The sequence below is a fragment of the Sarcophilus harrisii genome, chromosome X (genome assembly GCF_902635505.1).
Source record: "Sarcophilus harrisii chromosome X, mSarHar1.11, whole genome shotgun sequence".
Taxonomy (NCBI): Eukaryota; Metazoa; Chordata; class Mammalia; order Dasyuromorphia; family Dasyuridae; genus Sarcophilus; species Sarcophilus harrisii.
The window spans coordinates 12,481,323-12,625,501 of NC_045432.1; the positions used below are offsets into that span (position 1 = coordinate 12,481,323).

At 40.2% G+C, this 144,179-nt stretch overlaps 2 protein-coding genes across 4 annotated transcripts; both read left to right on the forward strand.

Moving 5' to 3' along the window:
• Positions 1-15,363: 15,363 nt before the first annotated feature.
• Positions 15,364-94,641, forward strand: MECP2 (methyl-CpG binding protein 2). The gene is made up of 3 exons (XM_031944511.1): positions 15,364-15,572; positions 83,525-83,875; positions 93,379-94,641. Exons 1-3 carry the CDS (start codon positions 15,544-15,546, stop codon positions 94,478-94,480), a joined length of 1,482 nt encoding a protein of 493 aa, XP_031800371.1. The 5' UTR covers positions 15,364-15,543; the 3' UTR covers positions 94,481-94,641.
• Positions 94,642-110,977: 16,336 nt separating this feature from the next.
• On the forward strand, positions 110,978-129,779 carry IRAK1 (interleukin 1 receptor associated kinase 1). Of its 3 annotated transcripts, XM_031944513.1 has the most exons (15): positions 110,978-111,031; positions 111,398-111,665; positions 113,229-113,396; positions 113,909-114,073; positions 114,617-114,717; positions 115,979-116,167; positions 116,399-116,463; positions 116,984-117,098; positions 118,380-118,498; positions 121,143-121,350; positions 121,909-121,974; positions 123,843-124,070; positions 125,678-126,098; positions 128,011-128,139; positions 128,601-129,779. In XM_031944513.1, exons 2-15 carry the CDS (start codon positions 111,530-111,532, stop codon positions 128,660-128,662), a joined length of 2,172 nt encoding a protein of 723 aa, XP_031800373.1. In that variant the 5' UTR covers positions 110,978-111,031; positions 111,398-111,529; the 3' UTR covers positions 128,663-129,779. The 3 variants fall into 3 exon arrangements, with proteins under 3 accessions (XP_031800373.1, XP_031800374.1, XP_031800372.1); XM_031944512.1 differs by lacking the exon at positions 110,978-111,031 and having other exon boundaries at positions 111,209-111,665; XM_031944514.1 differs by lacking the exons at positions 110,978-111,031; positions 115,979-116,167 and having other exon boundaries at positions 111,208-111,665.
• Positions 129,780-144,179: the final 14,400 nt, after the last annotated feature.

The window sequence follows — 144,179 nt, forward strand, 5'->3', positions numbered from 1 at the left end:
ATGAGGAGCTTCTTAAATTTTTTCCACTAACACCTCTTTTTTGCTCAAGAAAATTTTACATGACCCTGGATATATAAGTACATAAAATAGTTATACAAATCAAACATTTACTGATAATAAATAATAAAGAGATTTATTTTTAAAAATTCTTTGGTATACATACAATTTTTTACCATTGGTTAAAGATGAAAGCAAATTTGCATACTAATGAGATGGATTACTTGGTTTTTTTTAACATAAAGAATTGTTTGGATGAAATATTTGATATCTTTTACCATTGCCAAATTTTTCATGACCCCCATATTCATGACCCTGCAACCCACCATTTAAGAAGTGTTGATCTAAAGGAAGGTTTTCTGGTGGGAGTGGTGTAAGTACTGGAAACTGGTGTAAAAAATCTTTAATAAAACATTTTTAAAGAACTGAAAAAAAAATATTGAATCTTCTCTTATGTTCCCCTATGTGCATAGCAATTTTCTCCTTTACTCATTTTGTACTTAAGTATAAAATTAATTTTTTAAAAAAACTGAAAAGTTTAAGTTTTCTTTCAAAACAAAATTAAAAACACATAATTGAGCAAATGGTAAAAGAGGCACAAAAATCCACTGAAGAGAAGAACTCCTTAAAAAGAAGAATTGGCTAAATAAAAAAAGAGGTATGAAAATTCCTAGAACAAAAGAATTCCTTAAAAAGTAGAACTGGACAAATGAAAAAGGTGCAAATGTTCAGTGAAGAAAATAATTCCTTAAAAATTAGAATAGGACAAACAGAAGCTAATGACTCTATGAAATAACAAGAAACAATCAAAAAATAAAAAGAGTGAAAAAATAAAAGAAAATATGAAATATTAAACTAGAAACACAGCTGGCATAGAAAGTAGAGTGAGGAGAGATAATTTAAGAATTATTAAGTTACCTGAAAGCTATAATTTAAAAAAGACCCTGAACATCATCTTTCAAGAAATTATCAAGGAAAATTGCCCTGATACCCTCAAACCTCAGGGTAAAATAGAAATTAAAAGAATCCACAGATCACTTTCTGAAAAAGATCTCAAAATAAAAACACCCAGGAATATTGTAGCCAAATTCTAGAGCAGGGGTCCTCAAACTATGGCCCGCGGGCCAGATGCGGCAACCGAGGACGATTATCCCCCTCACCCAGGGCTATGAAGTTTCTTTATTTAAAGGTCCACAAAACAAAGTTTTTGTTTTTACTATAGTCCGGCCCTCCAATAGTCTGTGGGACAGTGAACTGGCCCCCTATTTTAAAAGTTTGAGGACCCCTGTTCTAGAGCTTTCAGGTTAAGGAGAAAATATTGCAAGCAGCCAAAAAGAAACAATTCAAATATCATGGAGACACAGTAAGATCACACAAGATTTAGTAACTGCTACATAAAAGAGGCAGAAGGCTTAGAATATGATATTCCAGAGGGCAAAGGAGCTAGGATTACAATTAAGTATAACTTATCTAGCAAAAGTAAATATAATCCTTCAAAGGGAAATAGAGACTTAATGAAATACAGTACTTCCAGGTATTCCTAATGAAAAGAGCAGAGATGAAGAGAAAACATGCCATTCAAACAAAAAGGAATCAGAAAGGATTCAAGAAGGCTAAATTGTTTACATTCCCATATGGGAAGATGATTATTATCATTCTTAAGACCTTTCTCATTATTAGGACAATTAGAATCTACATAAACAATGTATAGGTGTTGAGTTGATTGTGATGAGATGATTTGTAAAAAATAAAATAAAATTAAGGAGTGAGAAAGAGGGATGTCCTGGGAGAAGGGGAAGAGAGATGAAGAGTGGGGGAAATTATCACACTTAAAAGAGCATGCAAAGAAAAGATTTTTACAATGGAGGAAAAGATTGGGGAAGAGGGGGTTTACAACACTTGAATCTTATTCTTATTGGAACTGGATCAAAGAGGGAATAACATACACACTCATTTAGGTATAGAAATCTATCTTATCCTATAGGGAAGTAAGAAGAGAAGGAAGATGAAATGAGGGAGAATAAATTAAGGGAAACAATAATGAGAAACAAAACAGATTTTTGAGGAGAGACAGGGTAAAAAGAGAGAAAGAAGGAAAAACAGAAGAAAAATAGGATGGAGGGAAATACACAGTAAACATGACTGTGAATATGACTGAGATGAACTTACCTATAAAATAGACGTGAATAGCTGTAGAGGGTCACAGTCAGTGGGGAAACTCTGGATAAGGTATATGACCCTTCAGCCCAGAGGGAACCTGTTAACAATGTCAGGTGTGGCTCCCCATCTCCCCTAAGGGCTCTTGGCCTTCCTGAGAAGTCAGGGGGTGGTGACAACCTGTGTTGTGATTGAAGCAGAGGGATATCAGGTGGAAGGGTGATACCAGGTGGCAAACTATGTATAATAGTAAGTTGTTTATGTGGTCTCACGTGCACAGTATTGTTTTTGTTACATTATAAAAAGGGGAAAGTCCTTGAAATAAATGGACTCCATTTTCCCACCATCCTCAAGAATCCCACCTCATCACTTCTCCATTAAGACAGTATATTTTAAGCCCCCCCGGCATGGGGGCTCTAGAAAGCAATGGTACGTTTTGTCACCCCAACTTGGGGGCTCTAGAAAGCAGGACACAACAAATAGCAGAATGAATTAAAAAACCAGAAACCAACAATATATTGTTTACAAGAAACACACTTGAAACAGACACAGAATAAAAACAAAGGGCTAGAGCAGAACCTAATATACTTCAATTGAAGTATGTGTGTGTGTGTGTGTGTGTGTGTGTGTGTGTGTATGTGTGTGTATTGCTGAGGCAACTGGGGTTAAGTAACTTGCCCAGGGTCATATAGCTAAGAAGTATTAAGTGTCTGAGGTCAGATTTGAACTCAGGTCCTCCTGACTTCAAGGCTGGTACTCTATCCACTGTGCCACCTAGTTGCCTCCCCCCCTTTTTTTTTTGCTGAGGCAATTGGGGTTAAGTGACTTGCCTAGGGTCACACAGATAGGAAGTGTTAAGTATCTGAGGCCAGATTTGAACTCAAGTCCTTCTGAGTTCCGTATAGGAAAAATAGATTTAAATAAAAGGAATAATAAGCAGGGAAGCTACACTTTGCCAAATGAAGCAATATAAATTATAATGAAGTAGTATCAATATTAAATATATATATATATATATATATATATCAAATGACCTAGAATCCAAATTCTTTTTTTTTAATTTTATTTAATAGACTTTTATTTACAGGATATATGCATGGGTAACTTTACAGCATTGACAATTGCCAAACCTCTTGTTCCAATTTTTCCCCTCCTTCCCCCCACCCCCTCCCCCAGATGGCAGGATGACCAGTAGATGTTAAATATATTAAAATATAAATTAGATACACAATAAGTATACATGACCAAACCGTTATTTTGCTGTAAAATAGAATCAGACTCTGAAATATTGTACAATTAGCTTGTGAAGGAAATCAAAAATGCAGGTGGACAAAAATATAGGGATTGGGAATTCAATGTAATGGTTTTTAGTCATCTCCCAGAGTTCTTTCGCTGGGCGTAGCTGGTTCAGTTCATTACTGCTCCATTGGAAATGATAGAATCCAAATTCTTAAAGAAAAAGTCAAATAAGTTATAGGAGAAAATAGATAGTAAAACTATACTAGTAAGGGACCTTAACTTCTCCCTCTCAGAACTAGATAAATCTCACTATAAAATAAAAAAGAAGTTTAGGAGATGAATAGACTTTTTTTTTTAATAGCCTTTTATTCACAGGATATAGGCATGGGTAACTTTACAGCATTAACAATTGCCAAACCTCTTGTTCCAATTTTTCACCTCTTACCCCCCCCCCCCCCCCCCCCTAAATGGCAGGATGACCAGTAGATGTTAAATATATTAAAATATAAATTAGATACACAATAAGTATACATGACCAAAACGTTATTTTGCTGTACAAAAAGAATCAGACTCTGAAATATTGTACAATTAGCTTGTGAAGGAAATCAAAAATGCAGGTGTGCATAAATATAAGGATTGGGAATTCAATGTAATGGTTTTTAGTCATCTCCCAGAGTTCTTTTTCTGGGCTTAGCTGGTTCAGTTCATTACTGCTCCATTAGAAATTATTTGGTTGATCTCGTTGCTGAGGATGGCCCGGTCCATCAGAACTGGTCATCATATAGTATTGTTGTTGAAGTATATAATGATCTCCTGGTCCTGCTCATTTCACTCAGCATCAGTTCGTGTAAGTCTCTCCAGGCCTTTCTGAAATCATCCTGTTGGTCATTTCTTACAGAACAGTAATATTCCATAATATTCACATACCACAATTGATTCAGCCATTCTCCAACTGATGGACATCCATTCAGTTTCCAGTTTTTAGCCACTACAAAAAGGGCTGCCACAAACATTCATGCACATACAGGTCCCTTTCCCTTCTTTATAATCTCTTTGGGATATAATCCCAGTAGTAACACTGCTGGATCAAAGGGTATGCACAGTTTGATAACTTTTTGGGCATAATTCCAAACTACTCTCCAAAATGGTTGGATTCGTTCACAACTCCACCAACAATGCAGATGAATAGACTTTTTAAAAAGTTAGATATGGTAGACATCTGAAGAAAATTTAATGGAAACAGAAAGGAGTATGCCTTTTTTACCCACTGTATTAGGTACCTTCACAAAAACTAACCATGTATTAGGGCAGAAAAATTTCATATACAAATGCAAAAAAGCAGAAATATCAAATATATCCTTTTCAGACCATAACGCAATAACACTGTATTCAATAAAGAGCCATGGAAACATATTAAAAATTATTTGGAAACTAATAATCTAATCCTAAACATTGAGTGGGGCAAAGAACAAATTATGAGGAAAAATCTATAATTTCATGAAAGAGAATGACAATAATGAGACAAATAGCAAAATGTATGGGATTCTGCCAAAGCAGAACTCAGTATAAATTTATCTCTCTAAATGCTTACATAAATAAAATAGAGAAAGAGCAGATCAACTAATTAAGCATGCGACTAAAAAACCCAACAAATTAAAAATCCCCAATTAAATACCAAATTGTAAATAAAAAGGGAGATTAATAAAAATGAAAGTAAGAAAATCAGCTAATAAGTAAAAGGAGTAAAAGGAGAAGTTGGTTTTATGGAGAAAAACACTAAAATAGATATTACCTTGGTTATTTTGATTTTTTTTAAAAAGAAAGAAGAAAACTAAATTACCAGTATCAAAAATGAAAAATATGAAGACCATCAATGAAGATGAAATTAAAGCAATTTTAGGAGCTATGTTGCCAATTATGTGCCAATAAAACAAACCATTTAAGTAAACTTAAGGAATATATACAAAATCTAAATTGCCCAGATTAACAAAAGAGGGTTTAGAATATTTTTAAAAACTCTGTCTTTGAAAAGGAAAATGAACAAGCCATAAATGAGCTGCTTTTAAAAAAAAGTCCCCAGAACTAGATGAATTCCCAAGTGAATTCTACCAAATATTTCAAAAACAATTAATTCCAATACCATATAAATTATTTAGAAAAAAATGGCAAAGAATAATTTCTGCCAAATTCTTTTTATGAAACAAATATAGTACTGACGCCTAAACCAGGGAAAACAAAAACAGAGAAAGAAAACTACAGACCAATTTCCCTAAGGAATAGCAATGCAAAAATTTTAAACAAAATTCTAGCAAGAAATTTACAAAAATTTTATCACAAAGATTGTACCCTATGATAGGTGGGATTTATACCAGGAATGCAAGGCTGGTTCAATATTAGGAAAATTAATCAGCATGATTGAATCAATATCAATAGCAAAAAAACAACAAAAATCATATGATTATCTCAATAGATGCAGAAAAGGTTTTTGGTCAAATGCAACATTCATTCTTATTTTAAAATCTAGATGATATACTTCAAAAATCCTAGATTGAACAAAAAGCTAGTTTCAAGAATTAACAATTTTTGCAAAGTAAGAGGATATAATATAAACCCACATAAATCACTAAATTTCATATATCACCAACAAAACCCTGCAAGAAGAAATATTAAGGAAAACCCCAAGAACTACCTGAACATAATTATAAAACATTTTCATTACAAATGAAGTCAGATTCAAATAATTGGAGAAATACTTATTGTTCATGGGTGGGCAAATAAAATTCATTGGTCTAGAAAAAATAATAAAATCCATTTGGAAGAACAAAAGGTCAAGAATATCAAAAGATATAATGAAAAATGTAAAGGAAAGCGGTTTAGCAGTCCTAGATCTTAAACTATATTATAAGGCAATAAGGCTGGTCCTAGCTACAAAATAAAATGATGGAGTGGTGGAACAAAGTGGAAACATAATAGTAAATGATTTTAGTAACATCATATTTGACAATTGTAAAAATTTAAGTTTTGGGGATAAGAATTCACTATTTGATAAAAAAAAATTGTTGGGAAAACTGAAAAACAGTCTGGCAGAAATTGGGTACAGAATACTATCTTATACCATTTATTAAGTTAAGGTCAAAATAGAGAGATCATAAATAAAATTAGAAAAACATGAAACATATTCCCTATCAGACTTTTGTACTAGTGAAGAATTTACAAATATAAACAAGAGATAGAGAGCATTAATTATGAGATGTAAGATGGATAATTTTTATTACATTAAATTTAAAGGCTTTTATAGAAATAAAATTAATATAGCCAAGATTAGAAAGAAAGCAGAAAATTTGTAGGGAAATTTTTACAGTTTCTCAGATAAAGGTCTCAGACCCCAAATATATAGAGAATCTTGTCAAAAATTATAAGAATATGTCATTCTCCAATTGACAAATGATCAAAGTATATGAACATGTAGTTTTGGGGTAAAGAAATCAAAGCCATGTGTAGTCATATAAAAATGCTCTAAATTATTATTGATTACAAAAATGCAAATCAACATAACTCTGAGATATCATCTCCACCTATCAGATTGACTAACAAGATAGAAGGAGGAAATGACAAATATTGAAGAGGTTGTGGAAAAATTGAGACACTAATACACTATTAGTGAAAAACTATCGGTAAAACATTCTAGAGAACAATCTGGAATTATCCCCAAAGAATTCTAAAACGATGTATACCCTTTGAACCAGCAATACCACTATTAGGTCTATTTTCCAAGGAGATCCTTGGAAAAAAAAGGAAAAGAACCTATGTGTTCTAAAATATTTGTAGCAGCTCTCTCTATATGACAAAGAACTGGAAATTGAGGAGAGGTCCATCAACTGGATAATAGCTAAACAAGTTGTGGTATATGATTGTGAAAGAATACTACTATGCGATAAGAAATGATGATGGGAGGATGGCTTCAGGAAAACATAGAAGACTTGCATGTAATAATTAAGAATGAAGTGAGGAGAACCAAGAGAACATTTTATACAGTAACAGAAATATTATTCAAAGAATAACCAAGTTAATCTGAGTATTATAAATCTCAAATCAACTATAAAGGACCTATGAAGGAAGATGCTTTTCACCTTCAGAGAAATAACTGATAAATAGAATCATGCACAGGATGGTTTTACATATACACACATATATACATATAAATGTGTATATATGTGTATGTTAAATAGTGCTTTTTTCCAGGATGAGGTGGGAAAGGAGGGAAACAGTTCAGAACTTAAAATGTGACAGAAAAAAATTAAAAATAAATATATAAAATAAAATAAAAACTGTATAAAGCATAGGAATAAAGGGAGCTTTCCTTAAAATCTTAAGTAGCATCTATCCAAAACCATCAGTAAGCATTATGTATAATGGGGATAAGAAAGAAGACCTCACAATAAGATCAGAGGTGAAGCAACTCACCTAAATCATCAGCATTTCTGTGTATCACCAACAACATCCAGCAGAAAGAGACAGAAAGAGAAATTCCACTTAAAATCGCTGCAGATAAAATAAAATACTTAAAAGTCTACCTGCCAAAATTCACCCAGAAGCTATATGAACACAATTACAAAACATTTTTCATACAAATAGTCACATCTAAAAAACTGGAGAAATATTAATTGGTTGTGGGTAGGCCACACCAATATAATAAAAATGACAATTCTAGCTAAAATAATCTACTTATTCAGTGCAATCAAATCACCAAAACTGCCAAATTACCAAAAATTATTTTAGACAGCTAGAAAAAAAGGATTACAAAATACATCTGGAAGAAAAAAGTGTAAGAATATCGAGGGAATCATTATTTTTTAAATGTGAAGTTACTCAGCAGTATCAGATCTCAAATTGTAATCAAAGTGATAATCATAAAAACAATAGATTAGTAGATCAGTGAAATAGATTAGCTACAGAATACACAGTAATAATTACAATAATAATCTGGTGTTTGACAAACCCAAAGATCCAAACTTTTGAGACAAGAATTCATTATCTTATAAAAATCACTGGGAAAATGGGAAAGTAATTTTGCAGTTTGACAGAAGCCTAGGTATACAACAATATCTCACACAATATAGCAAGATAAGGTCAAAATGGGTTCATGAAGTATGATATCATAAGTAAACTAAGGGAACATGAAAGATTTTAGCCATTAGATTTATGGATAAAGGAAGAATTTCTGACCAAACAAAAGACAGGATGTAAAACTGATAATTTTTATTATATTAAATTTAAAAGGTTTAGCACAAACAAAACCAGTGTAGTCAAGATTAGAAAGAAAATAGAAAACTGAAGAGTAGGAGTGGGACTTGACATCACATTTCTCTGATAAAAGCCTCATTTTTCAAATATATAGAAAACTGAGTCAAATTTATAAGAATACAAGTCATTCTCAAATTGATAAATGATCAAAGGATATGAATAGGCAGTTTTCAGAGAAGAAATCAAAGCTATCTATAACCATATGAAAAAGTGTTCTAAAGCACTATTGATTAGGGAAATGCAAATTAAAACAACTCTAGGTACCACCTCACACCCATCAGTTTGAATAATATGACAGAAAAGAAAAATGACAATGGAGAGGATGTAGAAAAATGAGACACTAATGCACTGTTGGAGTTGTGACTAAACCAACTATTCTGATAATCCACATGTAACTATGCCCAAAAAGCTATAAACATATGCAGAATCTTAGACCCAGCAATACCACTACTAGGTCTGTATCCCAAAGAGATCAAAGGAAAAGGAAAAGGATTCCTATGTTCAAAAATATTTATAACAGATCTTTTTGTAGTTGCAAAGAATTGGATTTTGAGGGGATGCCCATCAATTGGGGAATGGCTAAACAAGTGGTGGCATATCAAAGTAATGAAATATTATTGTGCTATTAGAAATGAGCAGGCAAATTTCAGAAACACCTGGAAGAAGTTATATGAACTCAGGCTGAGTGAAGTGAGCAGAATCACAAGAACATTGTACATAGTAACGACAAGATCGTGCTATGATCAACTTTGAAAGACTTAGCTCTTTTCAGCAATATAATGATCTAAGATAATCCCAAAAGTCTCATGATAGATAATGCCATCCATGACCAGAGAAAGAACTATGGAGTCTGAATGTATGTCAAAGTTTACTATTTTTCATTGTTTTTGGTTGTTTTTTGTGACTTTTCCCTTTTGTTCTGTTTCTTGTTTCACAACATGACTAATGTGGAAATGTACTTAACATGTTCAGACATATTATCAGATCAAACCTATATCAGACTGCTTGCCATTTTGAGGAGGGGGATGACATGGAGGGAGGAAAATAGAACTTAAAATCTTATAAAAATGAATGTTAAAAACTATCTTTATGTGTAATTGAAAAAAAATAAATTTGTTTACTAATTTTTTTAAATGAGCCAGATGATTTTAGAAAAACATGGAAAGAACTGAATGAAATAATGAAGAGTGAATGAAATAATAATGAAATGAGCAGAACCAAGAGGACGTTGTATACATTAATAGCAAAGTTGCTCAAAGAATAACTGTGAATGACTAAGTTATTCTAGTATTATAAATCTTCAAATCAACTACAAAAGACCTATGAAGGAAGATGCTTTCCGCCTCAAGAACAGGAACTGATAAATAGAAGTATACATAGTATGGTTTTACCTATGGATCTGTGTTAAATAGTGTCCTTCTCTATTGCAGGATAGGGAGGGAGGGAGACAGTTTGAAACTTAAAATGTAACAAAAAAATAAGTTAAATTTAAAATAAGGTGATGTGAAAAAAAAGAAACAAGTGCAAAGATTTTATGAGTCCAATGACATTTACTTCCACAGGTATGACCCTAGATCTGTCTGTCTCTGTTTCTCTTTCTCTCTTCCTCTTCTGTCTCCAAAGCCCCATCCAATCTGTTACCAAAGCCTGTTGATTTTACCTTCCTAATATCTCCCCTTTTCTTCTCTGTTGCTCCAACCACCCTGGTGGAGATTTTCATCACCTCATACCTGGACTACAACAATAGTCAGTGAATGAATTTGCCTACTTCAAGTGATTTATCTCTGGAAACTGGGTGGATGCTTACCAATTGGAGAATGGTTGAATAAGTTATAGTATATGAAGAAAATGGAATATTATTCTTCTATAAGAAATGAAGAGTAGACTGATTTCAGAAAAGCCTGGGAAGATTTACACAAACTGACGCTAAGTGAAGCCGAACTGAGAGAGAGAATATTGCACACAGTAACAAGATTATGTGAAGATAAATTGTGATGGACTTGGCTCTTCTCAACAATGCAATGACTCAAAGCAATTCCAATAGACTTGGAATGGAAAATGTCATCTGCATCCAGAGAGAGAACAATGGATACTGAATATGGATCAGAGCATAGTATTTTCACTTTTTGTTTGTTTTTTTCTCATAGTTTTGGGTTTTTTTCCCCTTTTGGTCTGATTTTTCTTGTACAACAGGATAAATATGGAAATATGTTTAAAAGGATTGCACATATTTAACCTATATCAAATTGCTTGCTGTCTTGGGGAGGAAGGAAGTGAGGGAAGGAGAGAGAAATATTTGGAACACAAAGTCTTACAAAAATGAATGTTGAAAACTATCTTCACATGTATTTGGAAAATGAAATATTATTGAAAATTTGCAATCATCTTACACCTTTCTCACCCTCCCCCCTGAACTTTTAGATCCAGTGATATTAGGAAACCTTTTTCGTTTCTCTTTAATTCTAGTACCTTCTCTTTTGATTATTTCTTATTTATCCTAGATATAACTTATTAGAACATGTTTGCTTACTTGCCTCCCCCATTAAAATGTGAGCTCCTCGAGGGTAGGGCATCTTTATTTTATTTTTTTGAATTAAATAACATTTTATTTTTCCAATTACATGTAAAGATAGTTTTCAACATTCATTTTTTATTAAAGCTTTTTATTTTCAAAACATATACATGGATAATTTTTTTAAAACATCGACTCTTGCAAAACTTTGTTCAAAATTCATTTTTGTAAGATTTTGAGTTACAGACTTTTTTCTTCCTCCCTCCCTGACCTGCCTCCTCCCCAAGATAGCAAGCAATGTGATAAGGATTATGCATGTATAATCATTTTAAATATAATTCCATATTAGCTGTTTTTTGAAAGAAAAATCATAACAAAAGGGAAAACCATCAGAAAGAAAAAGCAAACAAACAAACAAAAAACGGTGAAAATAGTATGCTTTGATCTATATTCAGTCTCCATAGTTCTCTCTCTGGATGCAGATGGCACTTTCCATCTCAAAGTCTATGGAACTGTTTTGAATCAATGTATTGCTGAGAAGAGCCAAATACACCATAGTTAATCATCACATAATCTGGGCAAGCATCTTTTTTCCTCAGTTATCCAGTCAAGAAACATTTATTACCTGCCCACTATGGGCCAGTAGCAGTGATAAACGATGAGCTACAAAGAGAGGCAAAAACATCCCCTGCCCTTGAGGAGCTTACAGCCTAGTGAGGGGAGCTCATACATAAGTATATTCAAAGAAATAAGGGACTTGGTATGTGGCAGTTGTTCTTAAAGTGTTATCAAGGGGTCTTCAAGGTCAAAACTATTTTCATAACACTACTAAGGTGTTTACTTTCTATCCCGATAAATAACAATGGATTATAACTCACATAAACAGTGTCGTCTTCAATAATTTTTAAGAATGTAAAATTGACCTGAATCTAAAATGTTTGAGAACCACTCTTACAGGCAACTCCAGGGAAAGGAAAATCTTTCTATCAATTCTGGTTGGAACTTTCTTTGCAAATAAATTACAGAAAGATTACTAGAACACTAAGAGGTCAGGTGATTTTCCTTGGGGTCACACATCCATTATGTGTCAGAAGTGGGGCTTAAAGTTGGGTGTCTACAGCTCGGAGATCCACTCTCTTTGTACCATGTTGCCTCTTGTATATTCAAAAAAAAAAAAAATACGACATGCTTTTTAAAAACTACCAAATACTTATTTTGTCTCCTATCCCACCTCACTCCACATCAAAAAAGAACAAACAAATAAAACAAAAAGAACTAAACTCTTGGAACAAATACAGGGTATCCTCAAAGACTTAGTCTTATTAAATACCTTAAAATTTTACTAACACTTTGGGGAATACCATGTATGTACAGACAAGCCAAAATAATTCTTACCCTGGTCAGATGCACAAATGTCTCTCTCATTCTGTTTTTAATATAAGATGCATTTGGAACTGGAGGGATCAGTAGTGACCTCCCTACTCAGTCTGTGGTCAGTTCAGCTGGTCCTGGGGTAAGAGGCTTACAGACCATAGCTGGGTCCATACTTAAAGATTTTCTGCCCTGGAAGGAAGAATCTGGGCTTTGCTGGGCATGACAATGGTGTGGACCATCTGAAAGTGGTACTGTTAATATTTCCAGTTTGATCATTGTTGTGTCCAACTCTTCGTGACTCCGATACTGTAGTGGTTTTGCCATTTCCTTCTCCAACTCATTTTAAAGTTGAGGAAACGGAGGCAAACAGGGTGAAGTGACTCGCCCAGAATCACACAGCTAGGAAGTGTCTGAGGCTGGATTTGAACTGAGGTCTTCCTGACTCCAGACTATCCACTGTACCATTTAGTTCCTCTGTAATATTCCCGATGGCATCATTATTTAACTTGTGGGGGGAAGCCCAGGGCTGGCTCATTTGCTAAGGATATTCTCGAAGGTAAATACAGTGTCATTTGGGAATTTTCAGGAAGACTTGCATTCAAATGCTGCCTGACTAACTGGAATCCTGGACACTCAGCTTGTTTCCTAGTTGAGAAACTATTAGTCCATAATTCCAAGTTTTGTGAGAATCAAAGGAGAAAAAAGTGGTGTTTTGTGGACCTTAAAGCCCTATAGCTATTGTCATTAGGAAATAGAACTTGAGCTGAACCTTGAAAGAGTCTGGGGTTCTAAGACGGGAAGATAAAGACAAAACATTCCTGTCGGGGAAACGGCAAGTCTACCAGTGTGGGAATGTCATTGGCAATCAAGTCTAGATTGCCTGTATCCAAGAGCAACGTGCTCTAAGATCCACAATGTGAGGCTGGCATGTCAGCTCACATTTATATAACGCTTACTCCGTATGTGCCAGGCACTGTGCTAGGGGCTTTACAACGACCTGCGGAGATCGGTGCTTTGTTATTATCCCAATTCTACAGATGATGAAAATAAATGACTTACCCAAGGTCATACAGTTAAGACGTATTTGACTCCAGATCCATTGCTTTACCCACCAGCTGCTCCGTTAACATTGAGGAGCCTTTGTGTATGCTACCCTGGTCCTGTGACTAAAGCCCATTTTCGGAATAAATGCAGCTGATGTGGCCTGATTCTTATGGCCATGTTTATTCGGCCCCGCAGTGGTGCGAAGCGGGGTGGGGGAGGGGACGGGGGAGGGTACCTTGAAGCCATAGCCTTGCTCTTGAGGTTCCCTTCTCTAAAGGTATGGGTGGACACAAATGAATGAGTGCAAAGTGCGTGTTGGATGGCTATTCGTGCACGTACGTGTGTATGTGACCGGTAGACATTAGCCGGTTTATAAGAGGGCCAAATGGATAATCCTTAGACGATTTAGCAGATAAAACATCAGACTGTTAAAAGCCTGAACATTCAAATCCCACCCACTAGACCACCCCAAATGTTTTGCCACGACCACTTTCCTGAACCGACAGCTAAGAACGCCCAATTGGCGCAGTCCCATTAAATTGCCATCATCCAATCAGTAGTTACGAAGGGAGTCCTCTCTCCTCCACCTGGTCAGTAATTGACAGAAACTTCAGCCAATTCATGGAGTTGCTACTAGTACTCCAGCCCCCTTAGCTGACTCCGTAGCCAGTCACCCACGAGTTTTTGGAATGACGTCTCCACTGCCCAATCAAAAACTATCCTGGGTAGAGCCGCCCAGACCGAGAGTTAAGGGCCCGGTAGTAATGGGTGAGGGAAGCTAGAGGGATAGGAGGGCGTGGCGTGGCTAAGACGTGGGGCGGCGCGCGCGCTCCCAGGTTGTCGGTGGCGCGCGCGCACCCTCCTCATCTAGAGTCCTGTGGTAAAAGCCGTTCGGAAAATGGCCGCCGCCGCCGCGCTGAGCGGAGGAGGAGGAGGCGAGGAGGACAGACTGTGAGTGGCGCCGCTGTGGCCGCGGGCGGGGGCCCCTCCGTGGAGAGGAGGCAGCGCGGGCGGGGGCCGCGGGGTCGGGGAGGCGAGCCGGGCCGGGCTGGTGGATGGCGTCCCTCCTTCCCTCCCCCCTCCCTCGCTCTTGCTCCCCCCCTCCTTGGAGCCCGGGGCCCTCCGTCGGTGCCACCCCGCCTCTCGCGGCGGCCGGCCTCCCGGCGCGCGTCCCAGCGCGCGCACGCTCTCCCACCCGCCTGCTTGGCCCCGGCTAGGCGCTCGTGCGCTCTGGCCCGCTGCTGGTGGGCCTGGAGCACCGCACCGCGCCGCGCAGTCCTCTGCTCTCGCGCCGTGGCCGCGCGCTCCTGCCTGGACTGTCTGCCCGCCCCCTCCCTGCCCTGCTCGGACTCGTGCGCGCGCGCGCGCTCCCCCATCCATCCTTCCCTTCTCCTCCTCCCCTGTTTTCTCTCCCCCCCATTCCCGTTGTCTCTTGTCCCCTCATTTCTTCCCATCCCCCATTTCTTCTCCCCCCCCTTCATTTCTTCCCTCCACCCCCCCCCCATTTCTTCTCCCCCATCTCTGACTTTCCCCCTCCCCCCGTCCCTTTGGCCCCTCCTCTTCCGCGCCTGCGTAGTAGCCCTACTCCCCGGCGAAAGAGTGCGCCACAGCAGTTCCATCTCCCTCCCTTTCCCTCTTCTGCTGCCCTGTTAACTCCTGTTTTGTTTTTTGTTTTTTTCCCCCGTCCCCCACATCCTTGGCAGTCCCCACAGGGTTATCAGTTCTCCTCCTCCCCTCCCCCGTGGCAGGAAGAGGGAGGTGGGAATTACTGCCCACCCCATAGGGAGGAATGTACATTGTGTCCCTTCTGCCCCACAGCCATTTCTAATAGAAGCAGTGCGGGAAGTATCACCATTTCTGTTACTTGCAGCCAAGGGGACTCTTTGGTGAAGAGCCTCCCATCGTCTTCTTGGGTGATGTCTGAATTTATGGCTGTTGGAGTATGGTATGCATATCTCACATTCCTCTCCCACCCTCCAAAATTTTCCAATTACATAAAAGTGACGGGCTATATACCCTATGTAGCCCTGAGTTCGAATTGTTCAGTTGGAGCAATCACAGGCAGGACAATGGGTATTCTTGAGTCTAATGCACTGTCTACCTTCAGTTTCCTTCAGCTTTATTTTGTTCCTAGTTTGGATCCTCAAACCGAAACTCATTTCAAATTTCCGAAGTATGCGTGACAATCAGAATCTTCATAGGTGACACTTGGCCTGAGTGATTATAAACTTCTTAACAAAACCAGGTGACTCTGCCTGGTTTTAGGTTTCGGTTGAAAGTGTACAGCTTTCCACTGAAGATTTAAGGAGAGTGAGAAGAATTTGAAAAGATGTATCTCCTCCAAGTGACCATTTATGAAATGAATACATTCAGCTAATGTAAGAAAAGTAATTGCTCAAAAATGCAAGTAAAACTCAGATTTTTTTTCTTTCACCTAATACATCAATTGTTTTTAAGATTAAATATATAGGAGTGTAGATTGTTCACAGCAAATGTGTATCAGTACAAAGGAGACAATCTTCACTTTTTTCCATATGATATATGTAGGCAATTATTTTTTTGCTAGTGGGTTTTGGTAGTGCTGAGCTATACACACCCTTTCTGACCAGTAGCATACATAGTAGTGCATGAGCAAGGGTGAGACAACTAGGTTATGAGAATTGCTGTGTATGGCTGTGGAATTAAACTTGCTCTTACTAAGCTTACTGACTTAGACTTTCTAATAGAGGAACTTTATAAGATTTAAGGATTTAGTTAAGCTATAAAAATGAAACATAACCTTGCCCCTGTAGCTAATTAAATTGAACTTTTATAAGACAGCTAATACCCTCTATGGGAACTATAGAACTGTTTCATCTGGATCCCTTCATTATGGTAAATACAGCAAATCAAATTCCCAGTCTTTCAAAATATGCTAGGACCCAGTAAAAAGACAGGGTTGACTTGTTTTCTTTTCTGATTTTAATTCCTAATCAAGCAACTCGTGATTCATACATTAATGTTTCCATCAGGAACCTTTTGAAACTTTCAAAGCCAAAAAACCAAACTAGTTGTAAAAGTGTTGCTCTTCTCGTGCTCTTGGTGTTTTGGGTTTTTTTGTTGTTGTTGTTGTTTTGTTTTGTTTTTTTAAATCAAAACCTGGTGGATTAAAAATTGGAAGAAGAAATCATCTAATGTTTTAGACGAAGATGCTAAAAAGATTAGATGAATAAGGAGTAGAGAAGAGATTTGAACTTGATTTCTCCCACTTTAAACTCAGTGTTCTTTTTACTATACTGTGCTGAGAAGTAGCCTAACAACTGTCAACTGTCTTGGGGTTTGGGGTTGGAGATTTGGATCTGTGATTTCATTCCTATGAGAAACTCCTTGTACGGAAACTCGGTCTGTAATTTCTAGTCTCTGAGAGATGCCTGGGCCACTGAGAGGGTAAGTGACTTGCTCAGGATCACACACACAGCATGTATGTGTCAGGGGCAGTGCTTGACCACATGGCTTCCTGGCTGCAGTTTGCCCTTTATCCATGAGATTATGCTGCTTCTAAATCTCTTGTTGTACAAGGCTCATTCAGATTAGTTAGAGGTATCTCTAATTTAAGAAATGGAGGGAGTTGGGTCCATGAGCAGTAGCCTCCTGTCAGACAGTCATCTATTCTTCATACTCCTGATCCTTTAAATAGAATAAGTATAAACTCCATCCAAAGGGGTTTCTTTGAAAAGTACATTTAACTGAATTAGTGGTATAAATTAGGCATCAGAGTTCTCAGTGTCCTGATAGCTCATAGAAATAACACTTCCTGATTTCTTTGCTAGTGTCAGTCAACTTGTCACATCTCTGAGATTATAATACAAGTTGAAAGAAAAATGCAGTTTTTGTTTTCACGGATTTCTTTTGCCCAAACCCTAAAATGAAATACAGTTTTAGTCTCTTGTTTAGGGTTAGTGGGCTTTTGGTAGAAAGAAGCTCTTATGTAGCTTCTGATCTCACTTGCACACTGTTGATTAGTTGTAAGGCATGTATATTTTTCTTAAAGCTTTAATACTTTAATACCATAAAAGAGAAACATGATTTTGAATAATTCTGTCTCATGAAAAGGAAAAACGGCAGGAGGTAAAAAAAAAATTTGTAGCAGACCACTATATAGTATCTACGTTAAAGCTTTGTGTACTGTTTCTAATTGGAATGCTTCTCTTGGCAACTTAGCATAAAATACTGTTAGTCACTCAGGTAGAAATACCGATTCCTCTAGTTGAATCCATTCTTCAGTTTTAGCATATCTTCTTGCTACTAATATGTTGGGGAATCTGTTACTCTTTAATGAATTTGAGCATTGGTGAAAACCTTGTAACTGGCTTAAAACATCTCGGCACTTTGTGATCAGCCATCATGGTTAGCCCTAAAGAAAGGGGCATGAAATCTTTCAGGTTGTCATTAATTAATATCTGTTGTATGCATATTAGATGTAAGACATGCTGAATCCATTTTTGAATTTTTAGAGAATGTTAAGGAAACTTTCTTCCAGACTGATAGGAACTGTAACAATCCTTCACAAAAAGGTCATTTCCTCTGAATGTGAATATGTCCAAAACACTTTTTAAAAATTAGCTCCTTTGACCACATACATATAAAGGCAAGTCTTGATGTAGAACTCCAATATCATGCCCATTGAGCAGCCATTCAACTAAGCACACATATCCAAGCTATTCTAATTTTTTGTACAGTAACAATATGGAGGGAGGGAAAGATGCAGTAGGGGTGAGTGGGTAGGTGGTGGGGTGTACACCTGTGGTCTTCTCAATCTTACATTTTCCTTTTGTGCTGTGCCTCTTGGCCTTTCTCTCTTGGAAGTCCATCCCAGGGGGTCCACCTAAGGTTTAGGGTTTTTTCCTAGACCTCTTGATTTTATGTTGATACCAGTTAGGCATCTGGCTGGCTGTTTATTTTCCCTGGTTTGGTCCACCAGCTCTCTGTTGGCATGAATAAAAATAATTATGATCCAAGGTAAGATGTGATGGAGCAAAGGAGACTTCTGAAATTCTCTATGGAAATATGACAGAGAAGAGAACTTTTATATTTTATTTTATGCAAACCCAGGGGATGGAGATGGAATTCCTAGAGTAAGTGGCATCTGGGCCAAGCTTTGAAGGAACAAAAAGATTTAAACTGGTAAAGATGAGGAAGAAGCATCTCCTAGACACATTTCAGAAATGCACAGAGGCAGGAAACAGCAGCTCAAGGTTAGGGAACAGTTAACCATCCACTTTGGCTTACAAGATGTCATCTTCTTGCTTTGGACTTAGAGCAGATATGATGCTGAAACCGAAGAATCATCACCTCCATCAGAGCTTTCTGTCATCCTTTCTGATTACCAGCTCCCTATTGTAACACTGTTTGGGGTATCAATGTTTCTTTGAAACTCGAACTCTCCCTCCTTCAGCTTATTGTACACAGGATTTGTTGCAGTATTCTGTCTTGCTTCTTCTCTTGTGCATTTTTCAGTGGAGCAAATTTTTCACAATGGAGGCTTAACTTGCATGAAATTCAATTAAATCAACAAGTATTTAATAATCCCTTACTGTGTGCTAGGTTAGGTTTTAGGTATACATATTCAGAGAATGAAACAATCCCTTGCAATTTCTCACAAGAAATGTACTTTTTATGAAGAGACAAGAATATACACACAGGACAAATATAGTAAATAAATAGGAATATATATGCGTGTGTGTGTGTGTGTGTGTGAAATGCAAGGTATTATCAGGTAGAGGGCACCAGAAACTGAGAGGTTCTTTTATGCATAAGATGGTGCCTAAACTGCCTCAGAGAAACAATGGCACTGGGAGCCTCTGTTAGGCAAAGGTAAGGTGGACTCTGATTGCATTTGAAGGATGCTGTTTTTGGAAAGGCCCAAAAATAGGTGTGTGTATGAGTTGCAAAAGCTGGATCACAAAATTCAGGAGGAGGGGAAATTTGGGAAGATAGGTGGCCCTGCTTTTCGCAAGTTTGTCTCATTATTGAATGGTACTGTGATGTGGTATTGCCAGGAACATCCACCTTCCATGATGACCTTTGAGCAGCTGCACCTTTTGGTAACAAGATATTTCTTGAAGGATAGCCTTGTGACTTAAAGCTGCTCACACAAAACATGCAACTTGGATGTAATCAAGAACTTTATCCTTGTAGTTGTTTGCTGTTAAAGTATGTATTTATTTGTTTGTATATCTACCACTACCTCTGAAGCTGGCCGCGTGCCTAGGATAATTCAGAGTTGAGCTGTCTTGTTTGCTTTGAGAGCTAGAAGTCTTTGATAGGTCTGCCTGCAAATGACATTTTGATAAATTCTTGGTTTTGACTGATTCACTTGTTTTTGGTTTTTGTTTTGTTTTTTAGCTTAAATCTGGATTAGATCAAAGACTTTTAGAGCTGGAAAGTACTTCCTTAGAGATATAGTCTGACCACAGCTTTAAATGTGAAAAAAGACCCAGAGAATTTAATTTGCCAGAGATCATCTACTTAATATTTGCTTCATTTTTGTTTATCCAATTAACTGTGCCTGGATCTCCAAGCACTCTCCAATCTTGAATGTGACAGAAGGATTTTTCTTCCCCACTATTCTGGGGAAGTGGTGGCTTAGAATTTCTAGTCCTTTCGTGGATTAATGTGCATGTAATTGTTCCTGTGAACAGTTTCCAAAGCACATTCTGGTCCTCTTTTATGTAAAGATAAAGGTGCAACACTTGGGTAATTCAGGGGCCCAAGAGATTAGCTATTTTTTTGGCAGTTTGAGTCATAATAAGGAAATGAGGACGGATATCTTAGTAATATCTAAAAATATAGTTGTCCAAGCAGCCCTAGACCTCTCTTTGGTAGCTGAGCATTTTATTCAAAAACAAAAGGGAGAGGTAATAATTAACTATTCTTTTGGTTATTGCAATATAATAGTTTTTAAAGAGATCTCAGTTGTCCCTAGTAGTAGATCAAAATATTTCGATGATTACTCTTAATTGCCTAAGTCACCATATTTTCATTGTTGCTGATGATTATTTTGAGTTCATACTTTCTTAGAATGCAAAGCCCTTTCCCTTCAATTGATTCTATAGTAGTTGCTTTAAATGTATTGCATAATGCAGTCTTATACTGTTTGGAAAACAAGGCCTGATTTGTTTCTGGATTTTAAGTGTTCTTTGTGGAATGATACCTTAATCTCCACATTTAAAATATATTCCCTCCATAAATATCTCTATAGTTTGTGCCTAGAATTAGAGGACATGCCAAAGATTGCTGCTAATGTCCTGTTCCATAGTGTCAGGACTTTGATACAGGTAATAAAATGTATGATCTTGTTTTTCTCTCTGTGTGTCTCTCTCTCTTTCTTTCTCTTCCCCCTTCCTTCTCTCTAACAAGAATGGTTATTCTTTTAATCATAGCAGTATACGTACACTTGATGTTCCAAAGACTTGTGGTTTGCTTCCATAGCTTCCATTTATGAAGTCACTTTTCCTGGTTTACATAGGGTTTTTCTACTTTTTTATCTTCAGAATACTCCAAGTAGCCCTGGGGAAGAAGGTCTTAAAGCACATGGGGGCTTTCAACTTACCATTTTCTTTGTTTTAGGCTCCATAAAAACACAGAATCACCAGTTCCTGCTTTGATGTGACATGTGACTCCCCAGAACACATCTTGCTTCTGTAGACCAGCTCCAGCAGGATTCCATGGTAGCTGGGATGTTAGGGCTCAGGTAAGTAACCTTCTTTTTTTTTTTTTTAGTATATGTCATGGTTTGGCCAACTGTTTTAAAAAAAAAAAATGTTGTGCTACACTTGGACAGTATAAAAATACCCCAAAGACTAAAGATATAATTAACTGTGCCAAACTGCGCCATATAATAAAAAAAATTTACTTCCCTGAGCCCTGAAAGGTCAGTTTTTGTGCGGTTACTGCCTCATGGTATGTGTTAAGGAGTAAGATTAGAGCAAAAACTGGTGATCTGTAATTTGAGTTCACCTTTCAGCAGGTCAGCTAAGCTTAAAATCACCTATTACTGAATTCTCTGACCACCTGTTTCAGTAGTTTAACATGTGTGATAATTTTTTAAAAATACCTTCCGTGATTTTTAGTTCATATTGTATAGTGTGTCTTGGGGGACAGTAACTATTAGTAGTATATCCCTGTGAATGTTACTTTCTCTAGGTTCTTACCAAGCAGCAGAGGACCTAGCTATGGGGGATGCTCAGTACATGACTGCTTAGGTGGCCTTCCTGAGGTGAGAAGTGCACTGAGCATGTTGAGTTGAGTCAGGGAAATAAGTAGAATATCTATTGCAGTTAATGTGGCAGATAAACTGGAATTTGGTGCTTTTGGCATCATTATAAGGATTATGTTTTTGGTTTTTTTTTTGGATGGGGGTAAATGGTTTCATAATGATTTCTCCATTGTGTTATTGTGCACAGCATCTCCAGTTTTAAAAAATTTAGCAGTCATGCCATTTTTCATAATTTAACAAAATATGTAGCAATTGCCCTAAATTTCTTGGGAATTTGTACACTTGGAACTCAACACACCCTGTATTTTGAGGCACAGAAGATGACAGCTTCTTTTCTCTCTTCATGGTAAGTTTCCTCTGATATTTGCCAGTCCATTGAAGAGACCTTAATACAGACTTGGGACCAACCAGCATTTGAAGCCCTCCCTTCAATATCAAAGGGGTATTGTTGAGATAAAATGAAATAATCATCCTAAAGTGCTTAGCACCATGCATGGCATATAGTGCCATAGTATTGTTTATTATTATTATGTATTGTTCCATCTTCTCTTAACACCTCACTATACAAATGTTGTGTTAGAGAACAAAATTTGTGCAAAGGAAAATAGACTTACATATGGAAGAAAATGGGTAGCATTTTGCATCTTTTGGGGCCCAAATTTGGCTCTGCTTATGAGTCTTATGATTTGTAACAGTAGTTCACACCATCCATTGCTATGAAATGTGATCTGAGCTTTGTTCACAGGAATTTTGTGATTCTTTTTGTTACTAGGGGTAATTGTGTGGCTTATGCTGTTTTGTCTCATAACCTGGGTCAATCAACTATAAAAGTTTGAACAAATAGATTTCCTGAGATAGGTTTTAGGATATTTTTGTTTTGTGGTTTAAAAAGAATTTTTTTTTTCTTTTAGAACAACAGATAATGCTGATATTTTCAGGGTATCCCCTTAATATTTTAAAAAACAATGGAAAAGTTCCCTAAACATGTATTGTGAATGGGAACATTTGGAAACCCCAACTTCAAAGAACATCTATTTTTTAAATGTTACTATTGCTGGTAAGAGATCCCCTAAGGGTGGAAAACTATTACCTACCTTTAGTAAATAAATGCATAACTTTATTTTTTTAAAAAAAATCATAAACTGCTTTTTAAAATAATTTAGAAATTAGAAATAATTTAGAAAAACTTAAATTATCTCATCCTTATCATAATAATAACTAAAATGGCATTTTCAAATCCTACCTTCAGAGGGTAAAGGTAGTATCTGTTTACTTAAAGGGAAAAAAGTGCTACATATGTAAATTGTTTTGAATCTCCAAACCCTTTAAAATATGATAAATTCCTTTTGTTTCTTTAGTTAACTGCAACTGGAAAGCAGGCTACGTTTATTATACTATCAGTTTTTTAAGATGTGATCCTAGAAACCATGAGAGAGTTTGAAAACTGAAATTTAAATAGATAAATTAAGACTTTCTTTAGTTTCACTGGCTCTCAACAAATTCTGAATTGACGAACATATGGTGATGATTCCCAATGATTTTTATAGTTAAGACTCCTCCTATCTCTTAGTCTTCTTAATATCATTGTCACTTGCAAACTTTCTGAATGCTTATCCTACATGCATTAGAATATAAGTGACTGTAAAACTGTTCCCTTAAAGTGTTTTTTCTTTTCTGATTTACTTTAAACTTTAAAAAAAAAAAGATTGCTCATCTTATGATTGCTTTTTTAATGTTTATAATCTTTATAAAGGGATTTTTTTTTTTTATCTTGACAGCAGAAAAGTTGAAAGTACTTTGATGGTAATTCTGCTGATTGACTGCAGTGTATGTTTTGAGTGGCCCAATAAAATATTGGTGATATTGCATGAAGGCTCTATTAATTTTGTGTCAACTATGTAAGATTAGAATTTTTCTGTTTGACACCATTTGGATCTTTTGAAATGAGGGTAACACAAGTTGGTGAAGAATTTCTTAGTTCTTTACCAACACCCTTTTTCTCCATAAACTTAGCAAGTACAAACTGGATCTCATTTCAGACTCAAATAGAAATTTTTTTGTTGTTGATGCATGATTTTATTTTCAACATTCCCTTTATTATAGAAGCACAGTTTAATACCAATGGAGAGATTTCCTCTTACAATGTTTTTGAGGGTTATCTTAAACCTGAAGTATGGGCACTGTGTCTCTTTGAGTTTCATTTTGAATCGAGAGATATGCTGGCTTTTTTTTTTTTTTTTTTTTTTTTTTTTTTTTTGTAAAATGAAGACAGTTGTTTGGCAAATAAAATTATTAGGGAATCAAATCAAAATCATGTATGAGCATCGAAGAATTGCCTAATGAAAACCCAACCTTATTTATCACTCCTGATTTAACAACAAGAACTATTTTTTCCTTATGTTCTAAACCTCTTCCACCTTGTTTCCCAGTGCTTTCTAGAAATTTTGATAGGAAATGTTTTGATTGAAAGTGAGTTAGCATCATTTTCAGAATATTCTATTAACAGTAATCTATGAACAAAATATTGAATTTTTTGACTTGCAAGGTAAATTTAATATATGTCCAAAAATGATTTAAATTACAAAAAAAACAGACAAAAATTGAAAGACATTTTGTTGAATTTATACACTTTGATCCTATTTAGAAGAGAATAATTGAATTTCTGATCACAAAACTTTTTCTCCCACAAAAACGTTTTGTTGTGTTTTGTTTTTTAAACAAAAAATAATTATTTTGGTAGACTTACAGACAAGGTAACCAAATAATTGCCCTTGGATTTGAAAGTGAGCCTGTGCCAGGTTCATGTTCCTTTCAAGACTAATGCCCTAGCCATCAGATTATGTCACTTGGGAGATGTCATTTCCTTTCTCTGATTGGCATTGCCACTAAAAGAACAACTTGAACATTTTGGTTTAAGATAGTTGTACTTTCAGTGTCTAAGTGAAATTTAATTTTTGATGATTTTAAAAGCCTCAATTTCATTTGGAGCTTCTTGTGGTGCCTTAAGCCTTGACAGTTGCAGTGGTGAATTGTTTTTAAATAATTTTCTCACTATTTAGTTGTTAATTTCCAAATTTAAATGTCTATGCTTATTTTTAATATATACTTTCTAAACAGTAAAAGAAATTGGTCCACATTAAGAACTGACATCCTATAGTTTCGGCTGTTTAGGGTTACTTGGCAAAAAGTATAAATATCCTCGAGTGGGACAGTTTGCCTTTGACTCTCAGTAACAACAAACAGAAATGATTGTACCAAGCCTGTGATAACAGTTCTTGTGGCTCAATGTCAGGAGGCCTTTTCAAGTGGTCCGTGTGACCCTGTAAGGGAACAGATGTCTAGCTGAAGTATCGTGTTAAATCTCAATCAACCTCTTTCCACCAAAACTGTGTTAAAGGCTTTTGTTTACAAGCTCATGCTATTGTCTCAGTATTTCAGTTTCTACACACTTGCCTCTCAGACCATTTAAGAAATGTAATTGAGAATTGAGATCTAGTTTTGCCATTCTTAATATTAGCTTTATGCTTCATTACTTAGGAAAAATATATTATTTAGGATCTATTATACACACACACAAAAATAAACCATTTCAAATTAGGTTATATTCTGAAAAGCAACTCTGTGAGAATCTTTTTTTTTTTTCTTTTTTGCATGGCATCCAAATCCTAATGCTTTGTCTTAAGTCAGAGGATGCTTTTTTTTTTTTTTTTTATAATGGCTGGCGCCACCAACTCCACCCAGAACCCGAAAATGCCATTCTAATCATTTTGTCTCTTTCATTATCTCTCAAAGTAAAGGTTCTGCATGGAGGACTTGGCTTATGATACTGTTTATGATGCTCAGAGCATAAGGTAGTAGTGCCTTCTGCTATAGCTGTAGCAGTGGCTTCCTGGCTCACAGATACCAGTGAAGGGCCCTGTGATGAAGAAGAAAGTAGAGGGAGGTTAGGTCTGGACAACTGTGATTAGAGCCAGTCACTTTTGGGGCACTCACAGTTGCAGTCAGAAAATAGGAGAACACATCTCTCTGAAAAATCTGGATCGAAGCCCCATAATTCAGAGTCTTTCTGAGTGACTGAGCCTGGCTTTAAACTTCTTCCTTTGTTATTTATGAAGTCCATAACTAAGGGTGAGCGATTTAATTTCTGTGAGCTTCAGGTAACTCTTCCTTCACACTGCACGGTCACTGATCTTTGACACCTCTGTCCTCGTTTGGCTACATTATTGCAGAGTGCCTTAGTGTAAAAACTGTTTGAATAAAAAGGGTCAAGTAGCATTGCATATAGAAGTACTTGTGGTGTGGTCTGTTTTGTGTTTGCATGAAAATACATGTTCTGTCAACAGGTGTGCAATAGAGAATTTCTTTTTCTTTGGCCTTTGTGGTTTCTCAACCATCTCTAAGGCTTGGGGCAGAAACCACAGGGCTTGAGTACTTAGAAGTAATCCAAATGGTGCAACAGTGAAGGTTGAGTGAGGGGGCCAAGATTCTCTAGGAAGTTGTTCTGTTTTGATCTCTCTCTCTCTCTCTCTCTTTCTCTCTCCCTCTCTCCCTCTCTCTCCCCCCTTCCTCCTCCCTCCCTCCCCCCTTCGCTGTCACTCCCATTCACTCTTTCCCTGTCTCTTATCTTTTCTTCCTTCCCTCTTCCCTTCCTCTTTACTCCCCTCTTCTTCTTCTCCCCCTCTCAACCCCCCCCACCTTTTCCTTCCTCTTCTCTCTTTTTATACCACTCTTTCCGCTTTCCCCTTTCTCTTCCCTTTTCACCTTCTCTCTATCTTCTCTCTCCCCTCCAATAAAATCTAAGTTCTTGTAGGGAAAGGGAGGGTGGGGTAGCTAACTCTACATCTATCTTTCTCTCCCTCTCTCTTTTGTCTTTGTGTCCTCAGCATACAGCATGATGCTTGGTACATATTAGGGGCTTAATAAATACTTGCTGAATTGATGTTTATACCCTGACTATCTCTTAGAGCATTTTTTGTGTGTGATTGCATCTAGTTCTAGAAACTTGGGTCATTCATCATGAATGCTTATTATATGGGACTTTATTTTCCTTTCTCTTGCTATTGATTTATACAAGTTTCAGCAGTCTGAACCAAATTGTAATTTTTTTGGGGGGGGGGGGGGAGAAGAGGGTCTGCCTTGAGAGAAGAAATGTATGTAATAGCTCTGGCTTCATAAAAATTTTATTATTGAAGCTGAAAGACCCTAATGGGTCTGTTTGATTTCTGACCTTGTGGGATATTCTTGTTATCTACTGGATTCATTTGCAGCAACTCTTCTACTTTTTTAGTCCCTAAAATCAGGGAGAGAAATTCACAATTTTATTATCTTTATTTTTCAGTACCTTGGATTATAGTGGTCATGATAACTTAATAATGAAGTAGTAAACTCTAATGGACCAGATGTGAAAGTATAATCTAAGAAATTATTACTTATTTGAATTTCTCCCCTGCTCAAGACAAACATTTAACAAACGGGGTTAGCAAAATAGTAAACTAATTTTTATAGTTAATGTGATTAATATTGTAAATAATGTTATAACACAATTCAAATTTAACCCCCAAAATTAAAATATCTGATTTTTATCTTCTCTACAATTTGATATTAATTGAGAAGAGCTGATGACTCGTTCATTATGATATTTAGACAGGGTTTGACAAAGTTCCTTCAAACCTAGGATCTAAACCTCAGATATTGGAGCCAGATGAATTTTTTCACTGGTTAGGTAAAAAAGAATAAAAGGAGGTGGAAGGGAGAGAAGAAAGCATGTTGCCACACAATATTTATTTCCAATTTCAGATAGAATCACAAATTAGCACTGCGTAGGGCTACAGAAGCCAAAGGATTAAATTTCAACAGTTATTTATTGAATGCCTGTTATGTGCATGGAAGAACAAAGATGAAAAACAACATAACCCTCCCTTGAAGGAGCTTATACACTGCAGATACACAAGTGGTTTACAAAGTAAGGGGCAAGGGAAAGGAGAATTTTTTTTTAGAAGAATTTAAGAAAGAAGGAAGCACATTTAGCTAAGAGACATCAAAGAAGGCTTCCTTGAAAAGGTTTTCAACAGATTAAGATAAGGAGAGGAGCACATCCCAGGCTTGTGGGATGCATGCAATTTGAGATGTACAGCTTAGTTGTCCCCTTTGGCTTGGAACATAATATATAGAAAGGAGAATAATGGGAAGTGAAACTGGAAAAATGCAGAGAGGTTAGAAGAAAATGTGATATAGTGGAAAGAGCAAGAGACTTGAATTTAAAAGAACTTTTTTTTATAGGCCCAGACAAGTCATTCCCCCTTCCTCTCCCCTGCCCATAGGCCTCATTACCTCACTTGTTGAAGGAAGTAGTCAAACAAGATAATAACTTTAGGCCCATCCAGCTCTGACATTGAGATCAGAGAGGAGGCAGAGAAGAGCTGAGCTATATGCTGGCCAGCCTCATTCTGCCCCCAAATCAGTTCCTTTTTCCTACTCTTCTCTCATATGTGGGTAGGAAGCTGAACCTGAATTGGAACAGCTATGGCGGTAACTAAAAAGCCCAGAGCTCTCAAGTGAGTCCCAAGTGCCACCAACACTGAATGATATTTGTTGTCTGCTCTCACTATGATAGTTAACTTCATTTAGGTAGTTTCGAGTAAGATTTCACTGAAACAGGTGCTGTGATGAAACTTTTTTTTCCCTGACAATTAGAATTTTTTTTTATTATTATTTAATAATTTCAGTGACCTGAAGCCCTTTAAATGGGAAAAATGTGCCTTTTTTTTTTTTTACTGGAATATTCTGAACACAAAAAATATTCCTACATGAAATATATAACAAAATTTACAATTTCCTTTTTTTCTTTACATAAAGCTTTTTTATTTTTAAAACACATGCATAATTTTCAACATTCACCCTTGTAAAACCTTGTGTTCCAAATGTTTTTTTCTCCTCCCTTTTCCCCCACCCCTCCCCTAGACATCAAGGAAGCCAATATATGTTAAACATATATTGTTAAACATGTACAATTCTTCTATACATATTTCCACAAAAATCATGCTGCACAAGAAAAATCTGATCAGAAAGGGAAAAAATGAGAAAGGAAACAAAATGCAAGCAAAAAACAACAAAAAAGGTGAAAATACTATGTTGTGATCCACACTCAGTACCCACAGTCCTCCCTCTGGATGCAGATGGCTCTCTTCACATAATGAAACCGTTAAGGAACAGGAAGGCCCTCAATTGCCCCCTCATTACTTCTAGGCAATCCTTCTGCACCTTCCTGATCAACTCAATCTTCCACTGTCCACAGTGGCTCTTTCAAATTTTCTCAAGTCTCCCATGGCTCCCCCACCTCCCACCCTCTCAGCCGAGAGAAAAAAATTTGAGGCCATTCACCTTTTCTCCATCTTCATTCTCCTTGACCTCTCTATAGCTTTTGACACTATAGGGTCACCCTTTCCTCCTTGATACTCACCTCTCTAGGTTTTCAGGTTGCCACTCTCCTGGTTCTCCTCCTACCTAACTGACTACTACTTTTCTGTCCCCTTTGCTGGTCCTCCTCTAGGCCATGCTCTCTAATCATAGATGGCCCTCAGAGTTTTGAACTGGGCCCTCTTATTTTTACTTCAGCCTTCACCTGCCACACTCCTCTTTCTATATTTGGTGACCTTATCTGCTCTCATGGATTTAATTCTCATTTCTACTGATGATACTCAGATCTACCTTTCCTGCCCTAACATCTTTCTCCAATCTTGTATTTACAACTGCCTTTCACATATCTCTTTCTAGATGTCCAATAGACATCTTAAACTCAACATGTCCAATACAGAACTTCTTATCTTTTCCCCCCTTCTACCTGACCTGTTTTCACTCCTCAACCCATTAATACTGCCCTCCTTAACAAAAATAAAATACTGGCTGCCTTGCTCTACTCCATGAACAAGACTCCTCTCATTATTAGACTTTTTTTTTTTGGCTAATGCCCATGCCAAGAGTACATTCCTCCTCATCTCTGCCACCTGGCTTCCCTAATTTCCTTTAAGTACCAATTAAAATCCCATCTTTTATAGCCCAGATTCTTATTGCTTTTTAAAAATTTTTTATTAAAGCTTTTTATTTTCAAAACGCATGGATAATTTTTCAACATTGACCCTTGCAAAACCTTGTGTTCCAAATTTTCCCCCTTTTCCCCTTCCCCTAGATAGAGCCTAGCTTCTTAAACTGTGGTTCGAAACCTCACATAGGGTTTCATAACTTAATATGGGGGTCACGAAATTATGATTTGTAATCAGTAAATGCTTGATTTGTATACCTGCTTTATATACCTATTTACCTGGAGTCACAAGAGGAAGAAGTCTTAAGAAGCCCTGCTTTAAAGGAAGCCCTTCCTTTTTCTTTTCTTTTTCTTTCTTAAATATTTCCTTTATATATATAAACTTGTTTATACTATTTTTTGTGTCTCCCATCAGATTCAGACTCCTTCAGGTCAGGGACTGTCTTTTGCCTTTTTGTATCCCTAGAGCTTAACAAAGTGCCTAACTCACAGTATACACTTAATGCTCATTGACTGCCTGACTTGAGTCCTTATCTTGAGACTTCTATTATTTAAAAAAAGTTCTGGTTAGCCTGTTAGACTTGAAGTCTTAAAACACCAACTGGCAGGCCTTCACTTGACATATTAGTTTCAGGGTTAGTCTTTCTCCACGGGAGGGCAAAATGCCTGTAGTCTGTGGAGATAGACGTATCTTGCACTTGTTAACACCAATGTTTACACTTATATCCAGCTTGAAGGTATACAACATGCTTTCTTCCCACCCACCCACCTTTGTGAGGTAGCACAAGGAGTAGTCTCACCATTTTGTAGATTGTCAGTTATTTCTGCTTATAGTAAGCAGAGTGAGTCAAACAGAATCAATTTTGTAAGTTTCTTACAAATCTAGCCACACTTTTTTTTTATTACAGACTTCATGATTAATTACTAAAATCAGTGAAAGTCTCTAAAATTGAAGAATAATTGTCCCCTGTTCCTCTATCTATATCCGTGGTAAATGATTTAAAGTAGGGAAATGTATGTTTGAGATATCAGAGTTCATCTACTTATGATTTAGTCATATTTCTGAGAATATAAAAGAGTCATCTGTGTCACTGACCTTGCAGTTGTCATTTTCTAGGAAGTTTCAACAGAAAAAGCCAGTTAGTTTTACCTATTGGTTTGAATTTTTCCTCTTCTACTCTGATAAGTCTTTAAAGAAAATGAAGGAGGTTGAGTGGGAAACATTATGGAGGCTTTACCCTAAATTATATCTATTCTGTAACTGAAGAGTTTCACTTTCTGAAAGTGTCAACAGGAAGCTTTCATTATGTTGAATGTATTTAATTTCTTCTCTCCACTAAACATCTAAGAAGTAGAGAAAAGTAGCATATGAATCTTAGGAGAAAAAAAAAATTAGGAAGAATCCTATAGCTATTGCAGCTGTTGTCAAAATTTTTCCTATTACTTTATTTAGTGTTTAGGGGCTGATTAAGCTGATGGAAATCAAAGCTTATGTCTAGCTGTTGTCAGGTAGTTAATTTAAGGTAGACTCTGTTTCATGAGAAGCCATGATAGATAGGGAGTTATTGTCGATTCAGGTAGACCTGGCTTTGAAGCCTGACTCTGCCACTAGGTAAGGTGCTCATGGACAAATCATTTAACGTCCAAGTGCCCCTGAAACTCAGGAAAACTCAAGTTACAGACAAAATACTGTCTATTTCACAAGGTTGTTGTGAAAATCAAATGGGATAATATATATAAAGTCTTTTATAAATCAAAGTTCTGTTGAAAATTATTTTGTATTGGTTCCAGTGGAGGGCTTTCTACCCCCAATAAAATTACAAATCTATATGTCTGTCTTCCACATGAGTTTTAGACTATATATACCCAAACACCCTTGGCCTTTGCTTTTACATAAGCCAGGTTTTAGGAAGACTTCAGTACTAATGACAGAGTCGCAGACTCCAGGCTCTACCATGAGATCACTGAGGCACCTGATCTTTATGTAACAGAGGCTTTAGAAGGTACAAAAGGGCTTAGTGGCTTTATTCTTATCATGACTTGTTTCCAGTGCATGTTCCAGAAGCTCATTATTGAATTGTAGAATTACCACCTTAAGAGGCATTTCGGCTTTGCTTGTTGGAACCTTTTCAGGGAGATTGGATGGGGATGACTGGCTTCAGTGTCCAGGACTATCAGACTTTCATACTGATAATGAATGTGCTTCTGAATTCCTTGGATGAAGGATTCTTTTATAACAGAGCACTAGATTTGGAAAAAATGAACTGTATTTCTTCTCCCCTCTGTACTGTTTTCTCTTATTTAAACTATAGGGTATGGTAATTCTCAGGTCAAGATAATTGTGAGATTATTTTTTAAAGTGGTGTTCTCCTCACCTAATATTTAACAAGAAAATTGAAATTTGAAAGCTGCAGGAACTGATAGTGGAACTGGACCAAGTAAGTAGCAGTGATTTCCTTCCATACTCATGTTAACATATACTCTTTAATACTAGTGGCATCATAGAGAAAGTCCTTACAACTTCTGATGTGCTCCTTTTGTTTTCTCTTGGCCCTGGCTCCATCCTATGTCAGTCTTCATTTTGCCTTGCAGGGTGGGCATGGGTGGAGTGGGGGGTTTACAAAACAGCTCTCCTGAGAAATTATCATAATAGCATTTCTTTTTTTAAAAGGCAATTTGTTTCTAACTGGCCATAAACTTTGTTCCTGAAGAGAAAAAACTGATCTTAGGTAGGAACTTAACTTTCTGAGAAAATAATGTATTAAAGGAAATCTTTCAAAATGAGATTATTTGTCTTTAAGCTTAAAGTAAGCAAGTTTTATCAAGTGGGTAAATAATCCTTTTGAAGATTAAATCTGGAAAGTAATGGACCTTGCAACACAATTTCTTAACTTATTTCCTGAGTGTGTTTTGGTGTGTAGATTTTGATGCATTTTTATTTGAGATTCACTTCATGCTGTTTAAGTGTTGTATTTATTTTGCTTCTGCAAACGTTTTAAGCTTCCAAAGTTGGAAGAGTTTCTTGGTCGAACCCCATGGAAACTGAATAGTCTGTTATTAATTAAATAAGAGGATATTAAGAGAAGCATTTTCAGAAATCCCCAGCGTTGTTTTTTTCCAAAGAATGAGGTTCCTTGAATAAGGCTGTTTTAATGAGTACTTGCAGCAGGGGCCCTAGCTTTTGATTCATACAGAGCCTGAAAGGATCAACTTTCTCATTAGAAAACTCTAGAGATGAGAGAGTGCCAAAGTTAGTTTTATGTTTTGGGGGTGAGGTAGAGCGGAGGTAGGAAAAGAAAAAGGGGTTAATTAACAAGGGCAAAATATAACAAATGAAAGATGACTAGCTCACAAGCACCATTCGGGGCTGAATCAAATGCCATGGTTGTTAGAATGAAAACATTAACCCAGAAGTGAGCTAAGAAATGTGTGCTAAGAAATCCCATTGAGGAATTGTGAGGTACTGAGTTCTCTGACTTCTCACCTGTTGGCTTATTTTGTAGATTTTCCTTTTTTGATTTAAGACCCTAAACAGAGACAGCTTAGTTACTTTCACAAGCTTGGTATGTTTAATAGAACTGGCTCTCTATTTCAGGGATAATCTTTTAAGTTTGCAAATACTTGGCTATGCTCTCCTAATCATCAAGCATCTCTTTAGCCTCTGTTCTGTGCCAAGCACTGCTTTAAAAGAGTGGGGCAGAATTTTCCATGTTTGATGCCAGGTATCACCAATTTTGGATAATTCCTTTTCCAATCACTTAGCTTTTTTATGTCAGTGAATGAAAATGAATTTATTGAGTACTTACTGTATGCAAAGTGCTGAAGATTCAAATAAAAAAGGAAGTCCCTTCTCTCAAGGAATTCACATTCTATGACAGATCAGAGGTATCAAGTGACTAATGCTGAGGAGATTAAAGTGTAAGTGGGAAAGGTTTAACAAAATAAACAATACAATCGATATTGTTAATTTGTGGTTTTCTAAATCTAGATGAGGCCTAGGGGGGAGAAATCTCTTTTTATTTGGGTTTGATATCACTGGGGTAGCAAACACATCGAAAAGGATTCAACTGCAAGTCAGATGGAAAGTCATAGTCATTAGAGCAATGTGGCAAAGCATGTTCTTTAATGTTTTTTCAACTGATAAAATCATATCCATTTATCCTCGTTTGAACCAATTGACTTGAGTGGCAAAAATTTAATTAATTAATTAAAAACTTTCTTTACCCGAGTCTTCAGTAGCTGTGGCTGCTCAGGAATGGCATCTGGAGAAGAGTGGCCAGGTGGCCTCTCCATGGGAGCTGTCAAAATAACTTGTTCATATTAGAGTTCCAGACTTACATGGGTTACCAGGGCCTTGAGTAGCTTTGAAATGGAGGGGGAAGGACTGTTTGCAGAATTGCAGGGTTTTTAGGCTTGAAGTTTGGGATGGCCTGGGATAACTTGAAGTGTGTGAATGGCACTGGATCATGATTTTAAAATCTCTGCCCATATTGATTTTTTTTAAAATAAATTACTAAAATGATTGCTTTAAAATGAATTTGTTAAGATCATAAGCATAAGTAGAAGGCCACAGTAGGAACTATCCAATTCATTCTGCATGCAGATCAGTAAAGTCTTTAGGGTTTAGTGTAGTCATTTTCTTAAGGATCTTTTCATTTCTTGACATCAAATCATAATAACATTTGCTTTGGTGTTGGTTGCGACATTTAATTATCCACCAGGATCAATTTTATAGTTTTAGAAATCTCACCAGCAAATTTTTTTTAAGTCTGAGTATTTCTGCTTTAGTATCTTTGGCAAGATAAAATTATCTTTTAGAAAAGGACTGTATTAGAATTCCATAGACCTGGATGCCTTTTAACCTTTAAAACAGTCGTATATGCTTAATTTTTTTTCTTTTTTTGATCATCTGTGAATTTTCCAGTTAACCTTTGAGTCTACCCTTTTAGTACATTGGTTTTAGTTATCTAGAAGTTATTGGGAAATGGTATGATACAGTGGGAAGAGCACTGGATTTGCAGTTCAAGGACGTGAGTTCAAATACTGCCATTTCATCTCTCTGGTCCTCAGTTTTTACCCCTTTAAAATGAAGAAATTTGGACATAAGTGATCTCTAAAACTAATGAGCTTTATGAGTCATTGCATATGCTTTTTTAAAAAACAGTTTTTCTGGCTTCTCCTGCAGTATTAGCAGTCATTTCTTGCTATTGTTGATGTGCCTGTCTCTAGTTGCACCTTGGGGATGGGTGGGGCCGGACAGGTGGTGTAGTGCAATAGATAGAGCACTGGGCCTGCAAGCAGGAAGTTCAAATGCAGCATCAAACGCTTATTAGCAGCACTTAAACTCTTAAGTTTCTTCCCCATTTGTAAAATGAGGATCATAATAGCACCTCTGAGCACCCGTTGTTGTGAGGATCAAATGAAATCATATTTGTAAAACAGCCCAGTGCCTGGCACATGTTATTGTTCATTCGTTTCAGTTGAGTCCAACTCTTAATGATCCCATTTGGGGTTTTCTTGGCAGAGATAGTGGAATGGTTTGCCATTTCTTTCTCCAGATCATTTTACAAATGAGGAAACTGAGTCAGCCCAGGGTCACACAGCTAGTAAGTATTTGAAACTAGATTGAGATTCAGGAAGAGTCTTCCTGACTCCAGGCCTGGCCTTCTATCCATTATAACAATAGTTCTCAAACTTTTGTCTTTAGTATCTTTATACTATTAAAAAATTGTTGGGGAATCTGTCCAAAGAGTTTTTATTTATATGGGTTATATTTATAGATATTTACCATATTAGAAATAAGAATTAATTTTGAATTTGTAGATCCTCTGAAAGATCCCCAGGATTCTCTGTACCACACTTTTGAGAACCACTGCACTATGCCACCTAACTATGCCTGGCACATAATAAGTGCTTGTTGCCCTCCTGGATTTTCTTTCTAATCTGTGGGATGGGACACCAGATAATTTAAGTTTATTTAAATTATGTCAGAGTCCATAGCCTCCGAAGGGCTGTCCTTTAAGTTATTTACTTGTAAAGCTTATTGCATGAACCTTGTGGCATTTATTGTGGCTGCTCACTGGCCTTCTTTGCTTCCTCTTGAGTTCTTGAATGGGCCCAAGGAGGTTAATTTGTCTAGTGAGTGGATGTATTAAGGTTTAGAGATAGTTTTCTTACTCAGGTGCTGAAATGCAGACTTTTTAAATAGCTAGCTCTTACTAGCTATTTAAAAAGAAATTCCATCTTAATTATGCCTATATTATATTTCCACATAAATAACCACATAGATTATGTCTGAGCACCACTGTCATTTTGGTAATTGATCATAGTCCAACAGTTGATGTTAGAATTAACAGAGGAGAACTGTTTCTACATTCCTGTCTGTGTTAAGTAGGACACATGTCATACTGAGTTGATAAAAATAGCATTTATTCTGTGTTGTAAACACATAAGTAGGAATTTTTGTAAAGTTGTTAGTGAAGTTGTACGTCCTTGCCAACAACAAGCCATTGTAATCTACTTTTGGGTTAATGGACACAGTAGTCTTTTGGTGCTCATAAATTAAAAATGTAGAACCTTATGTTGACCTTCACTTGCTATAATCTGTGCTGTTAGATCTGTTGGCAACTTGTAAATGAGGTGTTTTCTGTACAGTAGAAGGGACGGGATTAAAAATCACATTTTTAGTAACTCAACAGAAACACAGATTTTCTTATTCAAAGTTTGGATTTGAAGTCCATGGTTTTTGTTGTTTCTGTTGTTGTTTTTTGATAGCTTATTTTTCCTACTTATATGGGAAATATAAACTTTATAATGATTTTGGCATTTTCTAAGCTCATGATTGCTCTCTACTTTTCATAAGACAATCTATAGAAATAATTTGAGATCCTTTAGATCCTATTCAAGTCAAATTAAGCATTTATAACACTGAAATATTGACCATATATATTTTTGTTGTTAATGGGTAGTTACTTGGCAGTCCTTTATAATTTTCACATTTATGTATTATAAAAACAATATTTTTATAATAGTTGGACATTACTAGGGCAAAATTCTTTAAACTTGGTGTTAATGATGGTATTGCCACTTGTAAGTCTTTTTCAACCACTAATCTAGATGATGTTTTGTCTTTAGAACATCTACAGCAGAAAACCTTATTTGACACCGAAAAAAACCTTACTGAGATTTCCACAGTCAAATACTTATTTCAGTGCAGTGTCAAAGGGTGAGTCTATTCACTGTTCTTGTTCAGCTGGAGTAAGACCAAATAAAAAATGCAGTGTGTCTGTATGTGGCAAATGAATGGGCTCTTAGTTCATTTTTTAAAATATCTGTCTTTAAAATAAAATTAGAATTGCTCCAGTAGACAACTGTTGATTAAGCAAGACTGGCTTCACTTAAATTTCATTTGCAGAGCCAATATTTTTAAAATTGGGAAATGTTAAAAAAAAACATTTGGAAAATGCATCCTTGATAGTTGGGACCATTTATGAACGTGGTCACTTTCTCTTTCTGGATTAGAGTTTGCAGTGCTTTATTTAGTAAACTTAGTTTTTCAACAATATCCACCAGATATTCAAGTCTCAAGAAGAAATTTTTGTTATATAGTGAACTTGCCTCCCCTTTATTACCACTAAGGAAAATGGCACAAACACCCACAACAAGAAAACCAAACCAGCCATAGTTCTCAAAAACATAGGTGTCCTATGTTGTATGATGAATACAATTTTGCAAAGAACCGTCCTTTTAATAGATTGTTTTTCCTAGAGTTGTTTACTCTTGTAACAATTTGAAAACTACCTAGCTTCTCACTCCAATAAGCGATCATGTGTGAGGCATGCAGTGCATGCACATGTACTTTCATGAAAAACTAGCCACATTCTTTTTTTTTTTTTTTTTTTAACATTTTTTTATTTACAAAACATATGCATGGGTAATTTTTTTAACATTGACTCTTGCAAAACCTTCTGTTCCAAATTTTCCCCTCCTTCCTCCCACCCCCTCCCCTAGATGGCAGATAGTTCAATACATGTTAAATATGTTAAAATATATGTTAAATCCAATATATGTATATAGAGTTATCTTGCTACACAAGAAAAATCGGATCTAAAAAGAAAGAAAAAGATCTGAGAAGGAAAACAAAAATGCAAACAAACAATAACAGAAAGAGTGAAAATGCTATGTTGTGGTCCACACTCATTTCCCATAGTCTTCTCTCTGAGTGTAGATGGCTCGCTTCATTATTGAGCAATTGGAACTGGTTTGAGTCATCTCATTGTTGAAGAGAGTCAGGTCTATCAGAATTGCTCTTCGTATAGTCTTGATGTTGCCATGTATAGTGATCTCCTGGTTCTGCTCATTTCACTAAGCATCAGTTCACACAAGTCTTTCCAGGCCTCTCTGAAATCATTCTGCTGGTCATTTCTTATACAACAATAATATTCCATAACATTCATATGCCACAATTTATTCATTCTCCAATTGATGGGCATCCACTGAGTTTCTGGCCACCACAAAAAGGGCTGCCACAAACATTTTTGCACATGTGGGTCCCTTTCTCTCCTTTAAGATGTCTTTGGGATATAAGCCCAGTAGTAACACTGCTGGATCAAAGAGTATGCACAGATTGATAACTTTTTGAGCCTAGTTCCAAATCGCTCTTCAGAATGGCTGGATGTGTTCACAATTCCACCAACAATGTATCAGTATCCCAGTTTTCCCACATCCCCTTCAACATTCGTCATTATCTTTTCCTGTCATCTTAGCCAATCTGACAGGTGTTTAGTGGTATCTCAGAGTTGTCTTAATTTGCTAGCCACATTCTTAACCAGTTCTTGTAGATTGTAGATTGGCAGTCAGTCCTAACATTGATTGAGTGCTGTCACTGCAGAGTCCAATATAACATTATATATCATTTTTGTGAGAAGTCATCAACTATATTGAAATTTTCTCTTAATATGGTATTTCCACTCATGGGTTTGCATAGTAACAAATTCCTCAACAGCAGTTCCCACAACCTGTCATACATATGTAATCAAACAAGCATCTTAAACTCCATCTAATTGCAGTACAAGATAGGAAAATGTTTGTTTTTCATTTAATTGATTGCAAAGGTTCTGTGTGGGTGCTTCTCTTTATTATGTGCCACCATATTGCCTATAAATGAAAGCTTCCCAAGCTGCTTCACACAGAATTTGCCAGGTTCTATTGACCACATCTGGAACACCAATATTTCTCTTATGGAATGGATCTTTTTACTGAGAAATTCTATAAGCAGCTTTTTATGCTGTAAGCAGTTCTTTCTAGATCAAAGCCATGATTGATTGTTTTGACTGATTAATAGGATCATCATAATGATAACATTAATATAGTCCTTTAAGGTTTGCAAAGTCCTTTTAAAACTATATCATATCCTCACAACAACTATGGGAGATAGGTACTATTAATACCCCATTTTACAGATGAGGAAACTTGAGAAAAACAGGTTAAATGACTTATCATCTAACTAGTAAGTGTCTAAAGCTGGATTTGAACTCTGGTCTTTCTGACTCCAGACCCAGCGCTCTATATACTGAGCCAGATAGTTTTACCTATAAAAGCATCTAATTTTCCCTGGAAAGATTGTCTTGTGAGCCCATCCTTTAGTTACATTTTCAAGCTGTACAGCATTTCATGCCAGTCATAATTAAAAGCAGTCATTTAAAAGAAATATAATCATCTTACCTGTCCTGTTCATCATTAATAGTACTTGGGAATCTCAGTGATAAACTAGTGAATAGTCTTTTCTGGATTGGGGCTTTTATTTCATATTTCTTTACTTCTACTTAAATTCTCATCTTATGCTAGTTTAACTGCATCAGTGAATTTTCTCTTTAAACTGGTTAGGTATTTATCAAGAATTTTCACTTCTTAATAAATTAGAGGCAAAAAATTTAGACATTTAAATTTAACATTAAAAATTCCAAACTATTTTTTCCAAACTCTTCTTAAGTTATTTCAGTTTTTTAAAAAGTTACAGGGAATTTTTTTGGAAACGATTATTGTATTATAATTTACCATAATGAATTATGTTGAGAAATGTAGCATGTTGTGGTACTTTTGACTTCTGTACAAACATTTAAAGTTTTGAATTTGTACACTTCATGTTCAAATTGAGCAGGTGAAATGTTGTCCCAACTTGTCTCTATCCTAGACTTATTCAGATTCAGGATAATGGTGGTGATACTTAGCAGGGAGGTTTGCTATACCTCAGTTCAAACCCCATTAGATATAATTGCTACAGAAGACAAGAAAATTGTCTGTTAGTCTCATTTTTATTGGTTTTGATTTGAACTTTGTTTCCATTGGAAAAAAGTAAATTTATAGGGTTGTTATACTCAAAAATATCCAGTGACTTTGGCCATTGCTTTGTGCTGGAATATCTCAAATGGGGAGAGGAGTTACCTACAGTTAGGAAAACTTGATTTTGTTGATTAACAGGCAAATAGAATTGGAGTCCACTATTATTGATTCAACTCTCAGGTACTCTAACCTCACTCTCTAGCAGGTGGCAGTGGAGACAATCAGGTAAAGTGAAACTAGTTTGTCTAGTGGTTTTTGTCTTACGTGATTTTTATATTTTCTGTTCTGGTGCAGTTATTCTTGATTCTTTGACATATGCCTTCATGATAATTCTCTTGGTTTATTTTGATATAATATGGACATTTGTCTTTATGCAAATTGAGTTGCATTTGTTTTGTCAGGCATCTTTGAGTCAGACTTTTAATAATGTAAGTTCAGATGGATTTAAGATTAGTAGACGTGAGATTTATATGAATAGGATATAGAGGTTTTATACTTATGAAGTCTTTTCAGAAGATAAATGAGAATAGATTACCTTAGTCCTGTGCTATATTAAAATTCTTTAAAAACACAATCTGAGTATCAGGTAAGTACTATCTGCAGATTCCCAAATGCTGAAAAGATAAAAAGTGGCAAGCGCTTCCCTAGAGAGAATTCAGAAAGGAATCCCCAAGTTTACAGAGCTCATTTCAAAACAACTAACTAGAGCAGTTTCCAAAGAATTTTAAGAAATGGAGAAAATAGGAATAAATTGAGCTAGCTTAACTGCATCCTTAGAAATTGAAGGATAAAAATGTTCACAAAAGCACATATAATATTAAATTTGTAAGAGACTTTGTAAGCCAGCTAGTTCCACTTCTACAGAACACTCAACAAAGTGGTTATCTACTTGAATGCCTCCAGTGGAAACTGCTAATTCCCTACTTGGTAAATAATGTTTGTTTTCTCTTCATTTGGATTATGATTTCTAAATACAAATTTGGAAGGATTAATCAGGAAATGAATAATTTATTTCTATAATTCTTTGAAGTTTAAAAAGTACTTTTCTTACAATAACTCTGTGGGATTGATAAGGGGATATAATATATCCATTTTGTAGATAGGAAACTATGGCTAAGAGTTATTGAATGATTTGGCTGAGATCAACCGGCCATTCAGAATTTGAGCCCAGAGCAAATGACTTTATAATCAGGAGTCTTGGGATCCAGGCCCAGCTCTGCCACTAACTTACTATATGACTTTGGTCCAGTCATTTCCTTTACCTGGGTCTTATTTTCCCAAATTGAAAAATGAGAAGCTTGATCTAGATAATTTTTAAGGTCTTGTTCCAACTAACATTCTGTGATGATTTTATGATTCTCCAATGAAATAGCTGGTCTTGACGGAAGAGCACAAAGACAAAGAAAGAAGCCAGCAGGAGGGAGAACCAAAATTTTAGTTGATTCTTGATGCCAAAAATTGGAGAAGAGCAACAAGTTAAAAAAAGGAAAACAAATGGGGATGTGTGATGGATGAAACAGCTTTAAAGAAGGAAAGGAAAAATGGTCTATTTGGTATTTCTTAGAATTCTGTGAATGGAATTGAGTGTCTTTCAGATTGCAGTACAATTAAAGAGTTTCTTGTCAAGGAATGAAATGACCATGATCCAGGCTTACATGTGATAATAATGGTGTTACTTCATCGAGAGTAGTGAAAACAGGTCTCTCTTGTTAGTCATCAAAGCTACGGTTCTGGTAATTGTCCCAAAAGACTCAGACTGACTTTTTGCAACAAGAACAAGAAAAATGATCTTTTTCCCTAGGTAAGTAACCCCCTGATTGTCTCTGTGGGCCAAGCCCAAGATTTGGGGAAGATTTGGGAACAAGCTGTTCGCAGACAGCACACCTTTGGAGAAATCTGGTTTTCAGGAAACACAACTGAGACTGGGAAGGCTTGTCATAAGAAGCTATTGCAACAAGACTGGGAAATGGACTCTAGTACAGGGTTTCACTTGAAAAAACTAATATTTTGAAATATTTAGTAAGTATATTTAGATAACAAGTGTGTAATATGAGTCTGAATATAGGCCATAACCTCTAAAGTAAGATTTCTTTAAAAGGAAAAGTGTATTTTTATATAGTATATAGATATATTAATATATCTTTGTAAATATGCACATGCATATGCATGTATGTGTATATCTCTCTGTGTGTGTGTATGTATGTGTATGTGTGTATATATATATATATATATATATATATATAATTACGAAATATATAGATATGTGAATATATATCATATTGACTATAAGCCCCATTCAATTAACCAGATTTGGGAATGGAGGAATACAGTCTATATTCAGACCAAAATGATAAAATATTTCAGTAATGAGAGCCAGCATAGTGGAATGGATATTGGACTTGGAGGCAGGAAACTTGGGTTCATATCTTTCCTCTGACATTTTGTAGTTGTATAAACATGATCAAGTTTGTGGTCAGCTTAACCTCTGAGCTTCAGTTTCCTCATCTGTAAAATGTGGCAACTTAAAATAATTTTTGTTGCCTGAGGTACTGGGAGATTAAATGATTTGCTCAGGGTTACACAGGGTATATGTGACAGAAACCTGACTTAAGCCCAGTGAATTAAAATAATAATACTTATTTCAAACAAGAGGCAATATTGCAAAGTATATAGAGGACTTGCCTTAGAAAAGTTGATGTCCTGCAGTAGAAACCAAGAGGACACAATAACTTCTTTCTTACTTTTCTGTTATCTTTTGTTTTTCTATCACCTATATTTCCCAGTCTCTTTCCCCTCAGCCAGTTCTTAAAACAAAGAACAGCAAAAGGAAAAAATCGTTCAACAAAATTAACAGATTAACTGTTATATGTAATGTTCCATCCTCATGGATCGCCCTGCCATCCCCTCCAACCCCCACCCCCCAGCTCTGCAGAAAAAGGAGGGAGGGGCCAGGCTTGGTCATTGCATTATTACAGCATTCACTTCTGATAGTTTGGTATTTCTTTCCTTTATATTCTTGTAATTGTCTGTATTGTTTTCTTTGTCCTGCTTCTTTTACTCTGTATCAGTTCATATAATAAATGTTTCTCTACATTTCTCATATTCATTGTTTTCTATAGCATAGTAAATAGTCCACTACAGTCACATACCCTAGTTTCTTTAGCCATCCTTTAATGGATGCTTTACTAAGAGAGGAACTAAAATAAGATGTCCTGTGTATATCAAAAAAGAGAGTGCCCACATATACCAAAATATTTACGGCAAATGTTTTAATGATGATATTGGACATTTCAAAACATATAATTGTCTTATTCCAACTCCAGCATTCTGTGATAATTTTATGATTCTCCAATGATATAGATATGATGAGGACAGGGTAGCAAAGGAGAGGTGTGGCAGGAACAGGTGAGAGATTTCCTTGTTCTCTAAGGCAGGGGGCTCCTAGTGAAGTAAATTCGTTTACTCAAAGGCTGTGATAAAAAAGCTTTTATTGTTAGAGAGACACCAAGATAAGGGCTTTCTTGGCGGGCAATATCATTCTCAAGAGAGAAGTGATTTTGCAAAGAGACATTTCCTGAAGGCCTACTTTATACAGAAATCTAAGAATAGGCAAGACCATTTGAGTTTGTATATGAAAAGAGACATTTTCTGGATATTCATCTTCCTGTTTCCAGAGGGTGTGAGACCATTTGAGTTTGTATAACTTTTTGTTGGTGATTTTACATAACTTTACAGGACTGTCTATTTTGCTCTCATCAGGTATAGTGGCTAGAGACCTGCCCTGCAAGCCAGGGAGCCTTGACCCGTTGTTGAGTCTCGCCTCAGCCATCCTAGCTGTATGACCATGGACAAGTTTTACTTACTTCTTACCCTTAGTGCCCTAAGCAACTGTGAGATTGTAGTTTACAGAGAGTGTGCTGACTTGTATTGATACAAGGAAGTACCTAATTAGGACATTCTCTGTATCCAAAAAATCCAGTTCTTATCATTGTCTACTATTTGTATTAGTGCCTGGATACTATTCCCATTGGCTCTCCAGAACTTCACATGTTAAATGAGAGTACTGTGGGAAAAGAAGAAGCCAGTCTAGCACTTAAGAGTGTAGTAGATACATGTTCACAGGGAGATAGCATCCCAACAAGAAAGTGCCTCTCTCCTGGAAGTGTGACAAGGTCACTTTGGGTGGAGTTCTGTCTTCACACAGCTTAAGAGTGCATGGATTCAGCCATTTTTGGACAGCTCAGCATAGTGGAAGCATCCTGGAGCTATTTCTCTGACAAGCAGCAGCACTGCAAAGACTGGTGTGGCTCACATGTGAGCTGCATCATATTCTTTTACATAGTGAATTTTTTTCTTTTCTGTAGTTCTGGGTTTTTGTTTTGTTTTTTTATCTTGTGTTCCACAACTAAGGAATCTGAAAACTACATTTTTATTTTCTTGAATTTTAGTGGAGTCTTTTTTTAGGAGAGGATTTTTTTTTAAAATTCATTAAGGTAGTTGCATCGGAGAATTCCTCTGTTGTAGTACCCTCAAGACACAGGTATAGAGTGGCTGCAAGTCAAGGATTAGGAATGTGTGGGAATTCAGGATTTGCAGGTAGTGTGGCTCTTAGTATTTCACCAGGTTCCTATCACTTGTTTTTATTTACATGGAAAAATTATTTCAGCTGGCCCAGAACATCCTGTCTCACTTTAGGATCTCTTAAGGATTAACAGTTCTTAATCTTTATGTATACATCTACTACTCTGGAATTAGAGCCGGCAGGGGATAGGATCTAGGGTTGATTAAGTAGAGTAGAAAATATGGTATCTTATACAGAGACAATGGAAAAGCCCAAAATGAAATTTGATTTCTTCAGGACCCCTATAGGGTAACTGTTACAAATGCTGCTTAAGGTCTTAAACAATTAGATTGTAAAATCCATTAGACAAAAGCATGAGTGGTATTATTGCTTCCTTCATTAATGATATCTCACCTGCGGAAGGCCTGAGGATAAAAAATATAAAATAAAAAACTGTCCATACCTCTAATATTTTACAATGGAGAAACAGCAATTACACAAGTAAGTCAAAAACAGTATGCAATGAGGTGGGAAAGACCATTGATAACTAAAACATCACTCTGCAAAGGTTTCCCATGGGAAATGGAAGATACCAGTTTCCTTCAAGCTAAATCTTGAAGGAAGCTAAGTATCATCTAAGAAATAATATAACCTTCCAGACTTTTAATACCACCCTACTGGTTTGGAGATTCTCCTGATGATGTATTTTGCACTTCATTGCTCTGAAGAGCCCCCTTTTCATTGGACCTGCACCATCCAAAAATCTCACAATATTGGAAGGCTGAATTTGCTCAAAACAAAGCAGTGGGTATTGATTTTTAAATTCTGTTTAAATGGGAAGATGAACATTGCCAAATATTTGGTGTCATTGCCTTTTGGATGTTACAAAAGATAGGTTTTTTTATTGTCTTTGGAATTCTAGGGTTCTTAACTCTTTTGAGTCATTATGGACCCCTTTGATAGTCTGATAATGCCTATGCACCTCTCTTCAGAACAACATGTTTAAGTGCATAAAATATATGATTACAAAGAAAACTAATTATATTGAAATAGTTACCAGAATGTTAAAGATCTTCCAACATAATTTATAAGGACATATGTTTAAAAAAAAAAGAAGAAGAAGAATGTACGTGTATAACCCCCAAAAAGTTGTTTCTACATGTAACTAGGGAAAATAAGAAATTTTTAAAAGAAAAGAAAGAAAAATTAAGATGTACCCCTCCCCCCCAAGTTAAAAACCCCGGTAGTGTGTATGGGACTAGAGCTCCATCGTGTGGCCAAACGTTTAATGGCAGTGGTGCGCCATATATTCTACTATTTTTCTTGAAGAACCAAATGGGGCATTTGCTCCTCATTTTAATTATTCTTTGGATCCATGTAATGTTGTGACTAAGAGTGAAGACAACAAAATTCAGTTCAATTCAATCTGGTCATTAAAAAGATGTATAGAAACAACATTTGAAATAGTTGAATTACTCATTCCTTAATTATCTGTTTGAGACTACAGATGTACTAGTCAATCTTTTAAACAAATTTTAATGGATTGACTAGGGTGTTCTCTGATGCTTTTACCTTTCTGGTCTAGCAGACATGGCTAGGAACCTTAAGAAGATTGTGTGCTTTCAAGAAATTAAAAATAGAAAATGGTCTCGATGTAACATGTGGCTCTTGTGACATGGTTTGTGTTAACATTAGCTAAGTACCCACTAAAAATCTCGGCAATAAAACCCTACCTTCAGGAGAGCTGTCTGAAAAATTGAAGCCTTTCATCGAAAACAAATTAAATTCTCCCAGTGCCAACTCGAGGGAAGATACTGAAATAGCGGCCCAGCTTTAAGAATTTGGCTAAATATGTGAGAGTATGAACAGGCCCAAACTAGGGCTGCCTTTTAACTACTGAAAGTTTTTAAAAACTGAGATTGTTACATTTTTTAGTTTAAAAATAATTTGGCTAAATAAATCAGGAAAGAAAAATAAAGGGAAGCAAATGAAGAAGAAGAAAAAAAGTTACTGCATTTTATAATTTCTGTTGGAGAATCCTCTGGTGCTATGCATGTGCATAGTGTTGCACATAGTGACACTGGGCTTTCTCTGCCAGCAAAATGGAAGTTCTAACAGGTCTTCTCAATTGAGAACAACTTGGAATAGATCTTTTGATGGCTTTGTGTCTTTTTTGTCCGGGTATCAGTCTAGCTAAGTACAAAAGGGATTCGACCAGGCTAAGAACTGTTTTGACCATAGTTATTAAGGTACCATCTATTAAAGCATGAAAAGGTGATAGATGATCTGTGGATGGGATTCTCCACACCATTGAAATCATGGATATGTTGGCATTTTTAGGTTGCATGGTGGTGTAGCTTATTCATCTTTACATCATCATCCAGTTTGTGGGAATTTGTTTTGTCCAACTGTACATGTTTGTAACAAGTTTTATTTTTATTTCCTTCTCATTGGGGAAAAAGGAGGTGGGAGCGAGAGAAGGCAGACTTCTCTTTAAAGAAAATAAAATTTAATGGAAAAAAGAAACCAAATCTCATTGAGTTGGTTAATGTAAAGCAGTCCCACTAAGTCAGCAGATAAAGAGGACGATCAACTGTCTTCTGAGCAATTTCAGCTCAGCACTTTGAGGAATTCCTAAGGACTCAGAATTTTGGCTTATGTTCTGGTTCAAAATGTATTTACTCAAAGTCAATAGAACTTATTCCTTTTAGTGTGGTTTTATTTCTTTTATCTTTAATTAAACTATCCTAAATTAGCTGTTTTAGAGTTATTTAGGAATTATTCGCTATCTTGTAGCAACCAAAAGAGGAGAGTGAGAAATTTGTTATTTTGCTACATTTGGTGGTTTACGAAGTGCATTCCCCCATATTTGGCCTTCAGATTGGCCAATCTGTGGCCAACTCTTGTGAGTTGGGCAGGGTGAAGATGATGGTGGTGACAATTGTTAAGAATAATATCATATAAAACATTAATGGTTTTTAAAAGTGCTTTCCTACCTATCTCATTCTATTCTCCTGACAGCCCTATGTGGTAGTACAAATAATCCAGTTGCTATTTTACAGATGAGGAAGTGAAGGATCATGCAGGTAGAAGGAATTTGCTGGTGTAGTATAATGGAAAGAATGTTGGACTTGAAAGTAGGACTGGCTTCATAGCCTAGCTTTGCTGTCAGTTTCAGTGTGACTGTGAAAATTAGACATAACTGAAATGGCACAACTTACACCACAAGGTTGTTGCAAAGAAAACAAGATGTAAACCAATGTTATTGCCCAAGTAATGATGATAGTTTAAAGAATTTGTGCTACAAACACTGGCACCCCTGGGTTTTTAGGTTCCTTCATGGCAGGGACTTTTAAAATTATTATCTTTGAAGTGATAAGCAGGATGATTTCAGAAAGGCCTGGAGAGACACGAACTGATGCTAAGTGAAATGAGCAGAATCAGAAAATCATTGTACATGGCAACAACAAGAATATATGATGATCAGTTCTGATGGTCGAGGCTCTTTTCAACAATGAGATGATTCAAACCAGTTCCAATTGTTCAGTGATGAAGAGAGCCATCTAGACCCAAAAAGAGGACCGTGGGAATTGGGTGTGGACCACTTTTATTTTCTTTCTTACTTTTTTTTCTGGTTTGATTTGATTTTTCTTCTGCAGCAAAATAATTGTATAAATATGTATGCATATATTGGATTTAACATGTTTCTACCATCTTTAACATATATTGGACTACTTGCCATCTAAAGGAGGGTGTGAGGGAAGGGGAGAAGATTGGAATGCAACGGTCAATGTTGAAGAATTATCCATGCATTGAAAAATAAATTGCTTTAATTTAAAAAAATATATATTTTCTTTGTATCCTCAACACCAGAACAGTGCCTGTCAGTGAATAAATATGCATTTATTAAGTGCCTACCATGTGGCAGGCACTGTGCTAAATACTAGGGAATACAAAGAAAGGCAAAAATGGCCCCTGCCCTGAAGATAAAGTTTGGCTTTCACAGAGCTTACATTTTAATAGGGGACACAACATTTATATGTGTGTGGTATGCATACATAATATATACAAAATTAAAGTAGTTAAGGAGAGTTCAGCAGTAGGTATGGGGATCAAGCAAGGCTCAGGCTCCATGTTGAGCATGGCACTTGAGATGAGTCTTGAAAGAAACCAGTGATGCCAAAAAATGAAGGAGAAAAGGAAATGGGTTACATACAGGCTTGGGAGACTGCCAAGTCCAGAAGCCAGAGTGAGGAGATGGAGCTCCATTGTTTGTGTCTATATGTGCACACACGGGTATAAGCCATGAGGTAGCTGAATCATAGAATGTGAGGAAAGGACTAATGTGTAAAAACAGGAAAGCAATAGGCCTTGAAGAGTTTTAAATGTCATGAAGTTTATATGTGATCCTGGGTTAATAAAAGGCCATTGAAATTCATTGAGCAGGAAGGAAACATAACTAAATCTGAACTTTAGGAAAGCCACTTGGGTGGCTACATGAAAGACTGATGGTAGTCTGGAGAGAAACTGGAGATCAAGGGACTAGTTAGGAGGCTACTGCCAAAAGAGAGCAAGTCTTAGGTAAAGAGAATCCGAATTAGGTTGATGGCTGTGAGCCCAGAGGAAGAGGACGAAAAACCTTAAGTGCTAGGCACTAAGAAAACAAAACTTGCACCTGCCCTCAGGGAGTTCCCTTTCTAATGAGAGAGAGAAAATGTAAATAGACCAAGTTAGATGGAAAGTAATCTAGGTGTAAGCCCAAGCTTGTGGGAGGACTAGTCTCCAGTAGAAGAGAAGATGGTTTGTGACTTGTAAAAGGAACAGTAAATAAACTGGCTTATTTGTTAGCGAGATTGTAGAGTATTGGTAAGAGATGGGCTAAAATTGAAGAACTTTTAAAATGCCAAATGAAGGATTTTATAGTAAGATAGTAAGGCCAATGGAATGGATAAGGGTACAGGGATACATGGTCCGACTTGGACTTGAGGGAAATCTTTTTGGCAGCCGAGTAAGAAGTGGATTGGAGTGAGGAGAACCTTGAGGCAGGAGATCATTTAGGGCTATTGTAGTAAGCCTAATGGGAAATGAAGACCTGAACTAGGGTTTTGGCTGTATAAATGGGGGTGTATATAGGAGAGATTATCAAAGTAGAAAGAATAAGGTTTGGCAATGGATTGGGGGCCAAAATGAAAGGACGAACTTGATTCCATGCTTTCAAACGTGAATTACCAAAAAGATTGTGGAACCCTCGGAAAACAATGTTCTTTCTATATTGCTCATATTGAAATTGAGGTCCCCCCAGGTATCTACTTAGAAGTGTCTACAGGTAGCTTAGTAAAGTAGAGCTGCAGCTCAGAAAAGAGATTTGGCTAGATCCATAGATCTAAGAAATCATCTGTATAGTACTCATTGAACCCAGGAGAGTTTATGAAGTTAATCAGAGAAAGGTGAGAAATAAGAGAAGGGAGCCAATGCAAAGACAGATGAAATAGAGTGGCTACGTCCAACACTGGTGATAATAATTTGAAGGTTCAGTCAGCAAAGGAAACTGGAAAGACAGGAAGGAGTAATGAGAAAATTCAAAGAGAAAAAGAACATTCAGGAAGAGAGGATTGGTCAAGAGTACTAAATAGTGCAGAATTCAAGGAGTGTGAAGATTAAGAAGAAGCTATTAGATTTGGCATTTAATGGTGATCCAAGACAATTCCAACAGATTTGGGGTGGAAGATGCCATTCCTATCTAGAGAGAGAACTAAGGAGAGCGAATGTGGATCAAAGCATAGTATTTTCACCTTTTTTGCTTGTTTGCTTTTTCTTTCTCGTTTTTTTCTCTATGGGTCTGATTTTTCTTGCACAACATGACAAATATGGAAATATGTTTAAAAGGATTCTATATTTATGGCCTATATCAGATTTCTTGCTATCTTGAAGAGGAGGGAAGTAAAGAACAGAGGGACAGAGAAAAAATTTGAAACACCAAGTCTTACAGAAGTGAATGTTGAAAACTGTCTTTCCATGTATTCAAAAAAAATATTAAGAAAAAATAAATAATAGATTTGGCATTTAAGGTATATTTGGTAACTTTGCAGAGGGCAGTTTCAGTTCAGTGATAAATTTAGAAGCCAGATTGTAGAGGATTAAAAAGAAAGTGAGAGAAATAAAAGTAAAGGCACCAAGTATAGTAGTAGTAGCAAAAACCTGAAAGCAAAGTAGATGCCAAACTTACCTATTTCTGGCAAAGGCACTAGTATCCTCATGTCTCAGACTTGTAATTTTGACAAGTCCTTACTTTACCTCATTCCATATATCTAATCAATTGACAAATCTTGCTATTTCTACCTTCATAACATCTCTTAACATTTCTTACATCTTACAATCACCACCTTAATTCAGGCCCTCATCACCTTTATTCTAAATTATTGCAACAGCCTCCTATCAGTCTCCTTGCCTTGTCTTTCACCACTCCAGGCCATTCTACACACTGCTGCCAAAGTAATTTTCCTTAAACACAGATTTAATCTCATCACTCCTCCATTCAGCCAGTAGCTTTCTTTTGCCTCTAGATTCAAGTATAAAGTCCTCTGTAGCTTGTAAAACCTATTTTCCATAACCTAGGATCAACCTGCCTTTCCAGCTGTGTTGGATGTTACTACCTACTCCCCCCCCCCCCCCCACACACACACACACTCCTGAACCTCACTCTTGATGTACCCTTTCCTTCTTCCATACTTTTTTTTGACTGTTCTCATGCTTGAAATGTCCTCCCTCTTTTCCCCTACATCCTAGGATCTTTCTCTTCCTTTCAGATCCATGTCAGACACCATCTTCTACATGAAGTGTTTCCTGATCTCTTCAGCTACTAGTACTCTACCTCCCAAATTGCCTTGTATTTAACCACTTTGTATATATGTGTATACACGTATCTGTTAACTTTATTTTTATGTTGCATTTATTTTTACATGTACTTATTGTTTCTCCTGTTAGAATATAAACTTATTGTGAATAGGGTTTTTCGTTCTTTGTACTTACATACCCAGCATATGATAAGCACTTAATAAATACTTGTTGATTGTTTGGGGCCTGGCCAAACAAATGAAACAAAATGTAATATAATATTTCTGTGATCTAAGAAATGACAAATGGAATTCAGAGAATAATCCTGAGGAATGTGGACTGATTATATGAACTGATGCAAAGTGAGGTAAACTGAACCAGGAAAAAAGAATGCATGTGGACTATAACAGTAGACAATTGTGTTCAATTAAATGAAATATAGTAAAATAATTATATATATTGACTTATGTAATACATCTTATAACTTTTTGCATATTTTTAAAAACTCATAATGTGCAACATCCTCTTGCTGCAGTTATTTATTTATATTTTATATATATCTTGTGAATATATATTCTATATATAAATCTTGTAAATTCTGTTGAATTCATAAGATTTTTATATTCTTTCATTCTTAATCATAGCCACGCTTTTATCACATTAGCTATTAAACATACCTTGGAACAGTTCCCCCCCCCCCCCCCCCAAGTCTAGCCTTAATTATATCTCATAGATTTTCAATGGCATATAAATTAGGTGAATTCCCAGACCAATGAAACATGTTTATCTCTATCTCTTGAATACATTTATTTGTCTTTCTTGACATGTGGCATGGTAAAAAATTGTGTTGCAGTATCCATCTCCATTTGGGAATTTCTCTACTTCAGAAGAACTTGGCTTCTCAGCTTGTTTGTGTTCATTGTTCCCTTAATAGGAATAAGATTTCCAGGAAATCCTCAAAACATTTTTTGCGTAGGTGTTTCATGGTCTGAAGATAGAGTTCTTAATGGCTTACCTGGACCTTTTGCCAGTGGTTCTGATAATACCTTGAATGAAAAAGTGAATTTTGTTCATGAAAATTATTTTTATTCAGATCTTTTAGTGACCCCCTCTTCATATTGTCCTGCCCATGACAAGCATTTTTATTTCGGAACAATGGTCAGCAACTGGTTTTGGTTTTGGTTTTGGTTTTGGTTTTGAAGTGATTATCCTATAGTGTAAAGCTTAGAGGAATTAATAACAATTTTCCAGCTGTCAGGTCCCTCTGAAAGTCTTTACTTGTTTTTTGAAGCTTAATTAAGCTGTTTTGCAGCAAAATTTTTTTGATTTTTGACATTTTTCAGATGTGACCACACCTTTCTTTGCACTTCAGTGCAGATGATCCTCTTTCTTTATAACCTTGAATAATCCTTGAAATGCTTGACTTCTCCATACTACCAGCAGCTGCACTGTCTCTTTACAGCTATTGAGGTGTGCTTCATAAGAGCTGTAACTTTTGTTTATTTCCTTGAATAGTATCTCTTCTTAAGAATCACAGAACAAAATAGGAGTGAAACATGTTTATGGAATGAAATCCAGTATTCAACTGAAAAAAAAAAACTAAGGATGGGGAAATCAGTATTTTCTGGTTAAGGTAACATATTCTGAGTCACCCTAGCATCAGGTTACACACACATACATCACCACTGCTGTCTTTATTCTTTGTTATAAATAATGGTTAGATATGGGGGGGGGGGGTTGGAAATGAAAATGATATAAAATCAAGATAACAATAAAAATACTTTTGAAAATAATATATTTGAAGATATTAATGTGATCTTTGGTTGACATGCTAGTTTTCTACAAGTATTTGGAAGGCTATTGTGTAATTTGTCCATATCTTTGAGTAGAAAATTTGACACATCTCAAATATATGTACATATATTTGGTTTTTTAATTTTTTTTTTTGCTGAGGCAATTAGGGTTAAGTAATTTGCCCAGGGTCACATAGCTAAGAAGTGTTAAGTGTCTGAGGCCAGATTTGAGCTCAGGTCCTCCTGACTTCAGGGCTGGTGCTTTGTCCACTACACCACCTAGCTACCCCTACATATATTTGTTTTATACAGAATATGTACTACTGTGCTAATTATCAAGGCCATTATAAAACGTGAGATAAAACTGAAATGATATTTGGTCTTTAGAGTCAGTAGGAACCACTGGAGTTTACTAAATAGAGGAGTCACATGGTCAAATCTGCACTTAGGAAAGCCAGATAGTTGGATGGGGAGAGATTGAAGGCAAAGAGAACAACAGAGAGGCTGAATTAGGATGACTCTATGAGTAGAGAGAGAGAACAAATGGGGGACATGTTTGAGAGTTAGAAACCCAAGATTTGATGGCTTAATTGGCTATTTGGGGTAAATGAGTAAGGAATGAAAGGTGCCACTCGGGCTCTGGACCTAAGAGACTAGAAGAATGGTAGTATTCAGGATAGTAGCAGAAATTCTGAAGGGGGAAGAAGGATCTAATGTAATGAAATGGAGATGATGCCCATCTCCGTGTACATCTTATCCCACCCAAAATAAAAAAGATGGAGTTTTTTTCAGTACTCAGATCTTTAGTAATTAGAGCCCAGCTTCTGAAGTTTGCCTTCCACACCTACCAAGTCATCTAGGATAAAAGAGGAAGGGTACCCAGGTTGTTTTTAGGTTATAACTAACCTATACTGAGAGGAAGAGGGGATGGGGAAGCAGGATTAGGATAGAAGGGGAAGTATAGACAAGCCCCACTGATGAGCAGAGTAGAATTATAGCCCTTCAGGTCAGGCTATATCCCAAGGGGTTTGGCCTCCAATTTGGAGACAGATGATGTAGATAAAAGTATTAGACTTCTTGTGCTTGGGCCCCACAAGGCAAAACACAGAGAGGTTAATGGGGTCTTAGATTTAGAGTATTTGAAATTGAAGCCATAGTCCTACTGGTAGTAAGTAGCAGAACTTGAATGTGAACCTCTGTTTTCATCACACTGCTCTAGGTTCCCCTTCAGTAGAAGTCTTCAAGCAAAAAGCATGTTGTAGTGGGGGTGGATTGAACTAGAATTAGATCATATGATTGCAAAATTAAGCCAAATCGGATGGCTCACAATCCTTTAAATAGTTAATGGTTTGATGACTGATTGATTGGGGGTAAATGGCCTGACCCCCTTTCACTTTCAATTTTCTCAGAATGCTCTTGAGCTCGCCTCCCTCTCACACACACACACACACACACACATTCTGAATTATCTGGTTTTGAACATTAAAGCTTGCCCTGAATTGTTTTATCTTACAAAGATAATGTAAGTGAAAGAAATTAGCAACCTGGTATTGCTTTTTGTTCTCTATGTAGGCTTGCACCCTAGAATTCTGGATAGTGTGACCTGAGAGCTTCTCTTTTTCTCCATCAGTATTTAGCACTCTATCAGAAATGTGGCCTTTTTCCAAATAGCAAATTACTCAGCTCCGTGAACTGCTCCATGAACTCCATTGCTGGATGGTTTTCAGGACCTCGGCATCCAGAGCTTATAATTGTGTGAAAGGGCTTTGAATGTAGATGATAAGCCAACTCCTTGTTTGGATAAGGTACTGTTCTTTTTAAAATAATACATTGGGGTTTGGGGATTTTTTTTTTTCCCCTTGAGGGTCCATTTGGCTGCTGCCAAACCACCCTGTGTTATTTATTTTGTTTTTGTGGCTTTTGTAGCCAGAACACTAGAAATGCTCTTGTTATATAATATAGTTGCATTAGATATCATTTTAATTGTACATTTAAAGTTGGTTTTAATTATTTTTTCAATTATATGTAAAAACAATTTTTAAAAGTTTTTTTAAAAGTATAATGAAATCTGCATTCAGACTCCATAAGTTCTTTCACTGGAAGTAGATAACATTTTTCATTATAAGTCCTTCAGAATTGTCTTGGATCATTGTATTACTGACAAAAGCTGTCATTCACAGTTAGTCATTGCATAATATTGCTGTTACATACAATGTTCTGGAGTAGAACCAGAACATTGTATGTAACATGTATAAATGCATTCAGTACCAGCCCTGAAGTCAGGAGGACCTGAGTTCAAATCTAGTCTCAGACACTTAACACTTCTTAGCTGTGTGACCTTGGGCAAGTCACTTAACCCCAATTGCCTCAGCAAAAAAATAAATGAATGGATGAATGAACGAACTATGAGATCCTTGGCCACAAGAAATTGATCTTGCATTCTGCCAGGAAAAAAGAAGCAGATAAAGGATGTATGTTAACCCCTATTAAGATAAGCAATTGGATAAGCTGTCCGTTGTAGATCTTAGCCAGATCCTGCCATTGGACCACTGATAAATAAAAGAGTACAAATACATTTAAAGAACATGGGGAGCCTGCACAGGTCTTTCAGTGAGCCTAGACTCCTTGTTGCAGTAGCCTATCTTTTTAACTCTCATCCTCTCAATAAAGCTGTATTTGAGCTACCCAAAAATGAAAATCTATTACCTTGAAAGTTAGTGCATCCCCCTTACTATGGGCATTCAAACATATATTAGATGATCATTTATCAGTAATATGGTAGAAGGAATTCTTTGGTTGAATTAGATCTCTTCTGAAGTCTTCTGAGGTCTTCTCCACCTCTGAGATTATGTGATTATGCCATATGGCTGATGAATTATGAAATACCATAATCTCAGAGGAATAAAAATTACAGTGACCAAAAGGCAAATGAAAATCAAACTATGCAAACTTATTAAGTACCTATTTACATGCCTGGCTCTGTGCCAAATTCAGGGGATATTGAGACAAAAGGTGAAAGAAAACTTACCCTCAAAGTGCTTCCGTTTTCAGTAGAGACAACATATACATATATATGTTCATACAAGACACAAGTGGCCATGATGTGGAAGAAACTAGCAACTAAGAGGATCAAGAAAGAGCTTTTACAGAAGGTAGTGCTTGACTTTAATCTTGAAGAGCAGGACACCAAGAAATGGAGGTGAATAAAGAATGTTCCAAGCAGGGGAGGATAGCCTGGGCAAAGATACAGCAAGATACATGGTAGGCATAAGTAAACTACAACACAAATGCTATGAGGAGTCGGCATCACATGTAGATGGGATGAAAAAGAGGTGGGCAGTCATGCAGTGTGAGTGCTGCACTGGTATCCATGAAAGGACTTAAAGGACTCCAATATTTTGTATAAATCTTCTAGAGAGGATTTGTGGGAAGATATAAATGAGAATTGCACGGGATAAAGTGTTTATCTTTTTCTCTGAACTCTCCCTTCTTCCCAGTTTCTTGCTTACCATCTCAGGTACTATCACTTTCAGTTTCTCAGAATTCACAGCTTCAGTGTCATCCTCTACTCTTACTAGTCCCATAATAGCCAGATCTTCACCACATCCCTTATATACATCCTTCTTTCTATTCCTACAACTATCACTCTGGTATGGGCTCTTATCATCTCTTACCTGGAATTAATTGAACTCCCTGCCTCAAGGTTCTCCCCACTCCAAGCAATCCTCTACTCAAATTCCAGAGTGATTTTCCAAAAACTCAGATTTGACGAGATCTCTCTCTGTCTCCCTCTCTCTCCCCCTCTCTCTCTGTCTCTCCTTCCTCCCCTCCCTCCCTCCTTCTCTTCTCCCTCAGACACAAACACTACAGTGGATCTCTATTCTCTCCAGAGTCAAATATAAAATCCTCTGCTTAAAAGTTTTTACAACTTGTCCCCTTCTAATCCTTCCTATCTTTTTTTTTATAATCTTACTCTCTTCCATTCCTTATACACTTATATACATCTCCCTACCCAGTGCAGTTGTACTAGCCATCCCCCGTACCTGGAATTCTCTAGCTTTTCATTACCTGGCTCGTTCTTTTGACTTTCTTCATTTCAGTTCAGATCTCTCCTCTAAGAGGTGTTTGCTCCTCTTTTCTTCTGCATTTACTTTAAATTGTAGAGAAGTTGGGGACCTGCATAATTAGAGGGAATTTCCTTACCTGAGAGTTCCTTTGGAAATTATCGGTCTAATCCCAATCCTTATCTTTTAAGATCCCTTGGGAATAATTGCAAAAACTTCCAAAAGTTACAGAATAGGTGTTTTCAGATTCACTATTTTTTTGGTCTTGAACCTAGGTTTTGCAACTACTTCATGTTTTAGGTTCCTGAGATCATAAATTGAATATGCTATAATCAGTTGTTGAAAGTTGAAGACTAGAAACTTGATTTGTCACGCCTAGTCCATTGTAGAGTCAAAATTTTTGTCCTATTGCCGATGAATTCTGTGAGACTACTAATGGTTTCCTCAGCATCCACTTGTGTAGCTGTGCAACCAAGAAACACAAGGAGGAAATTGGTACATGCATACCTGCCTGTAAGGTAGCCCTTTCAAGGTAAGGGATAACTAAATTGGTTGATTTCAACTCCTTAAAGGCCTTATTTGTTATAACATATATTTAAATTCTGTTACACATACTTTGCCCTTCCCATAAAATTTTTGTGGTAAAATCAGAGTTTCTTACTTTGGATTTCATATGACCTAGTGACATTGTACCACTTGCTTTTGTCTTGTCTGCTGCCTTGGTGAAATTTGACTCTTTAGTCTTCCTTCCATCCTGACAAGAGTCTTGTGCTTGTCCAGTTTTGCCTTTTACCCCAGAAGGTGGAGACAGAGAACATTGAAAGTAAGGGAGAAACTAAATTTGACTTCAGATAACATCTGTCATTTGCCTCCAGTAGAAAGTGAATTATAGGATATGCATCTATTTTGGTTGTATCAAAAAAGGAATATTTTACTCTATGAAAGATCTAGAGACTAATTATTAGCCTTCCAGTTCTTGATTATTCCCTCCTTGCCCCCCCCCCATATTTGTTATTCTATATATTTAAATTCTGTTACACAGCTTTCTGTGGGAGGCATAGAGAACACCACTTGTTCTTAAATATTCTGGAGAAAGATGTTTTAAAGTTTGTGGTTGTGGTATCAGGATATTGACAAGCTGAAGCACATCTAAGAAGGCAAACAAGCTGGAAAGGGAATTTGAAATCTGAAACCATTGCAATAAGATCAGATGAAAGAACTCAGCATTTTTAGCCACAAGAGAAGACTTAAGGAGGACAAATCTTGGAAGTGTTCTCATGTTGAAGAAAATTGAGTTGTTTTGTTTCGCCCCAGAGGGAGAAGCCACAGGAGGGCAGATTTTAGCTCAGTATGAGGAAGAATTTTGGAACAATTACACCTGTTCACAAATGGAATATGGGTAGGCTGCCTCAGAAGGCAGTGTTTCACCTTCACTGGAAATATTCAGCTGGAGGTTTGATGACTGCATGGAATAAGATCCTAGATGTAGAGCTAGAAAGTACTTTAAAAGTTGTCTGGTACAACCCCATTATTTTTTCATTGAAAAAACTAAGGCCAGGGAGCTAGGTGGCGCAGTGGGTAGAGCACCAGCCCTGAAGTCAGGAGGCCCTGAGTTCAAATTTGACCTCAGACACTTAAAACTTCCTAGCTGTGTAACCCTGAGCAAGTCACTTAACCCCAATTGCCTCAGAGGAAAAAAAAAACAAAACTAAGACCCATTCTCCAATTGAAATGGTCAAAGGATATGAACAGACAATTTTCAGATGAAGAAATTGAAACCATTTCTAGTCACATGAAAAAGTGCTCTAAATCATTATTGATCGGAGAAATGCAAATTAAGACAACTCTGAGGTATCACTAAACACCTGTCAGATTGGCTAGGTGACAGGAATAGATAATGACAAATGTTGGACTGGATGTGGGAAGACTCGAATACTAATAAACATTGTTGGTGGAATTGTGAATGGATCCAACCATTCTGGAGAGCTATGTGGAACCATGCCTAAAGGGCTAACAAACTGCACATACTCTTTGATCTAGCAGTGTCTTTACTGGATCTGTATCCCAAAAAGATCATAAAAAAGAGAAAAGGACCCATGTGTAAAAATGTTTGTGGCAGCCCTTTTTGTAGTGGCCAAGAACTAGAAATTGAGTAGATGCCCATCAATTGGAGAATGACTGAATAAGTTATGGTATATTAAGTTAAGGAATATTATTGTTCTGTAAAAAACAATCAGCAGGATGATTTCAGGGAGGCCTGGAGAGACTTAGAAATGAACTGATGCTAAGTGAAGTGAGCAGAATCAAGAGATCATTGTAAACAACAACATCAGTATTGTACTATGATCAATTCTGATGAACGTGATTCTTTCCAATGATGAGATGATTGATGCCAGTTCCAATGATCTTGTGATGAAGAGAGCCATTTATACCCAGAGAGAGGATTGTGGGAACTGAGTGTGGTTTACAGCATAGCATTTTCACTCTTTTTGTTGTTGTTTGCTTGCATTTTATTTTCTTTCTCATTTTTTTTTCGGGTTTGATTTGATTTTTCTTGTGCAGCAAGATAATTGTATAAATATGTATGCATATATTGGATTTAGCATATAGTTCTACTATGTTTAACACATATTGGACTACTTGCCAATTAAGGGAGGGGGGAAGGGAGGGGGGGGGGGAATTGGAATACAAGGTTTTGCAAAAGTTAATGTTGAAGAATTATCCACACGTGTTTTGAAAATAAAAAGCTTTCATTTTTTTAAAAAAAGAAAAAAAAAACTGAGGCCCAGGGAGAGGTAGTAAGTTGTCCAGTGGTCATACAGATAGTGGGATTTGAACCCACAACCTCTGAATCCAAATCTAGTGCTTTTTCCACTATACCACAATGTCTCTATTATGTTGTTTACAAACAATAAATACTTCAGAAAGACGTTAAGACTAGATAATAGACTTCTAGATCTAGAGCCAAAAGGATCCTTAAATGTTATCTAGGCTAACTCCCTCATTTTTTAACATAGAGAGAAGTTAAGACCCAGAGAAGTGGCAGATCTGGGATTCTGGTTCTATGGCTCTTTAGTTCAGCACCCTTCCCAATATACCATACTGCTTCCCAGTTTCTGGTGTCCTTTCTAGCTCTCACTTTACATTTCTATTAGCAGAATTGACATTGACATTCTCCATCTTAAGGTTTGGAACTTTCTGCAATCTTAGATCACTTTCACTAAACTCTGGTTTGAGTAAAAAGGAAACCTCAACTATGGGGATGTTGCTAAGTGATAGTAGCATTGGGGAGCAAGGAATAATCCCACTACCCCTCCAGAACTGTTGGGTAATGGAAGCCTGAAGAAATGTACAAAAGTATTGGAAGGGATGACCAAGGATTCAGTGTCTTCTGGGAAGAGCCACAAGATTAAGAAGAAGGGAGCTTTGTTCACTAAACAATGGAATGCCAGAGAGCACCATGGAAGAGGCTTTTAGAGGGATTCATTAAAGTTTTCCCAGACTTCTCTGATTCTGTCCCTTTTGCTTTTTAGAGTTCAGCTTGTTAAACTCTGAGAGTTGATTTTTAAGTTTACACGTCCAGATTTTTGCTTGTTTTGTTTGTTTTCTAGACTAAAGAAAGTGCTGGAGAAAATGTTAATGATGCACATTAAACTTCAAAGTGTGTCGTGTATATTCTTTTTTCCCCGGAGAGCTGGTTGTTAAACATTTATTAGCACAACACAAAGGATTGAGGAGTGTCTTTCTAGTGCTACAGCTCATAAACTACTGCTGTGATATTACTCCCCTTGATTATAAACTGATTTCAGTTGATAACTAAGCCACGCTTAGTTAGCTTTTAGAAAAGGGTATTTACTATAATGATATAATTTTCCTCAAAATCTGTAATAGTACTTAACAAGTTTGGGAGAAATCTCAAGCTTAGAAAGCATATGTGGCTTCTTAAAATCCTTTCACTGGAATTGGTAAGATTGTTCCCTTAGTTGTGGTATACTTTTTTGTGGAGCTTGTGGAGCATCGAATCTGCCTTTCCTCATTTGGATCTGTTGTCAGGAAAACGTAAGTTCAGTTTTTTTTATCTCAGACACTAGCTATGTTAACTAGCTAACTCTAGGCAAGTTACTTCACCACTGTAAAGAGAGGATTGTAGTAATACCTACAGAGTTGTTGGGAGGATCAGATGCGATACTTGTAAAGTGCTTAGTACAGTGCCTGACCCAGAGTAGGTGTTTAATAAATATGTTTCCTTCTTTCCTATCTTTCTACCTCCTTCTCTTACTTCTTCTCAGCTCTGAATGCATACACTTCCAGTTTTTGCCACCAGGCATTCTGGCCTGAACTGCCCACATGAAGAAGACCAACCCCAATACCCTGAAGTTCATACTGTCCTCTGATGGGAGGTTCAGGTGATAACATTAAGCCCAAGGTGTTTTCCCCCCCAAGATGTCCCTCTCAGGAACAGATCTTTCTCCCTCTGCCACCAGAAAGTAGCTCTAATCTCCACTGGCTTACTATTTATGGACAACCCACAGTTATGGACCAAGTTTCCTCAACCAATCAGAACAGACCTCCTGATGGACCTAAATGAGGTGTCTTTGATGTGAGAGTCAATTGATTGTAGGTTTTATCATTTTGTCACTTACATTAAATTGGATGGAATTAGTGTTTGGTTTTTTGTTTTGTTTTTGGATAATTGGAATTTTCCATTATATTCAGATCCTTCATCTTTTACAAGTTTAATTAAGGGTAAAATTACTTCAAAGTTATCCAAAGTAAGGTTTTTTTTTAATTCCTTTTGTGATTCCTGTTTTATTAAAGGTTGACGCTAGGGACTACAGAGTCTTTTGATTGGTCATGCTCTGTGGATTGTCCATAAAATAACAAGCCAGTGGAGATTCAAGCTAATGTCTGGTGGCAGAAAGTAGAAAGAATTGCCCCTGAGAAAAAAAAGTACATAGGGAAAAAGGAGAGCTCTTGGGAGGCTGAGGGGAGAGCTCAGTTTCATTGCCTCTTCGGTAGACATGAAATGGTCCATCAGGAGGTCTGTTCTGATTGGTTGAGAAAACTTGGTCCATAACTGTGGGTTGTCCGTGAACATTAAGCCAGCAGAAATTAGAGCTACTTTCTGGTGGCAGAACTACCCCTAAGAAGGAATGGCCCAGGGGAGGAAGGGGACAGGTAGGTGATCCATTGAATAGAGCATCAGCCCTGAAGTCAGGAGGGCCTGAATTCAAATTTGTCCTCAGACACTTAATGCTTCCTAGCTGTGTGACCCTGGGTAAGTCACTTAACCCCATTTGCCTCAGTGCAAAAAAAGAAGAAGAAGAAGGAATAGTGGGACTGGTGTGGGGTGAGGGAGAGGTAAAACTTTGGCCTTAGTGTGCTGTCTCCATTCTCTCCAGAGAAGGATTACTGTTTCTTAAGGAAATAAAAATCTGGGAGAAGTGAGTACAGCAACAGGGCAGATGGCAAGATAGATTCCCCCTGTGTTATACAGGGCAGCTCTACCTGAGCCCCAGAGCAGAAGCAGAGTAGCTCCTGTGAAAACATGATTTCACATGTTAGCAGCTATTGTTTTCTTTACTCTTTTTCTTCCAAACAGTCTGCCCTTGGAAGGAAAAAGATGGCTACTTTTAATGTCTTTTCTTTGACTCCTCTCCCTCAGCCCAGACCAGAAGTCAAAGTTCCTGTTTAAACTGAGTCTTTAAGGAAGCCAGGGATCCTAAAAGGTGGAGGTAAGAATGGAGGGCATTTCAGACATAGGGGACAGCCAGTGCAAAGTTAGAGAGACAGGACATCTGTGAAGAACAGCAAAGAAGCCAGGAGACACAGAAAGGAGCTGGCTTTACATTCCAAACCAAGGAATTTCCGTTTTCTCCTTCGGGTAATATTGGAGTATATTGAAAAAGGGTGAAAGGGGTATGCCATGGTCAGATTTGTAGTTTAGGAAAGGCCTGTTGGCAGTTGTATGGCAGGGAGACCGGGTCAGGGGCTAGTACAGGAGTCCAGGTGAAAGGTGCTAAAAGCCTAATGTCAGAGCTAGGGATGTGAAGAAAGAAAATGACAAGATTTGCAATGGATGGCATATGTAGTGTGTCTTTTACACCAGAAGGTTTTCCTTTTTCATTTAGTCTCTTTCTTATCTAGAAGGGAGAAGATGGTTTTTGAAAGCCACTTACATATTTATAAATGTAAAATATATTCAGTGCAAATAAACTTAACTGCTTAAAAAGGCCCATACTTTGTGCAGGTAGGGGGTTTTCAGTTGTTATTGACATTCTTGCTGTTTCTGGTCATTGGGGCAGAAAGACTGAAGAAACTGAATGTTTGCATTTTCTGACAGCTTATTTAACTACTTTTAAAATGCATTTTTATTAGTATCTTTTGTTTTTATATTGATTTTCATTCATTTCACTCATGTCCAACTCTTTATGACCCCATTTGGGGTTTCTTGGCAGATCCTGAAATGGTTTGCCATTTCCTTCTCCAGCTCATTTTGCTGATGAGGAAACTGAGTCTAACAAGATTAAGGGACTTAAGTGATCAGTCACACAGCTGGTTAGTGTCTGAGGCCAGATTGGAATTCAGGAAGATAAATCTTCCTGACTCAAGCCTGGCACACTACCTACTGTGGTGCCACCTGGCTTTTCTTGTTTTTATATCACCTACCTTTCTGCCTCATCTTTTAGCATAAAAGATAAAACAATTCAGCAAAACTAACCAGCTCATTTTAAAAGTATGGCATTATGCAGTATCCCACACCTATAATCCTCCTCTCTGCAAAATAGAGACAACTTCTCATATCTCTAGGGGCCGAACTTGGTCGCTATAATTATCAAAGCATTCAATTGTGATTTTGTGGTGGTTATTCCATTTACATTGTTGTAGTCATTGTGTATCTTGTGTTCCTGATTCTGCTGACTTCATTTTGTACCAGTTCATATATGTGCTTATTTAATACCGTTCTTGATTTAGTATATTTCCAAACTGGAAACTAAGGGAATAGCCATCTATTGGGGAATGGCTAAACAATTTGTGACATAAGAATGCATTAAAATATTATCGCACCATAAAAAATGATAGTTGAAATGACAGGTGAAACTAGAAAGCCCTCTATGACATGGTGCAGAGTGAAGTAAACAGAGCAAGAACAATTTTACTTTGAAATACTCTATCCAACTCACACCAGAGAGATTTCAGACTTCAAATAAAGAATGACACATCCATTTTGGGAGAATAGCCAATATGACCATTTTTTTTTATGCTGGACAGTGTATATTTCTGATGAAGGTTTTCTTTTTGTTGTTTTTCAGTGGGAAGTGGTACAGTGGGCAGGAGAGATAATGCTTGTAAAATAATTTTTTTCAAAGAAAAAGATGTAGTAATGTTGATAATAAAGAATCAGAGATTTAAAGCTAGAAGGGATCTGAGAAGTCATCCAGTTTACTTTCATTTTTACAGATGATCAGGCTGAGGCTTAAGAAGTTCAGGGACTTTGTGGTCACAAAGCTAGCAGGCTTTAAATTGGATTTCAAGTTATCTGACTCCAAACTCAGTACTCTTTCCACCATACCACATTACCTTAAGTGTGTGTGTGTGTGTGTGTGTGTGTATGTGTGTGCGTGCGCACGCTCTTCCTAAAACCTCAAACTGTGTGATTACCACATACCCACATGTCCCTAGAAATTTGACAAAAGCATTTCTAGACACCACTTTTTTTTCTGTGTGAAACTATGAATCGCTTTTTCATAGGGGGAGGAGGAGACAGACAGAGATGGATGAAATGTATAAAATAAATTTCACACGTTAGTTTCAAAATTATTCTACTTCTCTATGTTTCCTTTAGAACTTCTGTTCTCTTCTGTATATTTTTAATGTTACAGTGGTCCTCTTTTTGTTCTTTTTGTTAAGTCATGTCCAACTCTTAATGACCTGACCCCATTTGATGTTTTCTTGGCAAAGATACTAGAGTGCTTTGCCATTTCTTTCTCCAGCTTACTTTAAAAGAGAAAGAAACTGAGGCAAATACAAGTGACTTGCTCAGGTTCACACAATTAGGACGTATCTGAGATCAGATTGCAACCCAGAAAGCTGAGCCTTCCTGACTCCAGGTCTAGCCTGTCCACTGCACTACCTAACTGCCTTAGCCGTCTTTTTAAGATATGATTATTGCCACCCCCACCCCTCAAGTTAAACACCAAGAGAAAGGAAAAACACCCTTATAACAAATATGGTAGAGCAAAAGGAATTCCCACAGTGGTCATGTGGGAATGTCCATCATGTCTCTCAGAAGGCAGGTAATGTGCTTCCTTATAGATCCTCCTCAGGAGACTTAGCTGGTCATTGCCTTCTTCAGAGTTCTTAATTCTCTCAGATATTTTTATTTACAGTAAATTTAGTTCAGTCTCCATCAGTTCATACAATCTAAGATTCCCTGAAATGATCACTTTAATCATTTCTTGTGACAAGTAATATTTCACTACATTTATGTACAGCCATTTCCCAGTTATCCAAGAGGCACTCATAATCTTTACATTCCTAGCTTTTTCTTCTATCTTTGCTTTTCTTCTCCCCCCTTCTTTTTTTTAACCCCTTAAGGATCAGAAAGTTTATTTTTCCTGTGACCAGTACTATCTTCCCTCTTAACTCCTCCCCCCACTCCGTCCCCATCTGATTGCTTATTGAGTTTGAAGTACTTCTACCTCAAGCTCTGTGTGTGTGTGTTTAATCCTCCTTTGTCCATTTCAGAGGAGATTCACTTTATACACCTTCCTTGATGTTTGTACATTCTTCTCATGCCCCCCAATTCCAGTAACAGGTTTTATCTCTCTTCTTTCTGCACTAGTGGCTTCTTTTTTCCCCTTCAAAGTCCTTTCTCATTTCTGGCCTTTTCATCAGAAATGTGTGAAAGTCTTCTGTTCCATTAAAAACCCACTTTTTTCCCCTGTAGGGAAACACTCAGCTTTGTAAGGTAAGTTATTCTTGGTTGTAAACATCACTTTTGCCTTTCAGAATGTTACTTTCCAAGAGCTCTCATTTTTTTTTTTTTAATTTAATAGCCTTTTATTTACAAGATATATGCATGGGTAACTTTACAGCATTAACAATTGCCAAACCTCTTGTTCCAATTTTTCACCTCTTACCCCCCACCCCCTCCCCCAGATGGCAGGATGACCAGTAGATGTTAAGTACATTAAAATATAAATTAGATACACAATAAGTATACATGACCAAAACGTTATTTTGCTGTACAAAAAGAATCAGACTCTGAAATATTGTACAATTAACTTGTGAAGGAAATCAAAAATGCAGGTGGGCCTAAATATAGGGATTGGGAATTCAATGTAATGGTTTTTAGTCATCGCCCAGAGTTCTTTCTCTGGGCATAGCTGGTTCAGTTCATTACTGCTCCATTGGAAATGATTTGGTTGATCTCGTTGCTGAGGATGGCCAGGTCCATCAGAACTGGTCATCATATAGTATTGTTGTTGAAGTATATAATGATCTCCTGGTCCTGAAGAGTCTCATTTTTAATAAAAACTTGAAAGAGCTTGTAGGATCCTGACCGTGGATCCTTGGTACTTGAATTGCTGCTGCTGCTGCTGCTTTTTTTTTTTCCCCCCAATATTGGCTTTTTATTTTCAAAAAATATACAAAGATAGTTTTCAACATTCACCCTTGCAAAACCTTGTATTCCAAATTTTTCTCCCTCCCTTCTCCCCCAGTCCCTCCCCTAGACAGTAAGTAATCTAATATATGTTAAGCATGCACATAGAATTGCTTCTTTCTGAATGCTTATATTATTTTTCTTTTTGGCTATAACATTCCTGGGACTTTTCCTTCTGTGACTCCTTTTAGAAAGTGATTGGCAGATTCTTTCTGGCTTTATTTTGCCCTCTGGTTCTAATAAATCCAGGTACTTTTCATTTATGATTTCTTGAAATAAAATGCCTAGAGTTCTTTTTTTTTTTTCATAGTTTTTCTGTTTACCATCTTTGGGAGAGAGAAGGAGGGAATTTGGAACTCAAAAAATTTTTAATGAATATTTAAAATTATCTTTACATGTAATTGGGGGAAAATAAGATAAAAAAAGAAAAATATTAGAACATAAGGTTTTGCAAAGTTGAATGTTGAAAACTATCTTTGAATGTATTTGGAAAATAAAATGCTTTTAAAAAATAAAAAGAAAAACATTGAAAGACATTCATGAAGTAATGAAGAATGAAACAAGCGGAACGAAAAGAATATTATTGAAATATTACATACAGCAATATTGTTTGAAGAATAACTGTGAATAACTAAGCTATTCTGAGTATTATAAATTCAAATCAGCTGCATCAAATCAACTATAAAGAACCTACGAAGGAAGATGTTATCCATCTCCAGAAAAGAACTGATAAAAAGAAGTATTCATAAAATGGTTTTACATGTGGGTGAGGGTGTGGGTATGTGTGTCATGCCAAATTTGAATGTCAGCAAAAAAAAATTTTTTTTAATCATAATTTTTGGGGATTTCAATGCATTTTAAATTATATTTCCTTGACCTGTTTTCCAAGTCTGTTGTTTTTGCTATCTTTATATATATCTTAAATTTCCTTTTTTTTTTTTTAAGTCTTTCGATTTTGTTATAATAATATTACTTTCTGTGTCATAGAGTTATTGATTTCTATTTGCGCATATCCTACTTTTCAGGGAGTTCATTCCTTGAATAAGGCTTATTACCACTTATTATTTTTCCTTCACAGCTTTAATTTCATTTTTTATCTCTTACTTCATTTCTTCTAGGTGTTCATGTAGCCCTTCTGGACAATCTATTTTTTTTTTCTCCTTTGTGTCTCCATAGATGTGCTCCTTTTGGACAGTTCTCTGGATTTGCAAAAATTTTGTACTAGTTGGTGTTTTCTTTTTTAGCTCCTCAATTGGGGCTTCATGCTAGAATCAGGCTCTACCTCCTGCTGTACTTTCTGGTAGTTTTCAAGCCTTTCTGATCTCAGCCTGAATTCCTGCATAAACTTCTGTCTCCTAAAGTTAAGTGCCTCTCCCTGCCTGCCCTACCCCCTTGATCTTTGAGGTTTACAGAAGTGGCTTTTCCAGGCCCTCTCTAGTTTTTGTTTTTTTCAGGACAGTGTTAAGGACCATTGGATCAGGTTTAGTCTCCTCCAGTCTTTCAAGGAACACTAAAAATAGATTAACAGTTCTTAACAGTTCTGAAGTTCTTCCCCAAGTGATTTATATTTTTTGTTCTAATGATCACAGTTTGAATTTAGTTGTTTTTGTTCCTTCCTTCCTTAAGTCTCTCTCTACTTCAATTCATCCTCCAAAATGCTGTCAAAGTGATTTTCCTTATGTACAAGTATGATTGGGACCAAGAGACTTGAATTTCTCAGGGGTACCTAGGTACTCTATTTCCTTATCTTTACTTATAAGCTTTAATTCCTTGCTACCTATTTTTCAATGAAGAGTGAAAAGACTGAATTGAACAACTTTGCCCTCTCTCATTAATTTTCTTCTTCCCATCCACTCTAATCAGCAGAAAAAAATTCTTTATTGTTGCTATTGGCTTTCTTTGCCAGTCTCCAGTCATTCTGATTATTGTTATCACTCACATTATTCTTATAGCATTTGTTCATTCTCTTATAATCATCCTCTTAGCAGCCTAGCAGCCTTTTGTTTCTGTACATATCATCATCAAGAGCAACCACCATTTGATGACTTACTCTGTGCCGGGCATTGTGCTTAGTGATAAAGAATACAAAGAAAGGCAAAATTCTCCAATTGATAAATGTTCAAAGGATATGAACAGACAATTTTCAGATGATGAAATTGAAACTATTACCACTCATATGAAAGAGTGTTCCAAATCACTAGTGATCAGAGAAATGCAAATTAAGACAACTCTGAGATACCACTACATACCTGTCAGATTGGCTAAGATGACAGGAAAAAATAATGATGAATGTTGGAGGGGATGCGGGAAAACTGGGACACTGATAAATTGTTGGTGGAGTTGTGAACAATCCAACTATTCTGGAGAACAATCTGGAATTATGCCCAAAAAGTTATCAAACTGTGTATACCCTTTGACCCAGCAGTGCTACTACTGGACTTATACCCCAAGGAGATACTAAAGAAGGGAAAGGGACCTGTATGTGCTTTGTTTGTGGCAGCCCTGTTTGTAGTGGCCAGAAACTGGAACCTGAGTGGATGACCATCAATTGGAGAATGGTTGGGTAAATTGTGGCATATGAATGTTATGGAATATTATTGTTCTGTAAGAAATGACCAGCAGGATGAATACAGAGAGGATTGGTGAGACTTACATGAACTGATGCTAAGTGAAATGAGCAGAACCAGGAGATCATTTTATACTTCAACAATGATACTGTATGAAGATGTATTCTGATGGAAGTGGATTTCTTTGACAAAGAGACCTAACTCAGTTTCAATTGATCAAGGATGGACAGAAGCAGCTACACCCAAAGAAAAAACACTGGGAAATGAATGGAAACTGTTTGCATTTTTGTTTTTCTTCCCGGGTCATTTCTACCTTCTGAATCCAATTCTCCCTGTGCAACAAGAGAACTGTTTGGTTCTGCACACATATATTGTATCTAGGATATACTGCAACATATTTAACATATATAGGACTGCTTACCATCTAGGGGAGGGAGTGGAGGGAGAGGGGAAAAATCGGAACAAAAGTGAGTGCAAAGGATAATGTTGTAAAAAATTACCCTGGCATGGGTTCTGTCAATAAAAAGTTATTATAATAAAAAAAAATTAAATTCAAAACAAAGAAAGGCAAAAACAAGTCCCAGTCCCCAAAGAGCTCAACAATCTAATGGGGAAGAAAATATGCAAACAGTTATGTACATACAAGGTATAGGTACATAGTGTAAATAGGAGGCAATTTGAAAAAGAAGTCATTAGCTGGGAGCGGGGTGGGCAACCAGGAAAGACCTTTGGCAGAAAAATGGGTATTTCATTGAGTCTTGAGGGGAAGCCAAGAGGGAAGGATGAGAAGGGACAACAGTCCAGAAATAAGTAACAGCCAGTGAAAAGTCATGAAGTCGGGAGATGGAGTATCTTGTTAAAGGAACAACAGGACCAGTGTCTCTGAATCAGAGTGCATGGAGGGAAGCAAAATGTAAGAAAGCTAAAAATGAAAGAAGGGTCCAGATTGTAAAAGGCTTTAGAAACCAAACCCAATTTTACATTTAATGCTGGAGGTAGTAAAACATTGGAGTTTTACTAACTAAAGGGATAACAAGTTCACTTGTACTTTGGACAAATCACTTTAGAACTGGGTAGAAGAGTGGAAGATGAATTTGATGAGTTGCAAAAATTGAGGGTAAGAGATCCTCTCTGGTTCCTTGCAAAAAATTCGAAAATCCAAAGTCTGTGGCAAAGGGGGATTTATTTGCACTAAGAAGAAAGCTTTCTTAGTGGGCAAAGAATCCTAGTGGGATAGTTTTGCTAAGAAGATAACTTTCTTAGTGGGCAAGGTCCTGTCAGGACTATTGCAAAGATGGGTTTGCACTGAGAAGAAAATATCTTCATCAGGGGGCAAAATCATGTTAGGATTTCTGCAAAGATGTCTGAACATACAGCATATATTGGGGCTGCTTTGATCTTTGACCCCGAGGCTGGGGCCTACTCCTAATGAATTTGAGAGACTGATGTTCAATTCAATTCAAAATTGAATGAGATTACTTATCTGGGTGTTGCCCTTATGGACTGAAGGATGTGCCCCTTCTACAGGGTCTCAAAACCCCCAATCACCCTTAGATTAAAGAGGACACAGTTTCAGGGCCCTCCCCCCCCCCCAAAGGCTAAAGGGGACACAATTTACATCAAATTGTAGTAGGGACACACTTGAGGTAGGGAGACCAACCAGAAGGCTATTTTCAGGAGTCCAAGTGGGAGAGGATATGGGCCTGCAACAGAATAGTGGCAGTGTGAATAGAGAGAAGAAATATCAGACATATAAATGTAGAAGTGACATATTTAACCAACTTATTTAATATATAAGGTGAGTCTAAGCGAGGAATTGAGGATGGTGGTATGCTTAAAAGAATATGAGAAGTTTGAAAGGAAGAGTTTGGAGAAGAAAGATAACAAAGTTTGGTTTGTCAGGTTTTGGTTATATTGGATTTCAGATGTCCATGTCATCCACTTTCAGATAACAATTGGCAATGTGAAGCTGAGGTCAGTGAGGTTAGGAATGGATAAATAGATCTGAGAATATATCTGCATAGAGATGATAATTGAATCCATGGGAATCATGATGAGATCATGAAGAGAGAGAGGAGAGAAAGGACAAAGACAGATCCTTAGGGGGCTTTTTAATCTTTTTTTTTTTTTTTTTTCATTACATTTTTTTGATGCCTTTTGTCTTGGCTACACCATCATTTTGGAGGAAGGAGACCTTCTCTCCCTTGTGACAAAGAAAAATAATTGAGAAAAAAATCCAGTATAGTGACCACACCTGACTATATTGTAGCTCTTTGCCATGAGGAGGGAAGTTTTATTATCTTTTTTTCTGGTTCTTTCATTGATTTTTCAATTTCTTAGAATTTTACTTTTTAGTGAATTTTAGATTTTCATTGTTATATATACTGATCTTTTGATTCCATTTATTTCATTTTGTGTGAACTGTTACAGATTTTTCCAAATTTTCTCAAAATTGCTCATATTGGTGATATGTTCATTGTTAATAATACTCCTTTATTTTATTAATGTACCATAGTTTTTTTCAACCATTCCGCAATTGATGGATATCCACTTTGTTTCTAGCTTTTTTCTACTACAAAGCTCTACTATGAATATTTTGACATATTTTAAACCTTTGTTTCTGTGTTTGACTTTCTTGGGCCATATGCCCAGAAATGGATCAAAGAGTATGGACACTTTTAGTTACTTTAGTTGCCTAATTCCCAATTGTTTTCCAAAAGATCAGACCAAATTACAACTCCAGCAACTGTAGTATTATGCCTATTTCTCCACAGCCCCTTCAGTAGTTAATTCTTTCTGATTTTGGGTTTTGGTTTTTTTTTTTTTTTTTTGGTCTTACTGAGAATTTCTCACTAATGGAGAATAATTGCAATCCCTAGCATGAATGGAATTTAATGGGATAAGGGTGTGCCTGTCTTCCCACAACCCCTTTGATATTGATTATTCTCCTTTTTTGTCATCTACAAGTAAGTATGGATCTGAGGCCACTTGACCTTTCTCAGCCCCAGTTTACTCATTTGTCAAATGAGAATCTTAGAGTACCTGCACCTAAAAAGTAATTAATAGGCTCAAATGAGATAAGTATACAAGCTTTAAAATGCTACATAAATATCATTTGTGATTTATGACTCATGTCTGTACTGCTTTAAAATTTATACTTTATTCAGGAAGTGCTATTTTAAATTTAGTAGTATAATTAATTTTGTATGATCAATGCAATGGCCAACCGGAATTCCAAAGGATTCATAAGGAAGCATTCTACCCACCTCCAGACAGTTGACAAACTCAAGACGAAAAATGCATTTTTGAGCATGGACAATGTGGGGTTTTTTCTTGCTTAGTTTTTTTTTTTTTAATATTACATAATTTGCTTGATTATATTTGTTATAAGGGTTTTATTTTCTTTCATTTTCAGTGGGGGGGGCAGAGAAGGCAGATTTTTATTTTTTAAAAAAAATTGTTTTCAATTGAAAAATGTCAGAATAAGAGCTGAGAAGAGCCTAAACTATGGTGGTGACTGAATGTAGGGAAAAGGAAAAATAATAAAGGTGGTGTGTGAAGGTAGAAATGACAAGATTTGGCAACTAAATGGATATGTAGAGTGAATAAGAACAAGAAGTTGAGTAGGATACAAACATGTGACAAATTTGGAAGAAGAGAAGTTTGCAAGGGAAAGGTAGGTAATGAGTTCTGTTTTGGACATAATGAGTTTGAAATGCCTATCTTTTTGGAAATGCCTATTTGTAGTTGGTGATGCAGTGCAAGAAATGAAGAGAGAAGCTAAAACCAAATAATAGATCTTTGGAGTTAGGTTAGGGACAATTATCTCACATAATTGAAGTGTGAAAGTAAAAGTCTATACAAACAAGGAAGAAAGGGTGGACAAGTTGATGATACTTGAACCTCATTCTTAACTGAATTTGTCAAAGTTCAGTTAGCTACAGAATTACATTTCACTCAACAAAACAGGAAGGAATAGAGAGAAGGGGAAATTAGAGAGTAAATTAAGGGAGGAATTTGTCCTAAATAAGACATACTCCAAAGTTATGCAAAAATATCTCTAGTACCTTTTTTTGTGGTTGCAAGGAATTGGAAACTGTGGGAGTGCCCATCATTTGGGGAATAGCTGAACAAGTCATGGAGGTGATGGAATTATGTGGTAAAGTGACAAAGGGATCGGTTTCAGAGAAACCTGGGAAGACTTTTATGAACTGATGCAATTTACACAAGAAGCAAACAACTTAACTTGGAAAGACTTGGGTAACATGCTAGAGAGGAGGATTGCAGATTCAAACACATTTTTTGGACACAACTACTGCAGGTGTTTATTTTGCTTGACTATACATATTTGTTTTCAATTTTTTTTTTCTTTCTCAATTGGGGGAGGAAGATGAGAAGTAGATCATTTATTTCTTTAATTTTTCCAATTTAAAAAATTATATTCATTTTTTTAAAAAAAAGGAATGAAGAAAAGAGGAAAGGAAAGAGTTGTCAATACTATCAAATGTTGCAGTAGTCCTTAAGGTTGAGGATTAAGAAAAGGGCCATTAAATCGTAGATAGAAAAATTTAGAATATGGACCTAGCAGCTTTCTGTTTTATTTGCTGCTTGTTCATCAAGTTCTACAACTATCTAGACTAAATAAGTTTTCTGCCTGTTTTTGTTAGATTTACCCTCATTCTGAGCTTACAGATTTTAACCATGAGTTGAGTGTGATATTATCCAGAGTATGGCGACCTTGTTTCCTATTCTTTAATTACTTCCTATCCACGTTTTTTGGGCAGATTGGCCTCTGTCCCACTTATTGTTGTTAGATGGATACCTCCTTTGCACCATGAATACTTGGCAAGTGTTGCAAAACTTGCTTTTTGGGTGATAAATAGATTCAACCACTGTTGGAATAGCCTTGGTCTCTGCTGTTTGGGGGAGTGTGCTTGCTTGTATGTGGGTGCAGGGGGTGTTAGTTACAAAACATTCCATTACAAGACATTGATTAAGCAGTGCGCCAATGATCACTGGGGATACAAAGAAAGGCAAAGGACAGTCTATTCTCAGCAAACTCACAGTCTATAAAGAGAGAAGAGGTCAGAAGACAGCCCTGTGGCTGTCCCATCATTTACAGACATGACTTCATCCAGAAAGATGGAGAATTTTCACTGGTGGCAGTGGGAGATTGGAAGACAGGGATCTTAGTTCATGTTAGCTGGGTGTTTTTTGAAGCTAGGCCTTTTCTGCCTTCTAAAGAATTTAGAATGAGAAATTATATTGTGGCTGGCAGCAAAAAAGAGTGAACTCCAAAAACAGGGGTTGCAGATTCCTGTCCTGTTTTACCCTCTCCCTACCCACTACTTTAAGTCCTAAATATCTTTCCATGTAGTAGGAATCAAGGCAAGAGATCGGGAGAGCCATTGGTTCTGTTCATTGATGAAAACAGGGACAGATTCTGCTACTTCCAGAGTGAGCAAGGAGAATTTACCTCATGCTAGAAGCAGAAGGAACGGACCTTTCCAGATATATTATGCACCATGGTTTATTTGTTATGAAAGCTGCTGATAATTTACATGAGAGACAGAAAATAGTCTTGTGTTATACATTAATGGGAAAGATCCAAGGTATAAAACTTCAGTGGAAGCTAAAATCTCTGTGGTCAGGCAGACCTCTGGCTAAGGGAGTAGATGGTGGGAACTGGATTGAGATTTAAATTTAGAATTTGCTTTAGTGGCAAGTGTTGATTAGCTGCCTATTTTAAACCTAGAGGAGGAACCAATCCCTTCTCAGCTATAGTGCTCTAGGTATAACCTTTTTCTCTTTCTATATCAAAGAGATCCCCTTGGATTTCTACCCTGAGCCTTGGGATCCAGTATGTACAAAATGCATTATGGCTGTTTTGAGTTGTGGCTGTGCCTTGTTGTCATCTTTGACTATGTCATCTTTGACAAGTGATATCACTGATACCAATAAGAGTATTTGAAGTCACTGGGCTTTTGCTTTAATTAAAGCTTTATTATGTAGGTGGATGTTTTTGTACCTTGGCTTTGTTTTACACTCCAAGTCTACTACTTCGCAGTGGCATGAAATTGAGCTAAAGGAGCATTTCCATTTCAAACTTCATTTTCTAGGCTTTGAATATTTTCATAAAAGTATATGCACAAAAAAAAAAACCCCAACCAAACAAACCCAAAATACCTTTTAGATTGCTTCTTGTTAGATAGAGCCTAGTAATCTGGAATTCATTTGGTCTATTTTATCTTTGGTGCCATTTTTGCTATAATGAAAGCTGTATTGAAGTGATCTGTTGGATATTTGGGGGGGGAATATTTGCAATTTGCCTTTTAATGGTGAATGGTTTCCTGAATGCTAGGCCATGGTGACATTTCAGTCTGCTGTGGAGAAAACCAATAGAATGAACACATTATATTCTGTTACATAAGACATTCTTTCCCCCAGGTCCTTTTTTTTCCTTCTTAGAGAGGCCACAGCAGAAGTAGACTAGTGGGGTATACTAGACTGAACTGTTTTTCTTTGTTACAAAGGAGTTCTGGCAGGGGAGGAAGGGAAGAGTCTAGGATTGGGAAATGACTGTTCTGAAAAAGGAGAGAGGGCAAGAGAAAAAGAACTGACATTCTAGGACCATTTATATTCTCCCTACTACTCATTACGTTCCCCCTTTATTTGATCTTGTTTGCCATGTTAGTTAGCTTCCCTCTATTACTGGTTTCTGGCTATTTTTTTGATATTCCCTCTTTTTCCTTTCCCAACCCCTCATTTGCTACTGAAATTCTGATTCTGCCAAGTTGGAAAGTGGCTACCCTAACCTACTAAAGAAAGCTCTAATAACAGTAGGGTTGTGGCCAAAAGCCTCCTCTTCAAGAAAAAGGCCTCAATGGGAAATAATTGTTGCCCTTTCCTCTCCAGTAATAAGGACAGTAGTTGCCTTTGTCAGTATAGCTTCTTACCAGCTAATCTCTGGGGTTGTTCAGTTTTTTGACTGAATATTCACTGATTTCTAAATACTAATTGTCTGCTTTTTCCCCCAATCTGCCAGGCTATTTTTAAAAGATGCATATATTCCTTGTGTCCTCCATCAAGTATCAGACCCCTGGATTATGTAATGGATGTTATAGTTACTGATTTTTCCCCCCACCAACTGAGATTTCTTCATCCGCAATAGCCTTACTTCCAATGAAGTATCTGATGTAGCTTGGATTTGTTTTGTTAGGAATGTTGATGAAAGTTGAGTTTTAATCACTTGAAAGCCTAACTTATATTGTTTGGCAAATATTAGTACTTCTCTCCCCTGGTCATTTATATTTCCCATTAATTAAACTATGCTCTGTCCAACCAAGAAGCCTGTCAGAAGTCAGCTGACTGGCTCATGGGTGAAGATTTTTTAAACACCCGAAGAGGTTGGTCAGACAGTACTGAAAATGAAAGCACAGGAGACAAGGAAAAAATAAGAAAGGTGGGGTTGGATTACACTTCTGACCTTGAATTTTGTTGGAAGAGTGGAATGGGCAATCAGTACTTTTGAAAGTTAGCCTTGCTTCCTATGGGGTCAGAAGAATAACTATCATCAGGTCTTGATTTGTGTGTGTCAGCTCCAAGACAGGTTCAGGTGTTGGACTGCAGTGGCAATCAGTCCAAGTCTCTCCATTGTGTGTCATTCTAAAGCAGCTTTGGCTACTGAAAGCCATCCCCCTTTCCTCACTGCAGGCTACTCTCTTGAGTTCCACAGTGATTCCCCCATGGCCAAACGTAACAGTTTCTTCTCCATCTTTGTTCTGCTCTCCAGTCATGTTTCTGTTGTCTTCCCATGGCTTTTGTAACTGAATTCTTTCTGCTCTCCTAAGCTCTCTAAGCATCCCTCTTTCAATTTTCTCCCTCCTGTGCCCTCTGTGGATATACCCTTTATGGTCTTGACCTTAGCCTTTGTTTTCTGATGTTCTCGCCCATTGTGTGCCCATCTGTTCCCATGGTTTCAGCTGTCACCTGGGATCAAAGAACTCAAAGTTGAAAAAGGACATCATTTTAAGAGCATAGATTTAGATCTGGAAGGGACCAACCCTTGCATTTTACAAAAGAAGAAGCTAAAACTCAGAAAAAGGAAGTGATTTCTCCCAGTTCACATAGCTATTTAGTAGCAGAGTCAGCCTTAAGAAGTCATGCCCTTTGAAAAATAAACCTAGTGTTCTTCCTATTCAGTCACTTTGCCTTCCAAACCCTTTATTGGGTGCAGCCCTGACTATCTCCTATGTTCAACATCCACATTTCTAGTGCCCAATGGATGGCTTAGCTTGATAGCCTTTCATTACCTCATATTTACTACGTCTAAAGCAATTCTTTGAGTGAGTTCTGAAACCTGCTCCTCTTACTAACTTATTTTTATAAATAGTAGCACCATCTACCATTTAGTCTAGAAACCCTGTTTTCATCCTTCTTCCCTTGCATGCTATTATTTACCAAATTTGCTGATTATATCTTCACTGTCTTTTAAGGCCAGGACTTTATTGCCTCTTGTCAGGACCATTTCCTATCATCTAACTCCCCACCTTTACTTTGCTGCCAAAACCTTATGCAGTTCCCTCTCATTTACTAAATAAGACCGCATCTCGGGGCCTTCTTTGGTCTGTTTACAACCTATTCTTTCTGACACTACTACCCTTCTCATTCCAGTCAAAGCATATTGTTTACTTTTCCAAACTGCACTCCTCAATGACTTTTTTTCACATCATTCCTTATATTGGGGCTACTATAATTCACTGCTGTAAGAGTTAAGGAAGCAGGCTCAGAGATGAAAACAGATTCCAGACCCACTATTCTTCCATTCTACCACACTGCCTCCTTAGTAAAAAGTTCTTTAGGACCTAGCCCTCTCTATTGTCTTAAATCAGAAGTTCTCTCTCCCCTAAGACTTTTCTTAACATTTTGTACCTCTCTTAGGGACTTACTGGGCTCTGATTTTGCATTATAATTATTTGTGTCCAAATCTTCTTTCCCCTTCCCCCTAGTTAATTTGTCAGTACCTAGTGGGCAAAAATTCTGTTTTACTAATTAATTAACCTTTGTATCTCACCCAGAATCTAGCCTAATGCTTTATTCATCTCATTTAATAAATGGTTTCTTTGTTGTTGATTTCTCTTCTTCATCCCTGGAATAAACAAATTGATTATACAGCAAAAAAGGACATCACTGTAGCTCTTAATTAGCATGTTCTTTGCTTATTGCCTGAGTTCACTTGAGCCTACTGGGGTTTTCCAGGCTGAATTCCAATTCCAGCTTATCTTCTGTTGTACTGTGCGAATTAAGGAGATAGAGTTTCTTAGGAGTACTTTTTATCTGAGGAGTCTAAGAGAAGAGGCCTATGATTTTAGGAAATATTTTTATTTCGTTCATTATTTATTTAATTTCATTTTATTAGGGCTGCATTTCCTTTTTGCAGATTTTTTTAAATTGGAGTTCATAAGAAGTTTTGTTTTTGTTTTTGTTTTTGTTTTTTTGGTTAATGAATAGGCCAGGTAATCAAGAAAAAAACTTTCTTGATTTTCTATACCCTTTCTTTGCCCTCTTTTTTTGCTGTTCTGATGAAAAAACCCTATTCTTTTTGAACTAGAGATGTAGCCTGTCTCCTAATCCCTCTGGCTTTAATAAAATGACTTAATACTTCAGTGATCTATGATTTTTTTTCTAGTTCTGTGAGCACCATTGCAGATCAAAACCCTGAGAAGATGTTTTTCGCAAGTTGCTCTAGCCAGAAAGTTTATCACTTTGGCTCTCTCCAAATTTTGCTAGGCTCTTTCTTGGATAACAGATGCAGTTCAAAGCCTTTCCAGCTTGGTAAGACCTTTCATGCTTGTACTTGTTGGTTTAATCTTTGAGACTCTGTTTTACCTCCATGTTACATATGTGAGAAATTAGCAGAGGACTTTAGTGGAGGATTAGAGATTTGCTAGATTTCAAGCTCCTGGAAAATAGATATTGTATTTGTGTCATAGAGCCTAGTAGTGAAATCCATTGCTTTTTTTGGTCTGCTCTGCTTTGCCCAAGATAAGATGCTTATACTTAACTCACTCCAGAGTACTATATATATGATACAAGGGGACACAGGGGCTAAGGGTTGCTGTAGCCAGATTTATTAGCTCAACAGTTAAGATAACAAAATCCTAGAGTATGTTCTAATTAAGAGAGAACATATGAGATAAATCTGCAACTTTTGTGTTGAATCCCAACTTCTGCTGTGACTTTTGCCTGCATAAAATCAATGTTACTAGTATTAACCTTTATTTAATTCAATGTGTTGATCAACCCCACCCTCTTCTCTATTCTCCTAAAGAAATCATTGCCCCTTTACATACAAAGCAGTTATCTTCCTGATCATGGGTTGACTTGGAACTAACAAATAACTGCCTTTTTTTTTTTTTCAGAGGCAATTGGAGTTTAGTGACTTGCCAGGGTCACACAGCTAGGAAGAGTTAAGTGTCTGAGAACAAATCTGACTTCAGGGGTGGTGCTCTATCCACTGCACCACCTAGATGCCCCTAATAACTGTTATTCTTGCTTTGAAAGTTTTAGTGTCAGCTCTTCAAGTTAGAGCTTCTGAACAGTAAGTTTGGATGATGATGATGATGATGAAAATCACTCAATCAGCAAACATTTCTTAAATGCCTACTGTGTGCCAGGCACTGTGCTAAGAACTGGGAGCCACAAAAAGAGGCAAAAGACAATTCTTGTTCATGTAATATCCAGGAGGCCGGTGGTCCTAGATCATAAATTAAGATGTAAGAAAACTGGAGAGGCAGGAGGGAGCTAGGTTTAAAAAGGGCTTTGAATGCCAAGTAAAGGATTTTGTATTTGATTGTGGAGGTGATAGAGAGCCTTGAGATTTACATTTGATTATACAACTCATTGGTTAAATATCTTTCTTTAAAAAAAAAAAAAGTTTTTAATTGATGTCTTTTTGCACTACTATAGATTTCTGAGGTATCCTTTCCCTTTTCTCTCCTAAAGTAAACCTCAAGATGGGGTCACAAAGAGTTAGACACAACTGAACAACAATTCCATTGTCCTAGGTCAAAGAGTATGGAAATTTTAGTCATGCATAATCCAAATTGCTCCAAAATGTTTGTACTGATTCGCGGCTCCATCAACAATGCATTAGTGGATCTATCTTCCTACAACCCTTCCAACATTAATTAATCCTGTATTTTGTCATCTTTTCCAAATTTCAGAGTATGAGATGAAAGCTCAGGGTTGTTAGTGATTTGGAACATTCTTTCATATGGTTGTTAATAGTTTACAATTCTGCATTTGAGGGGTGTGTTTTGTGTGTGTGTGTGTGTGTTACTTACATATCACCGAATCCTTATCATACAAATTTTTCCCCCATTTAACTGCTTTCCTTCTTATTCTAAGTACATTGATTGGTTTTATATGTGCCAAAGCATTTCTGTAATCACAGTTATCTATTTTATTTCTTGTAATTGCCTCCATCCCTTGTATAATTAAGAATACATATCCACCCATTGCCATGAGAGGTATATGATGTTTCTCTTCTAATTTTTTCATAGCATTATATTTAATATTAAGGTTGTGTATACATAGAGAGAGAATATATTGTGAAATACAGTGTAAAGTGTTGGTCTAAACCTAACTTCTACCAAACTGCTTTTCAGCTTTTCCCAGAAGTTTTTACCAATGGGGAGTTCTTTCCTAAGTAATTTATTGTTTTCCATTTTATGGAACACTGGATTATTGATTTTCATTGTTTCTGATTCTTCCTTGTCTAGTCTGTTTTATTGATCTATCTCTTTACTCCTTAACCCATATTTGTTGACTTCTTTATAATGTAGTTTGAGGTCTGGAAGTGCTGTTCTCCTTCATTCCTCCTCCATCATCCCCCTTGATATTCTAGAGCTTTTATTTTTTCCAAATGAACTTTATCATAGAGTTCTGTAAAATGTCTCTTTGATAATTTGATTGTCATAGCATTGATATTGTAAATTAACTTTAGTAACATTGTCATTATTGGCATGGCTTAGTCATAAGCACTGAATATTCTTCCAGCTATGTAAGTTGAGTCCAATGCCTTTCAAACATGATTTTATTGGTTTTCTAAATGCCCTGGTAATGGAAGGAGCTCAGCTGAGTAGCTCCTAGTGAAAGTAACAAATTCCAAAAATATTTAGTAAGGAACTTGGGGAAAAAAAGCTTTTTGTACGTTTTGCATATACATATATGTGTTGGTGTGTGTGTTAAAGTATATTTATACATGCATGTGTATGAGAAATGTCAACATGTGAGGCAATTCAGTGGTATAGTTAAATCACTAAACACCTAATTTTTTGTTTGTTTGTGGTTTATTTCTTTCTAAAGATGGGTTTTGGGGGCAGCTAGGTGGCATAGTGGAAACAGCAGGTTTTAATAGGGGGATCCAATTTTTTTTGTTTCTTCTCTAAGCTTCTCTTAGCCCAAATTGTGTTCTTGCACTTTTGACCTAGCTAAGCAGCACCAGTCTTACCAGTGGTGAGACAGAGAAATGCCACTGGTTTTTCATTAATCTAAGCTACTTTGGAATCATGTCACCATTCTTTCTTCATTGGAAAATCAAAGTTCTACCCAGTAGGTTGGAAACCTCACTGGTAAGGCCTGACCCAAGGGTTGGCATTCACAGGGTAGTGTCCAATCCCGAGGAAAGAAAGAACTATGCAACTCCCAATATGTATGGAAGTGACTGCTTCTGCCCAGCTGGGAAAAGATGTTCTATTTGCTTACTATCGATGTATTAGGATTTCATATGCTAGCAGAAATGGGATGTCATGTCATATGTCTACCTATTGACTCATTCGGCAAAATTAAACCATACCATAGCAGTCTTTCTCCCATTATTGTCATTAAGACAGTCAGGACCCAGGATCATTTCCTTCCATCCTGTATCCAGGATGTTGGGAAACTTTTTTTTTTTTTTTTTTTTTTTTTTTTTAATGTTAAACGTCTCTATTTGCTGATAATAGGATATCACAGGACAGAATTTAATTCTTGCCAGAAATATTATACTCAGAGATGGAAAGTTGAATCCATTTCTAACTGGACACAGACTTAAAGGATGTGTCTTCCCACTTGGAGATCAAGTGTAGCAGTCTTTAGGATCCAAACCTGCAATCTGAAGCTGACAATTCTCAGGGTTACCTCCCTGTCAGCCCAGGGCTTCCAAATAAGCTAAATGCCTTCTACCCCAGACCAACCTCTGAATGACTTTGGAAGCCAAACAAACTGCCTTGATCTCCTACTTCCTACTAACTCTTGTAACAGGATAGATGAGTAAATAGCAGAGTGACATAGTGAATAGAGGGCATGACTTGGAATCGGGAAGAACTGGGTTCATATGTTACCCCCTGATACTTTCTGGACAAGGCACTTAACTTTTTCCATGCCTCAAACAACTTTCCCAGACTTAGATCTACTGAGTCATGGATTGTGATCTACATCTGGGGTGGGGGTGGGGGTGGGGGTGTATTCACCTTGGGAGTTTTCCATAATAATGAAATCACAGATTCTTCAAGTAATAGTTTCTGCAGCATGGTAGGAAACTGTCCAAAGATAGAGGCCTTCATTTTCAGACTGATTAGCAGGGTCATGCAGAAATATTGGGTTTATTAGATGAGGAAAAGTATACCTTGAATTTCAGTTATAGTTGTAGAGTTTCTTGGGTTCCCCAGTATTTAAAATTCTACAGATTGTGATGTTCTTTGTGATACTTACATGCTTATTTAATACTTCAGGGAAGAGCAGTCTGAAGACCAAGACCTCCAGGGCCTCAGAGATAAACCCCTGAAATTCAGAAAATTGAAGAGAGATAAAAAGGAGGAGAAAGAAGGAAAACATGAATTCCCACAGCCATCATCACACCAGTCTGCTGAGCCAGCTGAGGCAGGAAAAGCAGAAACATCAGAAGAGGCTGGGTCAGCCCCTGCTGCACCTGAAGCTTCAGCTTCCCCTAAACAACGGCGTTCTATCATCCGAGACCGGGGGCCCATGTATGATGATCCCACACTGCCAGAGGGCTGGACAAGAAAACTAAAACAGAGGAAATCAGGTCGCTCTGCTGGGAAGTACGATGTCTACTTAATCAAGTGAGTACAAACAAGAATGATGAGAAGGAGACAACTGGGTGGGTCATTAGAAACATGCTCAGAAACTAATAGGAATGGCATTTGAGTGGCCTGCCTTTTTTGATCCTCCATTTGTATTTTTAGTATCTTCTCCTTTGCCGAATATGAAGTAACAGTTGTCACTTGCATGTGACCCAGATATCCCAGTGTATTCCAGTGGCTCCCATTCATTTAACTCCAAGAAGTTTAGGCTGTAACTCCATGACTAGTACCCAGTAGGCCACCCAAGGGGATCATTTTTCTTACAAACTGTCCCAAAAGCGACATGGGTGAATACAAAAAGAAAACAATAATATGAAGAATAAAATAGGAATTTGTTTTAACTAGACAGATTTCATTGTCAATCTTAAGATGTGATCCTATATTCAAGCCACATGCCCAACAGAAGTTGAAAAAAATTAATCATTCACATAAACAAGAAGGAGCTGTGGCACACTGGCCAAAGCTACCTTAGAAAGACTAGTGTTTGGAGGGAGAGATGAGTCTTCCCATTATAAGCATTCCAGGAACATCCAGGTACCTGGCCAGCCAGCCAAATTGCCCTTCTGGCTGTGGCAAGTGGAAAGGGCAAATGTCCCATGACTTGGAGTGAGCTTATAAAGGTTAGGGGAAATAATAGTTAGTCTGAGAGTTCTTCAGAAGGCTACTCGACAGAAATTAATCAATCCTCACTTCCCTATCAGGGAACCATACCATTGAGTGTTTGAAAGGATATTTGGCAAGGGTAGGCATAGGGTTACAGCCTGCTATAGCACTTTGTCAGGTGTGGCTTTAAATGAAGAAGCTTTCTAGGGAGTGATCAAATCCAATCCAAATAGATTTCAAACTTAAGAAGTGTTTCTTAGACATTTAGTTCCTTTAAACACCAAGTGGTTATCTTTATTAGAGTATCCCAAGTACAAGGGCCAGATTTATTTTTCAGTTGGTAACAGTATGGTTCCCTTCCCCTCCCCCCCCTCCCACCCCCAAGAGATGTGTGATTTCCCTGGTCTCTGGATGGTGTGATCCACACTGCTTTACTATAGCCAAAGTTCCCTCTATGCAGATTACTCGGTTTATTTTAGATAGTACCAGTTGTCCTAATTAGTTGCATGATTGTGCATTTGAGGCCAAGGAGACATTCAATGATAAGCGATTGTGAAGTGGAAGGAGGCCTTGACTATCAATGTTTAGTTTTTTTGACTGGTATTTTCTTATATATAAGAAAATAGCCACTTGCAGTCTGTTTCAGGGCTATAATAATCCAAGTGAACTCTGCTGTCCTTCCACCTAATTATGGTTGTTTGTCCTTAGCATTACCCTCCCCATCCAGAGAATCTAAGTATTCTTAGCCCCTAACAAAGAATCCTAATTGACATCACTCGCCAATGACTGGATCTGATCAGATGAGTCCCAAGATCTAAGCTCTAGTATTTTACAAAACAAATTGCTACTCCTCAGTGAAACTGTAGGGGCAGTTAGGTGACACTACAGTAAATAAAGCACCAGGCCTGGAGTTAGGAAGATCCCTCTTCCTGAGTTCAAATCTGGCCTCAGACACTAGCTATGTGACCCTGGGCAAGTCACTTCATCCTGCACTTCCTCATCTGTCAAATGAGTTGGAGAAGTATCTTTCAGTATATTTGGCAAGAATACCTCAAATGGGGCCATGAAGAGTCAGACACAACTGAAAATCAATAAAAGTAATTTTTCAATCATCCAAATGTTTCCCAAAAAAGCTTTGGCTTTTGTTATCCATAAACACTATGAGAACAGCAACTCCCTTTTATGTTCCTTAAAACACAGATGAAGATACTGAAACAACAAGTCTGGTGTTTTATATTCTGGCCTCAGCCCAGAGCCAGTAGGAACTCTCTTTCCAGCAGTTTGGAGCCAGTCACTCAATGGCAATGGCAAAGTGGTGTTTCCCAAATAGACAGATAACCATATGTCTTCTTTCTCATCTTCTCTGGTCCAGGATTGCCAGTGCCAAAAGCAGATTTAGAAATGAATATGCCCTTTATCATGTTAGTAATTATTCTTTGGGCACACCATTTTCTTTTTTCCCCTCTACTCCAGTCATCTATTCAATCCATTTTCATAGATCTTAAATTTGTTTTGATCATTGAAGATCATAGTCTGAAAATCCTTTTATCTTGTGAAACAGTTATTTTAATGGCAGAAGTGATTTTTTTTTCATACACAAAGTTACTTATGACACTGTCTTGCAACCTTTTGCATATTCCCAAAAGCCTGATTTGATTCATCTTAATCAAGAATTTACCATCTTACCCACTAAGACTTGCCACCTATGGTGACGTCTCTGAAAGTCTTTCTCTGGTAGCTAAAATGGTATCAAGGGCTATTTTCCCCAGGCTGAACTTGAAGTGAAACAGCCAAAAGAGTAAGGATTGGGTGCTCAGTACACAGAGCTCATGGTCAGACAGCTATTTCTCTGTCAAGGGAAAAAGGGAGTCTTGTCTTCACTCCCTACTTCCTCCTTTCCCCTTTTGGCTCCTGAAAGAACTTCTGTTTAGACAGCCTTTTTCTCTTCTCCTGATTCACTGCAGTAAGTCATTCATTGGGCATTTATTAAACATCTGCTACATGCTTTCAAGGAGCCACCATCTCAGCTTACACTTTGGTTTGTGATAGATCATGTAATGAGCCAGAGGCCTTTGTGGGATGAAAGAAAACAGGCCCAGTGAAATTGTTAAATAAGCCAAGAAGCAATGTTTTCCTTTGCTGAAAAGAGACCTAACAGATCTCACGATCCTGACATTCAGGCCTCAAATCCTAGAATAATAATATCCAAGTTGAAAAGTCATTGAAATTCATCCAGACCAACTCATATTTGAATCCTCTCTACAGTGGCTCCAACCAGTTGGTCATCTAGCTTCTCCTCTCTACCCTTAATTTTCAAAGTAACTTATTCTACCTTTGGATAACCCTATTTGTTAGAAAGTTTTTCCTTTGAGCTGAAATTTGCTCCCAAGTTAATGCAGCAAATATTTCTTAATCAATTACTATGTGTGCCCCATGGTTACATGGGGTGGGTGGGGAAGGTGCAGCATCCTGAAGCTTTCAGCAATTGGCCATAGTCCTGCTGTTTGAGCTTAAGTAAAACAGTGATTGGGCACATGACATCGCATATTTGAAGACAGCATTGATGCCACTAAATTTCTTCTTCAAGCTAAACATGCCCAGCTCCTTCAAACAATACTTGCCAGTCCCCTGACTATCCAAATCTCCCTCCTTTAGGTGGTATCTAGCTTGTCAATATTCTTCTTAAAATGTAGTACCTAGACATGAATGTAGTTTCTGACCAAGGACTGTCTCTGCCCTCATTCTGTTATGATGCTTCTGTTAATGCAGCCTCAAAATTAAAATGTTAATTTTGGCTGCCAAGTCACTATTGGTTCATATTGAACTTTCAGCGCCCCGGATTTTTTCATATATAACTAGTGCTCAGCCACATCTCTCTCCCACCCCCACAGATTTTTATTTATATAATTTGTTGTTCCATACTGTCAGATAAATTTTGGATCACAATTCTGGCATTCAGCGTGTTAATTATTCTTCCCATCTTACTATCTTCTGAGATTGGAAAAGCACACTGTCTATGCCTTCAACTGAATTATTGGTTTAAAAAAAAAAAGAAAGAAAGAAAGAAAAAGAAAAATGAATTCAGTCATTCATCCAAAGTCAAAGTTTTAAATCTACTTAATTAGATCATCACCCATTTCTTATCTCTCTGTCTTGTTCACAAGGCTATTTTATGAATTATCAAATAGTTTGTTTAGATATGTTATGTCTATAGAATTACCTGATAATCAGCCTAGTAAAAAGACGATGATTTGTTCCTCCTAATTCCATTCTGGTTCATAGTGGTCTCTACTCCCCTTGCCAGATTCTCAGAACCTGCTTAGAATTCTCTTATCCAAACTTTCATTTTAATCTCCTTTTATTATCTTTTCCCAAATTCACCATACTTATTCTCCTTAGTATTTACATTTTTCACATTCGCTTATCTGTAAAGCAGATTCTTTTATCATTGTCTCCTCAAGCTTATGCCAAACCAAAATGTCAATTTTCTAACTCAACTCTGGCCTTTGGGCTTGCTGGTGTTCCCTGTTCTGTGCCTGCTAGCTGTTGGTTGGTGCCAGGGTATACCGCCATATGAGCCTCTATTCATTTTTTTCCAAATCTGGGTATACTCAGCTTTGGAAGGGCCTTGTGTCTCACACAAATGCCCACACTACTAAAACCCTAGGTATCCTTCCTTCTTACTTCCCTGTTGATACTGTTCACATATGGAAACACCTGTTGTTAATAGGAGGTTTGTACTGGTGAAGCAGTTGTCTTGGGTCCTCCCTAACACCTGCTCATCATGAGGAAAAACCCTTGACTTCCCAGCACTGATAGTCAAAAGATTGGCAGAAATCAAAGACAGGTTAGAGCAGTTTTAATATTCTCAATAACCTCCCCTCCTGGGTTTCCATCTGTTAAAAAAAAAAAAAAAAAAAAAAAAAAGCCTCTCACTTGCAAACCCTTCATTCTTCCAAAGGAAATATACCCGACACACACTAATCGAGTGGAAAAAATACTTTAGTTGGTCAAGATTTACAAAATATTTTCCTAACAACAGTCCTGTGAAATAGATAGTATGAAGATTAGCATCTCCATCTTTCAGTTCGGGAAACTGAAACTTTAAAAAGGGAAGATGATCTGCCCAACATTGTAGTAAGTAGCTGAGCCCAAATTTGAACCCAAGCCTCTCCTGACCAGATTGTCTTCTTTCCTCTCTTCCGTGCTAAATATATACTGCCAGATTCCCCTCCTAACCAACAGAGAGACACATGTTTTAGCAGCATTTTTAGTGCATATGAGTAGTTTGGGTTTGGTATGAAAAATATTATAGATTCCTTTAAGACAAAGAAGGGGGGCAGCTAGGTGGTGCAGTGGATAGAGCACTAGCCCTAAAGTCAGGAGGACCTGACCTCAGACACTTAACACGTCCTAGCCCGTGTGACCCTGGGCAAGTTACTTAACCCCAATTGCCTCAGCAAAAAAAAAAAAAAAAAAATCAAAGAAGGAATCTTTTGGACACATTGCCCAGCATAAAATTTGTTTAAAAGTTCTGTCATTCTAAAGACAGAAGAAACCATTTTAAGCTAAATCAAGAGAGCTGTTAAGATCTACCCATTTGTAGCTCTTCAGTATCCTAATTGAGGAAAGTGCTATGATTTGAGCTCAAGCTTAAAAGAAAGGCAGGAACCACCTTGCTTTTGGCAAAACTGTTACTGTCTCCCATTTTCCCCATCTATAAAATTCATTCTTGCTAAAAGTGCTTCAAAATGAAGGAGAGCAAGGTTTTCTCCTAGGAAACATTCTAATTCTTAAAAAATAAAAAAAAATAAATCCAAAGTTGTAAGGGATCTTATTTATCATTACACACTATTTACTAAATATGTTGACCTTTAACAGAATATTAAAAACTCTGAGGACAGGACAATAAGCCTCTAAAAGAAATCTTGTGTATTTAGCCAGCTTGGGGTGTATAACCGAGGAAATGCCCCCTTCTCCCCCCACCCAAAAAAAAAAAAGACCTTAAGCTGATTGTTAGTTAATCCTAGATTGTTGTAAAACAGTAGATTTGGGGTAGGCAGTTAGGCATGTGTGTTTCAGCTTACATGATATAGAAGAGAAATAGTTAAAAATGAAACATTTACACGCCCTGCAGAAGGATCAAGACTATATAGAGAGACAAGTAAAGCCAGAGTGAGGTAGACAGGACCTAGAGAATAGGGAAATTTAGTCTACCAGTCTCTACTCTGAGGGAGTTTCAGTCTGCTGGGGGAAAAAAAATTACCATGCTCTTCTGCTTGAGGCTTTTCCTGGTCCCCTCAATTGTTAATGTTATCCATCCTCAGAATTATTTTTTTAACTTAATTATGCACATTGTTTTCTCCTGTAAAACATGATCTAGAGTACATCACATTAATTGTGGCTTTCCTCTCCTTTGCTGTTACAAATTGTGTTTTGGAGTGGTTCCTTGTCCCTAAGGTTCTTGCTGTTAATATTTCAGCAGTATTGATTACTCGTTGATCAGAATCAGGTCCTGAATACTGGTACCCTTTTGTTATTTCCTCTTCCTTTTAAAGGATGAAATTATCATTAAGACAAGTCATCAATTTATTGCCTGCTCTGTTCTTGGTCATGAGAGTATGTCAGCAGATGGCCAGATAGTTGAATTCCCCATATTATAGTATCAGTGTTTCCATTCCAAATTTGGAATGTTTCCCAGACTTCTTAACTGATTCCTTACTCTGTTAAAATAATCTGTTGATCTTTATTCAGGTGTTTTGTACTGTTTCTCCTCCAAGGTTCCAGGTCAACATTCACTACTATTCCATGCCCTCTTCTCTCACCCTTTTTTCTCCTCGACCCCCACCCCATCCCCAAACACATACTCTTTGTCTATACTGTGCTTTTTGAATAAAATAGACTCTCAGAGCTAATTAGAGTCAGGAACCCCAGCCCACCAAATCTTAGTGGTACCTGTTCCCTGTGAGGTCAAATTTTCATCCTTACATAAATCAGTATCTATGGTTCATTGTTCATTAACCTTACTTTGTATGTTTGAATATGAACATCTGAGACAATGACTTTTATCACTGGTTTTCTTCAATGAATTATAATTATTGGTCCCCTCTTTTATTGTTCTTCTTCATTGTACTTCATTGTCCTTTTTCTTTGGTCTGTCAGCTCTCTTTTTCATTTAAAGTTCTCTTGTAAAAGTTTACAAGAGTCCAAGCAGATATTTTTTGAGTGTACTTGATATGAAGGACATTCCTATATTTTAAGCCTTGATCCAAATCCTATTCTCAGCCATCAACTATACAAATGCCATGAACAGTGGTGATAAAAAATTCTCATATGGGTACCCAAGGTCTTCAGTTTTTCGCCCCAGATTTCATATTCACTTCTTAGCTGTGCTTCTTAAGTTCTTTCTTGGGGTATCATTTGTATATACATGAATCACCAGAATTGGGTAGTGGTTACTAGACTGGACAGTTCTCAAGAGGTTTTCTATCTCATCCTGACTACATGCCCTACAAGCAAGTAGATCTTGCTATTGTCTGTGTCAAGTTAACAAATAGCTGTCTAGGTATCCTTTAGCCAGGAGACAGCAGCTACTTATTTTATTCCCCCTGACTGTAGTTGGAAGACCAAATAAGTTTAGTGTGAGTAAAAGAATAGTAGAAAAAGTAGGTGGGTAGAAGATTGGAGGTTGGAGGCAGAGAATAAAATTTCAGAGTTCCACATTTTAGAGGTAATGCAGTTGGCTGACATCTCTATGTTGCCTTGAGGTTTACAAAGCATTCTACACATTCTCATTGAAACTGATAGCTCTTATCTCCATTTTATAAATGAGGGAACAAACTCAGGAAGGTCAAGTGATATGTCCGTGGTTTCCATGGTTATATAACTAATGAACATCCAGTTATATTCAGAGCTAGGTTTCCCCTTTGTCCAAGAGACAGGAAGGTCTGCTTAGCCAGTCTACCTCACAGTGTCATTCTGAGAATTGAATGAGAGTGTTTGGGAAATAAGGCACTACTAGTTCTAACCCTGAGAATCCCTTTCCCTGCCACCTCCCCAAATACCTTGTCCTAGAAGCCTTTCCCTTTCTTTCATTTATTGACAATCTCTTTCTCTTTGCTGCCTGCTTCTGTCTCTAAGCATATGCAGGTTGCCCAGTCCTTTAAAAGGCTTCTTCATGTTCCTTCTCTCTTCTTTCCAGCTACCCATTTTATTTCTCTCTTCTACTGCTAAGCATTTTTAAAAATTTCTCTCTAGGTAATGCCTCCATTTCTCTCTTAGTTATTGGCTTTCCCCCACCACTCTACTGAAACTGCATTCTTGCTAATCACTGATGACCAACCAATCACTAAATCCCGTGGCTTTTTTTCCCCTCTTCTTCCTTAACTTCTCTGCAGCTTTAGACACTGACCACTTCTGCCTGCTATCTGGCTTCAGAGACACCACATGCTCCTAGAGGCATCCCATCTACCTCTCCAGCCGCTCCTTCTCTGTCTCCTTTGCTAGATCGTCATCCTTTTCTCTCAACCCCTTAAAGTGAGTGTTCTCCAAGAAATTATCTCTGGCCCTCTTTTCTCTCTACAGCTTCTCCTTTGACAGTCTCATTCCCTCCCATGGTTTCAACTACCACCTCTATAAGGTTGATTTCCAAGTCTGTTTCTTCAATGCTAACCTCTGAGTTCTAACCCTCCATCCCCCAAAAGCTAATAAGTATCTCTAACTTGATATGCCACCAGCAACTGAAACTCAGTATGTCTAAAATTGAGTTTCTCTTCCCCTTACAGATGTTTTCCCTCCTGGTGTCATTAATTCTGTCTTGGATTCTTATTCACCCTCTAGTCTCCCACATTCAGAATCTTATTTCTCTTCCTTTTTCCTTTTCCTTACCTTTCCCATCCTTATGGTTATCATAATTCATTGATACAACCTTCACAATCATAGGTGTTTATTGTCACCTACCCGGACCATTCATTGCAAGAGATTTCTTTCAAATTATTCTGCTTCCCTTTCTCCCTCTTTCCAACCAATTCTTTTCACTGTTTCTTTCTTCTGCCTAGAGGTGCTTCTGTCACTCCATTACTCCTTTTTCCTACTGAATAAAGTCCTCATTATTTGGCCTGGCATTTGAATTGTCCCTTTACAACCTGTCATCATACTACTTTTTTTCATACTGTTCCTCTCCTCCATACACCATGTGCTCCAACCAAAGAGGACTGCCCTTTGCTGCCTAAATATGTTTGGCATGGCTCTCTCTCTGTGCTCATTGAATTTCCATCCATCTTTTAAAGTCTAACTCAGATGCTGCCTTATGTATTCCTCCAAGATAACTACAGCCTTTTTCCTTAGTCCTCAGTAGCATTTGGTTTTGCACACTACTGATTCACTTCTAGAACACTGGGCATTAAAAGTATCTGTGTTCGTGTCTTCTCACTCTCCTAGACTGTATATATCTTTTTCAAATTTTGCATCACCTCCAGCTCCCAGCACAGTGCTCTGTACACAGTCAGTGCTGAAGAAATGAGGGTTGAGTGAATGAACTTTGATTTGACAGATTAAGAAACCAAGGCATAAAGAGCTTGTGGCTTGTCCAAGATCACCTAGCTCATTTGTGATAGGAGCAGTGTTAGAAACCAGAACTTCCAACTCATCATCCAGTTTTCTCTCCATTGTACTGCTTCTCACATCATGACCCTCTGCTGCCTCTATTTTTTAACACACTTTGATTTGAAGGAAGCAGTTTTCCAAAGCCAAATAATAGAGCTTTGTTTTGCTTTCTGTAGTTTTCTTCTCCATAAAAAATTCATTGCCATCTTCCACTTCTCCCACTCATGACGTTGCCATGAATAATATTTAATGATTATTCTTTCTCTTTTCCACAGTCCACAGGGAAAAGCTTTTCGCTCCAAGGTAGAGTTGATTGCATACTTCGAAAAGGTAGGCGACACCTCCCTGGATCCTAATGATTTTGACTTCACTGTAACTGGGCGAGGGAGTCCCTCCCGACGAGAGCAGAAACCACCTAAGAAGTCCAAATCCCCTAAGGCTCCAGGGACAGGCCGAGGGAGGGGACGGCCCAAAGGGAGCGGCACAGTGAAACCCAGGGCCACAGCCTCAGAAGGGGTCCAGGTCAAAAGGGTGATTGAGAAAAGTCCTGGGAAGCTCCTAGTCAAGATGCCTTTTCAGCCCTCGCCAGGGGGGAAAGCTGAAGGGGGTGGGGCCACCACATCCACCCAAGTCATGGTGATCAAGCGCCCTGGCAGGAAGCGGAAAGTCGAGAGTGAGCCACCAGTCATCCCTAAGAAACGGGGGCGCAAGCCAGGAAGTATGGTGACTGCTGCTGCTGTCGAAGCCAAGAAGAAAGCAATCAAAGAGTCTTCCATACGGTCCATTCATGAGACTGTGCTGCCCATCAAAAAGCGGAAGACCCGCGAAACCGTCAGCATCGAGGTGAAGGAAGTGGTGAAGCCCCTGCTTGTCTCAACTGTGGGGGAGAAGAGTGGGAAAGGACTCAAGCCTGGAAAGAGCCCAGGTCGGAAAAGCAAAGAGAGCAGCCCCAAAGGGCGAAGTGGTAGCACCTCCTCTTCCCCCCCGAAAAAGGAACCGCAGCAACAACAGTACCACCACCACCACTACTACCCTTCCTCAGAGTCACCCAAGGCCCTTCCCCTTCCTCACCCTGAGCCAGAGAGCTCCAAGGACAGCAAAAGCCCCCCTGAACCTCAGGACTTAAGCAGCAAAGTTTGCAAAGAAGAGAAGATGCCGAGAGGGGGTCCACCCGAGAGTGATGGCTGCACAAAGGAGCCCGCTAAGACTCAACCTCCAGCTGCTGCCGCCACCACCGCTGCCACCACCGCGGCAGCAGAAAAGTTCAAACACCGAGCAGAGGGAGACCGAAAGGACATTGTTTCATCCTCCATGCCGAGGCCAAACCGAGAGGAGCCTGTGGACAGCCGGACGCCCGTGACAGAGAGAGTTAGCTGACTTTTTAAAAAGTGGATTTAAAAAACAAAAGAATAAAGGCAGCTGTTGTCTCTTCTCCTTCTGGGCAGGTCTCGGACAAAGCTTCCCGATTAACTGAAATTAAAAAGGATTTTTTTTTTTTCAGTCAACTTAGAGTTTCGTGGCTTCCGGGTGGGAGTAGTTGGAGCACTTGGGATGTTTTTCTTACCGACAAGCACAGTCAGGTTGAAGACCTAACCAGGGCCAGAAGCAGCTTTGCACTTTTCTATAATAGGCTCCTTCAACAAGGCTTGCTGCATATACTACTGACCAGACAAGCTGTTTATCAGGCTTTTTAGGGTACACCAGCACCTGCCCTCCATTCATCCCTGTTGGGAGAGGGATGGTGTCCTGGTTGTCACTAGAGACCTAACAGAGTAGGGTTAGTGGGAGCTTACATTTTCAGTGCCATTAACATTCTAGTCCAAGGTCTTAAATTATTATGTTGTGGGGTTTGTTTGTTGTTGTTGTTGTTTTTTCCCCCTGAAGGGGCCAGGGCCGGGGGTGGGGGGGCAAGGGGAGGGTAGATTCCTTAAGAAAGAGGGTCGAGACAGATAGCAGAGCACAGAGCAGTTGGCACTAGAGGAGACCTGGTCTAGGGGCCAGGTGACATCATCTAATCCCAAGGGGCTCCAAGTGAGTAGTAGGGTGGGGAAAGATATTACAGGATTAGAAACAAGATAGCTAAGGCTAAAGAAGAGCAGTTAAAACCCTGCCCACTGAGAGTTGACTTAGAAAAGGCCCCGATGGAGGGATCCCCAATCACCAAAAGCAATCTGGAGCTACTTCATTTAGTGGATCTTGTGTATGTCCTGAGTGTGTACTCACATAGCTGGGTAGTGAGAAAGAAAACGTTCTTCCAGTTCTTTTCCAGTGCTATTAGCTTAGGGACAGGTTAGAACTGGTCGCTCAATTGTGTGATCGTTCCCATTGCCACTTCAAAACAAACTGAGATGCTCAACAGAAAACTGGCTTCAATGGGCAACATGCCTTTGCCACTTAAGACACTGGTATGATGGGGTTTTGAACCCCCTATACTTGTAGGTATCTGCGCTTGTTTGAAAGTGGGATTAGCACACAGGGTTCCCACGAAGCTTCGAAACTCTAAGTGTTTGCTGCAGTTTTATAAGGACTTCCTGACCATTTGCTTTTCTTCCCTTCCATCTCTCCTTTCCTTTCTAAACTCTTTGGTCCCTCTTTAGGCATCAGCAATGAGTACTCTTGGTTTAGCTGCACACTGAGCTGGCCCTTGTAGGCTCCTAGGTGGGCAATACTAACCAAGCCCCATTTCCCGGAACATGTACCCCTGGTCACTTATTTTCATACCATTAAGAAAAATTACTTATTAAATCTGGTCATAAGGAGTTCAAACTCCCAAAACATGCCTTCCTCATCCTCAAATACATAAAAACAAAAGAGAAGTTTGGAAAATGCTCTAAGACCTGCCAGAGTAACAAAGGAATCCTTCTGCCTACCAAAGCGACAAAACAAACCTCCTAGCCAAGTGGACAGCACAATCATGATGCTTTTTTGTCTTCTCCACTTTGGCCTTTGAAAGCTTACAAACTGTTCCTCCTAAGGCACAGTATCACAATAAAAGAACACTCCAAGATCTGTTCAATAATTTTGAACCCAGCCCCAAATGCATACCTAACCCTCACACCTCCCAATGGGCTTTCCTCACATGGGAAATTTAGGATCTTACCCTTTTTCAGAGAGCCTGCATAAGGCCCCCTTCCATCCATTTCAGGATCTTGGGTGGGGGGTGGGGGAGTAGAGGAGTTGGTTTTGCTTTTTATTTGCTTTTTGGGTGGGGAGGAGATATATCTTTTTAACCTCTTTGGATGTTCAGGAAGTCCTTATCCTGCTGCATATCTTCATCATATTGGTATATCCTTGTCTGTGTTTACAGAGATGTCTCTTGTATAGAAAATCTATCAAACTGCGAAGCACCTTATCAAAAACAGTAAAATGAGAGTGCAGCTTTCTGCTTACACACACACACACACACATACACATACACATACACAAACAGCTGCAGTGAACTGTCAAGTATGTGCCATCTAGTCTCTTTCAGTCATTGTTTCACAGCTTCCTTAGGAGGATGTAATCATGAAGGATTGAACTATTATAAAAATAATACTGCATTTCCTCAATTAGTCTTTGGTAACCAGGAACCATAGTTGACAGTTCCAATCAGTAGCTTACAAAAGGAGTTTGCCCTCTAGGTCTTTCTGCAGTTGTTTGGCCTATAGTAGATTTGTCTCAATTTGCTGAACATCATACAGGTATCACAAAAAAACTCATCAGTCCCAACCCTTAGGCCCTTCCCACTTCTCAATCTTCCTGCTTCACTGCTGATAACTTCTCCCAAAAGGGAGGGTTTCTGGGTTGTCCGAGGAGGGTGTAATTCCTTGTAGCACCTCTTCCACTTCTCTAAGGAGAAAAGGCTCCAAGCCTACCAAATCTCCTCGCTCTGGATTTGTGTGTTCCTTAAGTCCTTTTGTAATGATGGATTTCTAATGGGCCTCCAAAGGACACCCACATGTGCACTTTAACTAGTCTGTTTCTTGAAGCCCCTTTATCATTGGAAAGGGATATTTTTAGTGTTTTGGTCTGGTTTGGTTTTTGCTTATACTTAAAGTATTCTTAGACCAGTAGAATTGAGCTTTTGGGACCATCATCAGGGAATGATAGTTCAATGTTCCACCCTATTTGGTTCCCTGGAAAGAGGAGTCTCTGGTCCCCACAGAGTCACACTGGACTCTCTCTGGCACACGCCACACCTCATGCAAGACTATTTTAGTCAGGGGAGATAACAGCACTTGAAAATGAGAATCTTTCTTCTGGATGAGTCAACTTCTGCAGCCCCCTACCTCCCTCCACTTCTCCAATGAAATTTCCAAAGCTGCAAGTGGTGACCAGGGCTCTTTATATTTGTTATTTTTTTTTCCTTTTTTTCTCTTTCTTCCAACCTTGCCTCTTTTCCCAGCCAGAAGTGGCCTAAGTCAAGCCCCTGAAATGAGGCTGCAGATTTTTCCCTCCCTTGATGTACCATTGGCATGGTCTTCTTGCATTTATTTTTCACTGTGGCTTGAAAATCCTCTCTAGCTCTGGGGTAGTACTTTCCATCTTTTGCCCTGAATCCCAGTGTCATCTCTGGGAAGTTAGCAGCATATGTGAGAGTCTGTGCTTTACAAGTCTGAACAAAACAGAGTGTGGAATAAGAAAGAGTATGTGAAACATTGTACATTGAAATGCCAAAAGCAGAGTGTCTGGCATTGGTTAGCAGTGTAGCTTACACTGTAGATATTTGAACATTCAAGATGATTGGGCAGCCTCTCTTAATGCCTATACTAAGCATTGGTGAATACTGGTGACCTTCACATGTCTTGGGGTAGAGGACATAATTGAACATTTTCAGCCTCATTTTTCTCACTGGGTTCACCTTTAGCCACTCGATGTTGCACTCCAGCACTCCTCTCTCTGCCCAGTGGGTAAGGAGGAGCATTCACACAGACAGACTAGTGATTTTTTTAAACACTCCATTATATATTTGGGCAGGAGGTCTGCCTGAGCACTTGGTTATCTCATATCCTCAGGAAGTGACACAAAAAGAATCAAGGAGGGCCTCTCAGCTTACAGTCTTAGAGTCCAAGGAGGTTAAAGATCCCAATGCAGTCCATGAATCCAGAACCATCCATAGCATATGTGAGCCCCAGGGCTCTACGAGGCTGAAATAGAAAGGTGTTCTTGAGGCAAGTCTAGATGTCCTGATGTTCCAGACTTAGAAGTTGTGTGTTCTTGGACTAAAGATTAATCGATGGTGAAAATTAGGGGAATCGTCCCCACATCCCTGAGCTGAGTGAAGTCTGTCCCTTTATAAAGTCCATCAAAAAAGAGTGAACTTGTGGCTGTACTCATAGATGTCAGTGGGGAAAGGAGGTTCCCTAATGGAGTATCGGAAATTACTAAAGCCTAGGAAAGCAGAGAATATGAACTTACACGATCCATGGTAGCAAAAGTAGGATCCAACTGACCAGAGGAGAAAGTGGTAGCCACAACTCGGTGTCTAGTGATCACAGGATCATAGCCTTAGAGACCATAGAGTCCAACCTCCTCATTCTTCACATGAGGAAACAGGCATAGAGATGCAGTGACTTGCCCAGGATCACAGCTAATGTTCAAGGTAGAATTTGAATCCCAATCTGGTCTTCTTGACTCTTAAGGCCAGCCTAATAGCAGCCTATTTCACACTACCTTTGATTTACCAACTTGAGTTTGGTATAACTAAAGGTTTCTGGTTAGTTTGCAATGGCTTAATGCCTTGGTTTCCCCAATTGTGAAATAGAAACGATCAAGTGAAAGGTAAATCCTGAAGTGTGAAGGACAAGGGCTATTGTTGAAATCACTTGAATGGATCAGACCAAATCTTTTCCGAATCCCAGTCACTCTAAGTCAGTACAAAACAGAGGACTTGGCCACTGTGTGAACAATAAATGCAAATTTCCTTTCCAAGACCATTGGTTGAGAGAAACACACCCATCAAGTCTACTACTGGGGCTGTAGAGTGGAGGGAAGATCACAGTAAGAAATCCCAAACACCCCTCTGACTGTTCTTGAAATAGGAACAGAAATGGGCCCTTTCCACAAGCAAAGAAGTGCTTACTGAGTACCCCCCACTTTGGTAGCATGTTTCTGATTCACAGAAGTAGATGGGTAGAATTGAGTCTACCTACCTTTTGTTGGGATCACTGCACTTTCGCCATCTCAACATCAACCACATCTCCCAACCTTTGGTAATTGATAGTACAGCATCTGCAATGATTGCACTTTAACAGAATTCAATGAATGTCTCCATTTGTGTATTTGTTTCTCTTTTCAAAGAGTGTCCTTGTACCATTGTAAAAAAGAGCATTGCCTGCTTCTTAGAGACAGTACAGATTTTGACTCCTCCAGGGTTGAGGGATGGTCTCAGTTTCTATTCCTGGCCTAGTCACATTCAGAACACGAGAAGAGGAAATGCAATCCAGAGTCAAAACCTAGAAACCTTTTGGTTCAACTAGTCGCACTTGGGTGTTTCTGAACGGACAAAAGACTCAAATCTTGCTAAAGTCTCACTCTGGCAGTAATTTGGAGTTAGAACTGTAAAGTGACAGTTGAGCAAAGCAGACAGAGGAGGAGTCAAACCAAGTCCTTGCTGTCAGATTGGTCACTGGGGATTGGGGCAAGGGGTACAGGGCTCTGGAGCCTGAAATGTTCTACTGAGGCTTCCACTATCTTAGGCACTCCGACCATTTGGAAACGAAAGCCACTTGCCACCAGGTTAAAGGAGTGTTGCCCTCGTTAGCATTTTCTGGACTCTTGAATTCAGAGTCCGGTTCCTGAATGGGCTTGACATGGAATTTGGGAGGCAGAAAACCAGGGATTTGAATCCCATCTCTACTCGTTCTTGCCTGAGCAAGTCTCTTCATTTCTCTGACCCTATTTCCTCATCTGTAAAAAGAGGGAGTTAGGATGAGTCCCTTCCAGCATTTCATTCTGTCTCTCAATTAGGGGGCAAGGGTGAGATAGCTGCCTGCCTTGCCAGGAGGTAGTCAGGACCCAGCTCTTGAGCCGAGGTAATAGTCTGGGGGCAGAGAGGGGTGGGAGCCTAGATGCCAGTTATTTATCCTTAGATCAGCAGCAGGACCAGCTAGAGCCCTCTGTTCAATCTTCCCTGTGGTCCCTGCCACCCAAATCCCCTTTCTCTGCTGGATCAAGCAGCAAAACAACATTGCAAAATCAGGCCTGAGGACCCCGGGGAGCTAAATAAAACCTGAATGATTTGGAAAAGACCGAGTATGTACCAAACCATGTCCAGAATGCCCAGAAGGCACAAGACGGAAAGCTAAGGAAATTGAGCTCCTGCCGGAAGGCCTTAATCCTCTGTGTTCAGTGGAAAAGCTCCTCTTCCTGGTAAAACCAATCCTACCCAAGAATACCTAGACTAAGCATAGGCCTGATTTTTCTCTTTTTATTCTGGGATTTTGTTTTTCAATTTTAATTCTGTTCTTCTCCATCCCTTTTTTTTTTTTTTTAATGCACCAACTAGACATAAAAAGCAGTCTAGTTTTTATATATCTGTATATTGCATTATAAACTCATTTTGCTTGTAGCTCCACAAAAAAGGTCTGTTGGAATTATACCTGTTGCTTATTTACAATATTCCTGATTATCCATAGCATAGGTCAAGGGAAAATAAAAGTGGAAAAAACCTACAAATCTGCCTGCTGGTCACTTTGTCTGTTCAAGCAGATCGGGGGTTCTGCTTTAGTGCTTCTCACTCTTTTCTAGGGCTCCCAGTGCTAAGTGAAGGCAGGCTCCAAGCACCAGCCAGTTTTTGCACTCCACCTCTCTGCCCTCATGGGGCTTTAAATTTGGGAGTACTCAGCAGTTTTGTTTGGGGTTGGGGATGGAAGAGGGTGGAACACCAGGCGATGCCTGGACTGGGCTTGAAGATATTGGAGAGGCCCACTTTCCCTGCTACCCGAATCCTGGGTCCCAGATGCCCAAGCTATCTTCTTGACCATTGTGGGATTTTGCTTCCAACTCTGGCTTGAGATGCAACAGGTCAACTTGTGTAAGACTTGAGCATCATTGCAACAATTGGGGAGGCTACCGGCTATTTTTCTGGACGAACAAAGCTAACCCCACGGGCTGGGGATGGAAAGCATGGGGTGGGGGAGGAGCCCTTTAGGTTTCTAAAGCTGGCAGCCATCCTGTGCAGAAACACAAGGCCCTGCTGGAGCACCAGTAACCCAGGAGCCACCTTTAAGTACAGAGGTATCCTATCACCTTATAGTCTGCCCCTGCCAGGTGTATTGCTTTTGATGAACACGAGTTCTGAATTCGCAATACCTGCCTGAGAGAATTTAGCTATAGAATTCTTTTTGATCCTTAAAATCAAAAGCTTGTTCTTCCAAAGCAGAGTCGACAGGGCCAAAAAAACCTTCCTTCGAGACAGTGTTCCTTCTTCCAGGGGCTCGGTCCACCTAAAGAGAGGAAATAAGTTTCACTCAGGGTTGACCAGGGCTGAGCCTTGAAAGTCCCCTAGGCAGGTTAAGCCTCCATTGGGGGAACCCCCTCCTGGTGGACATTCAGTATTAGGTGATGAGGTCTCCAGTACCTAGTGAAGGGAAGGATGGGACTGCCTCTGCTGCCGTTGCACCACTAGTGAGCAGGTGTCCTAGAGTGTGTGTGTGTGCATGGGTAACTGGACAACATCGAGTACCGAAATTTGCCAGTGGCCACCGTTGACGGTTGAGAACACTGCTTTCGGCTCTAACTCCAGCTAAGTGGAAAGGGATAGACACTCCCAGCTCTCCATTCTCTCTGAAACACTGACAGTCAAGTGCAAAGAGGGCCGCACCACTCGAAGCCTGCTTCTTCCCTTGCCATCCAAGCCTCCCTTGTGCATTGCTCCAGTCGATACTAACAGCGCTACAGAATCTGACTTCGCTTCAAGAATCACTAGTTGATGACCATATGACCAAATATTCCAAGGACTGTTATTAAATGTATGCTGAGTTCTTTCTCTGTACAGTTAGTTCTTCTAGGTTACCTATGTACCTGGCGCCGTGGTGTGTTGCTGTGCTTTCTCCTGCCTTCCTGCCTTCCTTTCCTGCCTTTGTTGTTGTCTTTAGGTTTTCTTTCTAGTTTGGCTTTTGATTTGGGTTGATTTTTTTTTTTTTAATTTTGTATTCCAAGCCTGGGATTTTCTCTGCTAGTCTCTAACTGTGGTGTTAAAGTTTCTATTTGTGTGTTGTTTGATGGGTAAAAGGAGCGTTGCTAAGTAGATCTCTCTTCTGTGTTTGAGCTAAAGTCTGTATTTGTAACCATGTTAAAGTAATTGTTCCAGAGACAAATGCTTCTAGACATTTGGGGGAGGGGGGAGGGAGGGGGTAAATTCTTATTTTAAAAATTAGAGACTAAAAGTGAGAAGAGCTCCTTCTTCCCTCTAGGGAGGCCTGAGGCTTGCAGGGGGGGGAGGGGGCCGCTGAGAACTTTCCCGGCCCTGCCCATCCGCCCCTAGCCACCAGAAAAGCAAAGCCTGCTGGGGCTTCTCGGCAAATCCTTTTCAAAGCCACCACATGCATCCAGGAGCTGAGCTGTCTCTGTTCTCTCCATCTTGGCTGAAAGCAGTCTTTCTTGAAGGGAGTTTCTTCCACCTGTGCTCCCTAGTGAATTACTTTGTCGGTTTCCTGAAGATTATCCCCATCTTCATCATTATTTCTAAGGAAAATGCCACAGTTTAGTTTCGCTGGGGGAGGAAAGGAGACTTTTTTTCTTTTGTAGGTTGAGTTGGGAAGAAGGCTAAGCTAACTTTAGAGCAAGAATCTGTGCAGAAGATAATTTAAAGGGTTTATAGAAAGCTCTATTTTTACTCTGATAGGCCAGTTAGATTTTTGAAAAGTAAAGCATAGTCAGCTGAGACGGGGAATCCAACACTACCCTCCAGTACTACATTCCCAAAAACCAGTTAGACATTTGACTACCATCCCCCATTGAGTATCCCGTTCCCCATGGGGATGCATCTCTGAAAACTCCCCCACCCAATTTTCATAATGCACAAAATTAACACAAAGTCTTTTTACCACCTTTTTCAAATGGCAACACGTTGATTCTCTGAAGAAACCCTCTTTCTTTGACCTCACTTGCACCCTAGCCCCATTTGTCTTTTCCATAGCAAAAGTCGATCTTCCTGGGTGCTGCCGCCTCGCAGTAGGTTTGGGGCACTCAGCACAGGATTAACGTCTGCTCCCATCAGCCCCATCAGCCACTTTATAAAACCTTCAGAAGTTCAAGGGCCCCTTGCAATTCAGCTCCAGAGCCTCCATCATGGGATGGGAGAGACGACGGCCTCTGGGCCGTGCTGATAGCACGCACCCCCACTGGAGAGGGAATCTAGGAGATGGGGCATTGAGGGGAATGAACATCTTCCTCAAGCCCTCTATTGCATTCACCTTGGGTTTTTGTGTTTGGGGACAATTACTTTAGAAAATAAGGATTGCTCTTTTGTAGTGTTCTAAAAAGGTTCTTTGTGTATAGCCAAATGACTGAAAGCACTGATATATTTAAAAAAAAAAAAAAAAGCAATTTATTAAGGAAATTTGTACCATTTCAGTAAATCTGTCTGAATGTACCTATATACGTTAAAAACAAATCCCCTCCCCCCACAAAGCCCTGTAACCTATTTATTATATAAAAAAGTTTGCCTTATAACTTTACATACAATGTCCTTTTTGTGTCTTTTGTTGTAAGCCTAGTGATTTTCCCCCTATGATTCTTTTCTTCTTGGAAAAGATGGGCAGCACGCTATTTTTCTTTTTGTGAGTTTCCTTTCTACCTGTAAAAGCAGAGTACTCAGCATGCATTTCTAAGTGACTAGTTTGCATCTTTTGTTGGTAAGTACTGTATCCTGTGCTGTTAGAATTTATCTATAAATCTATGTAAAAAGTAATTCAAGGTCTGGGCTTTCATTGCTAGGCAGAAATATCCATTCCCTCACCCCTTCCCCCAACCCCACACCATGTGAGGGGTTTTTTCGGACTTGACGTGTTTTTTTTTTCCATTACTCAAGCTGTTTGCTGATTTTGTGGGAAGAAAAGGGGCCCTCTTGGGGTGGGGGTGGGGGAGAAATACTATCCTGGGCTAAAATTGTAGATAAACCAGTAAACTGAGAAGCTGCTGTTTTCTAACTTAGATGGTTCTGATGGCCCCCTCTTGAACCTGTCCACACTCCACGCTTCTGACCAAGTCAACCTGACCCTCAAGCAAAAAGTCTCTGGAATCGGGACCCGAGTCAGAATCCCAATTCTTTAACTTCCTACCTCTGTGGCCTTGGACAAGTCATTAGGCCTCAGTTTCTAATTTGTAAAATGAGGTTGGACCAAACTCCATTCTAGCCTTAAATTCAGTGATCGGCTTAATGGACTTATAGGAGGAAAGAATATCTCATTTGATACAACTCTGGGAGGGAGGTCCTTTTATTATCCCCATTTTACAAATAAGGAAACTGAGGCCAACAGGTTGAGTAACTTACCCTGGGGCACACAGCTAGGATGGGGCTAGATCGGAATGTACTGCCCTATTAGCTATCATAGAATAAGAAGTCGTTTTTGAAACATTTGAAGGTTGGCAAAGCGACTTCCTCACAACAATGCTGAGAGAGTAGTACAGTTATCCCCGTTCTATAGATAAGAAAACATTCCAAAAGGCCTTGCCCAAATCCCCTTGTTGACCAGTGCCCCATGACAGGCTGTGCTCTGGAAAGAACTCTAGATGTGGGGACAGGGTGTGGGTTTGCCGCTTATTTCCTCACCTGTTAAAAAGATTCAATCAAATGACTTTCTGGAAGGACTCCTACCCACTCCTGCCCCCAAACTCAGCCCTCCATCTCCTTTTAACTTCCTCCGTTCTACCCAGAAGGAAACTAGAAGGCACTTTGTCCAGTCATGGCTAGGAAGTAGCAGGACCACGGTGGAGTCCTCTGCCTCTGTGGTTCCTTCACTTCTAAATCTGTGATGCTGGGAATGCCCACATTTTTCTCCCACGAAGGCTTTTGGATAACCAATATGTTATGCCCTTTACCCATTCTCCTTCATTCTCCCCTCCCACCCCGAAATACGTGGAAATATAGACAGAAAGACAAGGCGGGTCTTAGGACCCCTGAAGGGTCTTTCTCGGGGAACAGTCTTCAAGGCTTGCGGCACCTTCTTTGGGATATCTTCGGTTGAAGCACATCTTGTTCCTCTAGGTGTATTTTTGGACAGCCCAGAGTTATTGGGAGGTAAGAATGGGAATGATAAGGCCCGTGGGGATGAGGAATGGCCCTTAAGCTGGAGGGTTTGGACACCTGAGGCCAGAAAGGATCATTCCTTTCTACTTGTCTTCTTTTGGCCCCTAAAATTGTCCTTAAGAAGAAAATTTTCTTAATTAAATGTCATCGATACCTCTTGTTTTATATCATTGTCATGTCCAAATTTATCCTCTTCCATCTCTTACACAGTGAGCCAAACCTAGCAAAGAATAAACAAGGGGGGGAGGGGAGTTCGCAAAAAGCTAATAAAAAAAAAAAAAAAAAAACTAATGATTCTGACACTCCACACCCATAGTCCCTCTCCCACCCTTACCTCTGCAAAGGAAGGCAATTCTCATCCCTTGTCTGAAGCCGTTTGTCAGTATAATGACACACCTTCTGTTTCTGAACAAGCATTTATCAAACACTATGGGCCAAGTTCCAGGGACACAAATATAAAATCCAACAGTCTCTACCCCCAAGGAGTTCACACCCTGCTAGGAAAAAGCGACATCAATTCAGAAAATGTAACTGAAAAGGAATTGGGGGTGGGGAGCAGAAAAGACTTGCTCTTAGAGCTAGCACCTGGGCTTTGAAGAAAAATGTCCAGTCTCTAAAGCAGGCGGGTCCTGGAACATCGTGTGCAGTGAACGGTGATCAGACCTGAAGGCCAGATGTAGTAAACTGAGAAGGAAGACTGGAGCCAGAATAGCAAGGGCTTTAAAAGTCAAACCCCAAAATCCATATTTAAAAAACAGGAAGCAGGAAATTAATCTAGCTCCTTGGGCATGAGAGTGACATGGTCAAACTCTTTAGGAATATGAGTTCGGCGACTTTGGCAATTGTGCTGAGTAAAAGGGAAAGAACCGGAGGCTTGATTGGAAGGCTGTTGCAGGAGTCCAGGGGATGAGTGGAAAAGTTGTGGACTACGTGAGTGGAAAGAGGGTGGGGGCGGGGGAATGGGCAAGACTTAGATGTGAGGGGTAAGGAAGTGGCAAGAATTCAGGATGACTCACAGGCTGGAAACCTGGCTTACTAAAAAGATGGTAGTGCCTTCCTTCCACAGAAATAAGGAAGTTAAGAAGAAAGGGAAAGAGGGGCATCCAGGTGGTGCTGCAGTAGAGAGAGCGTTTGTCCCAAAGTCAGGAGAACCTGAGTGCAAATCCAGCTTCAGACACTTCCTATCTGTGTGACACTGAGCAAGTCATTCAACGCTGCCTTCAAAAAAAGGGAAAATAATGAGTTCTATTTTGGACCTGGTTAACAGGCAATTGTTTATGTGGGAATGGAGCTGGCTCAAGAAAGAAAGTATAGATCTGAGAGTCATCCGAATAGAAGTGAATCCACCGAAGCTGATGAGATCAAGAAAGTGAAGAAAAGAGAAGAGAGCCCAGACAGGATGGGATATGGGCAACCAGTCAGCTAGAAGAACTAGGGGACAACAGCGTCTAACAACCCCAGAGAGGAGAGTGTCTAGGACAAAGGGGTATGCAGCAGTGTTAAATGCTGCAGAATTCTCAAGAGGGCTAAGAATTGAGGATGTGCTGATAAGAGATTACTGGTAGCCTTGGAGCAATTGAGTGAGAAAAAGGGAAGCTAGAGTGCGAGGGGCTAAAGATCAAGTGGGAAGGAAAAAGGTAAAGGAAAAGGCCATCATCGAACACGTGTGGGCAGCTACTGTGTGCCGGGTACTGTGTTTAAGTGCAGGGGACACAAAGAAAGGCAGAGCCGGTCCCTGCCTTCAAGGAGCTCCCAGTCTAATAGGGGAGGCAACATATAAACAACTGGAGTTCATCCAAACCAGACAGACAAAATAAATGGGAGTAATGGGAAAGGGAAGGCTGGAGAATGAGGAAGATTGAGAAAGGCTGCAGACAGAAAGTGGGCTTTTAACTGAGACCAAAGGTGGAAAGGAGAAAGAAGGGCATGCAAGGTATGGAGGCCAGCTTTCTTAGGAGTCTGCAGTGAAAGAGAGAAGGTGATAGCTTGAGGAATGGCAAGATGGAGTAAATGGTTTTTTGTTTTTTTTTTTTAGTAATATAAAACATTTTGTCATTTAGTAAAAATCTCTCTCCTCCTTTCCTTCCCCTCCCCCAGTGAAAAAGAAGGAAAAAAATCAAAGCCTTGTGACAAACATGCAGAATCAAACCAAACAAATCGCTCTGTTGGCTTGTGTGTCCGCCTGCCCCTGGGTATGGCGGGAGCTGGCTAACACCCTCAACACCCGTCCTTGGGAATTGCTCGTTGCACTGACCAGAGTTCTGAAGTCATTCGTTCCCGGTGGCTTGCTCTGCCAGCCCCATTGTTATTAACTAAAGGATTTGGGGGGTTGGGGGTTGGAGTTTTTGTTTTCTAAGAATGGGAAGCATCTAGGCATATTTGTAAGCAGTAGGCAAGGAAGCCGTGGATAAGGAGAACTAGAAAATGAAGGCAAAGGGATGATTTAAAAACCAGCTCTGAGGAGAAAGGGAGGGTCCTCGGATCCAGAGGCCAAGCACAGAGATTGGAGTTTGAGGCATGGGGGGAGGGGGAGGGGGGGTATTACCCTTGTCACACGTGCATTACATAGAAAAGCCCTCAATCAATCCAAGAGAAACTGAACAGAAACATGTCAGGACCCATGTGGTGCAATGAGGTTCTTTGGGAAAAGGTTAGCTTCTGATTGCCTTCCTTAGAAAGCACTCCAACTGGCAGAGACCCCGTGGAGAAACAGGTACTGACAGCTAGGAGAGGAAACAGTAATTAAAGCCTTAAAAACCCTGATCTTTATCACCCTCTCTTTGCTATTTCTGCTAGTGAGCAAAGCTTTCTGGCTGCACGGTCGCAGTTTCCTATAGTTTCCAGGTAGCGTAGTAGAGTGGATGGTGGGGGAGGTGAGAGATGTCTAGAAGACCGGGGTTCCACACCAGCTGTGTCACCCCAGGATAAGCCCCAGCCTCCCAGTGCCCCAGCAGCTCCTAACATTAGCAGTGACCTAGCGGGCGCCCATTTCCGCCCTTTCCGCCCTCAAACTGGCTGTCTTACTGCTCCATCGCCTATTTTTGTAACCCCTGGTTTTCCTCAAGATGATTCAAATGTGGCCTTCTGCCCCTCAGGCCCTCGGCTCCAGGATCACTTGCACCCCAATATGTGCATTTTGTTCGCCCCTTAGAATGTACTCTTCTGGAGAACTGGGGTGTTTCTTCATATCCTCAGCTTATCACAAGGCCTAGTACATATAGTGATTACTTAATAAATCCTTTTTGATTCATCAGTAGGTACTTTTTATACCGAAGACATCGAAGGCTTGTTTCTCCACACACCCCCCCCCCACCTCCAATGTTTGAAGCTCTGTGCCCAGAAGTAGGCATAACAAAGCCAGAAAAACCCAGTACTCTCTGCCTTTTGGGAACTTTGACATCCTAATGGAGGAGATGCTGCAGACTCCGTGCAGTATCTGGAGAAGTTTCTGTACTGCTACCTCACAGTGTTTGGCCCTTTTAGATTTGCCAAACATTTTACTGGCACCATCTCATTGAAATGGCACAATGACCCTGGAAGATGTGCTGTCATTATCCCCGTTTTACAGATGAAGAAACTGAGGCTCAGCAAGGAGGGGGAGTTTGGGGTCTTTCCCTCATCCCTTCTATCTGCTTTGATCCAGACCTCCTACATCTATAGAGGCCCAGCAGTCAGTCTCTGCCCTCCCCCTCATATTCTACTTATCCTCTTTTCCATTATCTCCTTAGTAGTTTCCTGTTCCTCCTACTCCCCTAGCCCTTTTACCAACCTTCAACCAACCACCTTAGGTTTTCCCCCTCCCACCCGACTGCCTTTCCTGCCAGAAAGATGAACCCCAGCCCACTGAATGAATCTGCTGGGTCCGAAGAATGGGCAGTCTAAGGAGTAGGGACCACTTTAATGGGTCCCACTGCTTACTTTTATGGGCTAAGTGTTTCGTGTCCTTCCTACCCATCCTTCTTTTCCCTAAGATACACAGAGATGTTCCCCACCCACCCACCCTGTGCTGTGATGGACCTAGTTACCAGCAGAACCACACTGAAAATCTTTCCCCTCTTCCAGGAGCAGTCGGTGGGGAGCTTGACCCCAACGCTGAGATGGCCAGTTTCTCCTACTAGTTAACCAGCTTCCTTCTTTCCAAACTCATTCTAGTATGTTGTTTTGGCTCCTCTTCACCTAGCCTTTCCCTCCCATGTGACTTGCTCTGGGCGCAAAAGTATTGGACTGCAGGGGAGACAGGAGGAAGGCGCTCCCTGTCTGATCACACCCCAAAATGACAGGACCCCATCCCTTAGGAGCTGATGAACAGCACAGGCCTGAAAACTAGGATTAAAAGTTGTCCTTCCCTTCCCTCTCCCACCCTCACCCCAGCATAAAATGCTTCTGGAATACAGTCGATTGTTTTCCTCAATGACCAAAAGATTCGGTTTCTGGGAGAGAGGATGTGAATGGAAGGAGCTGATGAGAAATGGGGGGAAGGGGCAAGGATCCTCTCATTGCTATCTAACCGCAGTCCCCTCCCCAAACCGTGCCTCTAACAACGGTCTCCTCCCCACACCAGGCCTAATAGGGCCCGTCATTGGAGGGGCGGGGTGATGTATCTTCCAACAAGCTAATGGCTCCCCTCCTCTTCCTCAGGCTGATGGGATGGGGAGGGATTCCCTTTCGATTCCAGTTTCAATCCCAGCTCTCTTAAACCTCCAAATCCAACTCACTTGTTTTGAAAATGTGAAAACAAAGGTCGGGGAAAGTAACACCAGGTAGAATTTTGGAAGCCAGGCGCAGTTCTCTTAGCGCGTTCCATCTCAGGCTTCAGCGCCATTTTGGACGGGGATGGCATCGTTCATCGGCTCACATTCAGTCCACGGTAGTTGTGATTGGTCTAAAGCTGCCGGGGCCTGTGCAATGGCAGCATTCTAAGTCAGCAGAGCCTGGCGTACTTAGTTCCAAAAAGTCCTAAATATACAAAGCTCCAGGTGTTCTTAACTTGGAGCCTAGGAACTAACTAGGTGGGTGGTTGTCGATTTTAATATAATAATCATCGTATAATCAGGTTCCTTTGTAATCCCATGGATTTTATTTTATGCATTTAAAGACATGATTCCCTAGGCTTCGTCGGACTGTCAAAGTGATCCATGCTGAAGAATCTGTGATCTAGACCAGGGTCTCTAAGGTTTTTTTCCACACACAATTGCCTGTTGCCTGAGAAATTGTGACCCTGGGTATAGAGGTGTGTAAAATAGGTGTACAAATCAAACTTTTACTGATGATAAATCATAATTTTTCACACACCCCCCCCCACATTGTTACACAAGCCCCGGTGTAAGAAGCCGGGAGCTAGCCTATTTGTAAAGAATGATGTGAAACCTGACCCCCTGGATTGCCTCTCGTTGAACAAAAAATAAAATAAAACTTTCATCATTCCAGTAAAACCAGTCTCCAAAAATGAATCTCTGCGTCACTTCTCTGGGAGGTGAGTGTTGGCAACCTTCTCATTCTGTAGAAAAAGCCATCGAGGCCCAGAGAAGGCAAGGCACTTGAACAAGGCCACACACCGTCTTGGTAAGTAGACCCACCCTAGAGGCGAGGCTTCCTTTCCACCGGCCCACACGGTAGCGCCGCATTAGAAGCGAGCAGGTTCCCCTACCCTGGCCGCCTTGGCCATTGGTCCGGAGGCCTGAGGCCGGAAGAAGGTTAGAAGGCTTCCCAACCTTTCCGGGCCCCAAAGGGGGTGTGGGGGGGGGGGAAGAATAGAGAAGGGGGGGGAGAGGAATGGGCAAGGGGGAGGAGCCGGGGAGGAGTGGGAAAGGGGGAGGAGCAACGCCCAGCCGACGTCCCCTACCCAGTCTGTCCCTTCCCTTCGCCTACGGCCACGGCCGCCACCACCACCACCAACCTCGCCCGACGTGGCGAAGGTCCTAGAAGGTTGGAGTGAGAGAGCCGCCTTTTCCTCCCAGGCTTTTGCTCCCTCCCCTGCCTCCTCTCTCCATCCCCGCCCCCGCCAGCATCAGGACGTTTAAAGGGATCCATTTAAAGGGGAAGTGACTCATTTTTCATAGGTTCGCTCGGCCCGGCCCGCTTCTGGAGCCTCGGGGCTCGCTCGCTCTCCGGCCGGCCCCCCGCCTCGGCCCCGGCCTCGGCCTCAGCCGCGGCGTCGGCAGGCCGGGAGGCGCGGGCCACGCGGGAGGACCATGGCCCAGGGGGCGGCCCCGGGCGGGCCCGGGGATTCCGTTTCCCGGCGTTTCCTATACGAGGTGCCGGCCTGGATCATGTGTCGCTTCTACCAAGTGATGGATTCCCTGGAGTCGAGCGACTGGTACAAGTTCGGTGAGGAGGCGCGCTGGGGCCGCGGGCCAGCCCGAGGGAGAGGGGGAAGTGGCCCGAGCGGGAAGCGGGGTCTCCCCCTCCCGCCGGCGAGCTCGGCAGGGGCGGCCGAGGGCGACCTCTGCGCTCCGGCCTCCCCGCCCCTTCTCCGGATCCTTCCCTCTACTTCCGCCTCTGGCCGTGACCCTCGGGGCCGCCGCTCGGCAGCCCAACGCCCCCAACTCTCTGCTTCCCGGCCCTTCTCTACGAGTGCGACGCGTGGGCTACGCCCCCTTCTCGCCCCTGACACTGCCCCCTCCCCGGGTGCGGGCCTTTCTTCCTTCTCACCTGGAATACTGCCAGAGTTGCTGGGGCGGGGGCGGGGCGGGGCTGCGCTGCGGGTGGGGGGGTGCTCTGCCCATCTCCACTCCATCCTTCTTTCCCCATGCACTAAAGTAATTTTCCTCCAAAGTTCAGGCCCTGTCATGTTTCTCTGTGTCTCTGTCATCTCTGTCTCTCTCTCTCTCTCTCTCTCTCACACACACACACATATAAAACGTGGAAACAGCCTCAGAGGCATGAAGGGTTTGCCTAAGGTCCTACAGCTACAAACTTGTGGATTCTGTCAGGTCTTGCCGGCCCCAAGTCCTACACCCCATGCAATACTCCACCATTTTTTCTAGAGGTCGTCTAGTCTAAGCCTGTCTCCTAACAGAGGGGGAAACAGACCCAGAGAGGTGGCCCAGAAAGGGCTGGTACTTTCCCGGAGTGGCAGGGAGGAAGGGAATTGGAGCTTAGGACCCGGACAGATTGGCACAGCTCGGGCAGTGGCCCAGACAACACCTCCTCCTTGCCGGGGAGGTATTAAGATGCTAATGCGTGACCCCTGCCTGAGCTTGGTAGCTGTGGGTCCCTGCAGAAGAGGGAGGAGGGAACTGACTTGAGGAAATTGAGGTAAAAGTATAAATCAAAATCTTCCCTTTGTCCTCCCCCATTGATCCCTTGGCCCCGATCCAAACTAGGACCCCCCCAAGGAGGGTCTGAAAGGGACAAAAGGCCACTTCAGCTCTTTCCTGCTCTGCCCCCTTGCCCAGAAAGAGTGGGATAAAGAGGAACAGGGACCAGGTGAGGAGAGGAAAGCTGGCCAAAAAACGGGGAAGAACCCATTGGGGAAGGGGGCAGGCAGGCAAGGAAACCCATATGGCTCGTGCTCCCCCACCCCACCCCACCCCACCAAATTTGTTCCCGAAAGCTTTTCAGATTCTTTTTTGCAGGTGTTTTGGGACTATGGGCACAAATGGGATTGAGACCTGAAAGAGATTGGTGATTATTTAGTTAATACAAATGAGGAAACTGAGGCTAAGAAAAGGTGATATGACTTGCCTTGGTCACCCACTGCAGGGGCACAGCCAGGGGTCGGGGGTGAGTGATTTAGCACTGGCTCCGTGTCACAGCAGGGATCAGGATCAGAGTAGGGGGTGGCCCACAAAGACACCGTCCTGACGGCCGTGATCACCAAAGCCACTGGCCAAGGACCGGCTCGGTTCCGTCCTCGGGACAGCTTTGGCCTGTTTTCTCGCTTGTCAGCATCCCTCATCGTTCAGGACCAGACGGAACTGAGGCTCGGAGAGCGCTTTTCTGATCGGACGGCCAGGATCATGTGGCCTTGGATTAACAGAAATGCCCGGGTTGCCGACCTCCTTCAGATCCTCACTCATCTACAACTGCTTCGAGCCCGCGATATCATCACCAGCTGTGAGTCTGCTCTCCCGCCCTCCCCACATACACAAGCCCGAACCCTTGCTCCCCGTAAGTGTCACTTGAACGATACCCCTCTCTTCCTTCTGTCAAGTCCCAGATCATCCCCTAGAGTTCCTCCTGACATAGGCCTGGATTCAAACCCATCAATGGGAAAAAATGATTGGACTGGAGAGGCTTCAGCCCCAAAGGAGGCTAAATTTCAGTTCAAAGAACTAGCCCTGGCCCCAGGCTTTGAAGTCCAAGGGACTTTCCCCCTGCCTCCCACACCCCAACCGGGCCCCAGCTGGGCTCCTAGAAATAGCATCCACCCCCCCATCCCCACCCTTGAGAGGATCTCCCTCACCTCATCCTTGTGAAGGGACACAGACCTAGGTTCCTCCCTCTGGCCCAAGAAGGCGATGGAGTAGAGGGGGAAAGCGTTTTATTCTTCCCATGCATCCTGTGCTATCATTCTTGCTTTTGTAACAGTATCTTTGTGTCTATTCCTTCCTTTTTGGTACTTTTAGGGGACCCTGAGCCCCCATCATTCTCTCTTGCTGCCTCGTTAACCTACACACCCACCCCTCCGTGGCCCCCTCCTCCTCACCCAAAGCCCACTCAGAGTGTCCATAAGGAAGAGGGACCCAAGCTTCAAAAAGTGCTACAGTCTGCCTCGACCTTCCCTTCCCCAGGTAATGGAGCACTGTATTTGGGGAGGGGAATCCAGAGCTTCTTGAAGAAGAGGTGTGAAACTGCCCCCTTAAGGTCTTCTGGACCAACACTGAATAGGTTGGGGGAGGGGATGGATCCTCAGCTTAGACTTAAGCTTTCTTCTGAAAAAAGAAAGGGGGGGTCCTTTCTCCGATTCCAGGCCCCAGGTCTCTGTCCTGGGCTCAGTGCAACCGGCTGCGCTCTTAGAAGGCTGCGTCCTTCAGATTTCTGTAAATTGGGTTCCCTCTGATGTGAACCCCACATTTGGGGAGACCTTTCTGGAATGTCTAATCCTTCTGTAAACAAGTATAAAAATCCCCTTTAGATTTATTCTGGATTTTTGCTTCGGGGAAAAAGGCCTCTGGCTGGTGGGCCAAATGTTCAGGGAGGGCCTCTGGAAGCTGTCCCTAAGCAGAGGGCAGAGGCCCCTAGGCCTGGGTGGCAGCTTGAAGTTCATAGGGTGAGGGAGGAGGGGAGAGGCCCTGCTCTAGGATAATGATCTTCCCCTCACTACCCTCTTCCAGGTTTCCCCTCAGACTCCTGGCCCTTCCCCTGCCGGTCCCTGAGCCCTGCACCCCAAGGGCCTAGGCCACTCGGCTCTGACACCTCCTCTTCTGCCACCAAGGTATGTGTGTTCCCTCACTCTGCCCCGAGTGCCCCCCTGGGCAGAGCCCTGACCTAGGCACTGGGGGAAGAAACTGGAAAGAGGAGACTCCCACGCTGAGGGAGGTCCCTCATCCGGTAGGGAAGAGAAACAGATGAACAATTAATTTCAGTTCAACAGATAATATTAAGCTCCTTCATGTTTAACTTGGATTGGAGCGATTGTTGGCTGGGGTGGGGGGGCGAGAGGGAGAAAAGTATGGGAGAAGAGGTTTTGCAAAGGTGAATGTTGAAAACTGCCTTTGCATATATTTGGAAGAATAAACTACCTTTAAAAAAAAGAAAGAAAAGATATTCAGTGCCTTGAGGAAGGCAGTGTATACAATGGAATGAGCCCTGACTCTGAAAGTAGAGGCCCTGCAGGGGTTCCAGTCCCAGCTCTGTCACTTCCTGCCTGTGTGACTTGGGCAAAGTCACTTGCTCTCTCTGGGGGCCTCAGTCTTCCCCTCTGTACAGTGAAAGAGTTGGACCAGATGGCCTCTGAGGGCCTTTCCAGCACTAGAGCTGGAAGCCTACTTCGGGGATGGGGACACAAAGACATGACTGAAAAAAATCACTACCTGCTCTCAGTGACTTAGATTCTGATCCAAGACCGTCTGATGAGCATGTAGTACAATCTACACTTGAGGAGCTTAGATTCCACTAAGAGACAACATGGACACAGATCTGGAGCTGGAAGGGACCGGAGAGTCTCAACCTCTTCATCTCACTTAACAGATGAAGAAACTGAGTTTATAATGTCAGTAACTGCGGGAAAGTCAGTCAGTAGGAAGCAAAGGGAGCCATCCAAAGCTTAGTGGAGAGTGGGGAGGGGGAATCAAGGGACAAATCCCAGCTCTGCTGTGTGACCTGGTGAGAGAACTCATCCAGCCGTTGTTTGTCAAGTTGGATTAAAACAGGGGAAGAGGGGATTCTGGGAACTAGGGTTGACCTTCTCTGACCAGCTACCCCAGGACTTCTTCAAGAAACCCCCTACCTTTCAGCATAGCCTGCCAGATAATCTCTCCTCCACTCGCCTAAAAAAGGAAAGAGCAGAGATCTTGGCTCCCTGGCACTTCAGTGCTGCCAGCACAACTCATGGCTAGTCAAAGTTGAGTTCCTGTAGGGAAAGAAACGGCCCCCCCCCCATGAATGACCTGAGGTGGCTGCTGAACAGAGGGAGACAGCGAGCCTCCTATGCTCCAGCCTCACTCAGCCTGGGGGGTGGGGGTCTCCTGTTACAGCAAGGAGAAGAGAACAAAATCTCCCCAGTGGAATGTGCCCCCTCAGGCCCCTTCCGCTGGCCTCTCCTGGAGATCATCCAGGCCACCTGCAACTTCTCAGAGGAGCTGAAGATTGGCGAGGGCGGCTTTGGCTGCGTGTACCGGGCTGTGATGAGAAATACTTCCTATGCTGTTAAAAGGCTCAAGGAGGTGGGACTCAGGCGTTCCGAAAGGGGCTTGGGGTAGGGGAGGGACAGGTCCAAAGCTGTAGCGAATGTAGAAATCCCAGGAGGACTTGAATGAAGTATAAGTATCTGATTGGAGTAGACTAAGACAGCAGAGGAATATCCCAGCACCCTCAACTCTTCCCCCAGCATCCCTGGGGAGGGTGGTGGAAAGGGGGAAGCTGCTTGAGGCTCCTTTCTCTAACCCTGGCTATAGGATGCCGAGCTGGAATGGAACACCATAAAGATGAGCTTTGGCACCGAAGTGGAGAAGTTGTCTCGGTGAGCTGGGGAAGCCTCGCCTCGAGCCCGAATCCCTGGAGGAATTGGGCAATGGGGGAAGGAAGGACACTTGTGGGTTTAGGCAGGAAGAAGACCATGCATGGGAGGGCAGAAGCAGGAGCTGGAGTTAGCTACCCTTTGAAGGATAACCTGTGGCACTGGTCACCGGAAGGGATGTTGAACTTTCTGGGCCTCTGTTTCTCTTCTGTAAAATGGGGGTATTGTGGAGTTGTGAGGATTCAGTGATAGGCCCTTAAAGCATTATGTAACTCTTAGCTAGCATCATTGTCCCCATCACCCAAAGTGTCACCGAGTAGAAGGGAAAGCCAAGGTAAAAGCTCAGTGCTCTTGACTCAGAGATCAGGGTTCTTTGGACGGTACACCCTGCCGCAGTTTGGGAATGGGGTGGCCCTGTGGTTCGTGGATGACGAACTGGGATGGAAAAATAGTTAGCAATAACCAGAGTGCCTTTTTTGAAACCCGTTCTTCCCTGACTTCTGGCCCTGCCTTTCTCAACCAGGTTCCGTCACCCAAACATCGTGGACTTTGCCGGCTACTGCATTCAAGACAACATTTATTGCCTGGTCTACGTCTTCCTGCCCAATGGCTCCCTGGAGGACCAGCTCCACTCTCAGGTGGGCATTCGACCAACTTTCTCGAGCCAAACCCCCCTGGTCCCTGTGTAGCTTCCCACCAGGATCCTTGCCTTTGGGACCCAGAAGCTCCTATGTGTTAATCACTATGCCAGATATCAGGAATGTCAAGAAATAGCCCCGACCGCTCAAAGATGCCTTTGGTAACATCACCTTCGTTCCTGAAGCTGCCCACCCCCCCGTTCCCATCTTTTCCCTAGTATTCACAATGGACTGAGGAGGTTGAGTTTCGGTTCAGAAAACTGGGAAGGTTTTGCTCTTTCCAGTCACATCATGGTAGTCATTGAGTATCTGCATCAGTTCCTGCTAGTCTCCCTGTACTTCCTTGAATCCGTATTCATCAATTTTTGATGAATTAAAAATATTCTGTGACAATATGTCACAATTTGAGACCTTTCTGTCTCGACCTCTTTGGAAGTTTCTGCCTCGCCATAGCTCCTATGGCGTCCCTGACTCAAAGGGAGTGTTTCATTCACTTGTTTGGCCTAATTCCAAATTGCTTTCCAGAACTGTGGGACCAAGTCAGCTACAGAGTATTAGCATGCCTGACTTTCTGCAGTCCCTTCAACACGGTCTTTCCATCTTGTGTCATCCTGGTCAGTTTTCTGGCTCTGAAGGGAAACTTCGGGTTGTTTGGATTTGCATTACTCTTATCGTTCGGGATTGGCCCTTTCTTTAACGTAACTGTAGCCTGCTTTTCTTCTTTTGAAAACCATTAGGTCATATCTGTGACCACTTTACTATAGAGAAATGCCACACACACAGATCAATTGAATTTAAAAAGGTATGAAAAGTCAGTAGAGCCAGGGAGAGGGCAGAGCGTGCAAATCACATGGTTGCACTTAACCTTGAAGGAAATGAGGGACGCCAAGAGACAAAAGTGAAGAGGAAGAATATTGCAGGCGTGCATCACGGCTTTTGCGATAGCACAGAGATGGGAGATGGCCAGTTTGGAAGTCAATCGTGTCCACTGTGACTAAATAAGGGAATGGAAGAATGGGGGATGAGAGGGAAGAGGAAGAATTGAGAGGAGACTGGGTGAGAGAGAGAAATGGGGCTGGAAAAGCTGGCCTTACAGCCATGGGATTCTCGAGTTAGTGTCCTCATCTCCTCATAATGTTTCCATGACCTAGGGGAGATGGCGAGCCCCATTTTCCAAATTAATTGAGAGGGTGAGCTTTAGAAAAAGGAGGTGCCTTGCTCAAATTGGTGGATATACGAGAGCTACTGATTCTCCAGCCTAACCTGTCGTTATCTTTCCAGAGCCAGAATCCTTCCTTCCTCTCCTGGGCTCAACGAGTAGATATCCTGCTTGGCACCGCAAGGGCTATCCAGTTCCTTCATCGAGATGACCCTAGCCTCATTCATGGAGACGTCAAAAGGTGAGAGGGAGAGGTTGCTGAGAGGGGACAGAGAAGAGGGAATGTCAAAGGAGAAACAGCCTATCAAATTAGCAAGCATTTAGTAAGTACTCACTATGTGCCAAGTGCTGTGCTCATTGCTGAAAATACGGAGACAAAAATGAAACGGGCCCTGCCCTGGAGAAGCTTATTTTCTATCAGGGAAGGTGGATACATATAAGTAAATACAAAATATGTACAGAGAACTGGGGGGAGACTCCCTAATAACCCATGGAAGAAGAGGAAGGGTCTCGGGTAGCAGGGAGCAGGTGGTGCTGGAGCTGAGCTTTTTTGGGATGCTGGGCATTCTGAAGAGCAGAGATGAGGAGCCAGCTTTTGAAGGGCTTTCAGTTTGAGCCCAGACGCTTTAGGGCGTCACTGAAGCTTCTTGAGCAGGGCCGCGACAAGGTCCGACTAACGCTTTAGGAATAGCGAACAGTCTGACAGCTGAGACAAAGATAACTTTGGCCAAGAACAAACTAAGGTCAGGAGGCCGAAGGGAATGACTTTCATGCCGACTCAGTGTGGGGGGAAGATTTAAGAAGATCAGGAAGGGACCAGTCCTGGGGACATCCTCAGAGTTCTAAGTCCACTGTTGGAGAGACAGTGTGGTATAGTATCTAGAACACTAGATTTTGATTTGTCAAAATAAAGGCTCAAATCTTAACTTCAGTTACTTAGGAGATATAAGTAATCCTAGGTAGAGGGCAGGGAAAGCTGTTGTCAGTGATAGACTAATAAGTGGGAAGGACCCAATAGGAAACAGTGCCAGTGTGACCCTAGTGTGCCACTGGAAGATCTTATTCGGCCATCGGCTATTTCTTAGCTCCTACAATGTATCAAACTTAGCAAAAAGATAGAGGTTAGATAGGGGCAGAGAACAGGAGCAAGAGGCCAGAAATAATCAAAGGGAGAGGTTAGCCTTTGCTAAGGTCATGAAAGGACAGTTGGCAGTGACATCTGGACATCAAGGAAGACTGAAAGGTGATCCTGAGGGCTTAAGCGCAGGCCCACTGGGAGGATGGGAAGGTGGCACAGAGCAATTCTTTGACTTAGCCGTCCTGTCTGGGAGCCCATGATTTGAAACTCTCCGCTGGAGAAAAAAAAAAAAAAAAAACTATGGGCAGAAAGCAAAAGCAGTAAATCAGTGAATTGTGAACAAGCCCCCTTCGTTTACAAAGGATCCCTGACCGTCAGAGGTGGGCTGGGGCGGTATCCCTGGAAGCAGGAATGAGTGGACTGAGAAAGCCAACCGTACTTCCCAACTTGGTCCTTCTTCCCAACGATAACATGCATTTGGGTGGAAATTGACATCAGCTGCATTCTGGGAAACAGAACAGAGCTAACTTGTTCACGCAGGGGACTAACTGTGATTAGCTTCACACTGTGACCAGTTCACGTGCTTGATTGTCACCAAGGCAGAATTGGGAAAAGATGACTGAGGCCATGTAGTGTGGAGAACAGGTTGCCAATAAGCGGTCAATTTCTATTTTAAAGGTCATCCCTTTTCCTTTGGGATAAGTGGGCGGAATCCAGAGACTTCTTTACAACTCTGTCCCCCACCCCCTCACTGCTCTTAGGTCTGCTTCTAGGGCCAAACCAAATATTTGATCTCAGTTACCATCACCTAAGAGTGGGAAAGAACCTCAGAGACAGGAAAATCTCCTCATTTTACAGGGGGGGAAACTGAGACCCAGGGTCATATAGAAAATCTAAAACAAAGCTGAGATTTGAACCCAGATTGTAGCTTTAGAACCGAAGGGACCCCAGACATCATCTCATCTGACCTCATTTTAGATTTGAAGAGTCTCAAGCCTAGAGAAATTAAGCAACATAGCAAGAGCACAGAGCTCTGATTTACCTCCTAATCCAATACTCTCTGCTCTAACCCTTGCTGTCTGCTTAATTCATTTTCAAAGATCTTAAAGGTAGGGAAGAGTAGGCATTTCCAAATCAACCCTAAAGCATTTGGACCACCCTCCCACAATTTAAGCCATGGGAAACATGGGGATTTAGAAAGAGCTTTGACTCTGGAGAGAGGGGAACCAGGGATTGAAATCTTGGCTCTGCCATTTATTATGACCTCAGGACAAATCAGTTCCTTTCCCTGGGCCTCAGTTTCCTCCTCTGTCGAATAGGGGGTTAGACCACAAGGCTGCTGAGGCACAGCTTTATTTAGAAAGCCATGGCCCTCTCCAGGCCTCTGGGTTGAATGAGGTGGTTGGATACTGAGGCCTTTTCCTGCTGGAAGTCCATCATTCCATTTTCTCGGCATTTTCAAATGGACTTCGGTGCCTATCGGGTCAATGAGTTCATGGATTTCAAACTATACTCTGCTTTTTTGCAAACCCCAATTTTCAAAAATTCAAATGTAAAAACAATCTTTGCCCTTAAGAACTGAGGTCCAGGGTAGTTCCCTGCTTGTGGACAGAGCATTGCCTTGATGAGCCTGGGAACTGTCTTTCCTCAGGATTTTATCCACCTCTGGTGCCTTCAAGGAGTCTTTGCAAAGCATGGTCCCAAATAGGGGATTAAAGCCCTCAGACATTGTTCTCAAGAACTGTGCTTTGGAGTGGACAGCCCGATGAGGCTGCCTTTGTGCCCTTCTCTCTCCTCCCTCTCCCAGTTCTAATATCCTTCTTGATGAGAAGTTGATGCCCAAATTAGGGGACTTTGGCCTGGCCTGCTTCAGCCGCTACTCGGGGGCTGCCTCTGGGAAGAGCAGCTCCGTGGCCCGAACCCAGACAGTTCGGGGTACCCTGGCCTACCTGCCCGAGGAATACATCAAGACAGGGAAGCTGACGGTGGAGATTGATACCTTCAGTTTTGGCGTGGTAAGAGTCTAGCCTTCGGAGGGGAGGGGTAGGGAGGAGCCCGGGCTAGGCCTCTGTGGAGCAACAGGAATAGCCTGACTGGGGGGAAGGGGACTGAGTAGTGGAGAGCTGAAAAACTGAAAAGAAGACCCACAGAATGCCAAAGTAGTAAGGAAGCTTGAGGTCCTCCCTCCGTGGCTTTGCCGTGGGCTGCAGACGTTGAAATGGAGGTCGGAGGGTCCTGGCCAATGAGTGCGAGCCACAAAGGAGATCGTGCCCCACGGAAGGTGCCCAGTGCATGGAGGCCAGGCCCTGAGGCCTAGTGGTGAGAGCAGTAGCGGTTCTCTTGCGTTCCCCAGCCCCCTTGTCAAGTTAAATGAAACAAGTTGCCCCTAGTTTGCCACTAGATCAGAGTTGATGCTATCCAAGCGACAGCCACATCTCAGGGCCAGCCTGATTGTGTGGAGGCTGCCATCCCTGGGGAAGTAGCCCATCCACATTCCCTTTCCACCATCCTCCCATTCCCATTGGCTCCGGCTGCCCCAGGCCTTGTTCATAGACTATCCTACTACCCCTCAGGTGCTGTTGGAAATCCTGACTGGGTGTCGAGCCATTGAGACAGATGGGGTGAAAACCAAGTACCTGGTGAGTCACTGGGAGCGACTAGGGAGGGCGGGAGGGACAGCTAGGGGAAAATCCAGAGAAGCGGGCAGAAATGGGGGGGCTAGGGAGGTGCCTTGGTGACTGGGCTCGCTCAGTCTCAGAGATCTTCCCAACCACACAACTGACTTGGAGGAGAACCTGCCTCACCTCCTAAAGATTCCAAGGGCCTTTGTCCCCCTCCCAGTCTGGGGTGGAGTCGCCAACCAGCCAGGCAAAGTCCAAGAGTCGGGGCTAAAGGATAAGTCCTGTTCTGAGAGGGTTTCAGTTACTGCGGCTAAAGAAACAAGTGCCCTCCCTCCTGAGTCCCTGAGTCGGGGTGCACCATCCAGCCCCTGGTGACTGCTTCTTCTCCCTGGGCCCCCCTGATCACCTCCAGGGACTGCCCTAGAATCCACCCGAGTCTCTTTCTAGCCTAGCCTGCCTCCCGAGCTAATGTGGCATTATTCTCTGCTGTTCCAAGGGAGATTTCCTTTTGCTGATGCTGTAAACTGAAAGGGGAGGACCCTGTGGAGGCATTATGGCAATGAACTTAGTGCAGAGCAACCCGGGTTCAAATCCTGCATCTTATACCGAGTCTGTGGCTCTTGACAAATCATTCAACTTGTCAAAATCTCTGACTCTTCATCTGGAAGCTGGGGTAGTGGGGTCAACAGTACCCACATTGCCCCCCTCACCAGGGTGCAGATAGAGAGAACACTGAGACTCTGTCCCAGAGGGGGTGCCTAGGAGGCTGCCATGTGGAACTTGGAGAATAGAAGACAGGATGGAGCCAGAAGTGGAGGGGGCACCCCAAGGGCTACCCTTAGGTGTTAGGAAGAGGATTGGCCCCAGGGGGAGAGGGCAAAGGGGCCAACCGAGGCTTGCTCTTTGGACCGATTTCTTAACGATTAGAGCTCTGAAGGTAGCTCTCTGGAATATTGGCAAATGGAAGGGAATAGGAACAAAAGCTCAGCGAGAGCTAGGCTCAAGTAGGATGGCCTGGCCATCTGCCACACTGGAGGTCACCAAGAAGAGGCTCCCACCGCGGACATTCTGTGAGGACAGGATCACCTACCACCCCTTGTAAACCTTAGGTAATAATAAGGGATGTGTCTGGAGGGTCAGAGATTTGCAGAGCATGATAGGGCCATTATCTCACTGGAACCTCCAACAGTCCTGCAGGGCAGGTACCCTGTGTATGACCCTGAGCAAATTGCCCAACCTCAGTTTTGGTATCTGTAAAATGGTCTAGATTGGTCTAGATGGCCTCTAAGGTCTCTTCCAGGTTCCCGACTGATGGTCCTACTCTTGGGTCACTTGCGATTTTTCCTTAAGTGATCTGATGACTTCTATAGCATTCCCAGCATCTTTGCCAGGGAAGGACCCTCCACGGGCATTGAGTTCTGCCTCCCATCCAGCACAGGAGTCCTAGGGTCCTAGACCTAGAACTGGAAAGGGCTTCAAAGCACCTCATTTGAGAAAGGAAGAAATAGGTCCGTGAAATCGAGATGGCTTTGGCCAAGGTCCCCTAGCCGGCGAGTGTCTGAAATGCGATTTGAATCCAAGTCTTCCTGACAGGGGCTCAAACTGCCACTGAGATGTGCTGTTCTATCGCGAGGGGGCTCAGATTCTCACGGTTTAGCTCGATGGCTTTTTGTAAACCCTCAGCAATTTGCTCCCGGAGGGAAGGCCAGGGCTAGATCTGCAGAAAAATGCCAACCTGCATCCCTGGACAGAGGGGGCTGAGAAGAAGGGTCTGAGGGACCTGGGGCCTAGCATCAGCAATAGGAATTGCCCGAGCTGGCCTCCAGGGGGAGGTGGGCACACGGGGCAGGCTGCTCTTTGGGCAAGCCCCGCTTCTGATCCCACAGAAGGATTTGGTCAAAGAAGAAGAAGAAACTCTGACCCTCCGCAAAGGGACGACAACGGGAGCCGGGGCAGACTTGAACGTCTGGGCCACCCAGATCGGTTCTCAACTTTATGCAAAGTACACAGACTCCAGACCTGGAAAGTGCCCTCCGGAGCTGGGCCAGGAACTCGGCCGCCTGGCCTGTCGCTGCCTGCACCGCCGGGGCAAAAGGAGGCCTCCCATGACCAAGGTACGGCCAGCTCCCAGAACGGAGGGACACACGGGGACAGTGATCAAGTATATCCCCCTGAAAACAGGCAAGGGGTGGAGGCTGTATCTAAGACTTGGCAGATGGATAAGGGGTACTTTGGGACTCCCCACACTGAGCAGCCTCGTTTATTCACTTTTCTTTTTGCGGTTGTGATGAGATTTGTGTTGTATTTTTTAATAGTATTTATTTTTCCAAATGCATGCAAAGATAGTTTTCCACATTCATTTTTTGTAAGACTTTATGCTCCAAATTTTTCTCCATCTCCCCCTCTCTGTCCCCTCCCCAAGACAGCAAGCAATCTGATTCATGCAATTCTTCTAAGCATATTTCCATGTTCATCATGGAACAGATTCGTTTGTTAGAAGTTTCTCTCCAGCTGTTGCAGTGACGAGGGGGTGGGAGCATTTCACAGGCTCCTCAGGGCCTTCTTCAGGCCTGGACAGTCCTGGGGCGCTCCTCCCGCTACATGCTGTACATCACCACCCGAGGCATTCTCCCTGACGTCACCTGAGAAAGTTCCTTTGATCTTAGATTCGGAGCTGGGAGGAACCTCCACAGCCAGTTAGTCCAACTTCCTCATTTTACAGAGGGGGAAACTGAGGCTTGGGAAGGGAACAAACTGACCCAAGGTCACACGTGTAATTAGCATCATACTTTTCACTCCTACATGGAGCCTCCTCCTTTCTGCCCTTTTCAAAACGAGACCTTCATTGAAAGCCCAAAGGCTGCAGAGTTGGGATTGTGGGATCTGTTGTAATGGACACATTTCTTTCTGAAAATGTAAAATGTCACTGCTTGCCCCAAGACCTATTGCCACTAATGGAGGAGAGGTAAAGTTGGAGGGAAGATCATCTAGAGAATAGTGGGGTCTGGAACAGCTCTGCCCCCTCTGCCTTTTTTCAGGGAGTAGGAAGCGCTAGCCTGAGGCTTAGACTTAGGAGAATGAGGAACTATGGTGGCTTCATTGGGGAAAAGGGCAGTGTTGGGCCACTAGGCAGGGCCTAATATGACCATGAAGGATTTAGAGCCCAGTCTGTTTGATTCTGCTGCATCTGATTTAATTAACATGAAGAGGGCACTGCCTGAGCAGCTAAGTAGGCAGTGGGAGAGAGTGCCAGGCCTATAGTCAACAAAACCTGAGTTCAGACCTGGCCTCAGACACTGACTACCTGTATGACCCTGAGCAAGCCACTTCTCCCTGCTTGCCTCAGTTTCTTCATCTGCATAATAAGCTGGAGAAGGAAATGGCACAGCACTCCAGTAGCTGCCAAGAAAACCCCCAATGGGGTCACAGGGAGTCGGCCCGACTGAGCAATAACAGCCCACGGTGCTGAGCATGCTGACAATATTCATTGCCTCTGTGACTTTGGGCCAACCACCTCCAGTCTCTAGAGTCCATTTGCTCTTCTAGATAATGAGGGGATTAGAATGGAACCTCATGGGTCCCGTTAGCTTGAAATCTGTGATCCTCTGGGTGAACTTGAGCAGGGTCGCTTTCCCACCCTGGGCCTCAGTGTCCTCCCTGTAAAATACAGGTTGGACTAGCTGGCCTCAGCTCTAAATCACGCATCCTCTGTTCTTTGCAGGTATATGAAAGCCTAGAGAAGCTACGAGCCTCAGTGGAGCTGTCAGAGCAAGAGGCTGGAAGCAGAGGCCCAGCCTCGCCTCAAGAGAACTCTTACATGTTCACCCCTAGCCCGGCACCTTATGCCGGCATCCCTCTGCTGCGTTCCCAAGCCAGGGCCCATGCTCAGGACTCAAAGCAGTTTAGGGACCCCCCCAACCAGCCCGTGGAAAGTGACGACAGCACTCCTGGTCTCTACGAAGCTCTCAGTTCCTGGAATCTGAACCAGAACTTGCCCTCGGCGCCCAGCCTGCCTGGGGGCCCAGGGGAGAGAGAGGGTGCTCAGTCCTTGTGCTCTGTTAGGCAGGCTCCCTGCCTGCCAGAGGCAGCTCCAGGAGAAAGCTGGAGGAGCCGCTCGGGACATGGACAAAGCAGCTCAGAAGGTAACCTGGACACCCTCCACCCAGAAATCTGAAAAGTGCTGGGGTGGAGGGGAGTTCGAGGAAGGGGAGGGGAGGAACTGGCAGCCTCCTTCACTGTGGGGAAGAGTCAAGCTGTTACTGAGAATTCCTTTGATTCTGGGGGCCGAAGGCCTCTGGCTTTAGTCTGGCACAAAGCTTTTTCCCATACTTAAGGAGATAGAGGCCCATGGAAAGATGTCAACTGAGCATCCAGGTCCTAGAGTTGGAAGGGACCTCAGGCGCACCTAAGCCAAATCCCTTTTTTTAGCCTGGAAACGGGCTCTGCCCTCAAAGAGCTGAAAATCTCATGGGGGAGACAGCAAGCAAATAAATACATACAAACCAATGCTTGGCAGGACAGAGAGGAAATGATCAAGACTGGGAAGGTGCTAGAATCCAGAGTTTGGTGAAGGCTTCCTGTAGAATATGGCCGGGGAAACTTTTTTTTTGCCAGGGACCATTTGGATCTTTAGAACATCATTTGAGACCCATACAAACGGATCAACTTAAAAATTCAAGCAGCCGAGGGTTGCCGTAGCTAGCTTTTGGCTCATCATCGCCTGCACCTGCCTTGGCAGGACCCGAGCAAATCATTTCCAGGGCCTTATACGTTCCCCACTTCTGCTATAGAAGATGGAACTTTAACTGGGACTTGAAGGAAGCCAGGGAGGTCAATAGTCAATGGAGGAGGGAAGAGTATTCCAGGCCTGAGGGATGGGGAGGGGAGTTCTCTCAAGCCGAGAGAACATCTTGTTCATGGAGCAGGTAGGATTGAAGACTCTATGTTTGGGGAGGGGCTGTAAGAAAACTAAAAGTGGGGGGAAGGGGAGCTGACTTTATGAAAGCTTTAAAAACCAAAGGACATCATATTTGAATCTGGAAGCAATAGGAAACCACTAGAGCATCGTATTGGAGGGAAGGGAAACAAAGTCATCTGTAGTTTAGAAAGGTCAAGTTGACAATTAAATGGATGATGGACTGAGATGGGAAGGTACAGTGGGCAGGCCTTGGTAACAGGTTGTATGTTGGGGGTGAGACAGAGTGAAGAAGACATCTGGCTTCTGAGCTTGGGTGACTGGGAAGACGTGGTGCCCTCGAGAGTAATGGAAAAATCAGAAAGAAGGAAGGACTTAAGGAAGGATAAGAGATTCAATTTGGGGCATGTTGAGTTTAAGATGGCCATCCAGTTGAGTTGGTCCATAGACAGTTGGAGAGCTTAGGGCTGGATAAATAGATCTGGGAATCATCAGCAGAGAGATGACCATTATTTAATAAGTGAAGCAGTCTAGAGGAAGGAGAGAAGAGGCCATAGGACAGAACCCTGAGGGTGTGAACTGTAAAAAATCCAGCAGAGAAAAAGTAGTTGAGGCGGGGAGAGGGGGGGTCTGTCCTGAAAGTCCAGAGAGAAGAGAGGATCAAGGAGGAGAGAGGGTGACTCACAGTGTCAAAGACCACAGAGAGGTCAAGGAGAATGAGGATGGAGAAAAGGCCGCTGGATTTGGCAGCTGAGATCAATAACTTTGAAGAGAGCACTTTTGGTGGAACCATCAGAAGTCAGAATGTAAGGGGTTAAGAAGAGTGGGAGAGGAGAGGAAGTGGAGGCGCCTCGTGTCGAGGCCACTTGGAGTTTAGCTACAAAGTGCAAGAGATATAGGATGATTTGTTAGCGAGAATAGAGGGATAGATGGAAGGTTTTTTCAGGATGGGGGACATGGCATGTTTGTAGACAGAAGAGAGGGGCCAGTGGACAAGGAGAGAGCCAGGATTTCCACATCTCACTGAGTCAGACCAGCTAGAGAGAGAAGCTGCCTTCAAAGCTGTTTGCTTCTTGTTCTTGTCTGGCCCGGGCTCCTTCCTGATCCTGTCGCTGGGTGGGGGCTTTTTTCTTAACTAGAGAGCATCACCTCCTCAAGGCCTCAGATCATCATTAACCCTGCTCGGCAGAAGTTTGTCCAAAAACTGGCCCTGTATGAAAATGGGGTGCTCAACAGCCTGGAGCTCCTTTCCTCCAGCTCTCCCCCAGGTAGTGCCCTTCTGCCCTTGCCCCTCTTCACCCTGCCCCCATGATCACCTTCTTCCCTCACCCCTTGCTGCTAAGCTGCTCCCCAGGGGCTTCTTTGACCTTGCTTTCCTGCTTTCTTGCCTTGGTTAGTGGGAAAAGAGCCCGATTTGCTTTCCTTGGGCAGATTCTGTCCTCCCCTGTCTCATCTTTCCCTTGTCCTGTGTACTTGGCCCATGTTTGAGTCCCTTCTTGTGTGCCCAGCCTAGGATCCCCTCCACACCACCAGGAAGATCTTTTTATGAGACCTGCTTAGGTCCAGCCAATACAACAAATGACCAGGCCTGCTGAAACGCTCGAAGGTTCCCCCCCCCAGTCTTTCTTTGGCTTTCACCCCACTAGCCTCTGCTTGTGTAATTTCTTTAAAAGGAGGGATAGAAGCTAGAAGTTCACTTTCTAAACCCAATTGCCTTTTTCCTCCTTAGGTTTGCTGCTGGACCAAGAAAACAGGCAGGGACCCGAGGAAAGTGATGAATATCAGAGCTGATTTGCTCATGTGGACAGATACCCAGAAATGGAAGTCAAAGTTCTCATAGTTGGATGTTCTCAAAGTGCAAGAACACTTATCTCTAGGTGGGGGGTCGTGACTGAAGCAAAACACTGGGAGAGGAACAAAGCTGCCAGGATAAAGGTGCCTCTGGGAGGCCAGGCTGGCTGGCGCCTGGCCCTAGGGCACTCTCTGCCATAGGGATAGGAGTCCCGCTCTGTAGCGACCCCTGAGTAGAGAAAGCTTGCCTCTTGGGTGTTAGACCACAATTGTCTCAAGATGGAAGCAGGTCTCTGTATCTGCCCCAGATTGTAGAGTAGCCAGAGTCCTTTCTTCAATTGGCTTCTAATTAGCCACCGGGTGGGAAGAGAGAACGGAAGGCGGGAAAGGATGAACAGCTTACTCAACACTGATCGTTTTGCCTCTCCCCCAGCCCCTCATCCCGGGGCCAGACAGGACCCACTTTCTTTGACAAGACAGCCTGAAAATCAGAAATGGCCTGAGAGGCAGGTCGATGGTACGTTCCCACTCAAACACCCCCCCCCCTCCCCTTCGGTGCCACTACGGTCTGGGAATGGCCCAGTAGAAACAAAGGAATCAGGTGAGGATCCTAAGCCAGGCAGTGGAGTAGGAAGCAAAGACACGTGATAGCAGTGAGGGCCCAGAGCTGGCCGTGGCTTCACTTTATCACAGCTGAGCCTTTTGAGCCTTGCCTCTAGGATCTGAACCAAGCTGCTAGGAAGGTTGGCAGCAAATGCAAATAATTGCAGGACCAGAAAGGTCCTGCTTCTCCTTAGCTGGGGCCAGCTTAGCTTCAATTTTCCATGGGCATCCTGGTATAGGAAGAAGACTGGTGGGGGAGGGAGGAGGGAAAAAAGGCACTGATTACAAAATAAAACCGATTCACACATGGGGCCAAATCCCCTGCTTGCTTTCTAGCTAATAGCCTGTGACTGGTGCACAAAGTACCTCAGTGGCACAGAAGCGGGGTTTGCGGCTGGCACCTTACCTGGCCACTTAGTAGTCACTACAAGCCTCAGGCTGGCCCGTTCTGGACAAAGCTATTTGATGAAGACCATATTTTCCTTGGGCAATAAAATCTTTGGTATATTTTTTACTTTTGGCTGGTTACTTTTGTGAAATCTGATGATCTTGGGAAACTGACTTCAGTGGCCACCAGACTTATGACTGCTCAGCAAGAGAGGACTGCAGATCTATATTTTCATCTGTCCCCCTCTAATTCCTCAACCACTTACTGGGTGAGCTTCTCTGATCACTAGGACCAAATGCCCCGTCCCTCTGGGGCAACGGCCTAGGCTATCGAGTCCAAAGCTTCGCTTTTACATGTGAAGAAATAGACCTGCCCTGTGTCACCGAGCTAGAAATATTTGAGATGCTGCTTATTGCTGGTGATGCCGAAGCATCATCCATGACCAGATAACATCAGAGGGGGGAGGGCCATTCAGAAGAGGAATTGTTGAGTCTTGCTTTTTATCTTACTAGTGAGCGACTATCATACTCTTCAATCTTATGTAGCCATCCATTTCAGGGTACAGCATGATGGGGGAAAGAGGTCAAGAAGACAGTCTAGGATCCAGTTACAGTGGAGGCTAGATGGCCCAAGTAGCTTTGTCAAAAGTTTTAGGTGAACACTGGGCACTGATATCATTTTCCACACAGCAAATGTTACAAAGCCTTAAAATTTTTTTATAAAATGACAATAAGTGACAGTGCTCAATTTGCATCTGATATAAGCTAAGCAGGAAAAGGAAAACATTGAAGCCAGCCATTAGGAGGTAACCTAGGAGGTATTCAGGAATCCTTCAAAGGAAGAACTTGCTGTTGTAGCCAATGGCCTGGGCATAAATAAATCTTGTTGAACTGCAGATGGGGAGTTTCTGAATAAGGGCCAGAACACCAGAAAAATGAGCTTGGACTCTGGGGGATGGGAAACATACAGAGGATTTCTTGTCCAGGATATTTTATATAATTATTTTTTCTCTCATTTTGGTTTTCCTTTTTAGCAGGTGTGTGTGTGTGTGTGTGTGTGTGTGTGTGTGTGTGTGTGTGTGTTTTGTTTTACCATTCTAAACCTTAATGCCCTGGTTTGTTTAGTTTGGTTTTTTGCTTTTTTTTCTTTCCATTTTTCAATTTGGAAACATTGTCCACGTGAACATTTGAGATAGCTTCTCTAATTTGGTGTATTTCACGTTTCCTTTGAGCAAATTCATTCCGGCTTTGCTGATAGAGCATGGCCCCTTCTCTGATGAGGGCATGCTGCGCTGGATGGTCCTGCACTAGTGTCTTCTATGTCATGTCATATGACATATATGTCGAGAGTGTCCTGGCATCGCTTTTTCTGACCACCTTGGGAGTTCTTTTTACCAGAGGAAAATTTTGTTTAAATTTCTTCTACCTGCTGCATTTCCTAGGCTAGCAAGGGCTTCTGACTGCTAGTGACTGATGATCCCCGAGGCTTGAAACTCTGACACTGGTGGCTGCTCATTTACATGTGACATTGACTTTTGAGCTAGAGTTTGCCTATTCATATGCTAATTCTTATGATATTCACTTCCCTTTTTGTCCTGAGCACATGCAGACAGACTTAGGGTATCTCACTCTTAGAAGAGCTCTGTTTGCCCATCATTTTATTACCATATGGTAGCACATTTTATTTGAACATCTTGGAGTTGCTAAATACAATTTTCACTAATACTTGGACAAAATGGAGGCTGAAATAAGGGAAAGAGTTGTAAAAGATTTGGAGCAGAGTGATCTAGGATCCAGAATCAACAACAGGACTAGTCTGGGAACTGACTTATGTTTTTTGTGAGTTTTCCAGACACCTTTCAAAAACCCCTGACACACAATCGCCTGAAAACTGATCACTGCCACCCCCTCCTCCAATGAGAAATCACATTCTCATTTAGAGATTTAGAGAAAGACCTCAACCACCATCTAGTCAATCCATTGCAGGAGAGGAAAATCCCCATTATAACATGCCCAATCACTGGTCACCTAGCCTCTTTGAAAACCTCCAAGGAAGAGGAGCCTGTCATCTCCAGAGGAGACCCGTTCTAATTTGATAGAGTTGTAACTGCCTTAGTTTTTCTCGACATCCAACTCAAATATGCTTCTTTACAACTTCTACCCATTGTTCTTGGTTCTGACCTCCCAAATCAGACAAAACAAGTCTACTCCTATCTCCATGAGACAGTCTAAAAATACTTAAACACAACTTAATTGTCCTCCCTGAGCCTTCTCTTCTCCAGCTTGCATATGCCCAGTTCCTTCAAATTATATTCATATCGGTTATTGTCCGTTCTCAAAGACGACCAAAAATGACCACTATGTTAGAACCGAGTTATAGTGTGTCCGACTGGCTGATCAGACCAATGTGAGCTCAGAATTTGTGTCGGACACAAATAGTCCACATGAACATTTGAGGTAGCTTCTCTAATTTGGTGTATTTCACGTTTCCTTTGAGCAAATTCAATTTGGCTTTGCTGTTAGAGCATGGCCCCTTCTCTGATGAGGGCAGGCTGTGCTGGATGGTCCTGTGCTACTGTCTCCTATATCATATAACTGATTCTAAAGTTCTTAAGAGATACCTCGAGAGTGTCCTGGTATCGCTTTTTCTGACCATCTTGGGAGTACTTGCCCTGTATGCGTTCTCCATATATCATGAACTCAAGGCCCTTGACTCTCTGGGATGCCCTCCAGCTTAGAAATCAGAACTGATCACGTTACTCTAGAGATGCAAAGGACAATGTGACAATCACTTTCCCACTCCCAGAAGCTTGGCTCCTCATCATATAGCCCCAAACTGCATAAGCTTTTTTTGGCTATGGCATCACACTGCTCCTAGCTCTTTTTCAGAACGTTATCTGAAAGCTCTTGATTTGGCTATAATATTCCTGGGAGTTTTCATTTGAGGATCTCTTCCAGAAGTTGATTGGTGGGTTCTTTTAATTTCTATTTTACCCTCTGGTGTTAGGAAATCAGAGAAGTTTTCCTTGATAATGTCTAGGCTCTCTTTTTTTTTTATCATGGCTTTGAGGTAGTCCAATAATTCTTTTTTCCTGCTCAGTTGTTTTTCCAATGAGATATTTTACATTTTCTTCTTTTTTTTTCTTTTGTTTTATTATTTCTTAATGAGACCATCACTAATTGTCTAGACTTTTGTCTTGCCGCTGGACTCCAGTAACTGAAGGAAAGAGTAAAGCTGATAGCATTGCACAGTTGTGTCTCACTTAAATCCTGTTCACATGCAAATTAACACATCGCATTCATGATGTTATTGGTCCTCTTTGAAAATGAAGGATGAATAACATCAATATTAAGTCTGTTTCTGCTATTGCCCTATCTGAAATCGTGATTGTTTTCCCTGCTTTTTTGAGCTCAGCAGAAACATAATAGATCTTGTTCCAATCCCTAATTGTAACTGTAATTTTTACATTTGAAATATGTTTCTTAAAAACATCATATCGTTGAATTCTGCTTTCTGATTTGTTCTCTGATCCTCTTCAGTTGTATGTGTAAGTTCATGCCATTCATGTTCATGGTTCTAAGTATTGTGTGTTTCCCTCTAAGCTGTTTCCATGTACTTCTTCCTCTTTTTGGAGAAAGAGAAACATTAAATAAAATATTAGTAAAGAAACTACAATGACATCTCTAAAAGCAATACTTCCTAGAGACACAGGGGAAAAAAGTATCTGACACCAAGTGACACCTTGGCACTTTCAAACAGATCTGATTCCAAAGGTGATATTTTATCAATAGAAATGACATTAAAGAAGTGTCATCCCCATCTGTTTTGCTGCTGTACTCTAATAACTACTAGGCATCTGACTTGAAGCTTAAATCTTCCTTATGTGTTGTCTCCCACATTAAAATGTGAATTTCTTGACAACAGTGTTATTTTCCTGTATCCTCAACACTGCATTTTGCACATTTGTTGTTGTTTAGTCATGTTTTTCTTGGCAAAGGTACTGGAGTAAAACACCATTTCCTTCACCAATAGATTAAGGCAAATAAAGGGGTCACACAGCTGTAAGTTTCTGAGGCTGGAATTGAACTCTAGGCCCAGAGCTCTAGCTAATGAGCCATCTGGCTGTCTCATTTTGCCCATAGTTCATGCTTTATAAAGGCTTTCTTCCTGTATTCCTTCATTCTAGCTTTTTGTGATAAATCTTTTCCAATTATAATTAAAGACAGTTTTCAACATCCATTTTTAAATTTTTTCCATTCAGTAGTATTTTATGGTATAGTGTTTTATTTTTTCCAATTACATGTAAAGATAATTTTCAACATTTACTTTTTATAAGATTTTAATTTCCATTTTTTCTCCCTCCTTCCTCTGCCACTTCCCCAAGATCACAAGCAATATTTTATGGTATATATGTACAATCATATTAAAACATATTTCCATATTACTCATGTTGTGAAAGAAGAATCTGAAGAAAAGAGAAAAGCCACGAGAAAGAAAAAAAATTGAAAATATATGCTTCAATCTTCATTTAGTCTCCATCTGCATGCAGATGGCATTTTCCATCCAAAATTTATTGGAATTGCCTTGGATCATTGAATCGCTGAGAAGAGCTAAGTTTATCATAGTTGATCATCCCATAATCTCGCTGTTGCTATGTACAATGTTTTTCTGGTCCTGCTTGCTTCACTCAGCATCTGTCCATGCACATTTTCCAGACTCTTCTGAAATCAGCCTGCTCATCGTTTCTTATAGAACAATAGTAACAATAGTATCCCATCACATTTATATGCCAGAACTTATTCAGCCATTCCCCAGTTGACAGGCATCGACTCATTTTCCAATTTTTTGCCACCGCAAAAAGAGCGGCTACAAACATTTTTGCATAGGTGGGTCCTTTTGCCTCTTTTGTGATCTCTTTGGGATACAGACCCAGCAGTGACACTGCTGGATCAAAGGGTATACACAGTTTTATGGTTCTTTGGGCATAGTTCCAAACTGCTCTCCAGAATGGTTGGATCAGTTCACAATTCTACCAGTGATGCATTAATGCTTCAATTTTCCCACATTCTTTTCAACATTTATCATTTTTGTTTTCTGTCATATTAACTGATTTGATAGGTGTGAGGTGGTACCTCAGAGTTGTTTTAATTTGTTTTTCTCTAATCAATAATGATTTAGAGTATTTTTTCATAAGACTATAGATAGCTTTAATTTCTTTTTCTTAAAATTATCTGTTCCTTTCCTTTAACCATTTATCAATATGGGAATGAGTTGTTTTCTTAGAAATTTGACTCAGTTCTCCATATATTTTAGAAATGAGGCCTTTATCAGAAACACTGGCTGTAAAAACCATTCCCCTGCTTTCTGCTTCCCTTGTAATCTTGATTACACTGGTTTTGTGGGAAAAATTTCATCCATTTTGCATTTCATAATGTTCTCTATGTCATTCCCTTCTCTCTAAATCTGACGGATAAACTTCCTTGTTCTTCAACATTCATTTTAATAAGATTTTGAGTTCCAAAGAATCATTTCCCACTAATGAAGTGGCCAAAGGATATGAACTGTCATTTTTCTTTTTTTTTTTTTTTTAATTTTTTTTTTTTTATTTAATAGCCTTTAATTTACAGGATATATACATGCGTAACTTTACAGCATTAACAATTGCCAAACCTCTTGTTCCAATTTTTCACCTCTTATCCCCCCACCCCTCCCCTAGATGGCAGGATGACCAGTAGATGTTAAATATATTAAAATATAACTTAGATACACAATAAGTATACATGATAAACATTATTTTCTGTACAAAAGAATCAGACTCTGAATTATTGTACAATTAGCTTGTGAAGAAATCAAAAATGCAGGTGTGCATAAATATAGGGACTAGAATTCAATGTAATGGTTTTAGTCATCAACCAGAGTTCTTTTCTGGGTATAGTTAGTTCAGTTCATTACTGCTCCATTAGAAATGATTTGGTTGATCTTGTTTGGGGATGGCCTGATCCATCAGGACTAGTCATCATCTAGTATTGTGTTGAAGTATATAATGATCTCCTGGTCCTCATTTCACTCAGCATCAGTTCGGTAAGTCTCCAGGCCTTTCTGAAATCATCCTGTTGGTCATTTCTTACAGAACAGTAATATTCCATAATTTTCATATACCACAATTTATTCAGCCATTCTCCAACTGATGGACATCCATTCAGTTTCCATGAACTGTCATTTTTCAAAGGAAGAAATCCAACCTCTCACCAACCATATTTTTTAAATGTCCCAAATTACTAATAATTAGAGAAATTCAAATTAAAGCAACTCTTCGGGCCTACCTCACACTCCTCAGGTTAACAAAAGTGACTAAAAAGGGATAAAACATTGTCGAAAGGGCTACATGGAAATACAGAGAAACAGGCATATTAATGCACCTTGGTGAAGTGATGACCTGGTCCAGCTATTCTGGAAAGCAATCTGGAAACGCCCCCAAAGTCACTCTGTGTATTCTGACCCAGTGATATCGATACTGGGTCATACCCTCAAAGAGATACAACAAAAAGGAAAAGACCCATATGTATAAAAATATTTCCAGTGGTTATTTTTATGGTAGCAAATAATTGGAAATTGTGGCAGTGCCCATCAATGGCTGAAGAATAAAGGTATCTGAATGTTACAGAATACCATTATGCAGTTAGAAATGATGAAGGGCATAGTTTCAGAGAAACTTTGTAAAACTTGTATAAACTGATGCAGAGTGAAGTGAGCAGAGCCAAAAGAATAATCTAAAAAATAAGGACATCATAAAGAAAAACAACTTTCAAAGATCTAAGAACTCTATCAATGCAATGACTAACCATGATTCCAAGATATGTGATCCATCTTTCAACAAAGATGCTGAAGGAGTCACAATTTTCAGCCAATGTAGGAACTTATTTGTTCAATTATGCATATTTGTTACGGGTGTTGTTCTTCTTTTGCCAACTTTTCCAACTGAGTCTTCAGTAGCTGTGGCTGTAGCACCTTTTAAATATGTTTAAATATGTTGTTGTAGCCTCCTTACTAATATTTGATTTAATGTGTTCGTGTCAAGATGCATTAGGGATATTGGTCTACAGTTTTCATTCTCTACTTTGTTTCTCCCTGGTTGAGAAGTGAAGTTCATATATTGGATTTAACACATTTCTACCATGTTTCACATATATTGGACTACTTGCTATCTGGAGGGGGCATAGAGAAAGGGAGGAAGAAATTGGAAAGTGGAAGAGTTTTTGCAAGGGCTAATGTTGAATTGTCCACACGTATGTTTTGAGAAATAAAAAGCTTTAATTAAAAAAAAGAAAAAGCTTAAAAAAGAAAAAAAAATGTTTGACAGGAGTCACTTGTAAATCCATCTGATCCTGGGGGACCCTAGGGATAGGGTAGCAAAAAAGCAAAAAGCAAAGAAAGAATGTCATGCTTCCATCTCAAACAGAAGTAACCCCACCCACACCATCATTCCCATCATTTCCACTCCAGCAACCAGTTCCTCCCTGTTAGTGAGAATTGGAGCCAGAAGACATTTTCCCCCTTGTTGGTTCCTCTACTTTTTAAAGGATAAAATCGCAATAAAAAACAAGTCAGGAAAGAGGAGGACTTAATTCTGAACAATAAAAACTAAAAGCTTTTTTGAGCAATGGAAAAACTTGCCAGAGGGGGAAAAAAGAGAAGTTTCATTAACTCAGGAAAAGATGCTTCAAAGGGAAACAGCGCTGAGGCTAGATTCTCCATGTTTCTCCATCCACAGAACCAGCCCCCTACTTTACACTCTGCCTAGACAATTGCTCTAGCTTGCTAACTGAAATACCTGCCTCGTTTTCTCCCCTCCCTCATCCCTCTTTCACAAAGTTGCCAAATTTAAATTCCTAAAGGACAAGAATGACCATATCATTCTACTGCTCACTAATACTCCATTGACTTTCGATTGCTGCTAGGATCAAATATAGTCTCTTCTGATTAGCCCTAAAAGGCAGTCACACCTGAACACATCCAGTCTTTCCAGCCTTACTGTATACTACTCCTTTTCACATGCTCTACTGTCCGAACAAACTGGGTCTCTTACTATTGCATGTCCTCTCTCTCTCTGTCTTTGCATTGTCTACCCACCATTCCTGGCTTTCCTTCCTACCTCCATCTTTTGCGTTCCCAGATTTACTTCAAGATTCATTTCAAGAAAACATAGGATGAGAAACTTTAATCAGAATGTAGATTTCAAAAAAGATTTTGAGATATATAAGATAAAAATCTAATATGGGTATATTAAAATTCATATCAGTTTTGCAACTGTAAGTTGGGGATATGTATAGTTATATAAAAGCTTTCATTAAAAAAAAAAAGATTCATTTCAAGTACCACCTTCAACATGAAGACCCTTTTTTCTTTCTTTCTTTCTTTTTTCCTTTCTTTCTAAGTGTGTAATGAATGTTTATTGGATTAAACTGAAATTCCATTTACTTAAAAACTTAGAAAAGATTTCTCTCAGTTGAGGTGGTTATTTTTAAAAGCAACTTTTACAGAAAACATTTGACAGTTCAAATTGAATAGAAGCCCCAAAGAATATGGCATCATTAAGGTATTTCTTTACTATCTTGCACCTATATAGTAGTTCTGTGACTGAATTTTTAAAAAGCTTTTTATTTTCAAAACATATGCATAATTTTTAACATTTACCCTTGCAAAACCTTGTATTCCAAATTTTTTCTCTCTTTTCCCCCCCACTCTGTACTCTAGATGGCAAGTAATCCAATATAGGTTAAACATATATTGTTAAACGTGCAATTCTTCTATACATATTTCCACAATTATTATGGTGCACAAGAAAAATCAGATTAAAAAGGGAAAAAATGAGGAAGAAAACAAAATGCAAGCAAACGACACAAAAAAGTAAAAACACTATGTTGCGATCCACACTCAGTCCCCACAGTCCCCTCTGTGTGCAGATGGCTCTTTCCATCACAAGATCATTGGAACTGATCTGAATCACTTCGCTGTTGAAAAGAGCCACATCCATCACAATTGATCATTGCATAATCTTGTTCTTGTGCACAATGATCTCCTGGTTCTACTCATTTCACTCAGCATGAGTTCGTGTAAGTCTCTCCAGGCCTCTCTGAAATCATCCTGCTGGTCATTTCTTATAGAACAATAATATTCCATAACCTTCCTATACCATAACTTATTCAGCCATTCTCCAACTGATGGGTATTCACTCAGTTTCCAGTTTCTTGACACTACAAAAAGGGCAAACATTTTTTGCATATGTGAGTCCTTTTCCCTTTTTTGTTTTGGATCTCTTTGGGATATAAGCCCAATAGAAACACTGCTGAATCAAAGGGTACTTACAGTTTGATAGCCCTTTGGGCATAGTTCTATATTGGTCTCCGGAATGATTGGATCAGTTCACAACTCCACTAACAATGCATCAGTGTCCCAGTTTTCCCACATCCCCTCCAACATTCGCCATTATCTTTTCCTGTCATCTTAGCCAATCTGACTGAACTTGACTATCTGGCCATTTTTCAATTGGAGAATGGCTTGTATTCTTTTTTTTTTTTTTCTGAAAGCACATGCCTCATTTCTTTTTTTTTCTTTTTTTCTTTTTTATGGCTTGTATTCTTATAAATTTGAGTCAGTTCTCTATATATTTTAGAATTGGGGCCTTTATCAGAACCCTTGGATGCAAAATTTTTTCCCAGTTTACTGCATGAAGTTCTTTCTGAGCCTTACATATACATATATTTTGGCTTCACCAAAAAAATGTAAGAACTTTGAGGGCAAGAATTGTCTCATTTTTGTCCTTGTGGCCCAGTTGCCAAGCACAGTACCTGGCACACATTAGACACTTAACAAATGCTTATTGATTAATTAATATCAGATCCAAGGTAGGAATTTACTCAGTGTAACCCACATTTCAAGGCAATCCTTGGGCACTTTGTGTGTTGTTTGTGTGTGACATGGTTGAGAGAATGATGACTACAATGTGACACATAAAGAATGAAATTGGTAGGAAAACTTTTGAAGAGGAGATATATTTTTTCTGTAAGAGGGAGATGTGTATCTCTACTTCCTTTCTTCTCATTCTCCTCTTAACTCTCTGAATTCTGATCTCATCCTTCAACTAAAACTGTTCTCTCTAAAGTTACCAATGATCTCTTAATTGTCAAATCCAATGGCCTTTTTTCAATCATCATCCTTCTTGACTTTCTGCAGCCTTTGACATTGTCAATCACCAACCTCTCTCTACGTTTTCATAACTCTACTCTCCTTTTGTTGCGGGAATTAAAACAGCAAGTGGTAAATTGTGGTAATTGAATGAACCACACTGACTCCATGTTGTGACTCAATTCTGGAACTAGCTCAGTTTCCTTTCTATTTATTTCTGGGTCTGGTCTAGTTGCCGTCCTGTGAGAAAACTTTATTCCATTGTGAAAATTGGGAGAAAACCTTATTGAACTGTTTGAACCTAGCTCTACCTGACTGGGAAACTGGAACACCCTTAGAGGCAACTTACAGATCTTAACTAAGGACCTAGATTATGTTGATGAGAAACCCAGTTGGGTCCAAAGATTGAGGCAACGAGTTTTTTCACAATTGTACATCTTAGGTAACTCATATGTCTTATCTAAAAACTAACCCTGTACTGATCAGTTTCCATGTTCTTTTGGCTGTCTGTTTACAGACCCTTGGGGGAATGAGACACCTCTTTTTCTGATTTCAAGGAATTGTACCTATTCACTCTCCCCCTTCCAACTTGGAAAGTCCCTAATCTTTTCTCCAATTAGAAATCAGATTACCTGATGTTTTCTCCTGATTAATTATTTTCTTTTAGTTAATTGGTCTTATTTAATTAATTGGATTTTTTTCTTTTGGGGGGAAAAGGAGGGAGGCTATTGGGGTTAAGTTGCTCAGGATCACACAGCTAGTAAGCGAGGCTGAATCTGAATTCAAGTTCTCCTGACTCCAGGGCTGGTGTTCTATCCACTGTGTCATCTAACTGCCCCGATTAACTGTTTTTTAATGCATAAAAATCTGTTTTCTCCTTATATTGAGGGTCCAATGCCAAATCTAAGAAAGGGGCCTAGTTCTGATTTATTAGACAACTGAAATGCATTGCTTTATAAATTGATTTGCTCAGAAGCTGAAATTTTTTGTTTCCTCAGATGAAATGACTGAGGAAACAAAAGATTTCAGCTGCATGGTTCTCTTCCCTCTCTGGCCACTCTTTTCCCATCTCTTTTGTTGAATCTTCATCTAGCTCATACCTACTAACTATAAATATCCCACAATGTTCTGTCCAGGGCCCTCTTCTCTTGTCCCTCTATACAATTTTGCCAGATGACCTTATCAGCTTTCACGGATCCAATTATTTTTCTGCAGATGATTCTCAGATCTACTTATCTAGCCCTAACCTCTCTCCTGAACACCATTCCCTCATTTCCAATTTTTGGTTGGACATCTCAGACAGGATGTCCTACAGACATCATATATACATGTCTAAAATAACTTCATTATCTTGTCTCTAGAACTAACTTCCTAATTATCGATGAGGGTACTATTATCTTTTCAGTGAGGTAGGTATTATTATTACTCCCATTTTTCAGATAATGAAACTAAGTCTGAGAGAGTTATATTACCTTGAACTTAGATTTTGTTGATTCTAAGTCCAACATATTGTACCAACAGACTACCTAAAGCATGTGAATTCAGAACTACCGGTTCTAGGAAAAATATGTAATCTTATATAGAAATATAGAATCTTATATCACTTATCAAGTGATTCTGTATCAACAAAAGCTGATTACACAAAATCCTAAAATCCTGCACCAACAATGGAATCAATACAAAATGAAAAGATGGAATGTGTGCATGACCCAGATGGAAAATCTTCTTTTCTTTTTAATTTTTTTAATTAAAGCTTTTTCATTTTCAAAACATATATGCATGGACAATTTTTCAACATTAACCCTTGCATAACCTTATGTTCCAACTTTCCCCTTTCCCCCCACCCCCTCCCCTAGATGGCAAGTAATCCAATATATATTAAACATGGTAAAAATATATATTAAATTTACAATTATTTTGCTGCACAAGAAAAATCAGATCAAAAAGGAAAAAAGTGCAAACAAAAAACAAAAAGAGTGAAAATTCTATGTTGTGATCCACATTCAGTTCCCACAGTCCTCTCTCAGAGTGTAGATGGCTCTCATCATCACAAGATCATTGGAACTGGCATCAGTCATCTCATTGTTGGAGAGAGTCACGTCCATCAGAATCAGTCATCATATAATCTTGTTGTTGCCGTGTACGGTGATCTCTTGGTTCTGCTCATTTTACTTAGCATCAGTTCATGTAAGTCTCTCTAGGACTCTCTGAAATCATCCTACTGATTATTTCTTATAGAACAATTATATGGAAAATCTTCTGACCAGCCTTCTGACCAGAAACAGAACAACAGTCCTAGGAAGTGGGCAAAAGTCAACACAGTTACAGGCCATCATGGAAGACTGACATGGTGGCTATATGATGCTGGGCAAGTCATTTAAATGCTCAATTGCTCTAGGAAGCTCTCTAAAACTAGAAGGTACAGAGAAGATAGCTACCTGTATTGATAGAGGGATTTTCCTCACTTGGAAGTTTCTTTTAAATGAAATTACAGTTCTAAGTCCTGCTTCTATATGGAAGTTAATATCCGCCTGAATTGTGACTAAGTTGCTAAGAAAAATAGAATGAAGACATATGTGATTGAAGTCAGAAAACCCAACTCCCATTAATCCTAAAAGTTCCTGTTTAAAAAAAACTAAAAGTATGAATGGGCGAGAGAAGAAAAGCAAGAAACTTGTAATGCTCACACATACTATTCTGTAGATAGGAGAAGGATATCTAAAGACCAAAAATCTCCTCTTGAAAACCCAAAGGATCAACAGAATCACAACAGGTGGGTGTAAAACCACCACCACCAATGTCAACAGCCAAAGAGGTAGAACTGTCTTCTGCTCCAACTCCGGCCTAGATGAGCATATAGTGATGGAACCAGTGCTGTGGTGGAACCAGCTTAAACCAAAGAGCCAACTGTTAAATCTTTAGTGTATTTATATCTGGAAAATCAGCAAATGCTACCAATCTGAGCTCAATTCACATCTAATCATAAGAAAGTGGTGAGAAAAATAAGCAAAATGCAGATTAAATTTAAAAGGGTATCATGCATACTTTTTTTCTGGAGAACTGGTTCTTAAACATTTACCAGCACACCCCTAGATAGAATGTAGGGCTGCTGAGTCCGCTGAATTCCAAGGAAATAGCTATGGAAAACAGGGTCAGGGCCAGGGAGGCCTCCTAGGACCCTGAAAACAATAAGCATTTCTTACCATCTATTTATTGCTTCTGGGTCTCTCCCATCTGAACCCATGGAAATAGGTGCAAATGAAACAGAGGAGACTAAATTGTAGCATATTCTGCTCTACTATATGTCAAGTGACCATTGCATTTCAAATATTTTCTGAGAAACATTGAAAGAAAGTGTCTTTATAATCTATGACAGGTTTAAGTCTCAGTGCACCAAGTGATGAGGATTGTCTAACTTGTAGGATATATCAGCCTTCATGGGCTAATTGTACACTATTTCAGAGTCCGATTCTTTTTGTACAGCAAAATAACGGTTTGGTCACGTATACTTATTGTGTATCTAATTTATATTTTAATATATTTAACATCTACTGGTCATCCTGCCATCTGGGGGAGGGGGTGGGGGGAAGGAAGGGAAAAATTGGAACAAGAGGTTTGGCACTTGTCAATGCTGTAAAGTTACCCATTCATATAACCTGTAAATAAAAGGCTATTAAAAAAAGGATATATCAGAATAAGACTGAAGTTTCCTAAAGAAACTGTTGATCTCAACACTATGGCTCCAGAACATAGATAATACCTCAAACGTAGTAAATGCATTTATTAAAAATGTTTGTTCATTGCCTGGGCTATGGAGTCCCAGCAAGCATCTCTGAATTGTCAGCACTGATCGAAACTAACTCTAGCCTAGTCAAGATATTAGCAACAACCTGGGACCCAGGTTAGAACCCTTTTCTATACTACCCATGCAGAACTTACAGGAAGTTAGAGGTAAGTAGGGGCAGGGAACTTCACAAAAGCACCAGCTGGCTATAAGAAATGACTAAAGAGATGATCTCTCCTAAAGGTTTGACTAATCTGACGCAGGGTGAAGTCAGCAAAACCAAGAGATCAGTTTATATAAGAACAGCAACATTGTAAAGACAAATGACCCCAAAATCAATCAATCAATGCAGTGACTATGATTTCAGGGGACCGATGTTGAAACATTTCCTGATGATGATGGACTCAAGATGGAGAATTCATTGGGGTTTGCTAGTAAATGTCTGACAACTAGCTCTCCCCCCCCCCAAAAAAAAGGCATGACACACTTTTAAGTTTAATCAGCATTAATGTTTTCTCTATCACCTTCTTAAGTCTGGAAATCAACAAAAAAAATCA

What these genes read in the sequence shown, in the direction of transcription:
- MECP2 (XM_031944511.1), top strand. Translation starts at nt 15,544, where the DNA reads ATGTCTGAATTTATGGCTGTTGGAGTATG. An exon ending in TTTATGGCTGTTGGAGTATG is followed by an intron (nt 15,573 to 83,524) that starts GTATGCATATCT and finishes TTAATACTTCAG; the next exon opens with GGAAGAGCAGTCTGAAGACC. An exon ending in TACGATGTCTACTTAATCAA is followed by an intron (nt 83,876 to 93,378) that starts GTGAGTACAAAC and finishes TCTTTTCCACAG; the next exon opens with TCCACAGGGAAAAGCTTTTC.
- IRAK1 (XM_031944513.1), top strand. Translation starts at nt 111,530, where the DNA reads ATGGCCCAGGGGGCGGCCCCGGGCGGGCCCGGGGATTCCGTTTCCCGG. An exon ending in CTCGACCTTCCCTTCCCCAG is followed by an intron (nt 114,074 to 114,616) that starts GTAATGGAGCAC and finishes ACCCTCTTCCAG; the next exon opens with GTTTCCCCTCAGACTCCTGG. An exon ending in GGGTGAAAACCAAGTACCTG is followed by an intron (nt 121,975 to 123,842) that starts GTGAGTCACTGG and finishes CTGATCCCACAG; the next exon opens with AAGGATTTGGTCAAAGAAGA.